The 144179-nt window shown below is 41.4% G+C and overlaps 1 protein-coding gene and 1 pseudogene across 8 annotated transcripts; one reads left to right on the plus strand and one right to left on the minus strand.

Moving 5' to 3' along the window:
* Positions 1 to 26368: 26368 nt before the first annotated feature.
* MOBP (myelin associated oligodendrocyte basic protein) lies at positions 26369 to 87751 on the minus strand. 8 transcript variants are annotated; one of them, XR_004029782.1, is made up of 10 exons: positions 87616 to 87751; positions 75914 to 75996; positions 55274 to 55483; positions 54635 to 55014; positions 43307 to 43530; positions 34442 to 34525; positions 32524 to 34324; positions 28820 to 30720; positions 28121 to 28158; positions 26369 to 26701 (listed from the first exon to the last, which is right to left on the minus strand). XR_004029782.1 is itself a non-coding variant. In XM_030812084.1 (5 exons), the coding sequence occupies exons 3-4, from the start codon at positions 55477 to 55479 to the stop codon at positions 54669 to 54671; spliced, it is 552 nt and encodes a 183-aa protein (XP_030667944.1). In that variant the 5' UTR covers positions 55480 to 55483; positions 75914 to 75996; positions 87616 to 87751; the 3' UTR covers positions 40931 to 43530; positions 54635 to 54668. The 8 variants fall into 8 exon arrangements, 2 of the variants coding, with proteins under 2 accessions (XP_030667944.1, XP_030667945.1); XR_004029783.1 differs by having other exon boundaries at positions 26369 to 28949; positions 29451 to 30720; XR_004029781.1 differs by having other exon boundaries at positions 26369 to 28158.
* Positions 87752 to 110413: 22662 nt separating this feature from the next.
* LOC115835022 lies at positions 110414 to 110539 on the plus strand (annotated as a pseudogene).
* The last annotated feature ends 33640 nt before the right edge of the window (positions 110540 to 144179 follow it).

Below are 144179 nucleotides of genomic sequence, written 5' to 3' on the forward strand. Positions count from 1 at the left end.
CAGGCTTGGTGGTGGGCACCTGTAATTCTAGCTTCTAAGGAGGCTGAGGCAGGAGAATTTCTTGAACCTAGGAGACGGAGGTTGCAGTGAGCTGAGATTGTGCCACTGCATTCCAGTCTGGGCAACAGAGCAAAACTGTCTCAAAAAAAAAAAAAGTCCTCAAAGAGAACTTTCCTTAAAGTGCTGTTTCAGCAGGACGTTGTGAACATAATGGTGTTTTTCACAGACTTATCCTCCAATGTTGAGATTCTCCATACCTATTTTAAAGACAAAAGGCCTGGTTACCTATGGTATCTGTCAGGAGATCACAGGTAAAACTTCCCAGTCTACTGGGTCTTGGGGCTGAGCTCCAGAGGGAAATGAATTGCTCTTGTGAAAAAGTCCTCCTATGAGGGAGTATTAAAAAATCCTCAATGTGGAGGGGAAAGAAATGAGGCAGGTGGCAATGAGGAGAAGTAAACAGGGCAACTGAAAAACAGGATAGGCCAGGCTCCATGGCTAAGCCTGTAATCTCAGCATTTTGGGGGGCTGATGCAGGAGAATTGCTTGAACCCAGGAGTTTGAGACCAGCCTGGGCAATATAGTAAGACCCTATCTCTACAAAAAATTAGCAGGGCATGGTGGCATGCACATGTAGTTCCAGATACAGGGGAAGCTGGGATGAGAGGATCACTTGAGCCCAGGGGTTTGAGGCTGCAGTGAGCCATGATGGAGCCACTGCACTCCAGCCTGAGTGACAGAGTGAGACCCTGTCTCAAAAAAAAAAGAAAAAAAAAGAGAAGAAAAGAAAAGAAAAAATAGGACAGATGGGTTGCAGAGGTGGCTAGCGAATCACAGCAACCAAGGCTTAGGGGTCAGGAAGAAACTTTTAAACTATTTGACCATATGCCAATCTCTATGAGTGGTTCAGTCAAAGGGGTTGAGCAGATAGGGCTTCATGAAGGCAAATAACTTGGTTCCCCTTCAAAATAATATTTTTTATTATACTTTAAGTTCTGGGGTACATGTGCGGAACGTGCAGATTTGTTACATAGATATACATGTGTCATGGTGGTTTGCTGCACCCATCAACCCGTCATCTACATTAGGTGTTTCTCCTAATGCTACCCCTCCCCTTGCCCTCCACCCCCCAACAGGCCCCAGTGTGTGATGTTCCCCTCCCTGTACCCATAGGTTCTCATTGTTCATCTCCCACTTATAAGTGAGAACATGCAGTGATTGGTTTTCTGTTCCTGTGTTAGTTGCTGAGAATGACGGTTTCCAGCTTCATCCACGGCCCTGCAAAGGACATGAACTCATGATTTTTTATGGTTGCATAGTATTCCATGGTGGATATGTGCCACATTTTCTTTATCCAGTCTAACATTGATTGGCATTTGGGTTGGTTTCAAGTCTTTGCTGTTGTGAATAGTGCTGCAATAAACATACATGTGCCTGTGTCTTTATAGTAGAATGATTTATAATCCTTTGGGGATATACCCAGTAATGGGATTCCTTGGTCAAATGGTTTTTCTATTTCTAGATCCTTGAGGAATTGCCACACTGTCTTCCACAATGGTTGAACTAATTTACACTCCCACCAACAGTGTAAAAGTGTTCCTATTTCTCCACATCCTCTCCAGCATCTGTTGTTTCCTGACTTCTTAACGATCACCATTCTAGCTGGCATGAGGTGGTATCTCACTGTGGTTTTGATTTGCATTTCTCCCATGACCAGTGATGATGTGCGTTTTTTCATATGCTTGTTGGCCACATAAATATCTTCTTTTAAAAAGTGTCTGTTCATATCCATCACATACTTTTTGATGGGGTTGTTTGTTTTTTTCTTGTAAATTTGTTTAAGTTCCTTGTAGATTCTGGATATTACCTCCTTGTCAGATGGATAAATTGCAAAAATTTTCTCCCATTCTGTAGATTGCCCATTCACTCTGATGGTAGTTTCTTTTGCTCTGCAAAAGCTCTTTAGTTTAATTAGATCCCATTTGTCAATTTTGGCTTTTGTTGCCACTGCTTTTGGTGTTTTAGTCATGAAGTCTTTGCCCATGTCTACATCCTGAATGGTATTACCTAGGTTTTCTTCTAGGGTTTTTATGGTTTTTAGGTCTCACATTTAAATCTTTAATCCATCTTGAGTTAATTTTTGTATAAGGTGTAAGGAAGGGACCCAGTTTCAGCTTTCTACATATGGCTAGCCAGTTGTCCCAACACCATTTATTAAATAGGGAATCCTTTCCCCATGGCTTGTTTTTGTCAGGTTTGTCAAAGATCAGATGGTTGTAGATGTGTGGTGTTATTTCTGAGGCCTCTGTTCTGTTCCATTGGTCTATATTTCTGTTTTGGTACCAATACCATGCTATTTTGGTTACTGTAGCCTTGTAGTATAGTTCAAAGTCAGGTAGCATGATGCCTCCAGCTTTGTTTTTCTTGCTTAGGGTTGTCTTGGCTACATGGGCTTTTTTTTGGTTCCATATGAAATTTAAAGTAGTTTTTTCTAATTCCGTGAATAAAGTCAATCATAGCTTGATGGGAATAGCATTGAATCTATAAATTACTTTAGGTAGGATGGCCATTTTCACAATCTTGATTCTTCCTATCCATGAGCATGAAATATTTTTCCAATTGTTTGTGTCCTCTCTTATTTCCTTGAGCAGTGGTTTGTAGTTCTCCTTGAAGAGGTCCTTCACATCCCTTGTAAACTGTATTCCTAAATATTCTATTCTCTTTGTAGCAATTGTGAATGAGAGTTTGCTCGTGATTTGGCTCTCTGTTTATCTATTATTAGTGTATAGGAATGCTTATGATTTTTGCTCATTGATTTTGTATCCTGAGACTTTGCTGAAGTTGCTTATCAGCTTAAGAGGTTTTGGGGCTGAGATGATGGGTTTTCTAAATATACAATTATGTCACCTGCAAACAGAGATCATTTGACTTCCTCTCTTCCTATTTGAATACCCTTTATTTCTTTCTCTTTCCTGATTGCCCTGGCCAGAACTTCCAATACTATGTTGAATAGGAGTGGTGAGAGAGGGCATCCTTGTCTTGTGCCAGTTTTCAAAGGGAATGCTTCCAGCTTTTCCCATTCAGTATGATATTGGCTGTGGGTTTTTTCATAAATAGCTCTTATTATTTTAAGATATGTTCCATTAATACCTAGTTTATTGAGTGTTTTTAGCACGAAGTAATGTTGAATTTTATTGAAGGCCTTTTCTGTATCTATTGAGATAATCATATGGTTTTTGTCATTGGTTCTGTTTATGTGTTGGATTACATTTATTGATTTGCATATGTTGAACCAGCCGTGCATCCCAGGGATGAAGCCAACTTGACTGTGGTAGATAAGCTTTTTAATGTGCTGCTGGTTTCAGTTTGCCAGTATTTTATTGAGGATTTTTGCATCAATGTTCATCAGGGATATTGGCCTGAAATTTTCTTTTTTTTGTTGTGTCTCTGCCAGGTTTTGCTATCAGGATAATGCTGGCCTCATAAAATGAGTTAGTGAGGAGTGTCTCTTTTTCTATTGTTTGGAATAGTTTTAGAAGGAATGGTACCAGCTTCTCTTTGTACCTGTAGTAGAATTTGGCTGTGAATCCATCTGGTCCTGGGCTCTTTTTTGTTGGTAGGCTATTAATTACTGCCTCAATTTCAGAACTTGTATTGGTCTATTCAGGGATTTGACTTCTTCCTGGTTTAGTCTTGGGAGGGTGTATGTGTCCAGGAATTTATCTATGTCTTCTAGATTTTCTAGTTTATTTTGTAGAGGTGTTGATAGTATACTCTGATGGTAGTATGCATTTCTGTGGGATCTGTGGTGATCTCCCCTTTATCATTTTTTATTGTGCCTATTTGATTCTTCTCTCTTTTCTTCTTTATTAGTCTGGCTAGCAGTCTATCTATTTTGTTAACCTCTTCAAAAAACCAGCTCCTGGATTCATTGATTTTTTGAACGGTTTTTCATGTCTCTATCTCCTTCAGTTCTGCTCTGGTCTTAGTTATTTCTTGTCTTCTGCTAGCTTTTGAATTTGTTTGGTCTTGCTTCTCTAGTTCTTTTAATTTTGTTGTTAGGGTGTCGATTTTAGATCTTTCTCCTGCTTTCTCCTGTGGGCATTTAGTGCTATAAGTTTCCCTCTAAACACTGCTTTAGCTGTGTCCCAGAGATTCTGGTACATTGTGTCTTTGTTCTCATTGGTTTCAAAGAACATCTTTATCTCTGCCTTCATTTCATTATTTACCCAGTAGTCATTCAGGAGCAAGTTGTTCAGTTTCCATGTAGTTGAGTGGTTTTGAGTGAGTTTCTTAATCCTGAGTTCTAATTTGATTGCACTGTGGTCTGAGAGACTGTTATCATTTCCATTCTTTTGCATTTGCTGAGGAGTGTTTTACTTCCAATTATGTGGTCAATTTTGGCATAAGTGCAATGTGGTGCTGAGAAGAATGAATGTTCTATTGATTTGGGGTGGAGAGTTCTGTAGATGTCTATTGGGTCTGTTTGGTCCAGAGCTGAGTTCAAGCCCTGAATATCCTTGTTAATTTTCTGTCTCATTGATCTGTCTAATATTGACAGTGGGGTGTTAAAGTCTCCCACTATTATTGTGTGGGAGTCTAAGTCTCTTTGTAGGTCTCTAAGAACTTGCTTTATGAATCTGGGTACACCTGTATTGAGTTCATATATATTTAGAATAGTTAGCTCTTCTTGTTGCATTGATTCCTTTACCATTATGTAATACCCTTCTTTGTCTTTTTTGATCTTTGTTAGCTTAAAGTCTGTTTTATCAGAGTCTAGAATTGCAACTCCTGCTTTTTTTGCTTGCCATTTGCTTGGTAAATCTTCCTCCATCCCTTTATTTTGAGCCTATGAGTGTCTTTGCACATGAGATGGGGCTCCTGAATACAGCACACTGATGGGTCTTGACTCTTTATCCAATTTTCCAGTCTATGTCTTTTAATTAGGGCATTTAGCCCATTTACATTTAATGTTAATATTGTTATGTGTGAATTTGATCCTGTCATCATGATGCTAGCTGGTTATTTTGCCCATTAGTTGATGCAGTTTCTTCATAGTGTCAATGGTCTTTATATTTGGTTCTTTTTGCAGTGGCTGGTACTGATTTTTCCTTTCCATATTTAGCACTACCTTCAGGAGCTCTTTTAAGGCAGACCTGGTGGTGACAAAATCCCTCAGCATTTGCTTGTGTGTAAGGGATTTTATTTCTCCTTCACTTATGAAGCTTAGTTTGGCTGGATATGAAATTCTGGGTTGAAAATTCTTTTCTTTAAGAATGTTGAATATTGGCCCCCATCTCTTATGGCTTGTAGGGTTTCTGCAGAGGGATCCACTCTTAGTCTGATGGGCTTCCTTTGTGGGTAACCCGATCTTTCTCTCTGGCTGCCCTTAACATGTTTTCCTTCATTTCAACCTTGGTGAATCTGATGATTATGTGTCTTGGGGTTGCTCTTCTTGAGGAGCATCTTTGTGGTGTTCTCTGTATTTCTTGAATTTGGATGTTGGCCTGTCTTGCTAGGTTGGGGAAGTTCTCCTGGATAATATCCTGAAGAGAGTTTTCCAACTTGGTTCCATTCTCCCCATCACTTTCAGGTACACCAATCAAACATAGGTTTGGTTTTTTCACATAGTCCCACATTTCTTGGAGGCTTTGTTCATTCCTTTTCATTTTTTTTCCTCTAATCTTGTCTTCATGCTTTATTTCATTAAGTTGATCTTCCATCTCTGATGTCCTTTCTTCTGCTTGATCAGTTCGGCTATTGATACTCATGTATGCCTCACGAAGTTCTTGTGCTGTGTTTTTCAGCTTCATCAGGTCATTTATTTTCTTCTCTAAACTGGTTATTCTAGTTAGCAGTTCATCTAACCTTTTATCAAGGTTCTTAGCTTCCTTGCATTTGGTTAGAACATGCTCCTTTAGCTTGGAGGAGTTTGTTATTATGCAGCTTCTGAAGTGTACTTCTGTCCATTTGTCAAACTCATTCCTTGTCCAGTTTTGTTCCTTTGCCGGCAAGGAGTTGTGATCCTTTGGAGGAGAAGAGGCATTCTTGTTTTTGGCATTTTCAGCCTTTTTGCTCTGGTTTTTCCTCATCTTCATGGATTTATCTCCCTTTGGTCTTTGATGTTGGTCACCTTCAGATGGAGTTTTTGTGTGGTCTTTCTTTTCTGTTGATGTTGATGCTATTGCTTTCTGTTTGTTAGTTTTCCTTCTAACAGGCATGCCCCTCTTCTGCAGGTCTCCTGGGGTTTGCTGGGGGTCCACTTCAGACCCTGTTTGCCTGGGTATCACCACCAGAGGCTGCAGAACAGCAAAAATTGCTGCCTGCTCCTTCCTCTAGAAGCTTCATCCCAGAAGAGCACCTGCCAGATGCCAGCCAGAGCTCTCGTGTATAAGGTGTCTGTCAACCCTGGCTGGGTGGTGTCTCCCAGTCAGGAGGCACAGGCATCAGTGTCCCACTTAAGAAGTCAGTCTGCCTCTTAGCAGAGCTTGAGCGCTGTGCTGGGAGATCTGCTGCTCTCTTCAGAGCCAGCAGGCAGGAATGTTTAAGTCTGCTGAAGCTGCACCTACAGTCACCCCTTCCCCCAGGTACTCAGTCCCAGGGAGATGGGAGTTTTATCTATAAGCCCCTGACTGCAGCTGCTGCCTTTCTTTCAGAGATGCCCTGCCCAGAGGAGAGGAACATAGAGAGGCAGTCTGGCTATGGAGACTTTATGGAGCTGTGGTGGGCTCCACCCAGTCTGAACATCCCAGTGGCTTTATTTACACTGTGAGGGGAAAACTGCCTACTCAAGCCTCAGTAATGGTGAAGGCCCCTCCCCCCATCAAGCTTGAGCATCCCAGGTAGACTTCAGACTGCTGTGCTGGCAGCAAGAATTTCAAGCCAGTGGATCTTAGCTTGCTGGGCTCCATGGGGGTGGTATCTGCTGAGCTAGACCACTTGGCTCCGTGTCTTCAGGGAAGTGAATGGTTCTGTCTCGCTGGTGTTCCAGGCACTACTGGGGTACAATAAAAAAAACTCCTGCAGCTAGCTCAGTGTCTGCCCAAATGGCCACCCATCTTTGTGCTTAAAACCCAGGGTCCTTGTGGTATAGGCACCTGAGGGAATCTCCTGGTCTGTGGGTTAGAAAGACCATGTGAAAAGAGTAGTATCTGGGCTGGAGTGCACCGTTCTTCACAGCACAGTCCCTCAGGGTTTCCCTTGGCTAGGGGAGGGAGTTCCCTGACCCCTTGCACTTCCCAGGTGAGATAATGCCCCACCCTGCTTCTACTGGCCCTCCATGGGCTGCACCCACTGTCTAACCAGTCTCAGTGAGATGAACTGGGTACGTCAGTTAGAAATGCAGAAATCACCCACCTTCTGTGTTGGTCTCACTGGGAGCGGCAGACCAGAGCTGTTCCTATTTGGCCATCTTGCCCGGCAGGGGCAAATGAATATTTTTTAAACATTTATTCCGGCCAGGCGCGGTGGCTCACGCTTGTAATCCCAGCACTTTGGGAGGCCCAGGTGGGTGGATCACGAGGTCAGGAGATCAAGACCACGATGAAACCCCGTCTCTGTTAAAAAAAAAAAAAATACAAAAAATTAGCCAGGCGTGGTGGCGGGCGCCTGTAGTACCAGCTACTTGGAGAGGCTGAGGCAGGAGAATGGCGTGAACCTGGGAGGCGGAGCTTGCAGTGAGCCGAGATTGCGCCACTGCACTCCAGCCTGGGCGACAGAGCGAGACTCCGTCTCAAAAAAAAAAAACAAAAACAAAAACATTTATTCCATGTGTGCACAGAGGAAACACTGAGTGAGACGGCAGGGCAGAGAAAATGGCTAGAACTGGTGGCCTAAGGCTGTCTTCCTAGGGTCTGGAGACATGCAGCCCCTGCCACAAATTTGCAGAACTTATTTAGTTAAACAAAACTCTGTATGTAACCCAATCCATCATTTTTATTGGTCTTCTGTGAGAGCATAGTGCAGATCTCACTCCCTTCTCAAACTGCAATTAGCGTATTTCTTTCTTTTAAATTACTCATCACACTCCAGTGATTCTGGTTGCAATTGCACAGGGCAACTGTCCAGTTAGCCCATCTCCACCTTGACTCAGGATGGGACACAGCCCTGAGGGAACTGGCAAGCAAGGTCTAATCAGCTACACATGGGTTGTTATCTGAGGCATCAGGTCCACCCTCTTTAAGTGAGTCTAGAAGGAATTGGGCCTAAGATATTGAACTAAAGGAATAAGACAAGAGTAGGAAACTCCTCTACAACACAGAAACAGAGCTTTTTTCCTTGGGTTCACATGTCATGAGACCAGAGAGGAGGCACCAGTTTGAAGGCTGATTAGTTGTGAACCAGGATAGGAGATTGCAGGAATGGGGAAGGCATTTAAGTCTTAGGGGATGGCATGAGTAAAATCCTAGGAGCATGGACTGCCTAGCTTGTGCAGTTTGGTGTGGTCACAGGGTTAACTGTCAGGTGGGGTGACTGGAGGGCCCGCCAAGGCCAAACCATGACTTCATGCTTTCTTGAACCGTGGAAAGATTTTAAGCAGAGGAAAAATAGGCTTAGACCCACAGCCTGACTCCCAGAGTGCTGGCAGTGGGAGACAATTTGGGGAGCTCCTGCTGACAAGTAATTAGACACTATGGTTTCTGTTATATTTCAGCCTGTTCATCCTTGAGTAGAAGCAACAGAAGATAATACCCAAATGCTGACTGTCATTGTGGAAAAAACTCACCCACATCCTGCCTGTAGTTAACGGCAGAGGTACTGCATCCTGCAGTGTTGGAATGGTCTAAGGAGGCTGCTGATTTGGATCTCACTGGCTTACATGTTCATCGAAACCTCTTTCCTATGGATTCATGCATATGCCTGGTTTTTGTCTAATGTCAGATCTGAGGTAGAGTGAATGTGTGCCCTTCCCCATTACAAACACTTGGATTGATGTCTTCTCTTGGGTTGGAGAATAGAATTTCCTTCTGAGGATAAAGTGGACAGTGTGCATTAGATCTATCCCATGAAATTCCTGCTGGTTATGGTGGATGGGAACCAACCTCACTAGGGTGAAAGTTAAAATTCATCACTGATTGAATTAGAACAATTGTTCATGCTGTTCAAGAGCAGAGAACAGTCTGATATCTGAAGAGTTTAGTTGAGCCCCAAAGAACAGTTTTTCTCTCCTGTTCTCCTAAGTTTTCCTCTTGAGTTTTTCCCCTGTGGAAATTATTATCATGTTTGCAACACTGAAAGTTTCGATTGACATTTCCTACACTTGCAGGTTTTTAACACAAACTGTTCAGTTTGATGACAATATAACCAAATCCCAGGGACATGAATAAAACACTCCTTTTAAATTTTTATGAGATTGTCTGAGTCCTTTATTTCATTCTAGTTAACCTGAGAATTTAGATAAATAACACTCAAGTCATGTTTATTGGGAATGAACTCATCTATAAATAATCATTGCCCTTGAAAATAAAACACATTTGAATAGTGTGCTCTAATATTTTAGCAGAAAGATGGAAATTCCTAGTTCTTGGATGAAAGCTGTTAGGTGATTCTTTTGCACAAGCTAGAAGCCTAGCAAACAAGCAAATGTAACACTAGGAGGTGAAATCCTAACCAAGCCTCAAGGAGTAGCCAAAACCAGTTGTGCTTGTGTCAGGAAATCACTTACACCAGTATGCTTCTGGAATAATCATGTTGATTGATTTACTCTTTTTTGGAGGAGCCAGGGAGAAAATTAGACCTAATTTTCTTAGCATAATCTTGTAGAGTAGCAAAGGCCAAGAACACAGTTACTGAAGGATTATACTCTATTTGGATAGCCTGAGCCAGAAGAGTCTGCCATGCAGCTATACTCAACTCATCTTGCCCACTCAGAAGATCTCATTACCATGGAGAGAGTAAATGGTGCTGTAGTAAAGCAGAGATCTAGAGAGCGCTCTGGGATAGGTTTATTTTGTACAGAGAATTGGGTGTGTTAAGGTGTTCCTGCACGCAAGTTTTTAGAGTTTTTTTTTTTTATGGAAAGAATTATTATGAAGCCTTCGTGGTCTAGAGGATTATTTCCCAATCATTCTCCAGTAAGCTCTGAGGACATGGCAGATGGATTCATGTGTAAGGAAGCAGAGTTCAACTCAATTCAATTTTGACAAGTGTTTGTTGTTCATACAGAATGTACACAGCTGTGTGTTTGATTCTGTAGGAGATTAGGAAATGAGCTAGACATAGTCCTTACTCTCCCCCGTGGGGCTCAATCTAAATGGGAAGAGAAGGACACACAAGAATATTTGACTTTTTTGACGAAGGGGTCTGTACCTGTCTGTTCAGAGGCTCTGGAAGCCCAAGACAGAGCAATTATTTAAGACACAGAGGGAGGAGTCTGTCTTGGCTTTCTCCTTACACTGCATCACCCCAAGCTCTCACAAGCCATGGGAGAAACCTAAAGACAGAAAATGTTTATAGGACCATGCTTAAATTTAAACTCCTTACCCTATGCCCCATCTGCCAAGCTGGAAAAGGTCATGGGAAGCAAAAGTGAAGAGGAAATATTTGGGAGCCCATTAATACTTCCTTAAAAATACACAATTTTATGATGGTGGAAAGACCCCCTCAGATGCAAATGTTTTATGTAACCTAATCAAAATACAAATTGTAGATAACTCTGAGAAACACATAGTTGGATTCAAATTTTTCATCAGTCACTTTCTAGCTACAATATACTGGACAACATACTGAAACTCATCAACCTCAGTTTTCTTACCTGTAAAATGGGGAAGATAAAAATGCTAATCTCACAAGATTAATTGATGAGTTGAATAAGACCTTGTATATGTAGCCTAAGTGTCCCCAATTCTTCCAGCCACAAATTTCCATAGCAAAGGAGGGAGATAACTACCAACCCCTCCAAATTCCTCCTGCCAATAGCCCTGTTTGCTGTCTTGCCTCCTCTGTTCACCCCACTTGGGCCTAAACAATAAACAGCTCAAATCTGAGACTCCTCAGAGCATCATTAGCCCAAACAGATATATGACAAGTCTTTATTACATTACTAAAGATTCTGGAATTATGGTGGGTAAGGAGTCAGGGAGAGGAAGTTTATCTACCTTTGGCTTCCTCTTATCCTGAGAGCCTGTTCTCCTGACTCCCCATCACCCTAACTGCCCCCAGCCTTTTTTCCCTCTCTTCTCCCTGCTTTGTTCTTAGTGTGGAATAGCCTCTCCCCCTTCATTTCCCAGAGTATCAACCCCAAACTATTAGGTGGTTAACTGGGGAAAATGAAAGATTATTTCAGCAGAGCAGGGAATAGGAAACATCAATAACAGAATGTTTAACATTTTCCCCTTCCTCACTGTATTAGGCCATTCTCATGCTGCTATGAAGAAATACACAAGACAGGGTAATTTATAAAGGAAAGTAAGAACTCACTCATTATCACAAGAACAGCATGGGGGGACTGCCCCCATGACCTAATAACCTCCCATGAGGTTCCCTCCCTCAACACATGGGGATTACAATTCAGATTACAATTCAAGATGAGATTTGGGTGGGGACACACAGCCAGATGATATCACTCACTCACCCCCACCATAAAGAAACATCTGGGTGACGCCCTTTTCCCTGGGACACTGCTCACCAGTAATCTTCTCTCCAAGATTTCCTCCATCTCAATGCTTCTTCTTCCCCCAGGACCTCCCAAACTCCCCCAATCTTGAGCAGTCAGAAGGCAATTCTGAAATTTCTGTTATTTATATCCCAGTGCAATTAAATTTTCTTCTATTCTAATTAACTAAGAAGTCCTTACATTTCAAAATCCTAAAATCCATCATGATGTTTTCCTAAACACAGGAATTCTAGCACTTACACTCATTTTATTTATTATTCCTTTATAGTCACTCTGGGGATTTTGGGGAAAATGGAAATAAACCTGTGTGTTCAATATGCTTCATTTAACCAAAAGCCCAAAGTTTCATTTTCCTAGAACGCTTGTATTACCAGAAATCTGAAATAACATTTGATCACTTCTTGGAAATCCTAAAGGCTTTTAAGATCCTAGCATATTTGATATTGTTTATCATGGGGACTGCTTCCTGATGACAGGAAGAATGTACTTTATTTCTATGTATGGACATCTCCAAATCACATTACAAAATAGGATGGATTTCACCTGCCCAGTGGACTCTGGTGCTTGTCAGCTCAGCCATAGAGGCTACTGCTTGCTGCCCTTGCTATGTGATTTGAGCATGAGCTTCAGTTTTGAGACTATGATTCCTACATCTTGTAATTCTCTGGAATTACAGAATTAATCTTCTGGACCCATCCTCCCTAGGGTAAACTTTGTGACTGCTCACTAGTCAGAGAAGAACTGGCATGGAGCCTACAATTGTGGTTCAAGTTCCTACCTTGGCACTCACTAATTTTAAGACTTGAAGTTATTCCGCCCCTCTAGGCCTTAATTTTCTTACTTGCAACATAGAGACTTATTGATGTCACAAGGATTTTGTGGGGAGTAAATAAGGTCAAATATGTACCTTTCACACAGGAGGTGTTCAATGAACAGTGATCTGGATAGTCTCCATGCAAGTCCATTAACACCACAACTGCCTTGTACCCTTTTATAGAAACCAATCGAATCCATTGTACTTGTTAATTGAGATGGTAAGCTTTTAAACTGATGGCCTTTTCTCTCTTTTCTTTTTTTTCCCCCCAAGACAGAGACTTGCTCTGTTGCCCAAGCTGGAGTGCACTGGCGCAATCTTGGCTTACTGCAACCTCTGCCTCCCAGGTTCAAGCAATTCTCCTGCCTCGGCCTCCCGAGTAGCTGGAACTACAGGCACGTGCCACCACACCCAGCTAATTTTTTTTGTATTTTTAGTACAGACAGGGTTTCACCATGTTTGCCAGGCTGGTCTCAAACTCCTGACTTCGTGATCCCCTCTCCTCAGCCTCTCAAAATGCGGGGATTACAGGCATGAGCCACTGCACCTGGCATTCTCTCCTTTCTTTTTTCCTTTTTTTTAGAGACTGGGGCTTGCTCTGTCACCAAGGCTGGAGTGCAGTGACATGACTGTAGCTCACTGCAGCCTCGAATTCCTGGGCTCAAGTGATTCTCCCACTTCTGCCTCTCAAAGTGCTGGAATTATAGGTGTAAGCCACTATGCCCACCCTTTTCTTTCTATTTTTAAAAGATAATGATGAACTCTAAAATTTGTATCTCCACGTAGTGATTTACCTGAGTAGATTTGGGCAGTACTTCTCAGACCTTGATGCTTATGATAGTCCCCCAAGGATCTTGCTAAAATGGACATTCTAATTTAGTATGCATGGGATGGGGCAGAGCATGTTGCTATAGAGCTGTGGGTCGTGGATTTTGACCGCTGCTAGCATCTCCCAGTCACAGAGTTTCAGGCTGCGCCCAAACTGTCTTTCATGTGTTCCATCAGTCACAATGGATCTAGGCGAGAGAGTGAGGAATGCAGATAGAGAGTTTGCGAGACAGACATAGAGAATAGCGGGGGAAGGATGGTGTGGAGGGAAAAGTGCCAACCAACCTGAATATCAGATAGATTTGGGGTCTGTGTTAGTCTGTATTCACAATGCTGATAAAGACATATGCAAGACTGGATAACTTATAAAGAAAAAGAGGTTTAATGGACTCACAGTTCCACATGGCTGGGGAGGCCTCACAATCATGGCAGAAGGCAGAAGGCAAAAGGCTGTAGACAAGACAGAATGAGAGCCACACTAAAGGGGAAACCCCTTATAAAACCATCAGATCTCATGAGACTTATTCAGTCATGAGAACAGTATGGGGGAAACCACCCCCATGATTCAATTATCTCCCACCAGGTCCCTCCCATGACATGTGGGAATTATGGGAGCCACAATTCAAGATTAGATTTGGGTGGGGACACAGCCAAAGCATATAAAGGTTGAAGTCTCACCCTGTCACTTGCTAGTTGTATGACCTTTAGTAAATCACCTAATCTCTTTGAGGGTCAGTTTCCTCAACTCTAAAATGGGAATGGGAAAATTTACTAAAACTTGTGTCTTTCCTCCTCATGATTTGTACACCTTTGTTTTAAAAGAAACACATATAAAAAGCATTATTCATCTTTCCTCCTGAAACTTAAGAAATAACCAATAATAATCCTTACCTCACTGTATTGCTGTGAAACTTAAATAAGACCACACTCCCATAACTCTGTCATTATGTTTCAAAGAGTTTTGATATCAAAGTAATATTCTCAGAGCCCTGAAGATAGAACAAAGCTTTCTTTACTATTCCCTTCTGGTCACCTTCAACCCATACAGAATTTATCTCAAATGGGTACCCAATGCCTTCTTCTCCCTTGGTTTCCTCCTACTTCTTTTACTATTCAAGTGCTTCCTCCACAGGGACCCAGTTCCATCTTGCTAACTAACATCCTTTGGTGAGGGCTGATAGGACCTAATCCCAACTTCTTCCTGAGAGGGGTAGAGTAGAGATTCTATGAGACAAAAATACTGTATTGATTGGATTGACTGCCTCCCTTAGCAAAAATTTAATATAAAAATTCTCAAGAGGTTAAGAATGGGAAATAATAAAGGCAGTGGAAGGGAGAAAGCACCCCTCTCTTAAAATGTAAATGTCACTGCACATAGGAAGTCTCAGTAAACTGTGGCCCACTACACTTGTTCTCTCATTTTCAGTCTCAAACCATGACCACACTTGAGAGTGGGGGAGGGATGCAAAGCTTTTTCTCTAATTCAAAGGTTTTGCTTAACACCTTCCTGCATATCCTGTTCTTAATATGTCTGTGTGTATCAAGACTTTGTTGAGTTAAGGCTAAGTTAGCAAAAGGAGCACAAAGCTATGTCTGCCCGCAAAACACCTTCCACTTTTGTCTATGGAATCATGTACTTTGGCAAAAAAATACCAGACTGCCAAGTTAGCATAATACAAACCATCCCCAGTGATCTGTAAATGGATTAACCATTTTGGAGAACTTTCTTGCTGACCCCAGTATTTCCTCTTTTTCTTCCATTTAGCAGGTTCTAAAGTTTTATCCTTAGGGCAGCTAGTCAACTGTCTGACTTTAAGGCTTTTTGTAGCCCATTAAGAGTCCAGTTGGCCTCAGGAAGTGCCTGCTCTGTGGTCTCAACACTCTTCCTGCTCAGTGGCCTACAAAAAGCCTTGAAGTGAAACCCCTGACTAGCTCCTTCCCCTGGATATGATGTATTTTCAGAATGATTGTCCGGAAGCAAAACTATAGAACTGTTTTAATTCAAATTAACAAGTATAATGTAATGGATAGTGCTGTTTTGCTAAAATTGAAAGCTTGGTGTTGATTTAGTAATACAAAGATGTATTTGCTGGGGTTTTGCTTTGTTTTGGTTTTTTACTTGCTGACCTATCTTATTTTTATTTTTAAGCATGCTGAGTCATTGCTATTTTTTCATTTAACAATGATCCATTATTATGATGAACCAATCAATAAAACTGTACAGTCAGAAATAATGAGAATGTATTGAAAAATCTTCACAGCTACTGCTGCTAAACTGTTTGGAGTTGATAGTGCACAAACAGGATCTGCACAAGCCTTTTACTTTCCATTGGTATATTTCTGCCTGCTGTGATCCAGGTCTTTCAAGTTCAGCTTGTCCATCATTTAGGTGAGGGCTCAATCTACTACCTCTTTTCTCTTTCCAAACCACCACAGCGTGGCTTATTCGGCACACTGTATTGTCATGCAGCTTTCATTTGCACGTGTGAATTATTAGTTATGCATTATTGTTCTGTTCTCTTCTCAAGCCCAGGAAATGAAAGCACCAAGTACATTCTTCCACTGCAGTAATTTTCATTATGTCAAATCAGAACCTCAATTTGCAAAATGACTTGTTTCTAAAACCTTATTCTGTAACAATGCTTTCAGTTGCATATTATCCCTGCTAAAGAGAAAATTTGTCTTTATGAGTACAATGGTAATGATAAGTCAACTGTTGTCATTTTGACACCAACCTAATGTCAGCCAGAAAGACTTAGCAACACATTAAAAGTTCAATGCTGTCACTTCAAGACTGGGATCACTTGGTACCAATGTAACTGTCAACACAAATGCCAACACAGCCCTGAAACCTCATGGCAGGTGCTGGTTTTGAGTGTATCATCCGCATGACTGAGAATATAGTTAAAATAATCCTTTTAGGACCATCAGCGTTTGAGAATGTAACATTCTTAAGATGGTTGCCTTTGAAAAAAGAAAATTAAAAAATTTTTAAATTCTCCTAGAATTCTCCAGTCCCTAGGAAATGTCCGCAGACTCCAATGTGATAAATTCTAATCTCTGTTACCTTCATTGTTCGGGAGAGGAAATAGACTAGGAGAGAGAGAGCAAGCAACTGACTCAAGGGCATGCAGCCACTTTCGTGGCGTGGCTGAAATGCACACCCCTGCCTTTCCCCTTCCACCAGCTTTGTCTCTGTATCATTCGGTCTTGTATTCCATGAAGTACATTTGCTTTCTACTGAGTTCAGATGTACAAAATGGTGTCGTTAAAGGATGCTTCATATTTTTTAGTTTAAAGAAAATAATTTCTGTGTCTCTATTAAAACATGGAAACTTGGCATTCCAAGTAAACATTGTCAATTCAGAGGTTAATTTTGTTTTTAAACTGCAACCAGAGCTCCCTCTAATAGCTGTTTATTTTGACAGCAAATTCTTAGGGAAATAAAATAACCATTGTTCATATGAAACTAGAAAGGGCTATTTTTTTATTGTTTTTACTGCTTAATAGGTCATTATTCATCTTTACAAGTGGACCATTTGTATCTCACTCAGTCTATAGATTCTAGAAAAATCATAGCATTCTCACCTCTGAAAAATCACATCAGTAAAAGTAAAAATAAAATTTAATTGATGTGGTTAATTTTACACATGAACCTGACTGGGTCATGGGGTGCCCAGAAATTTGTTGAAACATTTTTCTGGGTGTTTTTATGAGGGAGTGTCTGAATGAGATTAGCATTTGAGTCTATAGACTGAGCAGAGCAGATTGTCCTAATGGGGATGGGCCTCATTTCATCAGTTGAAGGCCAAACTAGAACAAAAGAGTTGACGATCCTGAAAACAAGGGAGAACTCCTCCAGCCTGACTGCCTTGAACTAAGACATCAGCTACCTTTTAACTGGAACTGAAACATCGTCTTTTTTGGGGTCTCAAGACTACTGGCTTTTGGACCAGAACTGACACCATCAACTCTTCTGGTTCTCAGGCCTTCAGATTCCGACTAGAACTACACCATTGGCTTTCCTGGGTCTCCAGCTTGCCAAATGCAGATCTTGAAACTTCACATTCAAAATCATATGAACCAATTCCTTTTAATAAATCTCTCTCTCTCTCTCTCCCCCCTCCCCCCCCCATACACACACATGCATATGCACACATCCAGTTGGTTCTGTTTCTCTGGAGACTCCTAACTAATACACTTGCTTTCAAGGAGTTTAAAGAAAACATGAATTTTTTTTTAATGTTTGGATCCTGCTATTACAGTCAGTAAGAGTATAGGGTAGTTCGTGCAGCTTTAGTGTACCTACCATTATGGATGATTTCAACTAATTAGTTGTCAAGTCACCCTGACAGTGAAGAACAAAAAAAATTTAGATCTTTGATCACTGATCTTAAAAAATGTCATATACAATGATACAAAATAGTAAGTGTATTCTATAAAAGTAACATCTACACTACTGGTATTGCATTTTACATTTCACATTTACCATCACCTTTGATTTTATCCTCACAGCAATTCTGAAAGATAGAGCAAATATCCTAAGCTCAACACACAGATTCATAATCTAATACTCACAGATTGTAACTGCTTCTAACATTTTGCCTTTTTCATTACAACCACAATATCACTCTGAGTCATTCTGTGCCACAATCCAGCAAGACAGCACCTCTAACCAGTTATTTCTCTAACCACAAAAGCTATTGATGATCTTCAATTCAAAAGGTGCTACCCAATGGCTATTTTCTAGCTGACTTGGCACAATAGACTAGAGTAGAATGTCAATAATCTGAGGCTGAAAGCCGGGATTTTTGTTTCAAACAAATGACTTTCTCCCATTGGATGGACATTGAATGTACCCTACCACTGTACAAATAGGTGATTGGATCTCAACAGTCTGTGTGAAACAGTTGTTATATTTCCCCAACTAAAATGAATTTTCCCATTCCAAAGCTGGTGGAATGGGGAAGGGGGGAGGTGTGCATTTCAGTCATGCCACAAAGTAGCTTCATGCCCTTGAGTCATATCACTAAATGTCATGTCATATTAGTAAGATATGTCAAGAGGCATATCTTAGTAATCTTTGCCCTCCAAAGCCCTTCCACAGAGCAGGTGCTCAATAAACATTGTTACATAAATTAATGAATGCATAAATAATTATCTGGTTATCATTTGTTGTGTACCTACTAGATGTCAGGACCTGTGCTAAGCATCTTACATTCATTACTTCTAATTCTTCAAACCATCCTTTTGAGCAGAGAATGTTTTTCATTATACAGAAGAGGAAACTGAGGGTCACATCAGTTAAGTGATGTGTTCAACATCTCACAGCTGAAAGTGATGGTGCTGAGACCAATCCCTCAACCTTTCGCTTCTAAGGCCCACATAGTCTCAGCACCACCCTGAAAGTTGCCCACTATTGATTAAAAAAAAAAATGGAAAGTTCACAGCCTATAGGAAGTAGATTAGGAGGCTCATGCTACATAATCTGCAGAAATAACCAAATAAGCTGAAGGATTAGGACTAGAGGTATCCTATCATCTCAGTACCCTGAATAGCTGTTCCCTTCACTTCATCTACCTGAGGATGGTGTAAGAGCTGCACATATAGCTGGAATACCAAGAAGAAGATTACGTATCCTCCCTGGGATACAGAGACATCATACGTGTTCCAAGCAGAAGGAGCAGGATAGGGCTGTTTTCTTTCCCATTTGTGTGCCCTAGGTCTTCACTTGTTCTGAATGCTCCCAGCAATGATGCTTATGGCTTTGGGTAGTTGCTCTTAGAATCCTGCTTTATAATATAAAAAAGAAAGCCTTTGTAAGATAATATTCAGTTTTTATGATTTTATTTGCAACCTGTAAATAAATCTAGCTTTATTTCGGGAGATATATATATCTATATCTCCTCAATGTTCATTTACTAAGGGATCTTTTAGTTTCTAATATTTCCCTTCCAAATCACACTTGGCTACTAAGGTTATGGTAATCAGCAAATGTCAGTACATTTCACTGTTTTTGAAATCACATTCATAGCTGAGATTACAGGCACCCGCCACTACGCCTGGCTAATTTTTGTATTTTTAGTAGAGACAGGATTTCGCCATGTTGGCCAGGCTGGTCTCAAACTCCTGACCTTGTGATCCACCCGCCTCGGCCTCCCAAAGTGCTGGGATTGCAGCTATCAGCCACTGTGCCTGGCTGACAATTATCTTTTATGGTGTTTAATATTTGCCTTAATTTTATTTATTTATGGAGATTTTCTTTTCCTTTTTTTTTTTTTTTTTAAACTTCATTTAACCAGATTCTTATTGATGAACATTTGGGTTATTCTCAATCTTTTGCTATTCCAAACGTCTTGTAACGAATATCTTGTACATACAGGTTTCCCAAAAATGTAACTGATGAATACAAAGTGCAGTTGATGAATCCATATGTATTTGTAATTTTAATTGTTATGGCCAAAATCTCTCAATAATGACTGTATCAATTTACACTGCCACCATAAATAAAATGTAGGAATTTTATTTTGCTAAGGCATATTTACCTCTATTATTGAAATCAAGTAGAGGAATAACTTCACAAGGTTAGGATTTACATTTTTATGATGTCAATATTTCCATCAATAAATATATCTTTTCATTTGTTCAGGTCTTCTTTTGTTACCAGAAAGAGTACTTTTCAAATGTTCTTCATATACTTCTTAAACAATTTTTGTTAAATTTATTTGTAGGCATTTTATTATTTTGTTGCTACTGTAAATGGTTTTATAGTATATTTTTTATTTTATATCAAATTATTTGTCAACTTAAAAGCTATTGATTTCTATATATTAATTTTGCATCTATCTTACTCTGAACTCTTTATGTTGTTGGTAGTACATAGTTTTCACTTGATAGTATTGGTTTTCCTAGTATCATCTAGAAATAGTGATAGTTTTCTATCCTCCTTTCCTATTTTAATAACTAATTTTTTATTTGATTATTTGCATTTCCTTCTGTATTAGTTGTCTACTTTTGCTGTGAAACAAATTACCTCAAGATTTAGCAGCTTAAAACAGCACACATTTATTATCTTACAATTTCTACAGGTGAGGAATCTAGGCATGGCTTAACTGGTCCCTTGGCTTCACAGTTTCCATGAGGTCGCAATCACCATATTCTCCAGGGTGAGCTGGGGTCTCATATGATGAACTGACTGAAAAAGAATCCATTTCCAAGCTTGTTTTCATGAATGTTGGCAAGATTCAGCTTCTTAAGTGTTGTTGGACTAAGAATCTCAGTACCTTAGTGACTGTTGGTTGGAGGCAAGGTCAGTTCCTTGCCACATAGGCCTCCCCAATATGACAAGACAATTGTCAGAGAGAAACAAAGAGAGAGAGAAATAAGTCATGACCTTACATAACCTTATCATGGTCCATCTTCTCACTTTTGCTGTAGTCTATTGGTGAGAAGCAAATCAATGAGCCAGCCCACACCTAAGGGAGGGAACTGCACAAGGGCATGAATACTAGGAGGAGGGGATCACTGGGGACCATCTTAGAGCCAGCCTGCCACACTGACCAGCTGGAACACAAGCAAGAGATGATGTAAAATATCAATGTATTTGTAATTTTACATTTACAAATTTACAAATGTAAGTGTAAAATTACAAATACATTGATATTTTACATTGAGAGGGGATTGCAGGACGAGAGCAAGGAAGCAAATGTTTACTAATCTACAAACCTTTTGTAACTCAGGTGGTTTTCCATTCTTTGCTTTTAATAAAATGAAAGGAGGATTTCATGGAACTGACTACTACTGGCACCTTAAAAATAATTTTGGTTGATAGATCAAAATATAACTTTTAGCTTGTAATTCAAGTTTTCAAAAAATCAAGTAACAATGATTTTTGAAAACTCTTTTTTTAAAATCTATTTATATGAATGAAACTTATCGGTGTTTTTCTATATAAAAACAAAAGATAAAGCCAGGCTCAGTGGCTCACATCTGTAATCCCTGTGGTCTGGGAGGCCAAGGAGGGAGGATCACATAAGGCCAAGAGTTTGAGGCCAGCCTGGGCAACACAGCAAGACTCTGTCTCTTAAAAAAAAATTTTTAAAAATTAGCCAGACACAGTGACATGCGCCTGTAGTCCTAGCTACTCAGGAGGCTGAGGGGGAGGATCCCTTGAGCCCAGGAGTCAGGGGTTGCAGTGAGCCTATGTGACAAAATAAAACCCTATCTAAAAAAAAAAAAAGAAAGAAAAGAAAAGAAATTAAACTCGTGCTTAATCCTGTCTTGTTCTGAGTGTAACTAGCATTTATTGACAAAAATGTGTAGCAATAGAAAAAAAGAGCTATTTTCATCTTATGAAAATATATGGTCCTGATTTTTAAAATTTTAGAATTTATGTTTAATAACTAGGTTTTAAATACAGTATATTTATGTTTGTTTTATCAAGTTAAAGTACTAATAATTATAATGACTCAATCACAAGAAATTTTGAAATTTTGAAATTTTATTTTGTATAATATGTGTTTTGCACAGAAGCATTATAGAATGCTGAATAAAAGACTGTAAAGCAGTAAGTTTATTATATTAGAAAAAAATGTGAAAGGAGTGAAATGAAAACATTAGTCCAAAGGAAAAGGGAACTGATATAAAATTTCTAACTGTTAAAGAATAGCTTATCTAGGGCCGGGGCAGTGGCTCACACCTGTAATCCCAGCACTTTGGGAGGCCAAGACGGGTGGATCACGAGGTCAGGAGATCGAGACCATCCTGGCTAACATGGTGAAATCCCGTCTCTACTAAAAATACAAAAAAATTAGCCAGGCGTGGTGGCAGGCATGGTGGTCCCAGCTACTCGGGAGGCTGAGGCAGGAGAATGGCGTGAACCTGGGAGGCAGAGCTTGCAGTGAGCCAAGATTGCACCACTGCACTCCAGCCTGGGCAACAGAGCAACACTCCGTCTCAAAAAAAAGAAAAAAAAAAAAAGAATAGCTTATCTACGTATTTTTCACGAATTATAAAGTTGATATGGTATTTAGATTTCATTTAACACAATAGAAGAATGATATAAGTGTTTTACTTTAAAATGTCAGTATTTACAATATGTTGTATCATAATCTTTGCAACTATTTAAACTTATTTAAAATGTCAGGGATATAAACTTTTTAAATATACTTTAGGTTTATGAGCAAAAAGGATGAAGAAATTGCTCCATGAGGAAGGAAATAGCATGAACTGAGTTGAAGAGATGACCAAGAACATGATGTATTTGGGGAATCACAGGTAGTTTTAGTATCACTGGGATATAAGGGCGCCTTGGATAGCACTGACAGAAGGGTTTGGAGAAATAAGATGTACAGTCATGACGGGCCTTGTGTGCTAAATCTAAAAGATTTGAACTTTATCCAAATGAGTTGGGGACTAAATGAAGGATTTCAATCTGAGGAGAGGTGTGATTGTATCTGCAATTTGGAAAGAGCACTTGGATAACCTTTTGTAGCAAGAATTGAAGAGGAAGTACGGCAGCTAGGAATACCAATTAAAAGTCCACTGCAGAAATTCAGGGTACAATTATGAGGCTCTAGAGCAGAGACAGGTGAGGGAGAAGACAAAACCGATGAGGAAGTGGAATTCAAGAGGCTTTAGCAATTGAATAGCTGTATGAATTGAGAGGCAATTGCAGATTTCTGGCTTGCAAATGCAAGAGGAACAAGGTTGAAGAAAAAGGGATGACATCTGTTTAGGAAGGAGATTGACTGGAGATATCTGTGGATCGATTGGATTTATGGTTCTCTGAAGCCCAGGAAACAGATCTGAGCAGGAGATAAAAATGTGGGAGCTGGAGTCTGATTGTTAATCCATATTATTTTGTATGATTATTCATAGGAGAAACTTGCATGTACTTTTTATTTTATGCAAGATCTGTCAGGTTTTAGCATTAATGTTATAATCTTCAGATATAATATTTGAGAGCCTTCTTTATCTTTCAAACCCTAGAACAGTTTACAGAGCATTGAAATTTACTGCTCCTTAAAAGTTTGGTAGAATTATATGGTCAAACTCTCATGCCTCACTGAGTTCTTAAAGAAGCAGCTCTTTGGTGACTTTATTTATTCTATTAAAATAATGTGTTTATGTTCTTAATTCTTCTGGAGTCAGTTTTGGTAAATTATATTTTTTAAAAAATATTTTCATTTTACTCAGATTTTCAAAGATTTTCCTCAGATTCGGGAAAAGTGGTCTGTTATTATTGTTTTAATTTTTTTGTTTTTGTCATTATTTTTCTCATATCAGTTTTTATTTCATTAATCTGTTTCTTCTTTTTTTATTGTATCAACTAGTAGTTTTCTTTTACATAAGTACAAAAGAAAGAGAGAGAGAGAAAGAAAGAACAAAAGAAAGAAAGGAGAGAGGGAGGAAGGAAGGAAGGAAGGAAGGAAGGAAGGAAGGAAGGAAGTTGCTGAGTGGGCACCAATCACTAAACTGACTTTTCTGACTAGTGGGTTGGACGCTGAGACAGTGGATCTTCACTAAGGGAGCAGACATGTGCCCTCCACTCATAGCTGTGGCAAACTTTAGTCCTTCCTCAGTAGAAACAGCCTCACTCAGAGGCTGCTCCAGAGAACAGTGTGGTACTTTGCAGGATGGAATCAAAGATCTGGGTTTGAAAAAAATAAGAGATAAACTTCCAGATTTATTAAGTTTTCTCTTTTCTACTTCATAAACTTCTGTTTTCATATTCATTTTTCTTTTCTTCTATATTTCTTTGGATTATTTTGCTGTTGTTTTTTTTTTAACATTTTCAGTGGGGTGCTTATTTCGTGTACTTTCACTATTTTTTCATTGATATGAGAACCACTATGGTTCGAATGATATCTCCCCTCCAGATCTCATGTCAAAATGTGATCCCTGGAAGGTGTTTGGGCCACAGGGGTGAGCCCCTCATAAATGGGTTGGTGCCTTCCTGCAGTAATGAGTGAGTTCTCACTCTATGAGTTAGCACTAGATCTGGTTTGAAAGATCCTGGCATCTCTCTCTTGCTCCCTCTCTCACCAAATGACACCCTGGCTCCCCTTTGCCTTCTGCCATGATTGGAAGATTCCTGAGGCCTTCCCAGAAGCAGATGCCAGCCCTATGCTTCCTGTACAGCCTGCACAACCATGAGCCAAATAAACCTCTTTTCTTTATAAATTATCCAGTCTCAGGTATTCCTCTACAGCAACACAAACAGACTAACACAAGAACTTAAGGCTTTTAACTTTCATCTCAACACAGCTTAGCTATATTCCTTATGATTTGTTGTGTTTTCATTTTCTCTGAATATTATAATTTTGGTTTGTATTTCTGCTTTAACAAAAAAAAAAAAACTTGCTTGAAAGAGAAGTGATGGTGATGGTGATGTTTCTAATACCCAGGGGAAAAGATCCTTTTGAGTTTCATTGTTATTATTAATTTCTTCTTTGTTTCCTTCTTTTTTTTTTCATTGTGGAATTTATTAAGGTTTTATTTGAGGGCTAATATATGGTCATTTCCTCAAATCTACCATTGTCACTTATATTCACAGGGATAAGATTCATAAACGTCCATCACATCTATCTTACTACTTTTGTTATTAAGACTTCTACCTCTTTGCTTTTTTGCCTAGTACTACTGTATTTTGATCTTTATTTTCTTTCATATCCTGTAATTTCTGTTTAATAAATATTGGTGTTATGTTATTTGTACACAGATATTCATTACCTTTGTATCAATTGCATACTAGCATTATATAAAGAGCACTAGTATCATTTCATAGTTTTTGGCATTAACTAATATTCTTGTTTGATATTAAGATTGTGACCTTCCTTGTCTTTTGTGTGCATGTGAATGGGGTTATTTTTCAGATACACTTTGCCCATTCTTTTATTTTTAGTCTTTGTGAATCACTCTGCTCTAGATGTTTCTCTTGTGTACAGTTTGCTTTGTGATCCAATTTGAAAATCTTTTTCATTTAACAGGTTAATTGAACCCATTTACACTTAATAATACAACAAATGTAATTGGCCTTTGTTCTGTTATTATTAAATGTATAAGCTCTCTCCTTTTTAAATTTTGTAGGTTGTGGTCTGTTTACTTTTTGCATATTTTCTTCTTTAGAAGGCTTTTGGGAAGGGGAGGGTTAAAGTGGGTCTGTCGTCCCTCCCTCTTTGGGGTTGCCTGAGGCAGTTTTGACCCTGGTCAGGACTCTTAGAAATATTGATTGATCAAATGTACCAATTAAAAGATAAATGAGGGTGTTGCTGTGTTGCTTTGTACTGAGGTATTGCTTTTTATTTTTTGTTTGTTTTGGACAGCTCACATTTTGTCTCCTGCCTTGGGTCCTTTCATTTCTACTTGGTAATCTTCCTTCATAGTGGCAATTGATTTCTTAAGGGTTTCTCTTTTTTTTTTAGCTCATGGCAAAGTATTGGGATACAAAGATTTTCTGGTATTCTTCATCTGATAGGTTTTGCTGACCTTTTAAATTATACCTTTCCACTGATGCTTGGTCAGCTACCTTTCATTTTTCTCGGCATTGAATTAGTTGGATTTTCCCAACTATCTGTTTGCAGGTGATGGATATCTTTGTTATTTTAAGTTTTTTTGTATGTTCATTTTGGTGTTTTCTGAGGTTTGTCATTGCTTGCTGTTCACCATGCATTTTCATTGCTTTCTCTCTCCCACCCCCTCATAGTTTCAACTCAATCTCCACTGTCTTCCCAGATCCTTCAGCTCCTGAGGGCACCTTAAGACCTGCTGGCCCTGCTGGAGGACACCAGAGTGTTTCTTTTTCTACAGAAAGTATATTTCTGAAATCCACTGCCAACAGTCCATCTGTTGAATGAAGTGAATGAAGTCCATTCACTTCACCCAAGCAGCTCCTGAGCTTATTTTAATTGTTTCTGGCAGCCCTAATTTTTGGAAACTTAGATCTTATCTGTCTCTAATTTTGCTAAAATGGTGTTTAATTTTAGCATTTAACAACTCATTTGTTGCTTTCTTATGACATACAAAAGAAAGAGAAGGTTACTGATTCACACAAACATGTTTACACTGGAATTGTAATTTCTTTTCTAGAATAGCCAAAATAATACATGCCATTGACACAAAGAACAATAAACCTATATTTTATATAGTTGGATTTCTACAGGTCTTTTAACAGGTAGGAAATAGTATAGATAGACACTGACCCAAAAAATAGCAATTTAGGCCCTGCCTGGCTTTAGAAATTAGTTAGCCCTGGTTTTCAACATAGGAGTAGGTCTCAGCAGGAACAAGGAGTCCATTTATTTTCCAAAGGATTAAGCCCAGAACATTTGTGTGGTGTTGCCAATGGGATCAGGAAACTTCCAAGTCAGGAAATGTCTGGCTGAATGATATCATCAGTTCAAAAAACACAAAACTGTAGCTGGAAATTGAGGAACCCACATTGCCTGTGAGTCATTAAGTTGAAACAAGGAAGAAGAGGTGTGGTCAATGTCTGGAGTCAGACAAGGTGGCAAAATCAAGAACCCCAGGGGATGGCAGGTCAATACGCAAGTCAAGAAAGCCAGTGACTTGGGCTACTGGTTCAAATCCCTGCCACATTTCATACCAATTTTGAAATCTTGGGCCACTTATTAATGGCTTGGAGCTGATTTATTTCTTCTACAAAATTTGGATAATAAAGCCATATATCTCAAAATGTTCTTGTAAAAATTAAACATCTGAAGGGCTTCAGTGTCTGGCACATAGTATAAACACTCAGTAAATGGTGACCGCATCTTATTAAGCTGAATGAGAAGGATGATGGAGTAAATCTGGGGGGAATCAGGATCCAGCACAAACTGGAACCTGACCAGAAAAGGTTGAGAACCAGCGTTTTGCTCAATTCAGAGATTCCATCTGAAGCTGTGGCCTATGACATTTGGTCTTGTTCTGCCTGGATTTGAAGGGTCCAAGTGTGGAGTAGCTGCATTATGCCACTTTCCCTGCAAGCCTCTGTGGCTCAGCAAGTGGCCAGCACTGGCCAGACAACACATAGAAGCATCCTGGCCACTCACACAGGGGAGAGGGCAGCAACAGCAGGAGCCACTCATCCGTTAAGGAGGGCGCCTCAAGACCTGCCAGCCCTGCAGGGGAACACCAGGCAGTTTCAATTCGAGATTTACTAGGAAATGAGGGATGAGAAGTAGAGTTTGCATAGGTATCAGAATCTCAAGTGCTCTGAATATCAGCTATGTCACTTTTAGGTAGGTCTCTAAACCTTATTTTTTTCTCATCTGTAAGCTACTATTGCATTATAGGTAAATACGATAGCATGTTATCTTATAAAATACCTAACAGGGCATAACAAAGTAAATCTTTAACACATGTCAATGGAAGTGGGAAAATGGTATTTAAGGATCTGTGATGATGGGTAAGTGACTGGATGAGAACAATTCAGTTTTTTCTACAACAACAATTGGAAGCATTGGTGGTTGTGCCTGAACACTTAACAATGTCCATTGCTTGGTGAGTGTGTTCTGGTGCAGTCAAGCACCTTTAGGAGTCTGTGAACAAGTGTATGCTCCATCCAGTTGGGCCACTGTCAGAACTGTTGTGCTTTAGGGACTGCTCCCCTGAGTTCTTGTCTCCCATTTCCTCAGCATTATCACCTTGTCCCCAGAGACACCTTATGTCCCCAGGAACCTTATGGGTGCCATAAGGTTCAGATAGTGATAGCAAGAGACAGGAAGAAGTAAAGCAGCATCAAAAAGCTACATGATAGAAATCCTTGACATCTGAGTAAGGAAGCAAACCAGGGAGATAGAAGAGTGAGTGGCAGGAATGAGTGAATTGTATATGGAACATGAGTTTGACTATGAACTCACCTGCCTGTGACTATAGAAATTGACTTCAAGTCCCCAACCTGTGAAGAGAGGAATTTGTACTCCTCAAAATACCCCTAAGTTGTTTTCAGGCATTCACAACGAGGCCAACAAACCAACCCACCCCAGTAATTATCATTGAAGTCCCCCTTTTCTTCTCCTCAAGCTGACATTCACTGTCTGCAAAGGCAAGACAAGTCTCTTGTCTCATCCAGGCCCCTGTCACTCCTGTTTACTGAAGATCTAAAGATAGAACCTTCTGGATTTTTTTACATACATCCAGGATTTTTTACATACATCCAGGCAATAGGTTTTCAATGGTGTCCAGAGCAGAATGTCCCAAATCCCCACAAGCTACCTGCAGTTATTTAAAGAGCTAGTAAAGGACAGATGCTCCTATGCTGACAGCCTCCCTTTTCACCCTCTCTCCAAGGGTCTCATCTTTTCTTCATAGATATTATGAGCAAGGAGAGCAGTTTGTTTGGAGAAGGAAGCTGTCTTGATTGCTGCGAACCCATTTTAGCTCATAAGCCCCAGGGTGTGTTGTCACAGTGACATGGGAGAGAAGAGGGAAGTGACTCAGCGAGGCAACACTGACCATGGCAGGGCTCTGATCTCTCACACACCCATTCAGGATTTGCATGCATACAACACCAAAGCCCAGCTTCCTGGGTTCCTGGCTTGATCTCACCCAGTTCCCACCTCCATCACGCTGTCCTCTGGACCATCCCACAGTGCTGCTCACTTCTTGCTAACACCAGGCTCCTCCTGCCACCTCCTTCGGGGAAAGTGATTTGACCTCCTAGTTGCACATGTTCAGTGCTGTGCTAACCTGTGTTGATGACAGACCTGTTGTTAGTTGGTTGCCTTCAAATTTTGTATAAACCATAGTGTGTGTGTAAAATACAGACTTTGCAAATAAACATGTTATTATGGGCACCAATTGGTGTTAAACTGGCCATTTTCTTCGCTTATTTTATTATACATTTAGTTCTTACAGACATCAACTGGCATTATTTTGACCTGTTTTTCCACTTGATTTTTGCATATTTGGTTGTTTTAGTGCAAGTTTGTTTTTCCTTAGATATTCATGGTCAAACTTCCACCTCGGCATTTTACTTTGTTTCTTCACGTATTTCCTATACTTTATTTTTAAATCTCTTTAGGAGAAGAAGCTCAGTTACAATCTAAATTTTTGTGGAGTATTGTCCCTTTACTTTATATTTCTCCTATTACTTTTTTAACTAGCTTTGATACTTCTCCTTTACCAACATACTGTTTTTCTCTTTGATATTGACCACTTGATGTTTTGTGTTTATCACTGTCCACTTACCTAACATTTTCTGACATCTGTAAGATTTTCTTCCCTTACAGTGAGTCATAGTGAGCCCTGCTGAGGGTAGAGAAGCTGATTCTGCTTTGCCACCTGAGGCGCACAGACACGTGGTAATAAAAATAACATAGAATGAGGCTGCAGAGCCCTGCACAGAGGAAAGCACTGTTGGATAAATGGCCATAAACAACACAACATAACTTGCAATAGTGCCCACACACTACTAGTTGATAAAACTCAGTGTGGCTTTCATGGGAAGAAGCAGGCCTACTCTGTGCAGCTGCTGCTGAAAGACTAAGGAAAAGGTGTGATTTACAAATAATGCTTAAGGTCATCCCTAGCATCACTAGAAGCCCTGATTCTCTCCAATAGGCTTGCATTATTTTCTAGCAAATAAACCACATTTCATGGAGAACTCTGATATTGTGATAATGTCCTGTGACACTCCCTTCTGACTGTTTTGCCTCCTATAGAAAGAAACAACACCCTGCATTTTCAAACTGTTGATTATAAAGTCTTAAATGTAGACCTCACATAATTGGGGTTCATCAATACACAGCCTTTTCAGTAAACAATGTCGGAAATTCAGGTGCGTTTTTCAGGCAATTTTATTTCATCTTCTTTTTTGCATCCTATGGACTTATGACTCTCTGATGCCCTAATAAAAGCTTGCTTTCTCTCAACATCTAGAATTCACAGACAAATTCTGATTTTTTTTTCCCTAGCTTGAGGTATGGAATCAACTATTCTTCCAACGGGCAGTGGTTTCTCTTTTCAGAAAATTGCTTTAGAAGCCACAGGCACTAGGTCTACAAATAAGCTTGTTCCACATTCCAACTAGAATTTGTCAGGATGACAGCAAAAATATCCAAAAGCATAAATCACTGTAGGGACAGAACAGATAAAGTCTCCTTATAAAAAATGTCCATGGGTTCTTATTGACATTTCTAATTTACCTCTATTTTAATATGTTCTTTTGCCTTACTCTAATAAAAAGTTTATAAATCCATTTTTCAACCTTTGAGCAACTAATTTTTCTTGTTTTCATTAATGTTAACAATCACAAAAAGCCATACATTGTCATACCAAATCACAAGTCTAAATTTCAGTGCCACCACCCCAAAATGCAGGCGGCTCATATCTTCTCTTCTTTCTTGACCGTCAGCTCAGCCATCCTGAAACCGGCTTTACAGTGTGCAGATCCCATCAATTCTTTGGTCAGCATCAAGTTAGCACCAATATCTGAAAGGAAGGAAGCCCCAGCCTCCATCTAGATGAACACCAAAGAAACTAAGAGCTCAGAACACTCAGTATGATACATAGATACCCTGTTTGCTTAATAAAAGATAGTAACAGGCTAGGAGTGGTGGCTCACGCCTGTAATCCCAGCACTTTGGAAGGCCCAGGTGGGTGGATCACCTGAGGTCAGGGGTTTGAGACCAGCCTGGCCAACATGGTGAAACCCCGTCTCCACTAAAAATACAAAGAATTAGCTGGGCATGGTGGTGGGTGCCTGTAATCCCAGCTACTCAGGAGGCTGAGGCAGGAGAATCACTTGAACACGGAAGGTGAAGGTTACAAGTGAGCCGAGGTTGCAGTGAGCTGAGATCACGCACCATTGCACTCCAGCCTGGGCAACAAGAGCAAAACTCCGTCTCAAAAAAAAAAAAAGGAAAATATAATAAAAGGTGAATCTAGACAAATACTACTTTTCAAAGTTTCAAAAATATTTTCAGTCAATTTTCTCCATTTGAGCTCCCCAATTTGAATTTAGTTTATATTCCCTTTATATTTTTTCTCTTACTAGTGCCTTTGTATATTTATGGAGCACAAATTTTAGTAGTAAACTCTAGCTTCACAGAGGGCCATGGATATATACAGTGGCGCACTGGCATCAGCCTGTGCCAGTTGACGAGAGTTAATTGTGTGCTTCTCTTCCCAATTCTGCATCAAATTTACCAATTAAAAGACAAATGGTAAACTCCAGAGAATCATGTTCATAGTTTGAAATCTGCATTGTGGCCCGGGCGTGGTAGCTCATGCCTGTAATCTCCAGCACTTTAGGAGGCTGAGGCGGGTGGATCATCTGAGGTCCAGAGTTCGAGACCAGCCTGGCCAAAATGGTGAAACCCTATCTCTACTAAAAATACAAAATTAGCCAGGCATGGTGGTGGACACCTGTAATCCAAGCTACTTGGGAGGCTGAGGCAGGAGAATCACTTGAACCCGGGAGGTGAAGATTGCAGTGAGCCAAGGTTGCACCTTTGCACTCCAGTCTGGGTAACAAGAGTGAAACTCCATCTCAAAAAAAAAACAAAGAAAGAAAGAGAAAGAAAGAAAGAAAGAAAGAAAGAAAGAAAGAAAGAAAGAAAGAAAGAAAGGAAGGAAGAAAGAAAGGAGAAAGAAAGAAAGAAAGGAGAAAGAAAGAAAGAAAGAAAGGAGAAAGAAAGAAAGAAAGAAGAAAGAAAGAAAGAAGAAAGAAGAAAGAAAGAAAGAAAGAAAGAAAGAAAGAAAGAAAGAAAGAAAGAAGGAAAGAAAGAAAAAAGAAAGAAATCTGCATTGTGGAAATGTTTACACCATGGAAATTAGCAATCTCTATAAATTAGGCCTTTTTACCCGGAGACCCAGTTGTTGGGTATTTACGAGGAAAACTCTTTTTTCCCAAAATTTTTCCCAAAACCAGTCAAAACATCAGAACATAAAATCAGTTAACATCAAGAATTATCAGTCATATTCCAGATATTATGGTTGAGAATTCCCACTCAAGAAGTTTACACAGAGTAGCTTTTGGAGCTTTATGTAATTTTTGCAATATTTACTGGTAGTGCTCCTCAGAACCAATCCTTAAAAGATAAAAAATATAACTGGATTATAGCACCTTTTAGTTATAATATCCAAGGCACATTACATTTAGCTATCCACCCATTTCAAGTAATTGTCAGATAGTTTTGATTCATCCCCAGAAGGTTTTATTTCCACAACAGACAAACAGAGATTCAGTAGTTTCTTGTTATTAACATTTCTGGGCTAATATCTAACTTTTTGCATGAATTAATATGCACTATACTCTCACCTCCACAATCATTCCATAGCAAATGTGTGTCTTCTGGATGATGTGGAAGAGAGAGCCCAGCAAGCACTATGGGCCTGGCTTTGCCAAAATCTAAAACAGGCCAAAGGGATATTAAATTTCTTATTTGGTGTGGGTTGGGCTGGGCCAGTAATTTGTTCTCACTTACAGTGGTCTGTCATATGTTTCACCACCACCACCATCCTGCACCTCACCATGTTATTCCCGGGAATGTAATGGCCTCAGATATCCCATCGTTGGAAATGCTTCATAGTAGAGGTTACCATTTTGTTGTTTATTTAGCACCTGAATTTAGGCAAGAGAAACATTTCTACCTGAAGATTCCATGCAGTCAAATTTCCCTGCCTTTTTATTGGAATTTCTACAGAGACCCATGGTCTCCCCAAGTGAGGAAGCCAGGGCACTCAGCCCTCACCCTCCAGCTGCCTTGGGACAGTACTTGCCTGATTCCTTTTCCTGGGGGCATGACACTCTGAGCTGTATCTCATCTGGATCCTTCACTCTTCCTCCCTACTCTGTGGCATTCTCTCTCATCCTAGCCCCATACCCTGAACAAGACTTCATCTGACATTGCCCCCATATTTTTACTTGCCTCTTAAACTTGGCTAGGAATGGTTGTGCCCACTCAAGGACACAGAGCCATGGCCTTGTTGGATCTTTGGGCATCTGACTGTGCTTGGCCACACCAGCTCCTAGCACAAGACTGTTGCTGATGCTCTTTCTTTCCTCTAATCTGACTTTCCCTCTACCCTAGTACTGTCCATTTTACATCCCTCCACATTCTGCAACATTCTGTTTTCTTCTTAATTTTCCTACCTATTACTAAATGAAGGTTTGGGTGGAAGGATGTATTTCAACTCTTCCCCATTTTTCCCCAAGTCAGAAATCATCAGAAGCCACAAGAACAAGCCCAGATCCAAAATTGAACCCAAGCAAGTATTTTTGTTTCCTAAGACATATAACCTTGAAGATACCCCCAGGCTTTTCAACTATCTTTCACCTATCTCTTCAAACAAATATGTCCACCTAATATTGTTAACCATTTATATATAGCTTTTAATTTCTGTTATTTCTTCAAACCAGGAATTATTTTAAGTCTTTTTTTTTTTCCAAAAGGATAGTTTTGTTTTGGGGATACTCTTTTACTTTGTTGTCATTTTTATTCTATTGCATTATAAGAAAAGTGTGAGACCTTATGGCTTCTGCTTATTGGGCAATATGCAATATAATATTGTGTGTTGTTAAAATTTATGCATAGTATATTATATTACATTTGCCATCTACTGTTTGCTTTTTATGTTCCTTATTTTGTCCTCTAAATTTATCTATCTAATGTGTGTATATCTGATTTGTTTTACCTTCTATTTAAGATTTTTATCTATAAATATACCACAGGTGATTCACTCATTCTATTGGTGGACATTTTGGTAATTTCTCTGTATCTCTCTCCCATTTTCAATGCCAAACAATGATTCATTGAACAGATTTACGTGTACCTACTTTTTCTATGAATTCAAGTTTTCTCTAGGATGGGTGCCTAAAATTATAATTGCTTGATCACAGGTTATACAATTTTCTGCTTTGCTAGTATCCCCAGATTGCAACCCAAAGGTGTTATAATAATTTATAAATCTCATCAGTAGCTTATGAGAATTTTCCCCATATCTTTGCCAATACTTGATTTTTTTTTTATTTTTGCCACTTTGGTGGTTGTGTAACATCTTTTTTTTTTCACATGTCCCTGGAGAAAGACATGTATCTTCAGATTGAAGAAACTTGAGTCCTGAACAGAATAAATAAAAATAAATCTGTACTTAGTGACATTATAGTGAAACTTCAGAACACCAAAGACAAAGAAGAAAATCTTAAAAGCAACAAGGAGAAAACACAATTTACTTACCAGGGAAGGATAAGCAGACTGACAGCAGATCTCTCAGTGGCAATTATAGAGGTCAGAAGACAATGGGATGACATCTTCAAAGTGCTAATGGGCAGGAAAACCTGTCAAACTGCAATTCTATATGCGGCTGTTCAACCCACAGTTTTTCCCCCAGTGGTTGTATCTGTGCATCCCCAATTGGCCTCCCTCCTTTCTTCACAAATAGATACTCCTCCTTGACCAAGAGGGTGAGAGATGTCTGAAGGGTGGCAATCCCAGCCCCTCCCCCTCTTTATGATATTCACTCAGAAAACATATTTCCATCTAGGTGTGCTAAACCTTTAGATTATAATATTTTTCTTAGCCATCAGGATGCTGCAGGGATAAATTAAAACTTTCATTTCCCTTGGTTTGTACAATTGTGCTGTGGGGAAGGCAAGTCAGTCATTAATTAAGAAACTGAGGCACAGATGGGTTAAATGACTTTCCCAAACTCATACAGCTAGTGAGAAATAAAACCATGTCTCAGCCCAGTTTTTGTTACATAACTCCATGTCCTTTCCAAGATTGCAGTGTTCTTGCCCATTTTCCTGACACTTTCTTTGAGCCAGTACTCTCAAAATGCCAACAACTGGAAGGTGTATTAATTTACTAAATTTGCTCTCATGGGAAGGCATTAAAATTTAGCAAAATAATCAAGATTTAGGCTATAAGTTAAGAAGAAATATCAAGAAATTGAGTGTATGTTTACAAATCAGATGATTTCTTTTAAAAATATAAAAAAAGAAATTATGAAAGGACTAAATTAGTGGGGAGATAAACCTTGTCATGGATCAGAAGAGTTGTTATGTTTAAAAAGTCAGTTCTTCATAAATTGATCTCCATATCCAGTGCAATTCTGATAAAAATTCCAACTGGCATTTTGGTAGAAATTTACAAGCTGATTCTACTGTTTATATGGTAATGTCAATGATCAAGAATAATAAAAGAGCAATATTATAAAAGAAAAAAATCAAGACATGTATCAGATTATACTGAGAGGTGAATATACTCCAATGAAATCTTACTTTATAAATATTAACTGTAGATAAGCCTATGTAGAAATACCCATAGAAACATTGCTCAGGGCAGAGGAAAAATGATTTGTAACATCCAAGGATTTTTGATTAGTTGATTATTGTTTTGCGAAAGCCAATTTTTTGTTAGCTTAAGTAGGACCAGGCACCTTGATCATGAGAGTTACTCTGTGGAATAGTGGCAAGGGTTCTTGTGGAAGATCTGACATCGTGTCATCTACTTCTAGATACTCTGAATAATGAAGGCAGAAGACTACAGTGCATCCAAAATTCACTGGTCACAGAGGAAGGACTCTGCCCATTTCTTTTGCTCTAAATGGATGGCATTAGTTTGCATTTGGTCCTAGGCTAGCACAGAGTCTCTGGCTGCAGCCCTTCAAGTGCTTTATTCACCACTAGGAAGAAAGTCATATTTTTGCCTAAATCACAGATGTAATTATTGAATAACTGGTTGAGCTGGAGGGCAAAACCAACCTGAAAGTTTTAGGAAAGGGGTCAGCAACTTACTGCAAATCTTACAGTATATGGAACTTTTTGTGTAAAAGTTGATACTGTGTGCATCTTAAGAAAGAGAATGAGATATTTACTTTAATAATAACGACTTTTCTTACACTATAATTATCTTTTTTAAATGAATTACAAAAATGGGACATTTCTAGGCAAAGTCTGTTTATTGTAGCAGAGTAGAAAGTAAACCAAGTCCATACTCTGCCAAATCAATAGCATGGTGGCTTAAAAAGTAGATCAGAGGGGGATTTAAGGCCATGGTTTCAAGACTGTTTCCATACATTCCAGAAAACAACAGTTGTCCATATCAAATAATTGGGGGGAGAAATGAGGGACAACATCAAGGTGTAAAGCCATGGTTCTTGCTCTTATGAGGTTTACATTCTAGTGGTGGAGACAAGTAATAATCAAGTACCCAAATAAGTATAAGAGTAAATGCAAATAGTGAATAGTGCTACGAACATGTGAATAAGCAACATTTTTTTTGTTTTACTGTATGAGCTCTATCTACATGCAAGCTTTATGCTAATTGCTTAATGTGTTTGTTATTAATTTGTCTTCACTTGTAAAATGAAGCTTAGAGACCTTCAGTCCCTTGTCCAAGGTCACACAAGTAATAACCTTCAAACAGGAATTCCACCCTTGGAGACAGAATGCACCAGGCTATAGGTCAGCACCCTTATCAGGGGTCATTGCTGGTGGCTTGACGGTGGGAAACTGCATAAGTCAGAGCAGAGCTGGTTTGGGAAAAATCAGAGTTAGCAGCCAGGGACAAGATCTGGAGAGAGAAAGCAGTGAAGAGGGTATCAAGTCCAGAGCAATAAAAATATAGAAAGGTTGTTAAGTAGCTCCGCTACAAATCTATAAACCAAGATCTTCTGTAAATTTAAGTTGTAAAAAAAAAAACAGATATTGTGATCAGAGATGTATGCATTGAGGTGAAGAAAGAGATGGAAAGTAGGAGTTAGAAGAAGAGAAAGAGGTGGCAGTACAGATTGTTTGGAGGGGCATGGAGAGGCTGCAGTAAATAGAAGGCTGTGGTCTCTTTCTGCCCCTAACTGCTCCTGCCCCACCCCCTACCTACTGAGGCAGTGAGCAAATCAGATAAGATCTCAAGTCTCAGAAAAAAGCTGCAGTTTAGGAAAATAATGCAGTTGTAGTTATGAATAAATATACTAGACAGCTAAAAGCACTTGACCTTTGAGTCAGAGGAGAAAACGCATAGAAAAGGAAATGAACTAGATGATTTGAAAATAAAGAGTCAACTGGCAGATTACCATGGTAAAAAGATGAAAAGTTAGGGTCATCAGACAATGCCAAAATCCACGTTAACAAGAATTGGAAAAAAAAAAAAAAAAAAAGATGCCATTTACAGTCTAAGCCAAATAATGAAGTATCAGCAAGGCATCAGCTGGAAGAAAAAAATTTTAAACTTGGAAAATGATTTTTTAACTGCTGCCAGCCAAAGCTCTAGTTGAAAATAAATGCAAAATCTGGCAGCTGGTAGTAGAGATCCTTAATGATCTCCATGAGCAGAAAACTAAGGCTTTGCTAAAGGATCTGACTCAGAAAGCTCATAAGCCCCAAGAGAAAGAACAGAAGCTGTCAGCTACAGGAGAAAGGAATGTTCACAAAGAATTCAAAAAATGCAGGGTGAATTATAGTAAAAACAGATTATGTAAAAATCTGTTGAATCTCCATGAGAACAAAAACAGGGCAGGATACCAGGCTTTTTCTTCTGCCTGCATCAAGATTTCTTCCTGGAAAGAATCGAGATGCTGCCTTCCTAAGACAAAAATTACAGGTAGCAAACCCAAAGATGGATGTGCTTAAGAGATCAGAGAAATAAAATCTAATCCAGGAAGATCCACTAAATAACTTCCATCCATAAGAGGTCCTAGAAGCCAGCCTGGCTCCCATAGGATACCCCTGTGAGTGCTGAGGTGTTCTAATCCCCACTATGCCATCCATCTGTTCTTGTTAGGAAAGAGGTCTGCCTAGCAGTGAATTGGTTGTGAATGGACTTCCACCTTGGAAGAGAAGGATATATAAGTGTAAAGAAAAACTTTACCCTTTGATCTGCATGTAAACATGATTGAATTAATAAATAGAATGTCTATTGAGTCCCACTTTCTCTGAATGACAGACTGCCCAACTCTCCTTGATGGTGGATGCAATAGGATTATCTCCATTGCATCATTAATCAAGTAGAACTGCCTGGAGTTAGCATGGGCCACCACCTGAGCCAGAGAAGTATTTTCAGTGTATTTCAGAGACACTCTAATATTGACCCTGGTATGGTTTCATTAATAGAGAATGGCCCAACAGCTCTTTCTTTCTGCATGAAGGGTAGATTTGGTTAATGCTGATGTAAATAACTTCCCATCTTTATCAGAAATACACATCGGCCGGGCGCGGTGGCTCACGCTTGTAATCCCAGCACTTTGGGAGGCCGAGGCGGGCGGATCACGAGGTCAGGAGATCGAGACCACGGTGAAACCCCGTCTCTACTAAAAATACCAAAAATTAGCCGGGCGTGGTGGCGGGCGCCTGTAGTCCCAGCTACTCGGAGAGGCTGAGGCAGGAGAATGGCGTGAACCCGGGAGGCGGAGCTGGCAGTGAGCCGAGATTGCGCCACTGCACTCCAGCCTGGGCGACAGAGCAAGACTCCGTCTCAAAAAAAAAAAAAAAAAGAAATACACATCATTAACTCATCACAGGAAGGACTTCCACCACCATCAGTCACCTTCTCAAACATGGACCCAGATGTTCTTCCTCACCCTTACTTCCTGGTGATTTTAAACCTCCTAACTAAAGGACCAGCATCCCTGCTGAAGGAACTTAGGAAACTTACACTCTCTTGATCCAAGAGAAAACTTTCTTTCTAGACCCCAGTAACTTGGCATTATTTACCTTTCCCTCTACAAAATCCTTGCACCTTTTGGGTTCTAGGGAGGAGCCCACCAGCCTCTCCAGATACCACTACTGGGTCCCACAGATCCCCAGCCTCAAGTTGTGAATTGACTCTTAAGAGAGTGCATATGCTTCAAAATCCAATATGAATGTTGGTAATTAGATTTAATACTTTTTTAGAACTGAGCTTTATTAAGAGATCTTTTTGAGCCAAATGATCGAATAATGATAGATAACTGATTTGCTATGAAATAAGGCCACTACTTAAGCTGTAGCTTCCTGTTTTCTCCACTCTCCTCAAACTTATTTTATGTTTACCAATGTCGTTTATATGTCATTGTAGCTTATGCAACAGAAATGGATTTTAGTGCCATGTAAAATATAATACTTTTACATAAATTTGCTTAAAACTAAAAATATAGGAATAATTATCAGGACTGTTTCCTCATCTGTGTTCTTTTGCTCACCTGTACTTTGGATAAACCCAGTCAGCTGATCAAAGTCAAAGCACTGAACTTGATGGTAGGTAAACTGTTGCCTAAGAGGAAATAAGTAGTCACTGAAATACCAGTCAATTAAACTCAAACCTATGATGTCAAATAGTACACTCTTTAATTCAGTAAACCATTTAGAAAACCACTAACATAATGATTCTATCAATATTTGTTGCATTTGTGAAAATGTAGTCACACTCTTTTTGTTCCAGTGGAATCCTTTATCTGTATGAAGTCAGAAGTCAGCATAGACACTAAACACTACTTTTGTTGATGTGAAGGTGTGGCCTGAAGTCCTGCTGGCTCCACCTTCCTCTTATCTCATACAGTGGGATCTCCAAGTACCCCAGGGTACTCTAAACCAATCTCTGTTTAGAAAATTCTAGGTTGCTGCATCATGGTAGTAAGGTAAAGGTCATGGTTTCAGTGGCCATGGGGGTCATGACAACCTCTCTCATTTCCCATTTACAAACACAAAGCATCCTGTGATGTAAGGTGAATGCATAGTTGATGCTCAATAAGAAGTTATTTTATCACTCCCCTTACCCAACCATTCCTGCAAGTGTATACCTCTACTACAATAGAAAGAGTGAGTATGCAAATTTTCTCCAAGTAACAACTGCACACCTGACCCTTGGGTCAACAGTATCATCTTTGTCCACTAAGGACACTTCATTTTATTCAAGCAGAGATACTAAGTACCTGGTAATGGTGTTATTAGCTGGACAGAGACATGTATGATGGAGTCAGGCAGGAAGCCCTCCCAGGGCCCTTCCAGCCCTGAGTTTCCACATTTTCTGGTGTAAGCACAGCAGCCTAGATGGACAGGGAGCAAATTACTATCTCAGAGTACAGGTCCATCTCCCTGTAATCTGTTGGAATTTTTACTGCTTCCCTTCATCAAAGTTTCCTCATGAATCTTTATTCACTGGGAAATTTAGACTCTGCATTTCTTTCTCCAACTCTTATTCCTTCCACCTGAAACCATACGAGCCTCAAGTTTAGATCTGGGATTTAGATCTAAATATGAAGTTGTAGGCAAAAATGTAGTGGCAAAATGTTATCTTGAATTTTAAATAAATAAAAATATAAATTCATCTGGAGAAAGAATTATATAGGTCATTTCAAAGATGTGAGTTGAAATGATTTCTTTATAACTCTCTCTCCCATCCTCACGCCTCTGACCCCAACACCATCATCCACATTGTGAACAGGCTGCCTCATCTCCTACTTTACAGAGGAAATCAAAACCACAGGCAGAAACTGCCTCAAGGTCCTGCTACTAAGTCTGCAAATCCACCAGAATCTACATTCTCCTTTTCTCCTTCCCTCTTTTCCAGTGAAAAGGCACCCCTGCTCCGTGCCTGATCCTCTCACCTGAGCCTGATTTGGCCCCCTCAACCGTCCTATACGGTCACCAACAGTTCCTTGTTGCTAAATACAATAGACACCTTTGACTTCTTAAAAATATCTGAACTTTCGAAAAAATATTCCTATAAAAAACAACAAACAAACATTCATTCCATCAATAAGTGTTTATTGAGTTCTTACTAGTGTTAGGAACGTGGGGGGAGGGGGGAACTGTAGCAAGTAAACAGGTGTTGGCAATCATGGAGTTTACATTAGGAGGGGAAAAGAGCCAAGCATTAAACAAGTAAATAAATGAATAGAATAGTTCCAGAGGGTGACAAGTGCTATAAAGACAACCAAACTTAGAGTGATCAAATACAGTAACTACGGAAACAGCACCAAGTTTTCAAGGGAAGCACCTCTGAGATGATATCTGAGCAGAAGGCACCTGGCCAAGATCTTGGACCAGAGTATCACATGTGGAATGAACAGCAAGAACAGAGTTCCAAGATGGGCACAAGCACCGAGAATATATCACAACATACCGTTTATACGCACAAAAAGAAAGAATAGAAAGAAGGCAAGAAAGTGTAGTCTTGCTGGGTAGGGAAAGAGCTTCTGAATCAAAAGCAGAGTGAACCAAGTCTGGAAGAACAATGAACCTTGTCCCCTGTGGGTTAGGTCATGGCCTCTCCTCCCTTCCAATGGCCTCCTAAGTAGAAAAGCGCTGGAGAGGTTGGGGAGGAGTGTGCAGAAGGATTCATTGCTTGCATATTTTCGCTCTTCAATCCCAACTTTGGGAGCCGATAAACCATGTAGCTAAGTTTGGGCCCAAAACAAGCCAGGAAGACTCCTAGAGTAACCCCAGCTGGAATTTGAATAGAGATGGATTCACTCCAACCCCTCTTTTCCCACCGCCCCAACTCTGAGCTGAATAGGGAAGGCAGTCCAAAAGGCGATCCTGCAAGGCCGTTGCTGAGGATATAGTACAGCCCTAAGTCAAGGCCAGGCCCCTGAAGGGAGTGTGTCAGCGTACAGTCATCTCATGATCAGCCTCAGTGGTCAGGCTCCTCAGGGACTTGGAGAAGTCCCCAGTATTTGTGTGTGGGAGAGAAAATGAGAGCCCAAAGACATTCTCTGAAAGCTGTTTCCTGACACACACACACACACACACACACACACACACACACACACACACACCAGTCCACAGGAGCACAAGGTGATCTAAGATCCTCCACTTGACCCAGGGGAAAACTCCCTCCCTGCAGCATGTGTTTGTGTGTAGGGGATGTGGTAGATTCTGGTGGAGTGAGGATCGGGGTTAGTTCCTATGGCCCTGACCAAGAGGCCATACTAAAGATCAAAGTGCTCCACAAGAGTTTTGGGCTATAGATAGTGGGAGAAAAACAGAGAGAAGAGATGGGAAGTCAGTGCCCAACCCTGTCCCATTATAATTGGGTTCAAACCCCCTCACATCAGGAAATGGCCTCCTACACAGAGAGAAATCTTGGACTGCTTAACCTCCTATAAGTCACCCCTTTCCACACTTAACTCTCTTCTCCCCCAAGGCAAAGCTCCTCTCCTATTTTTCCTGATCTCACTCCACGATCAAATGAAAATGTGGAGAGGCCAGCCAGGGAAAGCACTGCGGGGACCAGGCCTCAGACTTTCCCAGGAATTAGGGGGTTAGATGTGGAAATAGGAACTCTGAGCACCACTTCTGGTGGCGAAGTGCCATAAGGCCATGAGCCTGTGTCCCGAGGTGGGGTAGGGTCGGGGGGAAGCAGCCCTGTATCCAGGATCACTTGGGAGAGGAGCTGGGGATAGGGCATTGTGGTTGAAGCCAGACAACATTCCCAAGGTCATACAATTTGAAAGCAGTCAATTCTAGAGTTGGGATAGTTCAGATGGGCTGAGCAAGGCTCAAAGGCAGTGCCTTAGAGGACTTGCTCTCACCCCAGCTGGGCTAGGAGGAGATGTTCAAAAAGCCTCATGTAAGGTCGGAGACAAGGGCCTGAGGAGTGGGAGAGAGCAGCTTTTCAGGCCTTTTCTCTCTGCTTCTGACACAATTCATTGGCTACATCTGACACATGGATTTCGACAACTCCTACATTCTCTAGGGATTTCTTTGCATCTCTGGATCATATGGCAGCCTAATATCTTACTCAGAAAATGACTTGGATCTTCCCCAGAGCCAATTATAGCTCTGACTATGGGCTGGCAGGGAACTAATTAAGGAAACCAAATGGCACAGAGAAAGAGAGAAATCCAGCTAGAAATTAATTACAAAGGAGAAAGTCAAAAATTAAAAGTTGAGCTCAGCAACAGGATGCCAGGGATAGAAGGGAATATTTGGAGGACAACATGTGGGTTGGCACTTGAGCCACCTGACCCTGAGCCATGAAAGACCCTGGAGGCCTGTGCATATCCTGGAGAAGAAAGGACTGCAGGTGAAACAAAAAGAACTGTGCATTAAGCTCTAGAGCCTACGGGTGCTGCTGGAACCCCCTAACTGGAGTACAACACACAGAGATAGCCCTGCTCACCTCCGGGCAGGCTGCCCTGAGGCCCCCATGCCATGGGGACCATGAGCATCAGCAGTTGCCGCATCAGCAGGTGTTTGCCCCTGCATAATATTTGAAGCCAGATAATTTCATCCAGGGGTAGATGGGTTGTGAAGCAATGAGTCCAGGAGCCGAGGCCGTTCATTCACTTTAAACTCCTCCTTGGTCACTTCTTCTTTGGGGTCGGCCTGATCTTCCTTTTCAATCTGGTTTACAAAGAGAAAAAGAAAAACACATGACATAGGTAGGTGATGTATAGTCTCTCTCTTTCTCTGTGCTCAGTTAATATAATTGTGGATTTTGAGATTACCTTTGAGGTTATTCTGCAAAATCCCTCTCTTTAATTTCTTAATTCTGGTAGTCTCTGGCCAAAAATAATGTGATAATATTTTTTTCTTGGCCCGAGCCTAGGAAAGATATTCTTTAAGAGTTCTATTTTATGTATAATTATTGCTTTTCTGGTTAATCATTGTAGATAATTTTGAAACATAGAAAAACACAAAGGAAATTAAAGTACACCCACTCCTGGAAAAAAATTTTACTACTTATAGACGTAAAGATGTGAACGTACATACATATACACATAGAGTATATGCACTTATAAAATTGTGAACATACTGACATGTTTCCACTTTGATGGGGGAACAAATCATGTTCAAGAAGGAGATAAACAACATCCAATAAAGACATTAAACATTATAAGTATGTGGCCCAGACAAGCATTGCCTGCAAGCTCACCCAACTGAAACGTTGTGTGATATCAGCTTTAATTTATTTAGACAGCAGAACTCTATGTGACTGCCTTTGAAATGAGGCTATGTCAAATAGTTTCAGTACATCATCAAAGTTCTTAGTTTAAAAAACAAATACACAAAAACCAAAATGCATGCATTAGGAATGTCACATAATTTTATTCTAGAGACAAAACTTATGAGGATCACAGCTTTTGTGTAATTTGGAAAGTTTTTAATATTAGAAATAAAATTTATATTCAGATATTAGCAATACCTTTTTAAAATCCCAAATGATATATCAAGCTAGCAAAGCTGATACCCTTCAAACTGGATTGAGGATACCAGAAAAAAATAAATGCAGAAATATGTTATTAAAACTTGTAGAGTGAATTGTAGCCTGGAAGGTTGGAACACATCCCTTGAAATTTGAGGAAGGAATCTCTTTACACTTTCTGGATTGCCTGTATGACCTTCAGACATGTGGCAGCCTGCATGTTTTCGAACACCCCATGGATACTGCTGAATATAAAACCCAGGTGCTGAGACTAGCACGGAAGCCCACAGATCCCAGGCATCACCCTCAGCAAGTATCTCTGCAATCAGCGACTGTGGCATCCTAGGTAATATGAGCATTTAATTATCTAATTGGCACTTTACTAGCAATAGCAGCCACATTGATGGTAATGGGGGTGACCAGTTTATATAGTAACAGCCCCTGAACTCCCAATCAACCAGGGAAGGCAATTGAGTTGGAGATAATATGCTAGTAGGTAGGGTTAAATGACACAATGTATCCATTAAATAATTGTTCCAATAATACCGACTTACCTAGTACTATAATATGATGAACTAATGAAATAGATAATATCCTCATTTTACAGATGGGAAAAATGTGACAGAATAAGTAATTCAGACACAGGAAATCCACAGGCAGCAGAGCTCAGACTCAAACCTTTTCAATTCATGCCTTTTTTTTCCATCTTAATTTCCAATTGTCGGAACGATGCCAGCGCCCTTGCCCTTCTCACTGTGCCAGACTGACTGCAAGTGTATTTATAGGGCTCATTCCATCAATAACATCACCCAGGACCTGAGTGAGGCCCTGGGGGGATGAGTGTAAGATTCTCTGATCCTGACTTATGCATACTCCATCCAGCAAGGAAGATGGACACGTAAGTGAACTGATCAGCAAAGATGTTCAAATTATAGCAGTGGAAGTATCAAGGGAGCTCACAGAAAGGAGCTCCATCTGCTCAGCAAGAAGTGTGAAGGCTCTTAAGTCAGAGGGCTATGCCAGGACCCCTTATCACTGCCAATAATGATGACTCTTTAGACTCTGCTTCTACAAAATACCCCACATCATTCACCCTGACAAACCCAAAACAGGAAAATAACAGGTCACTAGTACAGAAAAGTCATGTCCTATATAAAATTCTCTAGTCATCGTATTGTAGCACAGCTTTGAAAGGTTAAATTATAAAGACTGCCCACATAGCTGAATAGAGGAAACAGATAATTCAGGGCCATGTAGGGTTCGAGAAGAAAGTGTCATAAGTCTTTGGCCCACACATGGACAACTACCACATGACTGTTCTTCAAGATGTTAACTCCCTCCAAGACCAAGATTGTCCCCCAGTGTGAACTGAAATTGAATCCACCTTGTAAATCCATTCCCTAGAGCTTTGGTAACCATCTCTCATAACCATTAAGATGACATCAGGCAATTTTGAACAATTACCACCATAGTAATTCTAATAGTATTTAGGACCTCTGTGATTCTTTACATCCAAAGAATGCTCGTGCCAATTTTCTATTTTGATGATACAGTACAACAGTCAATAGGCCATGAGGAAAGTTGAGCCATATCTTGAAATGAGGATATAAAGAAAGCACAGGAATAAACTAACAACCCAACCTAAGCACCCTGTGTTATTAGGCTTGGGCCTTCAGGCTGTAATCCCTTGCAATAAGCCAGAGAGCCAATTTGGCAAGAATTTAATCTTGTTAAAATATTTCTCTAAAAATTAAATGTTTTAAACAAAATAGCAGTTCAAAACATATACAAAAAATAGGCATACAGATTGAAAAGAAAAATATCAAACTGTCTCTATTCAAAGACAACATAAGTTGCAATATAGAAAACCCTAGAATCTACCACAAAAAATCTAGAATAGGTAAGTTTAGCAAAATCACAGGATCCATGATCAACATACAAAATTCACTTATATTTTTATATACTAGCAATGAACAATTAGAAATCAAAATTGAAACAGAATGCTATTTTTGATATCACCAAAAAGCATAAAATCTTAGGTACAAACCAAACAAAATATGTGCAAGATCTATGTACTAGAAACTACAAAACAAAAAAAGACCTAAATAAATAGAGAGATATACCATGTTCATGAATTATCAGACTCAGTATTGTTATAGTTCTCCCCAAATTGAGCTATAAGCTCAACACAATTCCTTTCAAAATCCTACCATAATATATTGTAGAACCTGATACAATGAAAATTTATATGGAAAAGTAAAAAAGCTAGGAAATTTTTTACCAGAACAATTTTTTTAAATGAAGAATGATGTTGGAGAATTCACACTAACTGATTTCAATACTTACTACTAAGCTACAGTAATAAAGTATGGCTTTGGTGAAAGGAAAGATATATAAATTAACAGAAAAAATAGAAAGTCTAGAAATAAACCCATAAATATATGATCAACTGATTTATGGCCAAATTGCAAAGGTAATTCAGTGGAGAAACTTTTCAACAAATGATGTTGAAATAATTACAAAAAAATTGAGCCATATGCAAACCATATACAAAAAAATTGAACCTCAATTCATACTTCACACCATTACAAAAAAATAACTTAAAATGGATAATACTGTAAAAGTAAAACCTAGAATTTAAAATTTCTACAAGAAAATATCTTTGTGACCTTGAATTAGAAAAAGATTTCTTAAATACAACACAAAAAGCATGACCCTGCTGGGGGTCCCTGGGGAACAGTGTAGACCTGTACATCAGTATCTCATCTGTATCTCATCAGAAAGGTGAAGAAACTGGGGTATCAAAAATAAAAAATAATAATTTTTTTATTTTTAAAGACCAGTGTGATAGTAAAATTTGATAAATTTCACTTTGTCAAATCTTTGGCTCTTCACAAAACACTGTTAATAAAATAAAAAGGCAAGTCACAGACTTGGAGAAAATGCTTGCAAAACATATTGTTTATAAATGTCTTGTATCTAGAATATTTTTAAACCCCTCAAAATACAATAATAAAACAATCCGATTTTTATATGTAGAAGATTTAAGCAAAGATTTCACCAAATAAGTGTCTTTGGTGGATTATCTTTATACTCATTAAAAGATGCTCAACTTCACTAGTCATTACGAAAATGCAAAATTAAAACTACAATGAATACCTTTACGTACCTATCAGAATGAATAAAATTTTTAAAGCTGGCAGTACCAAGTGTTAACAATAAGCCCAGGTTACTGGTAGGAATGCAAAATGTTACAACTTCTTTGGAAAATAATTTAGCTGTTTCTTAGAAGTTTAAACAAATATCTACCATATTACCCAGCATTACCAGTCCCAGTTATTTACCCAATAGAAAGGAAAACTTATGTTCACATAATGTTCACAGCTTTATTCATAATCACCAAAACTGGAAACAAACGTCTTTCAACTGGCGAGTAGCAAACTGTGGTATGTGAATCCATATACACACACACACACACACACACACACTCACACACATATGTGCACGTATGTATATACATGTATGCACATACATATAAACATACACATATAGAGAGAGAGACTATATGGATGCATATGTATATATACTATATACATATATACTGTATATGGATGCCTATATATATAGTTGTGTTCATCCAAGGCTGGGGTTTCCCCAGGGGTATAAGACAGATATTCAGAAGGCAAGGGATTCTAGGGTATTTGTGAAAGAGATTAAAATGTTGGGGCCCAGCGCGGTGGCTTACACCTGTAATCCCAGCACTTTGAAAGTCCGAGGTGGACAGATCATGAGGTCAGGAGTTCAAGACCAGCCTGACCAACATAGTGAAACCCTTCTCTACTAAAAACACAAAAATTAGCCAGGCGTGGTGGCACATGCCTGTAATCGCAGCTACTCAGGAGGCTGAGGCAGAAGAATCACTTGAACCCAGAAGGCAGAGGTTGCAGTGAGCCGAGATCACACCATTGCGTTCCAGCCTGGGCAACAGAGCGAGACTCCGTCTCAAAAAAAAAAAAAAAAATGCAACAACATGGTTCAAAAGCACTATGTTAAGTAAAAGAAGTCAGACTCAAAAGGCTATAATAATACGTAATTCCACTTATATGGAATCTTAGAAAAGGCAAAACTATAGGGACAGAAGATAGGTCAGTGGTTACTATGGGCTGGGGAGTTGACTGCATAGGTGAAATATAAGGAAATTTTGAAGGATAATGAAAATATTCTATATCTTACTTGTGGCAGTAGTCATAGGACTATGTGCATAGAAATGTATGCCAAAAGAGTTTAATTTTACCACATGTAAATTATACTTCAGTAAGCCTGATACATGTGAAGTATGTGTGTGAGCATATAAACTACATGTGCATACATGACATTTTTGAGGTACATGCTTCCTTTTTTGTCTGAATGCATGCAATTGAACTATAACTGCCCAAAGGAAAATGCTTAGTGATAGGATAAACACAATTCTGCTTATACCGAGCTACTATTGTCCTGCTGTGTGCTTTTCTCCAGTGATGCTTAGCTGTCCAAAAACAAACATGGTGAAGCCAGTTAGTTGGGTACATCAAAGGCTGGGGTTTTCCCAGGGGTGTAAGACAAATATTCAGAAGGCAGGGGATTCTAGGGTATTTGTGAAAGACATTAAAATGTGGGGATATCATTTCTAATTTGGAAAGCGAGGAAAGTGGAGTCTGATAGATGGAGATAAAAATGGAGGAGTCAGAGCACTGGAGGCACATGGTAAAGTTTAAGAACAGTTGCTGTGAGGGCATTTGGCAAACAAGTTGGAAGAGAAGCAGAGTGTGGATGTGGAGTTGTGTGATTCCACTGATAATTTCAGAGGTGGCAGTCTGTTTCCTTCATTGGAGAAGGAGCTCCTTAAGAACAAATTATTTATATACAGCTCTGTTGAGCTGAGCTCAGTCAGCCCTAACTACTGCCTAGAAGCCTGGTCTCTAACATTCCAGGTGTACCCTAACCTTCTCAAACTTCTAGCTCGCTCATTCTCGGGCATGACCTGCCTCTATCTTAATGCCTATTAATGGGTCTCTCTCTACTTTGCACAATCTAACAGCTTTTCTTGTTCCCATCAAAGGCCATATGTGCTATGGAGGAGCCTTATTTTATCAACTACCTCTATTCCCTCTACTTTGTTTCTAGCTTGATCTCAATCCTGCACCCCTTCCCATCAGAAAGTCAAATTGGCCAGCATTTATATGCAGGGGAAAATTGGAAGTTACAATGTGCTTAGGGTTCCAACTTGGGGGATTAGTTGGACAGCTGTGTTATTTGCTGAGATAGCAAACAAAAAGAAGAACAAGCTTTGTAGGAAAGAAATCAAGTGTAGACAGATTAGGTTTTCCAACATCAAATTGATCTGCTGAGTGAATAAGCTCATACATTAATGTCAATGATGAATTAAGGTTTAGAAGTCATCAGCATGCGCGTCATAATTAAAACCACAAGAGAAGGCAAAATCATATAAGCAGAGAGCTCAGTATGGAACCCTAGGGGACCTCAAGGTTGAGCAATTGGCAGAAAAGGAAGCACTCACAAGAAGATGGAGAAGGAAAGTTCCTGCAGAGAAAAGGAAGAAGAGAGTCACAGAAACCAAGAGAATGGAGAATTTAAAGACTAAATGAGAGAACAGCCCAACAAATCCAACAGAAAGCACCACTGATAAACAGACTGGATTCAGCACTCATTAGGAAAAGCAGCATGAAGGCCACAGGTAACCATTAGAGCAAACACTACGGGTGCCTTGCCCATAACCCCTTGCCCTTACCACTCTTGTGCTCAGCCCCACTTCCAGGTGCCAGCGCTTGCCTTTCTTTTCCTGAGGGCTTTTATCTTGCTGCTGCAGCCCACTTTGCCATCTCCTTAACAAGCTAGATGTGTCAAAGAATGAATGCCCCCATCCTTGAAGCAACGTTGGCTGACTAATGACTGACGAGAACTGGTGTATAAATATCCCAGTTCCTCCACCCCTCCGGTGAGATAACTGACGCACATGTCTACACTGTTCGCCAGAGGTCCTCGGCAGGACTAAGCTCCAGGAACCCACAGTGAGAATTGGTTAGATAATGCTTTTTTTTAATTGGCTCTTTCCCTTCCTTGTCTTGCTTCCCACATTCCTCCAGTGTCCCCTTCACCTCCCAAATAAACTTCTTGCCCTTGCATTGTTACTTCTGGAGGAATCTGCACAAGAGGAATTCCAGGGGCAGGGGGCGCTAAGGGAAGAAATTAGAACACAATGAATTGAAGAGCAAATGGGATGTGAGGAAGTAAAGATGACGAGTTTACACTATTCTTTTAAAAATTTGTCTAAGGTAGAGAGAAAAGAGGATAGGGCCAGACATGAACACACAGTCAATATGAGAGAGCAAAACATGTCGAAATGCTAATGAGAAAGAGACAAGATACAAAGGCTGAAGTGGTTAGGGGGGTTGCTAAGTTGTACAGCAAGACCCCAAAGGAGATAAGAGGTTGGAAGATCACAAGGAGCGGTGGGAGACTGGCCTCATCAGTGAATGAATGCTTCATCCTCTGAGGCTGAGGGGAAGGATTTAAAGACAGATGCATATTCTGATGAACGTGTGGGGGCTGGTGGAGCCAGGGCAGTCTGGGGAGTGGCTGGGGTTCATCCATTTGTGGTGGCACCAACCCACCAGGCTGTAAAACTTTTCCCAAACTGTGCTCAGCAGCTCTATGCACACATGACCATCCTCAACAGCTGGAAAACCAATGCAGGCAGGTTGTGAGCTTGATCTAGAATCAGGGATTTATAAAACGAGTGTTGAGGCCGGGCGCGGTGGCTCATGCTTGTAATCCCAGCACTTTGGGAGGCCGAGGCGGGCGGATCACGAGGTCAGGAGATCGAGACCACGGTGAAACTCCGTCTCTACTAAAAACACAAAAAATTAGCCGGGCATGGTGGCGGGCGCCTGTAGTCCCAGCTACTCAGAGAGGCTGAGGCAGGAGAATGGCATGAACCTGGGAGGCGGAGCTTGCAGTGAGTCAAGATTGCGCCACTGCACTCCAGCCTGGGCGACAGAGCGAGAATCCGTCTCAAAAAAAAAAAAAAACGAGTGTTGAAGGAGAATGAGAGACAACTGGGTTAAGGCTATCAGAGAAGGCATAGTTAACCATGTGGTCTGGACCAGGTAAGGACCTGTGACCAGGCAGAGGCGTCACACTCCAAAACAACACACAGCTCCCAGGACTGGAAGCCTCTCTGGCTAACCTAGGCCTCTGCAAAAGCATCTGTTCTGCATAAGCATTGTGCTATAGGGACCGCCAGGATGTATAAAGGCCTGCTCCCAGATAGGAAAGAGTATATGCCACAGATAGGGCAAAATTCAAGAGTTCAGTCACCCAAACTAATAAAAGCAATAATGCAACCTGAGACACAGGCAGAACAAGAGCCTGAACAGAAAGCAAAGAGCTCAGGCCTTTTCTCTAGTTCTGCTGTTACCTGGAAAATCATAGTCTTCCAGGCTGCTTGTGTGCAGGGCTCAATTTAATAATACAAAACATGCTGTGCAGAAAAGAATGAGTCAAAGGCACACACAGCACTTCCCAATACATGTGACTGATTGACTCCAAATGAACCACCCACAGCCATGGTGGTTTTCAAAGAACCACAGATCCCCAGCTCCCAAAAGCAGAACACTGAAACCAAAAGAGGCCCAGGACATACCTGTTAAACCCAAAGGCAAGGACAACCTTGTGAAATCCTAAAATCTTAGAACTGAGAGGACAGAATAAACTAAGAGGGAGATGCCATGGTTTCCTCCTATCAAATATTAAGAATGCTACCATGTTTAATCAGGATGCTGGAAATCGTACAAGAAGTTCCTAAGATTAAATCATTCTCTGGTTTTTGAGAAGACCTATCCAAGGGAGTTATTAAGAATCCAATGGCCAGGCGCGGTGGCTCACACTTGTAATCCCAGCACTTTGGGAGGCCGAGGCGGGCGGATCACGAGGTCAGGAGATCGAGACCACGGCAAAACCCCGTCTCTACTAAGAAATACAAAAAATTAGCCAGGTGTGGTGGCGGGCGCCTGTAGTCCCAGCTACTCGGAGAGGCTGAGGCAGGAGAATGGTGTGAACCCGGGAGGCAGAGCTTGCAGTGAGCCAAGATTGCGCCACTGCACTCCAGCCTGGGTGACAGAGCGAGACTCTGTCTCAAAAAAAAAAAAAAAAGAATCCAATTAGGCCTTGAAAAAAGAATCCAGTTAGGCCTTTGCCAAAATTATTTAACCTCTAAAAGCAATACCTCAGAAATAGCACTGTTTCAGAAAGCAAGTTGGCTTCAGAGAATCTTTTCTACGCTTTCTTCATGTGCAAGTTAGTAGCTCTGCTTAAGAGCAAATATTTCCCATCACATCAACCTGCCTCCCACTCCTTTGATTCAAAATAGTCAATCAGTATCAATAAAAGGAATAGACAATATGATGAAGAAGTGGCTCCAATATATTACCTGAAGACCTTTGGGAATCTAAGAAGGAAAAATGGAGTATCTCAAGTAGGACTCAGATAGTGCATAAGTGAAGTCATGGGACATTATGAATGAAGCCTTTCAGATCCTCTGTTCCCAGGTAAGGGACAATGGCTGAGAAGGTAATAACAGCCTGTGGAGGCACCTTCTCTGATACCCACTGAGATTAGTTAACTGAGGGAGTCAAAGCACGCCAACACTAGGGTATCTCCTGAACTTAGGTGAATACACTGAGCAAGGTTAGGTCCAGACAAATCTGTGGGTATGGTGAAGTTTGCTTTCATTGTCTTCTAACTCCTTTCCATGTCCTGATTGAACTCCAGCCACCCAAAGTCACCACTATAGGTGACATACCTTTTATACAATTAATTTCCTCTGTTTCATACATTTTCTAACTACTTCCATATATCAATACTTACCTGTCCTAGGACCCTTCTATTCAGGCTCCTTAAGAGGGTCTCAGTTAATGACTAGGTAACCTGTCATACAACTTGCTATTAAAGTTTTAGTGACTAGTTACTTCCTTCACAAATTAAACTTGCCTAATCTTGTGCCTTTTTAATGCTTTCACTTTTGGTACCATAAATTTGTCACTCTCCACATTTCTTTACCTCACATCACAAATAATCTGGATTATTCATTTACGGATTGTTTAGGTCAGCATTGCTCATTGTGTAGTCTGTGTACTGTCTACGTAACTGTACCTTGCAGGGGTGAATGCTTACTAAAAAGGCACATACCCAGGCCTTAGTGGTGACTGCAAAACCACATTTTCTAGGGGCATCTTTAACATTCTTCCCAATTGACTCTTCTTCCTACTAAATCAGTAAACATCATGTGATACCTACACATAGTAGATGCTACACAAGTGCTGGGTATCAGAGTAGATACGAGAATCTCAAATACACTTAACACCCGCTACTAACTTATAAACAGATTCAGTTCCAAATAGTAAAAGGTCTAAAAAGTTGGCATGCTGATATACCGTCAGAACTGTAAAATAAATAAATAAATAAATAAATAAATAAATATTAAAAAATCGGCCAGCCATGTGTGTATTGGGGCAAGAATATAGGGGAAATCTCTGTACCTTCCCCTTAATTTTGCTGTGAACCTAAAACTGCTCAAAACAAACAAACAAACAAACAAAAAAACCTAGCCTACAGAGCCAATAACTCCCTGCTTACAGTTCTCATGGTCCCATGTACATGCATATTATCAAAACAATAGAGCACTGATCCCTACACGATGACACCTATTCTCTTATTTGGTCCTGGTGAATCTCAAACAACACGGCTTCCTCACTGCCATATTCCCTTCCCCCAGCACATCAAATAGAACTTTACAGGTATGCAATAGGATTTGTTGAGTAAGTGAATGAGTGAATGAATGAATGGTATTGCCACTGAGATTGACATCAGATGAAGTGTGTTGGGAGGATGGATGGGTCCAATGGATTACCCTCTCCTTTTACTTATACAGATATTGATTAGAGTCACCGTTCGTTATCTCCCTGAGGCACAGGCATTGAGGAACTCATTTATTCAATCTGTTACCGTGGTCAATAATCTCAATTGATAGATTAACAACTTCCAGTCCTATTAGACAACGGAAGCAATGGCCACAGCCATCTGAAGTATGCACCAATAGCACCTAGGAGGAAACCAGAAGCCACACTAGGTATTTCAAACAGAGGGGATTTAATGGAGGGAGCTGATTACACAGGTTGGGTAATAAGGCTGAAGAGGGCCATGGAGACAGCCCGGTGTTAGTAAACACAGGAAGCAGCTACTAACCTTAGGGCTGGGGAACAAAAGGGAAGAGATGGTGTTACCAGAACCTAGAAGCTTTGACGGGGGACCCCCCACGGCTGGCGCCTGGCCCTCTGAGGGGGCTGCTGCGCGGCTGTTGCTTGGACTTCTGAGGGGGACGCTGCTTGGCTGGCGGTGGTCGGACCTCTGGGCGGGGACGTGGCTGACGCTCAGACCTCGGAGGGGACCGTGGCTGACGCTCAGACCTCGGAGGGGACCGTGGCTGACGCTCAGACCTCGGAGGGGACCGTGGCTGACGCTCAGACCTCGGAGGGGACCGTGGCTTGGCTGGCGCTTTGACCACCGCGGGGGGCGCAGCTGGCTGTTGCTTGGGCCTCTGAGGGGACTTGGCACGGCGGCTGGTTCTGAGAGGGCCAAAAGAAGCTGGAGGCGGGAGCCAGGGCTCTCCTCTGCTGCTTAAGCGACGCTGGCAGGAGCTGGAAACAGGTAGGAAGGCCCTGCTCCCCCACCCACCTTCCAGTCTCCCTGGAGTGCCTTCCGGTGTCCGAGCCTGACCCGGAGCCGACTAGGGGGAAGAGTGGGGTGCGGAGCGGGAGGGGCGTGCTGGGAGCCGAGACCACGCGCGGTGCCCAGCCGGTGCCGCGGGGCTGGGCGGCCGCTCACCTGGTCTTCTGGCAGGCGCAGCAGATCCAGTCCTCCTCTTTCTTCTGGTAGAAGCAGCCGCTCTTACAGATGCTGTATTTCCGATCCACTATCTCCTTCTTGGAATTGAGGAAGGTGAACGGCGGGCAGCAGTGTATGCTGAAGTGCTCGGAGTACTTCTGGTTTTTGGAGAGTCTGGGACCCTCCTTGGCCGTTTTCTGACTCATCTCACTGGAAATTGCCGATGCAAGGAGACAGGAGGAGACATAAACCACATCAGGAAAGGGAGCCCTCTACTCAGGAAGCCCCCTGCTACTCCCATAGTCCAAGGTAACATTCAGGGTGGTCCTACAGAGCAAAACCCTGGAAGACCAACTTCTCCCCAACTCCGTGGAAAGGAACTCAACTAAGAATTCATTAATTTTCATTTGTGTATTTGGCTCTTGTTTTCCTTATGTTTTAGAGACCCATGTAAGATAGGAAAACATTTAAAACCAAACATATCCTTGACTAAATAATATTCTAGAGTTAGGAAAAGCCTTTTCTCTAAAAAGCAAAATAAAAAAGTTTATTATTATTTATTATTAAAACAATCATCATTCATGCAATAAAATACTACACAACAAGGAAAAAGAACAAACTGCTGACCTGCTGACGTACATCAACACATTCTGATCTCACAGACATAATGTTGAACAAAAGAAGTCAGACACAAGAAAACAAGCTGTGTGTATATGACGTTCAAGAACAGGCAAAACTAATCGATGGTGCTAGAAATCAGAGCACAGTTATATTTGGAGAAGGTGGGTTCTGACTAGCAACAGGGGAGCTTGCTGGGGACTGAAAACGGTCCTTCTAGGAATGTGACAAATGCAGAAATAGTCCTACCTAACACTGCAAAACACCAAAGCCCACAGGGGACTTACGTGACTATCAATCAACAAGAATCAACATAGTTAATGGGCATAAACTGGATACTGAGAATGTCTCTGCTCTCGACAAACTCAGGGTCAGGTTGGAGACGCATATGTGCAGTATGTAATTACAAAATAGTGTTATGTTGACCAATACAAATGTGTACAAAGCATGGAAAAAGGATGGATTCCTTGAAGACAGAACCTATAATCTGGGTTTTTAAGGATGAGTACAGAAAAATAACTAAATAACATTGAGGGGATATTTTAATTTTTTTGTCTGTTGGTGTGGTTGTCTTCTGCTACAAATAGAAATGACAGCTAAGAAGCAGGTTGAATGCAGTTACAAATACATTGTTTTTGCACCTCTGTTTGTGATCATCAAAATTGTGTGTCACATCTGTTATGTATGTTAAAAATATTCTTTCCCAATGTTTCACTTGATTTTATCATGCAAAAATAGTTTTATATGATTAAGTATCTTAGATATTACTAAAGGTTTTATATTTTTCCCAGAAAGTTTTCCCCACTCCATCAGCTTTTAACATACTCGTGATGCCCCATTTTAAAAGAAAATCCTCTCTGGATCCTGCTCCTGTGTCTTTTTGCTTCCCTATTACCCTCCTCTTTTGTATAGGCAAAGTTCTTGAAAAGTTATTAATACTTTTTCCCTCCATCTTTACATCTTCCACTCACTCACTCATCAGTGCACCCCACTGTGGCTCCTGGCCCTTTCCTCCCAAGGAAAAATGACTCTACATAGCTCCCCAGAGACCTCCATGCTGCTAAACTAATTGGCTTCATATTTGGTCTCTCTCCATCTAAACTCTTTCCTTTCCTGTGACACCACATTCTCCTAGATCTTCTCCTCTATCTCTAGTCTCTCCTTGTCCATTTCCCTTATAGGCTCATCTGCTTTTGGCAAACCTTTCATTTTTTTAACCCTAAACTTTTAATGTTAGAGTTATTTAAGGTGTAATAAATACTAAATAATAAATGAAGTTAACTTCACCCATTTAATTTAACATTTATTATATACTTTGGTTTTGCCTGGCACAGTGCTCAGTTCACATACTGGACACAAAGCTAAATCATGCTTAGTCCAGTCCTCAAGAAACTTATCCACCAGTGGGAGATACAGGCAAGTAAGTGATTAGAATGCACATAATGTGCTAATGGCCAAAAAACTTCATTTACTGAGACCAAATAAGTACAAGTCACTGAGATGAGGAAGTGGGTAGATCAGATAAACATCCTGCTCACAATGAGCTCACCTTGTAGGTAGAGGAATGTCCACAGACATCAGTAAGTGTGATACAAGGCCAGCATGCTCTGCAACATGAGAATGTGCTGGCGCAATGGCATGAAAAGTCCACAGAAGAGAGGGCAATATGTTGGGCTAAAGAACAAGGTGAAACTTCATGGGCAGAGGCATTTCATCTGGCCGAAGATGAGGGCTTGGGAATGACTGATACCTAAGCAGATACACAGTGAATTGCATTACCCCCGAGAGCCCTCATCCTATCTGCATTGCAGAATTGGAAGACATAATAGAGCCAGGACACAGGCAGTGAGGCAGGTGAAGTGTCTAGCCCGTGTGACTGGGAACACAGTTATGCCATCAGCTAATCAGAGGTCTAAGTAGATGAGAAGGAGGGAGATCATCTCATTGGTCTGAGACACCATGAGTTTAAAGAGCCAAGGACATCCATGAAGAAATGGGCATTCTAAACTCAGGACCTAAAGCTCTCATCTTGAGAGCTCTTCACCTCAGGGAAGGGGGCACAACCTTGGGCATGGATGAGATACCTGTGAACTCAGCGAGGAGTCAGTGAAGGGAAGGCTTCCAGGAGGAGGAGTGGACCTGCCTTCAAGCTGCAGGAAGAAGGAGTAATGGGTATTCAGAAAGGTAGGATGAGTAGCAGTCTCCTAGGAGAGAAATTGCTGAATTTTCAAAAGGAGATGATCAGATATATTCAAAGGAGCCCTTTATCCAGACAGGTATGTATAGACCAATGAGAAGCTGCAGCTGACTTATAGGGTCAGATTCATTGCAAAGACCCTAAAGGTCTGCTAAGCCCTTCCCCAAGTCCTATATAGGTCGCTAAGTTCAGCTAGAGTTTCTCCTCCCATGGGAAATAATGAAATGAAACACTTTAGGACTAACCTTCAGGAGCAATTTCTTCAGGTGCCCAGCACATGGAGACTGTTACTCAACTCTCCACAGGCAACCCAGGCATTCCCAATTCCTCTGGCCTTCTAGGGTCACCTTTTCCCAAACGGCTCAGGCACCCATCACAAATAACAGAAAATCCAACTTTTACCCTAACTGTTTAAGAAATAATTAGTATGGGATAAGAAGGAGATTTGAAGTCCACTGTGACTCTGAATTCCTTCCCTAATTGAATTCTCAAATCCCACTCACTGCTCCAGCTGATGTAATGCCTGGGTCACTGTATGCCCATCTGCACCCCCGCCCAGTCATTTCTTCTCCCAGCACTTCAAGGGAAAATTGTTTCTTACTCCATGACTTCCCTCACTCCCTGTCTCCCCTGACCATGTTCGGCAGGGGGCAGCATCACCTCTAGTCATCCATCGATGCATGGTCCTGAAGGAAAAAGTAATTCTCTTCCCTGGAAGAACCTCGCCATTCCTAACACAACCACCTGAAAATGCATCCAACTTTCAAAATAATGTTTTCTCCCTCCTTTAGTAAAATGTTTATATTTTTGAAAAGACTGTCGGGCGGATCACGAGGTCAGGAGATTGAGACCATCCTTGCCAACATGGTGAAACCCGGTCTCTACTAAAAATACAAAAATTAGCTGAGTGTGGTGGCACGTGCCTGTAATCCCACCTACTTGGGCAGCTAAGGCAGGAGAATCGCTGGAACCCGGGAGGCGGAGATTGCAGTGAGCCGAGGTCGCGCCACTGCACTCCAACCTGAGAGACAGAGCAAGACTCGTCTCCAAAAAAAAAAAAAAAAAAAAAAAAACCTGGCCTGCTAATTCTTTTCCCAGGTGCAGCAGTTAGTTGGGGTACCTGGTTAAGTGGTTCTATATACTGCTTCCCCAACTGTCGGCCCCACGCCACCCTCCAATTTAAAAACGCTAAGCCCCACATGCTAAATGAGAGTCACCGTTTTATAACACACCAGGTTTGCTAGTAAATTCCTTGGAAATACAGGCTGTTAAATTAAGTTTAGCCTAAAGCCACATCCTCACATATTTTAAGTTCCGCCTAACGGTTTATTTGTACATAGTAAACCATAACCTAACTGGATGGGTACATTGTAACCCAGTCTTATACCAATCACAGAGTTTTAGTCAATCACAGACAGCCAACTGTGTTCAGATAAGGCAAATTCCAGCTGTAACCAGTCCAGCTGTTTCTGTACCTCACTTTCGGTTTCTATTTGTCACTTTCCTTCCTCTGTCCTTTCTCTGTGTGGCGGCCCTGGAGTCCCTCTGAACCTAATCTGGTTCTGGGGACTGACTGATCTGTGAATTGTTCTTTGCTGAATTAAACTCTGTTAAATTGAATTTGTTTTATTAAAGTTTTTCCTTTAATAAAGAAAATAACTAACAGCGAAGAAGTAACAATTTACTGAGCACCATTGTGTATGGCTGTTTTGCATACTTTACCGCATTTTATAATGTGGCGTTATTAACAAACTAAAGATGGAAAATCTAAGGAACATGACTAAGTCCATAAGCCAGTAAGAGGCAGCAAGGGATTTGAATCCACATCTGTGTGACTCCAACATCCCGAGCACTTTAGCCAGGTCCAACACTGCTTTGTGCTTCCTGTAGACTCAACCATCCTCCCAAGGAATAGGAGTCCAGGTGCTGGGCCCAGAGTAGACTTCGGGGGACTAGAGATGGACGCAGGGGTGGGATGAGGCTCAAAGATCCATGGGTCTATGTCCTAGGGTGAGAAAGACTGAAAGTTGGGGAAACAAATCACTCCAGAAGAGAAAGATAGAGAATGGAGTTTGGAGACTTCACAACAACAGAAACCAGGACTTCTCTGCCAGCGCCAGAAGGGTCCCTGTCTGGGACTAGTAGTAAACTTGGGATGGGCCCTGAGGGAAGTGTGACCCACAGGCACTTCTGCAGCTCCTCCCCTCCAGTCCATTAGTGGATTAAAAAATCTATATTCACTGCTGAAAGTTAGAAAACTCAGATGGATGAAAATAATACGCCTGGTGTGGTGGCTCATGCCTGTAATCCCAGCGCTTTGGGAGGCCGAGGCAGACAGATTACTTGAGGTCAGGAGTTCGAGACCAGCCTGGTCAACATGGTGAAACCCCATCTCTACTAAAAATATAAAAATTAGCCAGGCCGGGTGAAGTGGATAACGCCTGTAATCCCAACACTTTGGGAGACTGAGGCGGGCAAATCACCCGAGGTCAGGAGTTCGAGACCAGCATGACCAACATGGAGAAACCCCTTCTCTACTAAAAATACAAAATTAGTTGGGCATGGTGGTGCATGCCTGTAATGTCAACTACTTGAGAGGCTAAGGCAGGAGAATCGCTTGAACCTGGGAGGCAGAGGTTGTGGTGAGCTGAGATTGCACTATTGCACTCCAGCCTGGGCAACAAGAGTGAAACTCCATCTCAAAAAAAGGAAAAAAAAAAAAAATTATCCGGGCGTGGTGGTGGGCGCCTGTAATCCCAGCTACTCAGGAGGCTGAGGCAGGAGAATGATTGAACCCAGGAGGCAGAGTTTGCAGTGAGCCAACGTCATGCCACTGCATTCTAGCCTGGACAACACAGCGAGACTCTGTCTAAAAAAAAAAGAAAAAGAAGCCAGGCACGGTGGCTCACGCCTGTAATCCCAGCACTTTGGGAGGCTAAGGTGGGCGGATCACGAGGTCAGGAGATCAAGACCATCCTGGCTAACATGGTGAAACCCCGTCTCTACTAAAAATACAAAAAAATTAGCCGGGCATGGTGGCGGGCGCCTGTACTCCCAGCTACTCAGGAGGCTGAGGCAGGAGAATGGCGTGAACCTGGGAGGCAGAGCTTGCAGTGAGCCGAGATCGGATCACTGCACTCCAGCCTGGGCGACAGAGCAAGACTCCGTCTCAAAAAACAAAAAAAAAAAAAAAAAAAAAGAAAGAAAAAGAAAATAATACAAATTCATAAATTCTTACCCCATGGTTAGCCACTTGTAAAATATGTTAACTTTTTTCTTTGAGAATATTTACATGTATACAGTTAATAAAAAGTAGGACCACATCTTACATATTTTTCAAATTTATATTATTGAAAAAATTATTCACTTTTCAAGTTCATGTTATCTGTAGTGTTCTCTTACAGTTTTTAAAATTTGTAATAAATCTGTAATTATAATCTTCTCTATAGTTTATATTCTATATTTGTATCTTCTCTCTTTTTTTTTGAGTACTTTTGTCAGAAGCTGTCTACTTCATTTTTTTTTCAAAAGTAAGGAAAGTAAGGAAGTGGTTTTCTTGTCTTTGTTTTTTTTCCCCCAGTTTATTCATTTCTGTATGCACTTATAATTGCTTTTTTTCTTCTTTCTTTTCTTTTCTTTTTTTTTTTTTTTTTTTTTTTGACAAGGTCTCACTCTGTAGCCCATTCTAGAGTACAGTGGTGCAATCACAGCTCACTGCAGCCTCAATGCCTCAGCCTCTTGAGTAGCTGGGACTACAGGTGTGTGCCACTACACCCAGCTAATTTTTTTTTTTTTTTTTTTTTTTTGTCTGTAGAGATGGGATCTCCCTGGCTCAAGTGATCCTCCCGCCTCAGACTCCCAAAGTGCTGGGATCATAGGCGTGAGCCACCACGCCCAGCCTATAATTTCTTTTCTTCCATTTTCTTTATATTTGTGTTATTGTTTTGGTTTTTTTTCTTATTGAGTAAAATGCTTCATATATATACATTTATGGCTATAACCTTTTCCATTGTACAACTTTAGCTGCATGCCACAAATATTAAAATAATTTTTAATCTTCATTTTAATTATGGATGAGTTCTTCTTCAATTCATCAGTTATTACAAAATCTATTGTAAAATTTCCAAATATATGGAGGTATTTTTGTTATATTGGCTTCTAATTTTAATGCAGTTAGAGAAAGCAGTCGCTATGAAAATGACTCCAACAGTTGTTCAAATTTGCTTTATGATCTTGTTCTACGTGTGCTTGCAAAGACTGTGCATTTCTGGAAACAATTTGGGATTGTCTAGTGAGGATAAAAATGTGCACAAACTGTAGTCTAGCAGTTTACTCCTGGGTACAGCAGCCATCTTGGACCACAGCTCGACCTTACCGGTGAAGCCACTTCCTGTGAGGTGGTGGAGCAAAAATACCAGAGGAGCCTGAATCCTGGAGGACTGTGGAGTTTGCTGTTTCAGGCCTGGACTCTTGAACTCTGAACACCTTTTATATGAGAGACAAACTTCCACCTTGCGTAAACCACTATTATTTCAGTTACAAGTAACCAAATATATTCCTAATTGGTTACACTCAGTTTCCTTTAATAATAACAACACTTAACTCAGGGGGGGCTTTGAAAATATGAAATGAAATAAAGTAAATAAAAAATTGTAACTAAAGTAAATAACTTGCTTAATAAATTATATTTTCCTTTCGCGGATGAGAATTCATTTAAATGACCTGTCTAATCCTGCTGAATTTTTTAGACACACTCTATTTATCTCACTGTGTATCTCTGATGATACTTATGCATTAATCACATCTTTATTTACATTAGTGGGTAAAAACAAATTATAAACACTGCATGACATTTTCACAAAAGATACCACCTAATTGCAAGCAAAGATAATTATGAACTCTCTGGCAGGATGAAGAAAAAAAAAACAAATTTGAAACTGCAAAATATAATCTTCTCCAGGTTTCCATATAACCTAAAACTAAAGAGGAGAGAAAAGTGAAGCAAGCATTCAAAGAAGGAGAAGAAAGTGAAGGGAAGGATCCAAAAAAAGGAAAACAAAAACCTCTCCACCATTTATTGAGCACCTAGTATGTTCCATATGTTTTATATCTAACATTTGTAATTCCCCAAAACAGCCCTCCAGATAGTTCCTACTATCCCCATTCTACAGATGAGAAAATTGGGGAAGAATTTAAGTGAAATCCCCAACATCATACAATAATAATTTTAAAATAGCAAACTCAGAATGGTTAATATGACTAGTAGACTGCCTAATAACTCAGTAACAAACCTTGATTTTGTTTGGCAGTGCTATATGCCTTGTTTAATCTATATAATTCCCCCATGTGACCACATTCTAGTCAATGAAAGGTAGGCAAAAAGTCTATGGGAAGATGACCTTTCTTCAATAATAAGGCTTTTTATTCAAAAGGAACCCTCCTCTGGTAAGTGCATCCAGCCCAACCCAGTCATTCCTAGCCCCCAAGAGACAGGATTATTTCAAGCCTTTAGAACTTGTCCCATAGGGTTCCTTCCCCTGTCTTTTACCATTCAACAGTTGCACAGCAAATGCCTCCATTGCCTTGAGGTTCAGCTCAAAGTCAAGACACTCCTTGGGGAGTGTCTTTCCAGATCCTTCCTTTCCCCCAAAGAGTAATGATCATACCTCCTTCCTTTGTGTTCTGTGAATAATTCTAGGAAAGCATCTAGAACTTTAGTGCTACCCTTACTGTTTCACTGTCTCCTTAAAATTTTTATCCTTAAGCCTGTTCAATGCCTGACACAGAACAGGTGCTCAGAAGATGTTTGATTAAAAATGAGAGAATGAACAAAGGGTGTCTTTCACAACAGCTGCAGAATGCTTAGCCACTTATTTCCTGTCCCCAGATGCTCTCTAGCAGTCCCATGTTCCAATGAGGATTCAGGCAAAAATGTCTGTTCAATAGAGGAAGGGACCTTTCTCACTAACCTTGAAAGTTCTAAAACTGGGCTCTTTAGGGGAAAAAAAAAAAAAAAAGATTTTGTGAACACACTATATCTTTTTCTAATTCATACAAATTAATTAGCTATCTTTAATCATTACATACACATTTCATTACACGTCCTAGGAGTGGCATTAAGCTCTATGTAACCACCAGTGTCATAGTATCTTTAAACACAGCTTCGCCATTCCCTAAAAAGGCTGCAGGAAGAAATTAAAACCATGAGTATAAAGTGGATTTTTTGCCCTTCTTCCCACCTTTCCTCCTTTCTTTTTGTCATTTTTCTGAAAAAAGCAATTGGGATGTGGCATAATCATGTCATGAAAGCCACAGGTGGCCCTCAATTCTGGGCAGTCCTCTGGAAAGGAAAGAAAATGCAAGTGGTAAGTTGACATGCTGCAGCCCACTTGCCCCTTCATATCTGCATGGCATCACAGGAAGTCAGACATATAAATGGGTATAGAATTTGCAGACTGAAGGGTAGATGCAGGTCGATATTTCAAAAGCAGAATAGGTCTTCAATTCTTTCACTCAGCTCCCTCACAACCTTGAGCAAGGGTCTGTTCTTCCCTTGGTATAAAGAACTCAACATGGGAAGAACAGGAGACAAGCTTTAACCTTGACTGTGCACCCAGAACCTGAACCCTATGTGAGAATAACACACTGGCTTCAGATATCAAAACTCCAAAAGAAAATAATTATCAGTCTCCAGATCTATTATATGAATAAAGGAATGGGATGTTTAATATATACTTAAGAAAGAAATTTCAGGTTAATAAAGAAAGCAAGAAATTTCAAATTTATTCAAATCGAGATTGATTTTACCAAAAAAACCACAACTGTTTTTTATTTCTCTGTAATTGTACAATTGATGTGATATTACCAGCCCAACCCATGATGAATATTGGCTGAGAAAGAAAGTGGAAAGAAGAGAGCAACCAAAACTCTAAATTTATAGTGCCTTGGTCCCTTCTAGCTGAAACCATCCCTTCCTAATTTGTAGTCAGTTAGAGTTCAGTTCCCTAATATGACTATTTCTCACCTCCCTCTCTTCCTTCTCAAGGTGGATAAGAGTATGAGAAAGCTGAGGATCTTCATGGCAGTGAGGGAAGGGGTGGCTGGTCTGGGTGGTGTCGTCTGCTAGGCCTTGCCATGGGGTGCCTCATCTGGTCTCACCCACCTTTTAGCACGAATGACACACATTGCTACTGACCACATGATCCAACCAAAGCCACTGGTCATCAGGCTCCTGACTCAGTAGCCTCTTATTCTGGTCCAGCTGTCCTCTCAGCTCCTTCACATCTATTCTAGGAAATGTTTGGTTCCCATGCATTACGAGTAGGGAACCAAGAGCGTTATTCTGGGCCATTGACTTAGACAGCCTCCCAACCAAAGCTGTGCAGTCACTCACAGTCACGCTGGATGAGGCTGAGGGCAGCCTTTTCTAGGGGCTTGCAGCACCACCACTACACTATTCCTGTTGAAGTGTGTCACTGCCCCTCATACACACACAAAAAAATTTAAACCTATCTGGATGATTCTACCACACCATACCACATCCCCCACCATGGTTTTGAGGTTTCACCTAGAAAAAGGAGAAAACAAACGTCTGCCTCCTTAGCTTCCTCTCTCTCTCTCTTGCTTTTTCTCTCCTTTCCCATTCTTTTGGCTAGAAAAACTCTTCTTTCTGCTTCCTCCTTCTCTCTGGCAAAGACTCGGCCTCTAGCGACTCTCTTTTCACCTCCAGGCACCAATCCTGAGGCTCAGCTTTCTTTGCAGAAAGGACATGCATGTTACACCATAGAGGAAACTCAATGGTCTGAGTTGTCTGGTATGATTCTTGGTATGTAAGCTGCCAGTCCACTTGAAATTAAGAATTACAAAAACCAAAAATATATTATTTTGCTATTTCCTAAATCATACCCATTGAGAAGCATACGTTATAAATAATAGCTAATAATAGTACTATTGATGGAGAGCTCACTGTAAGTCAAGCACTCTTCCAAGCTCATGACATTTATTCATCTATTTAACCCTGGTAATAATCCTAGGAGATAGATTACATTTATCCTTATTTTACAGATGAAGAAACTGAGGCCCAGAGAAGATAAATAAGAATAGCACAATTTATGAGTGACCAGTGAGATTAATTGTTATAATCCGTACCACCCTGTTCATACAGGGGAGATGGGGCCTCGGTGACATCATTAATTTGTCATTCACAGTCCAGAGGGTGACATCACTGTGACATACCTAACACTAGAGAAAGGGTGAAGATAGTCATAATAAATTACCTGTCCCAAGCCTTTTTCTTTGTTCCCACTTTAAGGAAGAGAATGGAAAAGTTTTCCCTTCAGTGACCTAAGAATATGCTCCACAGGACACAGAATTTCCCCCATAAATTCACAAAGTAGAAAAGACTTGTGCAAAATAAGGTCATGTTCTTCCTAAACCTTCCCTTTCCTTTTTCCTAATTCCTTCCAGTACATGGCTGTAATTTCTCAAAACCCACACCATCACCCCCTGTGCCTTCAAATGATTAGAAACAACTGTAAGGAAGAGGCCAGGTGCGGTGGCTGATGCCTGCAATCCCAGCACTTTGGAAGGCTGAGGCAGGTGGATCACCCGAGGTCAGGCGTTCGAGACCACCTGGCCAACATGGTGAAACCTCATCTCTACTAAAAGTACAAAAATTAGCCAAGCGTGGTGGTGCATGCCTGTAATCCCAGCTACTTGGGAGGCCAAGGCATGAGAATTGCTTGAGCCCGGGAGGTGAAGGTTGCAGTGAGCCAAGATCATGCCACTGCACTCCAGCCTGGGTGACAGAGCAAGACTCTGTCTCAAAAAAAATGAAAAAATTGTAAGGAAGAGATGGAAGTAACTGGGAATTACAATTTTCATAATCTGGTTTTAAGAACAAGATGAAGTATCTAACATTTAAAATACTGAATTTTCTCAAAGCATGAAAAATTAACTTTGAGTCTTAAAATATTTATCAATCTTCAATGAGTTTTTGTTAAATGTTGCCTCCATTTCACAATTTAATATTTACTCTCTGAATATCAATGCCCTTGAGAGCAATAAAATCTTTTAACCTTTCATTCTGTGAAGAGAAACAGAAATAAAATATATTTTCAGTAATAATAATAATATGCATGAAAAATTGTAACTGGAATTTTACTAATTGATGAGGACAGAGGGAGGATAGTAGGAAAAATCCCAAACTTAATTTCTGCATATACCCCAGAAACAGGAGTGGTAATGACATTACCAAAACAGAAAAAGTGAAGCATTCACTATTCTTTATCTTTCCTAAAGTCAGCCTAGCTTATTAAAGAAGAGAAGATGAGTGGGGAGATCTTGCATATTTACAAAGTGTGCAAATACAATGTAAGCAGTAAGGATTTGATTCTTATTTAATTATTGATATTCTTATAATTAGCTAACTACAGAAATATTATGGAGTCATTTGAAAACCAACTGAATATTAGACATCCATTTTTAAAGGTGCTTATGAAGAGGTTGTATTGACATAAGAAAATACTTCTCTAATAACAACTGAAAGCAGCAGGAAGCTAGGTCATTAATTATATGGCAGAAATTTGGAGTGGCCAGCCCACCCAGCTGAAGCCAGTTAACCGTCAATGTGGCAGTTGGCTCAAAGGAACTTATAGCTCCCTCTGTTATCCTCAGTCACCTCCAGAGGTAGCACTCTCACCAGGGGCTGGGACAGGAGCCAGGTGGGGAATAATACACCCAGATCCTGCCTTGAATAGGTGAGATATATTAGTACCCTGGAGAGCAATTCTTGGTGCTAATTTTAAGGCTGACAAGGACCCCCTGAACAGTAGGTAGGAGCTACTGAGACAATTTATTTATGACCACAATAGACCCAACTGACAGGAAAGGCAGATGATATCAGTCTATATGTGCAAAGAATATACACATAAGATGACTGAAGGTAAAGGCAGCCAAATACAATATTAACAGTCATCCATTTGAAGATTTATTGAGTACTTTTAAGTGCCAGTGGTGAATAAGACAAAGAAGGTCCCTAGGCTCACAGAGGTTAGGGTACAGAGAAGAAGACATTAACAGACTATCTCTTACCCCATGAGTAGTTTATCCAATGTATGACTGAAATGTGATTAGGGCTCTAACAGGAAGGAACTGGGTGCTAGGAGACAGTATAGCAATGAGACAAATTTAGATTAGAGGGCTAAGGAAGGATTCCTGAAGAAATGAAATTTAATTTGAGATCCAAAAGCTACATGGGAGCCATCCATACACGAGGGAGAAAACAGTTACAGACAGAGGTCTTGAGACTTGAGGTCCCCGAGAAACCAGAGAACAGAGTGGCTGAAGCACAGTGAGGGAGGGGAACATTGAGGCTAGGGACAAGGCATGAGCAAGACCAGGCAGGCCCTTGAAAGTGAGCTAAGGAATGGGAAGGATAGGAAAGTGTTGAAAGGTCTTGACTAAAGGAGATAAATCTTCATATTTAGGTTCCATGAAGATCACTCAAGCTCCTTGCAATATAGATTAGAAGTAAGCAGGAGAGGAAACAGGAAAACCAGGGAGACATGACAGAGACTTTGACAAGGGCAATGGCAGTGGAGGTGGATTTTAGTGGCAAAATTAATTTTGCATGAACCTGGGAGGTGGGGCTTGCAGTGAGCAGAGATCACACCACTGCACTCCAGCCTGGGCGACAGAACGAGACTTCATCTCAAAAAAAAAAAAAAAGAAAGAAAATTCTGAAAAGAATGACAGGACTTTTCATACCCAGATATCCAAACATATTACTAAGCAATAGTAATTAAAATACTGTGTCATTGCCCAGAAATAGACAAGTGGAACAGTTCTATTCAAAAATAAAACTCAGAAACACATCCATATTAACAAGAGAACTTGATATATGATAGGGATGTTATTATAAATTGGTAGGGGGCAGATGGATTCTTCAACAAATAGTGTTGATAAAATTAACTTGCAAGGAGAAGAGATTACATCAAAATTAAAAACTACTGGCTAGGCATGGTAGCTCATGCTTGTAATCCCAGTATTTTGGGAGGCTGAGGCAGAATCATTTGAGGTCCAGGCTGGAGTTTGAGACCAGCCTGGGCAACATAGCAAGACTATCCCTACATTTTTTTTTAATTAGCTGGGCATGATGTCATATGCCTGTAGTCCCAGCTACTCAGAAGGCTGAGATGAAAGGATCTCTTGAGCCTGGGAGTTGGAGGTTGCAGTGAGCTATGATCACACCACTGCACTCTAGCCTGGGCAGCAAAGCCAGACCCTGTCTCTAAAAACAGAAGTTAAAAAAAATAAAATAAAAGCTACTGTACATCGAAAGACACAATAAACATAGTCAAAAGTTAAGGAACACTGGGAGAATGCAACACATATAATATATAAATAATTCCTATCCAGAATATTTAAAGAACTCATACAAATCATTAAGAAAAAACAACCCAAAAGAAAATTGGGCAAATCATATGAAAATGCAGTTTACAGAGGAGGAAGTCATGGATGACCCATAAGCATATAAAAATACATTCAAACTCACCAATTATCAAAAAGACACAGATTATAACAATTGATACCATTCTACAAGAATCAGATGGGTAAAAGTTAAATAGCCTGACATTAAGTGAAGAGAGTCCGTAGACAAACAGGAACTCTCACACATAGTTGGTGAAGAGCCACTTCGGAGGGCAAGCTGGAAGTATAGTATGAACTATACTATACACTACACATATACTATACATATGTATAGTAGCATGGATCACAACAGAGGGAGCATTTTTATTTATTTTATTTTATTTAAGAGTCGGGAAATGGATGGACTACCCTAAAAAAAGACAAGAAGAAATTAGAACAAATACCTTAGAAAAAAATTACAATAGCAAACACGTGGAATGAGATACAAACCAGGCACTGTTCAAGGGCTTTACGTATTTAACTTATTTCTTCCTCATAACCTCATAATAGCCCCGTTTTGCAAATGAGAGAGTCAGAGAAGTCAGATAACTCAACCAAGATCACAGAGCTAGTAAATGGAGTCCCAGGACCCCAACCAAGGTAAACTAGAATGTATGCCTAACCCTGACACCATGCTCCTTCTAACGCAGCAAACGTGAACAGGAGGAAAGCAAATCATAGAGACTCTTATACACTAAAAAGATTATTTTATACAACTTGAGGTTACAAGTTAAAAGACCAGTGCTGGTACAGAAGAAAGTATTCCAACATACAAACGTATGCAGTTTTAGTAACCAGGATGTTTACATTAAAAACAAGCTATAAATTTTTTTAAAAAGTAGACAAACAGGGAAGTAATAGAAAAAGAGGTATCTTTTATAGCTAGCAATCATATTACAAATATTCTTAACTATGTAGTACTCAGAGAAAGGCAAAGGACAGTAAGGAAGCATCGTTTGTGTCCATCCTGATGGGTCCTCAAAAACAGGGGAAATGAACAGGGGAAATGACGTCAGGTAGGGGGCAGGGGGAAAGCAGCCAATCAGAGGCACTGGCGAGGGAGGTGGGTCCATTCAACCACCATTGACTGAACTCGCACGTGGTGAGAGGAACGCCCACAGGCCGGTGAGCCCCAAGCTGTCACAAAGAACCCACGATTTCCTGCAAGTGAGGAGTGCACACGGGTGCTTCTATAAGAGCTATTTTGGAATAATAACTAGGAATCCAAAGATTCCATTCCCGGCCCAGGTTTTCACATATGCCTAAACACAGCCTTCCAAAAACTGCTCAGCCCCAACTCCTTAGCTGTGATAAAAATTATCCTTGTTTCCCGAAGAGTAATTTCATTCCACATTCACCAGCTCCCTTAGAGACCTTTAGTAGTCTCTAAAACCTTGCTGATCCTCTCAGGCCAGAGGCTGACCTTGTCTGCTGAGTGTAGATTTACACAGTAAAAAACAATGGCTTCTGTGTTCATCAGTCCACAGCAGCAAAAACACAAAAATGTAGGACCTGAAGGTTGGCTGTAACTACTACAGGCTGTCTCTAAGGATGTCATTATCTGTCTGTCCTTGTTTATCCATTTGTCTTTGTGACAACGATTATGTTTACAAATTAGTACAATAAATGTTGAACAGTAGATTGTTGGTGACAAACCAGTGCTAGGTAATGGAAAATTTCATACACATATTTATTTGGAATCTGGGTGCTTTTCCACAGAAAGCAGCAAGATGTCAAAATCTAATACTGATTTGGGGACCTGCCAAGACTATGAAAAAATGAAAATATAAGAAAGTCCTAATTATTTTGAAGGCCCGTGTGGGGACACAAAACGAAGCCATGTTAAATGCCCTCATTGTTTTGCTTTGTTTTAGGCAACAAGGACAAACTAATGTGGTCCAAGAACCACACTGCCCACCTGCAACTATCTCATAAAGTTGTGCAAAAGTCCTTTCTGATGAACAAACTCTACCTGCTTCCAGCTATTCTAAGGGAAAGGAAAGGGTGTGACCTACGGTTGTTATCTTTAGCACACAGATAATTTATTTAGCAACTATTTCAGGAGTAAAACCTTCACTTATTGTAGTGGGGCCAGATAAACATTCAAGAAGTGCAGTAGTTTTCTGAATGTTGTGTAAATAACATGATACCCTTCAGTTTCTTGTATCTAAAATTATACAATACATGGTTTTAGTTTATGGACACTCAAATTTACCTTGGAATTGTATGTGGATGAATATTCCCACAATTTTCTACAGGCCAAGGGGACAGGCAGGCCCCGCTGGACTCTCCGTTTCTCTGCTGGCTGGCCCTGACTCTAGACTCACTTTTCCCTTGTCTATCCTCCACGTTGCCATAGAGAGGATGTGAAATTGATTATATCTGTCCCTACTCAAAAACTTTAAGGGTCCCCTCAGTTACAGAACCAAGTCCTTGTTTCTCAATTAATACAGCACATAGACCCTTCACGGTTTGGTCTCTGTCCTTCACCTCCCACACCATTTCTTGCTGGTACAGGCCAGAAGCATTATCCTGTGATCAGAAGATGGACCTTTCCCTGGAATGCCTTTTCCCTATCATGTCTGTGTGGTAAATACCTATTCATCCTTAACAACCCAGCTGAGGTCTTACCTCATCAAGATTTGATCCCTCAAAAAGATTTGTCCCTCTCTGGGCTATCTTTATAACTTGTACATACTTCTATTTGTGGACTATGTTATAATAACGTGGCTATATGTCTGTGATCTCAGCGTGAGCTCTTTGAGGACAGAGTTTCTGTCTGAATCCTCAGGGTTCTGTTTCACCATCCACTCAATGAACGAACGTTGACACTGATTGGATTGAAAGTGTCTTAAAAATTCACAGGTGCTTCTGTCCCCTGGGATGTTATGTAGGACTCAGGCTGCTTTTGTCAGGTTCTCAGCAAGGGTAGTTTAAAAAATTAAGGTTTTAGCATAAAATTGTCTCTCCATAGAAAGCATTATAATTTCAAAGCATACTAGGTTTTACAATTATTTGCCTTCCTCAATCCAGTGTTTGTGGTGTAAGAAATAAGGAAATAAGGATGATTTGTTTCTCTCTATGAAAATGATGGGATTTTGAATGTACACATATGTAAGTAAAACAAATTCTCTTATAATTCTTTCCTGAATGATGGGGAAGACAACCAATCTCCCAAATTGTATTGTTTTATACGAAAAACTAAATGATCTGTGGTCATAGCAGGGGACTTAAGAAGAGAACTCAGATTATCTGATGGGCTAATTTAGTTGCTCCACCTACAGCTAGTGAGTGGTGATAGCTACTAAGCTGCCTTGGGTTTTCCAGGGGTTCCATTCTTCGAGAGACAAAGAAGAAGCCAAGCTGGAGACCCAAGCTGAAATAAGCACTAGATTGCTGACCACCCTATTCCCAAATTTTGTGTCCAAGACCATCATCTGAGTCATGCAATAGCAATTACACTGGTAGACTTCCTCAGCTGAGTGAAATGCCACTTATCTCTGTTCCATTTTGCAATCTCCATGCCTCCATCTTTATATTTACCATGTTATATTAAAACAATTCATTCATTCAAAAAAGCAGTCACTGAGCACATATGATGACCCAAACATAATGTTAGCCCCTGACAATATGACAATGAGCAAAGACCCTGACCTCAGGAGTGCATATTCTAGCAAGGAAGACACACATTCACAAGTACTATCTTTAGAAGTAATTGTTTAATTAGAGTTGTGACTAGTGCCTTGAAGGAAAAGTGCAGGTGGCAGTAAGTCCATATAGATGAGGATCTTAACTAGTATAAGAGGCCAGGGAAGGCTTCTTGGAGGGTAGGAGCTGAAGAGTGAGTCAATATTATTGCAGCAGAGAGAGGAGTAGGCCTAGAGTGTTTGGGACAGAAGGCTCTGAGTTGGGGTTGGTGAGGTACATTTGAGGACTTAGGACAAGGCCAGTGCAGCTATAACAATGTATGTAAGAAGGAGAGTGGAGCAGGATGGGCTGGAGAGGAAATCAGAGGTTGAGTTGTGAACTGACATGCTTGGTAGATCAAAAAATACTATAAGGGAGGGAAATCCTTAATATACTGAAGGATATTAAAGTAGAAATAAGTCATAATCAGAGGTGCATTTTTGTAAGCTCACTTCTATAGCTTTGAGGAAAATAGTTTTCATGGGCAAAGCCCATTCCAGGAGGCCATGTGACTAATGACGATGGTGACAAAATATTCCAAGAGTAGAATTAACAAGACTTGATAATTCGTTGCACATAAGAAGTGGTAATGAGGAGGAGTCAAGGGTATATCCAAGGTATGTCGTCTGAGCAACTAGATGGGTGTTGGAAGGATCTACTGGAGAAAAAGGTTTGGGGGAAAAACAGAAGGCTGAGTTCACTTTTAATGCATTCAAGTTGAGGTGTTTGAAGGCTTCTAGATGAAGCTGTCATGTGAATAGTTCAGAGGAGAAGTTGGCTCAATATAGAATTTGAAAGTTGTTGGAGTATAGGTAGCAATTGAAGCCATGAGAGTGGATGGGATTGTCTTGGTGGCTGAATGAGAGAGGTAGAAGAGAAACTAGGAGCATGTGACATTATGGAAATCAAAGGGAAAAAGTATTTCAAAAGATGGAATGCTCAACTTTGTAGAATGATTCTGAGAGGTGGCATGATATGAGGACTACAAGAGTACATTTGATTAAGTGGTATGAAACTAATTGGTGGCTTTAGCAAGAGTTGATTCCACAGAGTTGTTGAAACAGAAGTTGAATTTGAGGGTTTATGGAGGGGATAGTGACTAAAGATAGAAAGAGAAACTATAGGCAACTCAGCCCAGAAATTTGCGAACAGTGGGAGAGACTGGTAGTAGCTAGAGAAGCATGTGGTTTGCAAAGGGTCCTTTGTGGGGGCAGAGGGAGATGTTTGGCTGGTTTGCTGAGTTGTTTGTAGTAATGAGATAAACTGGAGCATGCATAAGTGCTAATGGGAAGGAGAGAGGAAGAAATAGAAATAATATCAGAAAGAGAGGAAATAATTAATATTCTTGAGAAAAACCTGAGGAGCCAGAGTGCAGAGCACATGCAAATTGTTGGCCTTTGTTAGAAGAGAGAAAACTTTTGACCGTATGAAGTCTCCGTCTAGTAGTTTCCATTTTTCCAGTGAAATGGAAAAATGCTGAGAATAAGAGAGTTGGAGGCTTGAGAGGAATAGAATGGGTTTAAGAGAGATTTTGTAGAAATTAGACCCGTCAGTTTTGCGAGTCTAGTTGAGGTCACTGACTATTAATTTGTAGAAATACAAATCTGCTCCACTCTGTTTTTCTTTAGTTTTTCTTAGCAGCTTGGGTGTAGACATAGAGGAGATAGATAGGTTCATCCCGGGGTGGAATTCACCAGACAATTTGCAAGAGAAGAATTGAAGTAATGGATCTTAGAATCTATCAGTAATGTGAAGAAAATAGAAGGTAGAAAAAGGTGATAGATGAATGGATAGGTAAATGAATGGGAGGTGAAAGGGCAAGTCAACTAGAAGCACCTAGTGAAAGAAGACTTGTAATGGGATATGTATAACTAATGAAAAGAAAGGAAGATTGTGAATGAAATGCTAGATGTTTGCACTGTTTGGTTGATGGAGTAGTTTCAGGTATTGACAATGGTCACAGAATGACAATAGATGGATGAGCAGAGTGGATAATTCACTGGAGTGGTGAATAGTTCATTCAAGTGAATAGTAAAGTCACCTAAGTGGAGAGGGAGTGGGCAGCCCAGTAAAAAACCATCAGCGAAGGAGGAGGTGTGACTTGGAGGCCCATTGAAGGCTGCCACAGGAATGGAGCACAAGTATCAAAATGCAAAGGTTTAACTAGAGGGTGAAGGCATAGTGGCCTAAAAGTGGCGATGGGGAGGACACTGACCCCACTCTCAAACCTGGAGCTACCTGGAGTGTAAAGTGGCTGCCATTTGAGAGGCTAACAGATAAAGCCTTGTTCTCGGAGAACTGGCTAGATTCAGTTAACACAAAAAGATGGAACGGCTCTCCTGCAGAGTTTGGGAATATAAAGGGAGGAAGTCTGTTTATCAGAGAATGGCTGTTCCACTGTGCATGATATGTGGGTTTGTCAAATACACACATGGTGGCTTGGGTAATAGTCCCTCTGGGGTAGAGAAAATTCTTTTTATATTTGTGCTCCCAGAACCTAGAATAGGGTGAGCCACCTGGACATACTAAAGAAATGTTTAACTCTTACTGGAAATTTGATTGCTCATTCTTTTGCTGATTCCGCATTCTACTGTGACATTCTGAATACTAGTCATCATTATGCAAAAATGTAGATGCAGATCCAAAGGCTATAAGAGATTCATTTATACCTGTATTTTCATCCGTACACATCTGCTGATTGGATCTCTGTTATGAGCTTGTCTTGGTATCATTTGCTTCTTTTTTTTTTTTCCTAAAAGTGAAGCAGTAGAATATGCTCTGGTTAATATAGTGTTTTGGTTACTTAGGTTGCAGTTAATTCAAGTGTGTTATACATGGAGCTTCACTCTCACAATCCTAGGGAGGATTATGAAGTTTGATCTAGATGCCATCTGCCAGCTGAGGGATGGGGGAAAGATATAGTTACAAAATCACGTGTAAACTTTTAATAACTGCCTTAACATTATACAGAAAAAAAAAAGCTGTATGTCCAGTTAATTCACTGTCATTATATAGAAAATCTGTATTTCTTTTTTTCATGTCTCCTAGTAAATTTGAGCTTTACAAGCCTAATTTTTGCTTATAAACTTGATAAATGAAATTCCAGAGTCTGGCTCTAAAAATATAAATCTTCACAATCAAATAAATCATCCCAAGAAAGGAGCTTAAGGAATATCCTCCTCCTTTTCTACGGCTCTCAAAGAAGAGATGTATTCTTTGTGCTGTAAATTGCATGAAAAAATCCAATTTGATAAAGCATTAAATTGAGAACTTCCAGAGGATATTAATATTGTTTTCATATGAAATATGGAAGTTCACGTGACTATTCATAACCTTTGGTCCCATTCCTTATTAATATATATCAGATCTCAGAAGGGCTATTTGAAAAAAAACAAAGGTCTTATAAGATTATAAAGATTCTAGACACAAAAATAGCCTCCAAAAGAACCCTGTAATTCTAATTGGTTCTCTTAGTTGATCATTTTTATTCTAGTAATAAGGATGTAATTGAAAACTTTGTGTAATGAACTATAGAAATCTTTGTAAGAGTTTTAAGTGAAATCAGATAAGAATCACTAGCATGTTTCTTTTCTCCCCTCTGCTTGACAGAATAATTGAAATCCTATGAGTCTACAAGCTTTCTTATTTAGAAAAATGATCAGGGCCATGCGCGGTGGCTCAGGCCTGTAATCCCAACACTTTGGGAGGCCAAGGAGGGTGGATCACGAGGTCAGGAGTTTGAGACCAGACTGACCAAGATGGTGAAACCTCGTCTCTACCAAAAATACAAAAATTAGCCAGGCACAGTGGCAGGCACCTGTAATCCCAGGTACTCGGGAGGCTGAGGCAGGAGAATCGCTTGAACCCAGGAGGCGGAGGTTGCAGTGAGCTGAGATTGAGCCACTGCACTTTAGCCTGGGTGATAGAGCGAGACTCCATCTCAAAAAAAAAGAAAAAGAAAAATGATCAGTCGTAATACAGAAGCAAGTATTGAATTTAAACTCCTGCTGAAACAATAAAGCTGAAAAAATATACAGAAGAATTATTCTCAGGCACTGGATGGCAATCATTGCAGGGCTATGATCCTTGAGAGAAAGGAAACAAAGCAGTTAAACCCCACATTCATCCTGGTTTTTCCTTTGAAGATATTTTTCAATCTGCTGTACAGGGAAAAAAGAGTCAAAGAAGAGACGGAAAGAAACAGAGGTAGGAGTTAGGGGATACTAAGACCGTGGGAATCTAGAAGGGTGGAGGGGAGAATAACAGACAATAGGGAACCACTGGGAAAATATACAGTCATGTGTTGCTTAATGACAGGGATAAATCCTGAGAACTGAGTCATTAGGCAATTTTGTCATTGCACAAACATCATAGATGGTTTAGCCTGCTACACACCTAGACTATATGGTATAGCCTTTTGCTCCCAGGCTACAAACCTGTACAGCATGTAGCTGTACTGAATACTGTAGGCAACTGTAACACAACAGTAATTTAAGTATTTGCATATTGAAACATATCTAAAATAGAAAACGTACAGTAAAATACAGTATAAAAGATTTAAAATGGTACAGCTATATAGGGCACTTACCATGAATGGAGCTTGCAGGCCCAAAAGTCGCTCTGGGTGAATCAGTAAATGAGTGGTGAGTAAATGTGAAGGCCTAGGACATTACAGTGTACTACCATAGACTTTATAAATGCTATATACTTAGGCTACACTAGAATTATTTTTTAAATTTTTTCTTTCTTCAAAAATAAATGTTAACTTACTGTGACTTTTTACCTTATAAACTTAAATTTTCTTAACTTTTTGACTCTTTTGTAATAACACTTAGCTTAAAACACATTATATAGCTATAGAAAAGTATTTGTCTTTATATTCTTATTCTATAAGCTTTTTTCTATTTTTAAAATTTTTAATTTTTTTTTACTTTTTAAACTTTTTTCTTAAAAACTAAGATGCAAACACACACATTAGCTTAGGCCTACACAGGGTCAAGATAGTCAATATCACTGTCTTCTACCTCCACCTCTCATCCCACTGGAAGTCCTTCAGGGACTATAACACACATGGAGCTGTCATCTCCTATGACAACAATGTCTTCTTCTGGAACACCTCGTGAAGAACCTGCCTGAGGCTGTTTTACAACTACCTTTTTTTTTAATACAAGTAGAAGGAGCACACTCTAAAATAACAATAAAAAGTGTATTATAATAAATACACAAACTAGTAACAAATTCATTTATCATCATTACCAAGTATTATGTACTGTACATAATTGTATGTGCTGTACTTTTATACAATTGGCAGCACAGTAGATTTGTTTACACCAGCATTACCACAAACAGATGAGTAATGTGTTGTGCTATGATGTTATGACAGCCATGGCATCACTAGATGACACGAATTTTTCAGCTCCATTATAATCTTATGGGACCACCACTGTCATTGACCAAAACATTGTTATGCAGTGCATGACTGTATATAATTTCTCTCAGATCCTTGGCCAAATCCAAAGTTGCACAATTGCAGGGTGAAACTGTGGGAAGCCCCTTAAAAAATTTTGCTAAGAGGCTGATAACCAAGCAGAAATATCTGAATTCACATATTAATGAGGAGACATTGTGAACATCCCAATCTTTCAGTTGAGACCCCAGAAACCTCTCACCCTAGAATAGGGACAACTCACAGAAGTAAATGCAAAGATAAAATAGGTCTGACCTAGCAAGGCCTGAAACCAAGACTTGACTGGGTCAGAGTGACTCTCTGGTAATTTAACATAATCCAGAACCTCTACAATCTATTATCCACAATGTCCAGCATACAATAAGAATTACCAGACATTCAAAGAAACAGGAAAAGGATACCAAATTTTTTTTAATAGTCAGTGGAAGCAGACCCAGAGATTATCATTATTGATATGTTAAAGTAGAGAAAAGATAAACATAATGTATGACAAAATGAGGCTTTTCCATAAAGAATAAGAATTTTTTAAAAAAATCAAACAAAATAAATCAATCACAATATGGGGAAGCAGAGGGAATCCAAGATGGAACGCAGGCTGTGACTAATAAAACTGACTACAATAAATAAATCAAATGAAATGAATCACACAACCACACTAAAGGGAAGGGGGGAAGAAAGGATATGGCTGAAGTAACTTTGAAAAATAGTGTAGATAATCCTACAATAGTAGAATTAAGCAAATAAATACATTATAGATAATGAGAATCCAGTTTCTTACTATCCAAAGAATGAAGTCACAAAAAAGGAAAGGAAGAAGGCTAGAATGAAACTTGTGCTGCTAGATTGGAGTCAGAAATACAGAAATAAATATAGGTGTGTGCATATGTAAGTTAGTATACACACACAGATTTCCTAGCTCTGTCTGCCGAGAAGCTTTAGAAGAAGTAACACCCCAATAGCAAGGAATACACCACATATGGTTTGGCTTTGTATCCCCACCAAATCTCATGTTAAAATGCAATCCCCAGAGTTGGAGGTGGACCGTGGTGGGAAGGCGATTGGATCATGGTTTCTCATGAATGGTTTAGCATCATCCCCCTCGGTACTGTCCTCACGATAGTGAGTTCTCATCATATCTGGTTGCTTAAAAGTGTGCAGCACCTCCTCCCTCTCTCTCTTTCTCTCTCTCTCCTGCTCCCACCACCTGAGATGTCTCACTTCCCCTTTGCCTTCTGTGATGATTGGAAGCTTGCTGAGGCCTCCCCAGAAACAGAAGCTGCTATGCTTCCTGTACAGCCTGCAGAACCATGAGCCAACTAAGCTTCTTTTTTCTATAAATTACTCAGTGTCAGATATTTCTTTATAGCAATGCAAGAATGAACTGATACAACAAGTAATAACCAAATTTTGTTTTTTAACTATCATCAGTGTACTAGGCTGGACTGGTAAAGTGTCCCTGAGACAGAGAAAATACAAGTTTATCCTGGAAAAAATTGTGATGTCAGAAAATGTTCAGAGAGGTTGGCAACATGTGAAAAAGGCACAGGAGCTAACCTAAAAGAGCTCCTACCAAAGTTATTTGAGCAAGAAGGTAAATAAGAATAGTATTGGATTATAAACCAAGGAATAAAATGAATATTGTTGGGCTTATACTGATATAAATAAATAACTGAATAAATAAGTAAATAAATGGAGTAGAAGAGATAGCCTTCCTTAAAGAATCATTCCAACTAACAAATGTAGAAGCAACGAGGGAAATAGAAAATCACTATTAGAATACCACAATAATAATTTCTGCAAGCATCAACTAATGGATGCTAAAATTAGTAGGTGAAAGTGTAAGGAGAAACACAATATTTGTATAATCTCAAAATATCCCCCCAAGAAAGATTTACTAATTAAAAAGAAAAGAATAATCACTTTAAAGTGGAGAAATCTGGGAAGCATCATCTCAGCCAAATGATCAAGGTTAACATCACCAGTAATAAGACAGATCATCCTCATTTATTCTCTGACATGAGAAGCACACATCATCTCTGTGTAATTCTTTTCAATAATATATAACTTCAACCTAATCATGAGAAGACATCAGAAAAACTCAAATTGAAGGACACTATACATAACTTTTCAATGTTTTTAAAAAGTCTCAAGGTCATGAAAGAGAAGGAAAAACTGAGGAATTGTCACAGGTTAGAGAAAATTAAAGAGACCGGATAACTAAATGCAATGCAAGATCCTGGATTAGTACCTGACAGAAAAAGGACATTAGTGGTAAAACTTGTAAAATATGATTAGAGTCTACAGTTAATTAATAATGTATCAATGTTAATTTATTAGTTTTATTAGTTGTGCTACACAGTTACGTAAGATGTTAACATTAAAGAAAGCAATGTAAAGGGCACACTGCATGTATTCGCAACGTGGGTAATATCCCCGCCAAAAGATGAAAACTGGATCTTGAGGGGAGGCAAAAAAACCTTACTTGTTTTATTTTTTTAAATCTCAGACCTATGTAAGAATTCTCACTCTTGTTATGCACAAAGCACAGATATGTACCATACATAAGCACACATACTATACATATGTAGTATTAAAATTTAATGGAAGGGGAGAAGCAATTAGGGAAAAATGGCTTTTTAGGGGGATGATGTGTATAATTGAGGAGTTCCATGTGTCATCTGCCATATAACAACATTTCAGTCAATGAGGGATCATTTAAACAACAGTGGCCCCAGGAGATTATAATATTGTATTTTTACTGTATCTTTTCTATGTTTAGACATATAAATATTTACCATTTTATTAAGTAGCCTGTACCATCTAGGTTTGTGTAAGTACACTCTATGACATTCACACAATGACTAAATCATCTAATGTCTCATTTCTCAGAATGTATCCTTGTTGTTAACCAACACATCACTGTAATTTGAGTCTGTGTTTCATTTAAGTTAATGCCATCCACGTGTTTTTATTACAGTAACTTACATAAACCATCAAGAGCCAGTGATTGGAATTTGAGTAATTTGATTCAGTGTTTCATTTAAGTTAATGCCATTTATATGTTTTTATTACAATAACTTACATAAACCATCAAGTATCAGTGATTGGAGTAGGAACTCTCAAATCCCTTGTTTGGAGCATTCAGAAAACCAGCCAAGTGAAGAAAAATAGAGCTAAAAATAAAGCTAAAAAACATATTTAGCTCCTGTCTCTCTGTGTTTCAACCATATTCAATTGTCTCAATGTGTTATGGTTCCTTCTACCTTGGACTGGTATTTCCAGAAATACCTCCCCAGCTCACTTCACTTGTGTAACACCTACCCAAGAATACAAGATTTCAAGTCAAATATGCCTCCCTCAGGGAAAACTTTCTTAGCCACTTAGTCTAGATTAACTCTCAAGTACCCTTATTACACAACCTTATCGCTTCCTGTGCTGGTTTTCCTTTGTTTTTATGGTGTACAGTGTGTGATGTTTTGATACATATATTCTGTGGGAAATGATATTATTTTCTGTATTCTTTCTTAATGCTCTGGCATCTGGGGCATTGCCGATCCTGGAGACGCTGCCCCTCCCAGGGCTAGCTGATTCCTTGAGATAGCAATTGCCTCCCCCGTGAGCTGCCATTTATATGCAAATCAACCAATCCAGAACCCAAATTCACCAACTACCTCCTTTACTGAGCTCTTACAAGTTGAACTAATATTCTTCTGCCTTTATCACTCCAGGACCAGATACCAAACAGCTCCTACACCTCAGAGCCCCATGAAATTATTCAAACTAGCCAATCTTAAGCATGCCTCTCCTTCTTACTCTGCCTAGACCATTTCTCCCAACAAAAACCACAATAAAGGCTCTCTCCCATGCGTTTTCATCCTCACTCCTTCTGACTCCTGACCTAAGACCTTGGTGCTTCCCCATGTGGCCAAGTGGCCCTTCCCCATGTTCCCCCTCGTCTTGGGAGTGATGAGTAAAACACTGTCTTTTCAATGGCAACCATCTCCTGATCTGGTTGGCCTCACCGTACCTGAACAAAAACAAAATCAGAAGTACATTTTAAAACAGGAAGATTCCTTAACCACCCAGAGCACAGCTGACACCAGGTATTTACCTAACGCTTTAAGGGTGACAGAAGCAACAGAAGCCAGAGTGGCCTGCGCAGCTATTATAAGAAGTTACTCTTGGAGCACACATGATGGGATCTAATCCCAGGGGCCCAGTCCAGCCCTGCAGATTTCCAGGTTGTGGAAAGCAGCTTAACCCCTCTCTGGCCTCCCAACCCTTCCATGTCCTGGCCCCCAATTATTTTTTTTTCCTTTTTGAGACAGAGTCCCAGTTTTCTTTTCGAGGCAGTCACCCAGGCTCGAGTGCAGTGGCATGAACATGTCTTCATACTGGGTTGACCTCCCAAGCTCAAGTGATCCTCAAGCCTCAGCCTCCTAAGTAGCTGGGACTATAGGCATGCACCACCACACTTGGTTAATTTTTGTATTTTTTGTGGAGATGGGGTCTCCTCATGTTGCTCAGGCTGGTCTTAAACTCCTGAGCTCAGGTGATCTGCCTGCCTCAGCCTCCCAAAGTGCTAGGATTACAGGCATGAGCCACCATGCCTGGCTAGTGGTCCCCAATTCTTTTGGCTGAGTGAGAAAACAGGGCCCTCATTTTTCACTCCAGGATTGTCCATCATGGGAATATCCTTTGAGTAGTCTTTTAAGTAGAAAACACTTTATCAAACTACAGAGTGACTTTTATGGCCCAGATGAAACAGTCATAATAGCTAATGCTACATTTTCCCAGTAGTTGAGTTCCTCAATATTAAATAGCACTATGTACAGAACCCCAAAATTTTAATCTAATTCAGTATTTAGGAGAAGAAAGTTAATCTTTGTCATCCAAGGAACAGTCCTATTAAAGCCACAATATGTTCACTGTACTACAAAGGTCATACAATAGGTTAACCAACTGCCCTGCATTTAAGTTTTTTATGACTTCGGTGTTTTCTCTGCAAAAAACAAAAACAAAATGGATATTTTATATTTGTTAATCTAAGGAATTCATTTTAGTAATTTTCTCAAAGTAAAGAAAGTCTGCTGGGAAGTCAAAGCCTCTATCTCCAGAATGATAAAACTGCCAGCCACTTCCAAACAGAAGTTCTCTTACTTACAAAGGAAATGAGAGTTCTGTCTCTACGAGGCACCCAAGGGGTAGGGACTTGAAGTTAACCTTGGTGATTCTGAGGAAACCACCACAAGGTTCTCTATAGTAGTTATAGAAAACCCTTTGGACTTGAAGACACCAGAAGCCCTCATCCACCTGCGTGCAAACATTGTGTGGAGAAATGAGCTCTGCTCTGCGCTTGCAGAGGTGGTGGATCTGGTCGCTCAGTCAATGCCTCTACACATCTGTTGCTTCTTGGGAGCGCTGTGGTGTCTATATCTCAGTATATGTTAGATTCCTTCTATGTGTAATTACTAGCTCTCTGGATGTGGCCACTGGGCCATTGTAGCAGGTAATGCAGAGCTGAATGGAAACAAGTGCAGGAGGGGCATGCCGGCATGCCAGAGGAGCTGGTAAAGGACTCATGCCTCATGCCAGAGGAGGAGGTGGAAAAGAACTTGGAATGGTGATGTTCCACACTTGGGGTTGATAGAGACTGAAATACCAAGAGGAGTTTGGTGTCAGCCCATCATATCCTGGTGTAATTGAATTGTTAAGGTGGAAGGGTCAGCCCAGTGGCCTCCAAAGCAGATGTGCCTACCCCATGGGAGTTCCTAAGAAGTTTCACTGAGGTTCAGAAAGATGAGGTATAAGACTTTTCTTTTGCTGGGTGCAGTGGCTCACGTCTGTAATCCCAGCACTTTGGGAGGCTGAGGTAGGCAGATCACGAGGTCAGGAGATTGAGACCATCCTGGCTAACATGGTGAAACCCCGTCTCTACTAAAAATACAAAAAAATTAGCTGGGCGTGGTGGCACAAGCCTGCAGTCCCAGGTACCTGGGAGGCTGAGACAGGAGAATTGCTTGAACCTGGGAGACAGAGGTTGCAGTGAGCCACTAGGCTGGTGCACTGCACTCCAGCCTAGTGAGAGAGTGAGACTCCGTCTCAAAAAAAAAAATAGACTTTTCTTTTCACATATGTTATCTACAAAGATAAAAATGAGATTGTTACATTTAACATTTAATGCATGGGTTGATCCTGCCACCCTCATTCAGCACAAGTTAGCTAGCCACGCCCTGAACAATGGACGGTCATCTGGGTGCCTTCACGTGTCCCTTTGCTCTTAGTATACTGAAAATTATTGCAAATTGAGCCTGGTGAGTGGATTTGTTGATTATATCTTCTGGTTTTTAGCTGTTTTAGCTGAACTTATTCTTTCATAAGGAACTAGTGAATAACTTAAGACTTTAAGATCATATTAGTAGTAATATAAGCCCAAATTAATTTTTTAATAGGCAGAGCTAACTCTGCCCCTACTACTAGGAAGATCTTTTTATTAAATTAACAAACAGGAAGAAAAACTAAATTTGACATTGAACTCAATTATTCTCATTAAAAATACAACTGTTATTTTTAGTGAGAACAAATAATTTTATACCATTAATAAAAATTATTTTAAAATATTGCTTAGTTCATTTTCAGCTCATCTTTTTAACTTCAATTTTTGTAACTTTAAAGTAAAGTGTGTGATGTATTAGTAAAAAAGAATAATGCATCTCATCCATAAATTCAATAGGCTTGTACCATACTTGAGTTCTGGGCTCTGTCATACACTAGCTGTGTGTAATCATAGGCTAGTCTCTGGATCTCGATTTTCTTCTCTGTAAAATGTGAATGATAGTTCCTACCTCACAGATTTTGTTGAGAAGACTTGTTTTAAGAATGTCTGGTACAGCTTAAGGATCTCAGAGTTTTGATTCCTGTCCCCATAAGGGGACAGTTTTTAACAGTTTTGGCCAGTTATTTTGCTAGTTGTCCCTCAATATGGGTGTGGTCTGTAGTTCAATGCTGAGGTGTGAGTACTAGAACATGTAGGAAACACTTTTGATCAGGAGAGTTTTTGCAGCGTTGCCAGAGGTCCGCCTCCTCCACTAGGGCAGACTTCCCCGTCAACCCGAGAAAGGATGCCAGCCAGCCTGGAGTGGCTACCCAGGGAAACTCTATTGAGTCGTATCTGCTTTCAGCAGATGGTTGCACTTAGAAAGGAATTATTACATTTATGAAAATAATAGAGAGCAGTAGACATGAGTCCAACACACACAAAGAATCTAAATTGAATACCTCACTTTAACCCTATAAGATCACATACAGGTCACTGTAATTGCTATTTATAATCCAAGGGCAATACTTACACACTTTTGGTGATTCGTTGGAAATTATCTGTAAAAGCTCTAGATTTTTAATTTTTGGCAATTTGGTGTACAAAGATTTTAGGTACTCATTTAAAATCCTAGTAACTATTAGGTAAACAAGACCTTGAATTTGAAAATTGTATACTCAGATTCAAGTATGAATTTGAATATGTATGATCTAAAATGCAAGTCTATTCCTTTGAAAACTGCATAATTGTGAGAAAACTGCAGACCAAACCCGTACTGAGGGACATTTAGCAAAATAACTGGCTTATACTCTCCAAAACTGTCTAGGTCAAAGCTGCCTCAGGTATGGTTCCAGATTAAAGGAGGCTGAGGGGACAGGACAACAAAAGGTCATGCATGGTTCTCAATTCGCTCCTTGGACAATTGATGAAATCTAGCTATCTCTAGATTTAAAAATAGTATTTTCTCAATAGTAATTTTCTAATTTTAATTAATTCCAATTAAAATAAATTTTAATTAAAATTAATTAGATATAAATATGTGTATATATATACGTCTTCCTAGTAGTAGGGGCAGAGTTAGCTCCGCCTATTAAAAAATTAATTTGGGCTTATATTACTACTATATATATATACACACACACATATTTATATATACACACACATATATATGGATACAGAGTGAGAGAAAGAGAATGATAAAGGAAATATGGTAAAACAGGAACATCTGGGTAATTTGGCTGCACCTGAAATTTTTTGTATTGTTTGCAACTTTTCTGAAAATCTGAAACAATTTTTAAAACTCACTCACCAACAAGTCTCCTGCCATTCTAAACAGTCACGAAACAGCATATCTGCACACCTGGCAGCAGCCTGCTCTCTGCCTCCCTGATTTATTCACAAAGAATTAAAAAGTCCTTTCCCCGTTTTCCTGCTAGTACTGTAGGCCAAGTTCATTACTCGCCTCCCTGACACATAATATTTTTTCCTTTCTCTGTCATCCATAGAACTGAAATCTCCCTGTTGTTTCTAAGATATTCTGTATCAGACAAAGCATTAGCGCCTTTCCGTTTAAGGTTGTTGGTCTACAGGGGGCAGAATTCCAAAAAGATTTGGGCGTTGTTGTTCCATTAACATCCCCCACACATAAATCCAACTGTATGAGGAAAAAAATTGTTCCTAGATAAGAAGAAAAACTCATTTTTAAATCATGACAAATAATAGAAGAAATAGAAAAAAAAAAAAAAAAAAAGCAGCAGCAGCAGCATGTACTACCATCCATCTAGCTCCAGGAACACTGGGCTTTGAATCTGAGGAAATCTGAGTGAGGGCTCAGAGCCTCTCTCTGGGCTCAGACGATTTCCAAACATTAGCAGGAACGTTCCAGGAGGCCCCCTGCCCACATCAGAATAAACGTGGTGTCCTCTGTTCTTGTTTTCTCCATCCTTGTATGTCCTCTCAATCTTGACTATTCTTACAGAGAGTTTTCCCTGGGATATAATGAAATGGCCCATACAAAAAAGTACACTTGTCATTTAAAGATGAAAGTATAAAATGAAGTAAAATAAAAACCAATGGAATCCTCTTACCTTCAAATAGCAGTTGTTGTGTGAAACAGATTCTGCGTCTATACCAGGTCCCTGAGGGTTTGAGCCTACTTCAATGCATGCAGAATATATAGGGAGAGGTTATAGATCTGGGTTTTTCATTACACAAGGTGTTTTTGATGAGTCCTCAGCGAAGATCCACTTAAAAACAAAAGCTACACAAAGACTACAAAAAGGCCACACAAAGTTTAAACAAAAGGCTAAAGAAAGACCAAACAAAAGCCAAAGAAAGTTTAAACAAAGAGTGAAACAAAGATAAAACAAAGGCCAAACAAAGACAAAAACAAAGAGCAAAAGAAAATCTAAACAAAAGCTAAGCTAAGCTATAAACATATCTCTCACACACACACACACCCCACATTCACTCTACAGCCCCCCAACATTCACATATTCCAGCCTCCCACCTCCCACATAATCAACACCCCATGTGAAAACTCACCCCTCAAGGTTCATTCCACATGAACTCCAGTTAAGTTCCATGCCAGGTCCAACCACACCACACACCAGCTCACCCCACCAAACCACACACCCTTCCACCAACATGCTATGCCACCACAGTGCCATCCCACCCAGCATCCCATACCTCACTCACACATCACAAGCCATACCCATAAGCCATGAACACAGCTGCAATCACATTGACAAATTCCAGGAGTTTTTATACTCCATGTAGATTAAATACCGATCCACACTTCCTTCCCTGAAACACTCATGTATACCCATAGATACACCCCAGAACTAAAATTCACACACACATGCCCCCCTTGTACACTTGATTTAGCAAGAGTCTAATCCAGTCTAGTTACAACTAACATTGAATTTGGAAGTTTCCATGACAATTACCCTATGCATTCACATTTATGAAAACACGTATAGATCATCTCTTACGTTGAATAGTTTCTGCAAATGATAAATCTCATTCAATTAACATTTTATTGGCTTCAGTCTTAGACACCAGCATTTTCTTATTATGTTCCTAAAATGTGGGGCCACACCTTTCTGTGCTCTGTTAAATGCCATGGGTCCTGTAATTCTGCTTCTGCTATTTATTTTATATATGTAGAACTACCCACTAATGATTTGAAAGATGAAAGCTTACTTCTAAAACCAACCCAACCAACAGCAGCCTTGCCTTTTGAATTCCCAGAGCCCCCTGCATGACAGTATAATGTAAGTGTCAACATTACCACCAAGTTTCTCTTTAGGCTCTTGTCTCAGTAAAGAATCAGCCAGGGAACCTTGAAAAGGTAATCCAGTGAGACTACAAACATTGACTATAAATCTCTTTGTACACTAACATTTTTGTTTTTGTTTTGAGACGGAATCTGGTTCTGTCTCCCAGGCTGGAGTGCAGTGGCGCTCTCAGCTCACTGCAACCTCCACCTCCTGGGTTCATGCTATTCTCCTGCCTCAGCCTCCTGAGCAGCTGGGACTACAGGCACCCACCATCATGCCTGAATAATTTTTGTATTTTTTTAGTAGAGACAGGGTTTCGCCATGTTGCCCAGGCTGGTCTCAAACTCCTAACCTCAGGTGATCCGCCGACCTTGGCCTCCCAAAGTGCTGGGATTACAGGCTTGAGCCACTGCACCTGGCCTCTTCGTATACTAACTTTATAGTTAGTTAAACATTCTTTCTCTGAGTAATGAGTTATAGATGTATGCTGGTTGATTCACTCCCACTGTGATGCCAGTATTTTGCTTGTGTTGTACTGACTGCGACTGAGGGCTGGGGAGTAGGGTAAGCTGGTTTAGAGCTTGAGCTCTGGAGGCCCCGACACTGGGATCATCACAGGACCCACCTCAAGGATTTGAGTGAGGACTAAATCAGTTAATACATGTTCACTGGTGGAAAGAATGCCTGGCACACAGAGTCCTGCACCAATGTCACTCTTATGGCCCTGGCCCTAAAGGAGGTTACCAACAGGGGTGGGTGGCAGTTGTAAGGACTTGTTTTCTATTCACAAAATAACTGGAGACTAATTCAGGCTATTTAAAAAATACAAGATCCAGTAGATATATTATAAAGCTCTATCTTTATTAAAAGACCCTCTGCTTCTCAAATCTTTCCAACAAAAGTTCTTAATGACACATTTTGGGGAAGTCCCATCTTTGATCTCCTACTCCACCATATATAGAGTGATATACAGTTTATGCAACCAAAGTATGGAGGTTCCACAAAATGCTCGTAATGCCATCTCTTTCTATTTCTACTTAAGTGTTAGTGTTTGCCCTTAGTGCGGTGGCACCCTCACTCCCAGAACCACGGGGGAGGCCATGTCTGAGTCAGTGTCACTCTTCTTGAATGGCAGCCTGTGTTCCACACAGAGCAAGACCTCCCAGGACTCACAGTCACAATTAAGAAACTTGCTAACACTACAGAGGATTTTCCCACAGAAACTTTGGCTACAATTGACAATCCCCACATGTTATGAGTTAAAATGTGTCCCATCCCTCATCTCTCAAATTCCTTTGTTGAAGTCCTAACCCCTAGTATCTCAGAATTTGGAATGAGGCTGGGTGCAGTGGCTCACTCCGGTAAGCCCAGCACTTTGGCCAGGAATTTGAGACCAGCCTGGCCAACAGGGCAAAACCCCATCTCTACTAAAAATACAAAGAAATTAGCCAGGTGTGGTGGCATGTGCCTAACATTACAGAGGATTTTAATTCCCAGCTACTCAGGAGGCTGAGAATCGAGAATCGCCTGAACCTGAGAGGCAGAGGTTGCAGTGAGCCAAGATTGCACCACTGCACTCCAGCCTGGGTGACAGAGCAAGACTCTGCCTCAAAAAAAAAAAAAAAAAAAAAAGAGAATTTGGATTCAAATAAGGATTTGAAGACAGACCACAGAGGTGATCAAGTTATGAAGTCATTAGGGTGGGCTCTGATGCAACATGACTAGTGTCCTCACACAAAGAAATTTGGACAGAAAGACACATTAGGAGGGAGGACAATGTGAAGCCACAGGGAGAAGATGGTCATCCACAAGCCAAGGAGGGAGGCCTGGAACAGATCCTCCATTCACAGCCCTCGGAAGAAACCAGCCCTGCCCATACCTTGACCTCAAACTTCAAGTTTTGAGAACTGCGAGACAATTCATTTCTGTTGTGTACGTCACCCAGTTGGTGGTACTTTATTTCAGCAGCCCTAACAAACTAATACGCCACAGTGACAATAAGTACTATTTTAATTGGTTTCTACATTTATCAAAATAACACTTGTGCAAAGTTATAATAATATTAAAAGGCTTCTGTTGGAAAACAATAGTCCCTTATGCTGCCTCACCACAGTCAACATCCCAGCCACCAGAGGCAACCATTTTAAACCTTTTCTTAGCTATCTTTTCTCTATTTATTTCCATATATCTAAATAATTCACACAAATAGCCATTTATATACCTATTTATGGTAGGTTATTGGCTTCCTTTTAAGGGTATAGTTTTCTTACATTCTACTTTTTCCTCTCCCTTTTCCCTTACCTACTGAATGTAGTTAGTATTTATATTATTATAAATATGTAAATATTATTTCCTTTAGAACCTTGTGATGAACTACGATTGTTTCCTTTCTTTGTACAAATTTCTTGTTCTTGGAGTTAATAATCACCCCATTTTTAATTTTATTCATTTATTTCAATCTGTTTCGTTTTAAATTTTACACTACATCATTTTTTCCAAATATTCCAACAGATCTGTCAACTATCTGTTAATAATTTTTAAGCATTCCAATATACTGAATGATCTTTCACATCTATTGTCTTCTGTAATCCTCTGTCATCTCATTCAGATTTCAGGCTGGTTGCTCTGTAGACCCGGTGCAGGCCTGGCTCTTCCCTTCATTGCTTTGCTGGAAAGAGATCACCTTGTCCTGGATCCCATGCCATCCTCATCTTTGGTTTGCTCCCTCATTTTTCTGAAGCATGCCTTACAATACCTTTCCTAGAAAGAGTATATATTAAGTGAATTTTTCTAAGTGTTTGTGTCCCTGAAAACTCCTTTATTCTGCCCTCACACTTGATTGCCTATTTGTGTATAGAATTCTAAGTTGAAAAGTATTTTCCCTTAGAAAAACAATGTGGATGATACATTGTTTTTCTGTATCTTCCCCTCCAGTGTCGTTTTTGAGAAGTTCCAGACCTTTCAGATGCCCATTGCTTTTTCTGTGATTTTTTTTAAGCCTCTGCAAACGTTCAAGATCTTCTTTTGACCCCAGTTGTTCTGAAACTTCACCATTCAAAGTGAATGTTTTTTCATCCCCACTTGGTGGAGCAATTTCATCTGGAAATTCACAAAATTCCACTCTAAAAATTCTTCCTTTTTGTTGTTGGTTTTATTAATTTATTTTTCTCCATTCTCTTTCTTGTTTCTGAAATTTCTGTTATTTGGCTTTTGAACGATCTAAATTGATCTTCTAAATTGTTACTCATTTTTCTCTTTCCTAGTTTCCAATTCTTTGACTTCTTGTTTTATCTTTCATGAAGTTTTCTTATTTTATTTATTATAACCCTCTTTTTGAATTTGATACTTCGTTTTGACAATTATATTTTTAAATTTCAAGACGTCGTTCTTGTTTGCTGACTTTTCTTTTCTCAAAGCACACAGCATTTTCTGTAAACTAGCAAACTAGGAAAACAGTAACTACTACACTGGGGGATGTTGCTTGGTTTTGGTTTTGTTTGCGTCTTTGTTAGTTTTGCTCCTTGCATTGAATCGGTTTGCTTACTCCACGTTTCTTCATCCTGGTTATTTGTTTCCATCTCTCCCCTTCTAACCAAAAGTTGTCCTCTTTATCTGGCTATCTTGCACTGTCCATTACTGCTTAATAGTCAGCCATTCAAGAGATAACTGGAGGCTCCAGGTACAAGGATGGGTTCGTTGCTGGGGAATGCAGTGGGCACCCATGTTGGCCTTTCCAACGACAAACCTAGAAATATAAGTAGCTAGAGGTTTTTTCCATAAGGTCATTAAGTTTTTTCAAAGAAAAGCAATCTATTTTTCAGCCTGACAGGGGCAGGGAAGACACAGAAGTTTGAACACCATGCTATTGATATTCTGTGATCAAAGTAGACAAGGGATCTGAGGGACCCACATGAGTGTTCCTGACTGTTCCTGAATCAGGAAATTTCTCCATAATAAACTTCCAGTGACCACAGCAAGTTAGTGCAATGACCCTGAGAATCCATTCTGAGTGTGCGGCTTGTCTATGCCTGATCCTTGCTTTCCACTATACCTGGATGCTGCAGGTGTAGAAACCCTCAGCGTTTAAACAGATAACTTTTGATGTGCTTTTTTCTCAGGCATCGCTCCTGCAAGCACTCAAACTGAAACTTCCTCCACTCTGTTTACATCCTCCGTCCACTTTATGTTTCCTAAAATTGTGTTATCATCTCTCATCTTGTCTCCTTTTCTTTGGGAGTCAAAGTCATTTTTAAAATGCTCTACTGCCTTTGTGGAGGAAAATATTTTTTAATCCTTTACCTTTTACAAATATTTTACTACTACAATTTTAGTAATTTTTTGGAAAGGAGAGTAGGTAAAATAACCATATGTAGTTAACCTGCCACTTTTTACCAAAGGACAGTAATTGTAGCAAGATATAATTTATATATCATAAAACTCTTCATTTTAAGCTGCAAAATGTATAGAATTTTTAGTATATTCACAAGGGTGTGGAGCCATTACCCCCATCTAATTTTGTAACATGTTCATCACTCTGAAAAGAAACCCCAGGCTGGGTGTTGTGGCTCATGCCTGTAATCCCAGCACTTTGGGAGGCTGAGGCTGGCGGATCACTTGAGGTCAGGAGTTCGAGACCAGCTTGGCCAACATGGTGAAACCCTGTCTCTACTAAAAATAGGAAAATTAGTCGGGCATCGTGGTGCATGCCTGTAATCCCAGCTACTCAGTAGGCTGAGGCATGAGAATTGCTTGAACCCAGGAGGCAGAGGTTGCAGTGAGCTGAGATCGAGCCACTGCACTCCAGCCTGAACAACAGAGCAAGACTCTATCTCAAAAAAAAAAAGAAACCCCAAACTCATTAGCAGTCCCAATACTATTTTATATTAGCACAGAGAGAAAGTCAAACATAAAAAAGTTTAGAAGGAATAGCAAACATTTTGTTAGGGAGATTACTGAAAATTAATATAAATGAGTAAATTATTTACAAAAGAACATTTTCTTAGAAAGGAGATGTGCATGTCACTGGCAAGAACATCTCCCATATTTCACCTAAAAGCTTAAATATACATCAAGTCATATCCACAATTAGACAATTATTGTTTCCTTAACAAAATTATGCATCAAATATGTGTTGTAAAAGTTGATTTTTTTCCAGTAGAAAGACAGAAGATAGGCCAGAGCTTCTGATTCACGCCAATGCTATTTTTCCTGATATATATGAAAAATGAGTGTTTTGTTTTATAAATAATTATAAGACCAGCTGGGCATGGTGGCTCAGGCCTATAATCCCAGCATTCTGGGAGGCCACAGTGAGAGGATAACTTGAGCTCAGGAGTTTAAGACCAGCCTGGACAACACAGAGCTCTTGTCTCTTAAAAAAGAAAAGTAATAGTAAGACCATTTAATTATTGTAAAGTAAATAATAATGGACTGGTTGATCAAACCTGAGAGAAAATATTCCTAAATGGTTCCTCATTTGCCCTTCAATCCTCTCAGTGTAAACCTGTCTCATCCAAGATTTTGACGTTAACCTTACACATTTTTAGCAACACGTTCTCCAGCATTCAATCGTAAACAGAAGAATATGATACCAACTGAGCTGCCAGCCACTCAGACAAAGCCTCTGTGTGTTCCCAAGCTCCACACCCAACATCTCCGTCTCTCTCCCTCTGCTCTACTAGGGCCCAGTCACAATTGTGTTCTGGCCAGCGGTGACCTGTATAATAATGTACATCGTGTTCCCTAATTAAGGGACTGGGTTTTATCCAATTTTCATTGTTAAAACTCACTCTGTAGGAGCCATACCACTGCTGTTAAACTTCCTGTGCCCAATCCATGTTTGGAACTCTGTATAATTTGCCATTAGAGAAGGAAAGTGTGGATATGGGGTAGCAATATGCAAGGATTCTAGGAAAAGGGGAGACCCAGAATAAGAATGTAATAATGTAATGTCAGCCTGCAGCAGTAGAGGAACCCTAATTCTAATTCCTAATACAAGTTTTCACTAGACAAGAAATATGCATCATGGAGCAGGACCCAACATCAATGGAACTAACCTTTGAAAAGGAGAATTACCATTATTTTAATTCTATGCTTACCAAGCAGCCAAACATTTGTCACTTTGGGATCTGGTAGTTTATTAAGAAAGTGTCTTGAGAAAATCACATATCCCAAGTAATTGACAACCCTTGTGAGTTAACAGATTGGAATTTATTATCAGACTCTGTTTTTTGTTGTTGTTGTTGTTGTTGTTTTTTAAGGCCCTTTTTTAACACTGCCTGGGCACAATAAGATGTTTATAAATAAAAGCTACCTTCTCTAATTTATTGCACCTTGATAAACTAAAAATGTGATTTCTGATCTTATTGATCTGAAATCCACAATAAAGTGTAGACAGCACATGTGGCTGAGCTGACAATAGCCTGTTTTCTTTTTCTTTTTCTTTTTTTATGAGACGGAGTCTTGCACTGTTGCCCAGGCTGGAGTGCAGTGGCGTGGTCTTGGCTCACTGCAAACTCTGCCTCCTGGGTTCACACCATTCTCCTGCCTCAGCCTCCCGAGTAGCTGGGACTACAGGCGCCCGCCACCATACCCGGCTAATTTTTTGTACTTTTAGTAGAGGTGGGATTTCACTGTGTTAGCCAGGATGGTCTCAATCTCCTGACCTCATGATCCGCCCGCCTCAGCCTCCCAAAGTGCTGGCATTACAGGCGTGAGCCACTGTGCCCGGCCGCCTATTTTCAACTTAATATTTTTTTACCTAAAGTTTCCATTAACCCTCTCCTATTTACTCCAAATATCGCTTCTCAGCTGGTGACCAAATTTGAGAAAGATTAACTTCATTGGGAGGATTTCTCAAAGAGGGCTCTGACTACAACACAACTCCAGCAAGATTTCTTTTTAATAAAAACGATCCCCACCAATTAAAATTGTCCCAAGAGGCCAGGCGCAGTGGCTCATGCCTGTAATCCCAGCACTTTGGGAGGCCGAGGCAGGTGGATCATGAGGTCAGGAGTTCGAGACCAGCCTGGCCAACTGAAAGGTTCTTGTATGGGTTCCAACCCTGAGAGTGCGCCAACAGATGACAACGCAAGGCAGTGTGGAGCAACATGCTGTTTTTTTTGTTTTGTTTTGTTTTTGAGATGGAGTCTCCTTCTGTTGCCCAGGCCGGAATGCAGTGGCGCAATCTTGGCTCACTGCAAGCTCCGCCTCCCGGGTTCACGCCATTCTCCTGCCTAAGCCTCCAAAGTAGCTGGGACTACAGGTGCCCGCCACCACGCCCAGCTAATTTTTTGTATTTTTAGTCCAGACGGGGTTTCACTGTGTTAGCCAGGATGGTCTCGATCTCCTGACCTTGTGATCCGCCCACCTTGGCCTCCCAAAATGCTGGATTACAGGCGCGAGCCAGCAACATTCTGTTTCTATGAGCACTAAGGTGCAGGTGAGCTGAGGCCTAAAATGGGATCAGCCCCAAGTGAGGACGGGGAAAGGATTTTATACTCTCCCGTAAACAGGAAGTGTCCCAATCTGACGTAACTGCTACGTGGTACCCGGATGGGCTTTCTCAATCTTCAAAGGTGTCTTCTGGCCAGCTCTCTTCCTGCTTCTGCTATCTTGCTGACGCAGGCTACTGGTGCAAGTGGCCTTGCACCTTGGGGCTGCCCTTGAGAAGGGAGGAGTTACTCATCTTTTCAAGCTTTCAGGCCCCGAGGAGAATCTTTCACCAACATGGTGAAACCCCATCTCTACAAAAAATACGAAAATTAGCCAGGCATGGTGGCAGATGCCTGTAATCCCAGCTACTTGGGAGGCTGAAGCAGAACAGCTTGAACCTGGGAGGAGGAGGTTGCAGTGAGCCACTAAGAGGTGAAGCCAGCTGGGCTTCTGGATTGGGTGGGGACTTGGAGAACTTTTCTGTCTCGCTAAAGGATTGTAAATGCACCTATCAGCACTCTGTGTCTACCTAAAGGTTTGTAAATGCACCAATCAGCACTCGGTAAAAACAGACCAATCAGCACTCTTTAAAATGGGCCAATCAGCACTTTATAAAACAGACCAATCAACTCTCTGTAAAATGGACTTATCAGCAGATGTGGGTGGGGCCAAATAAGGGAATAAAAGCAGGCCACCCGTACCAGCAGCAGGAAATGGCTCTTTGTGATAAATTTTGCGCCTGCTCTCTGTTTTGGTCTGCACTGCCTTCATGAGCTGTAACACTCACCGGGAAGGTCTGCAGCTTCACTCCTGAAGCCAGGAGTCTATGATTTTTTCAAATCACTTCTAACCTGTTAGAACATGAAAGTTACGTGTTACTAAAGTGAGCTATTAAGTATTTCTTTTGACTATGGCCATGAAGAATTGAATCAAGAATGTTTAAAATCTGTTCTGCTGTGGTGACAAAAAATAAGACCAAAAAAAAGAATGTTTAAGAATCCCTGATATAAATTATAAAAATTAATAGTTGTGCTCCATGGGAACATTAAACCTTCCTTTTTTTTTTCTTTGAGGCAGAGTCTTGCTCTGTCGCCCAGGCTGGGGGGTAGTGGTGTGATCTCAGCTCAGTGCAACCTCCACCCTCCATCTCCCTGGTTCAAGCAATTCTCCTGCCTCAGCCTCCTGAGTAGCTGGGATTACAAGCACGTGGCACCACACCTGGATAATTTTTGTGTTTATAGGAGAGATGGGGTTTCACCATATTGGCCAGGCTGGTCTTAAACTCCTGACCTCAAGTGACCCGCCCACCTTGGCCTCCCGGAAGTGCAGGGATTAAACATGTAACCCCACTGCGCCCAGCCTAAACCTTCACATTTAAAAGAAAAATATATATTGTCTGTGGAATCCCTAAAGCAGTTCTGAAAAATCCCTATGTTTCCTCAAAGAACAGTATGAAACAACTAATAAACGTGAATTTTTCTCAACCTGTCATCCAGACACACCAGTCTCACCCAAGTTTAGGTAGCAGAAGGGCAGGAGAGAACATCCAAATACCCTGAGCTGTCTGGAAAGAACAGCGCATCAGAAACCACTAATTGCCTACCTGATGCCTCTTCTACCTTTTCTTCGAAGTCCTAGAGCCCCTCTGATACTTGGGTGGCAACACACTTAGCTTTACAAAGAACCTACACTGCCTAGCTTTCCGTGCACATGCTGGTGCCCAGTGATGATGTGCACGTGGGAGCCTTGCTGGGCCTTCAGGAACATTCTTTCAGGGTTAGACTTGCTCCACCAGCAGGCACCTTTTTATCCTTCCCCTTTTCCCCTCTTCCTGCCTGTAATATGGGATGTTTCTTATGGTGCTAAGGTGGACGTCTTGTAACCATGAGAATTAAAAACTAAGGCAGGCAGAGCACACATAGGACTCTGAAACACGGAAATTATCTGGAGCCTGTGTGCAATCTCTGGATTGCCTACCTATGAATCACTTTATGCGAGTGAAAAATATGCCCCTATCTTAACTAAGCCACTGTTGGTTTAGGCCTCTGTAACTAGCAGCCAGACAATTTCCAGTGATACAAACAGGTCTCCACGAGAAATGAAAGAGACATGGTTGGAATTAACCCCTATCGTATTAAATATTCATGCCATAAAACTTTAACACTTCAATTATTAAATCGAGCGTATCTCACCCAGAATTCTGTAATCTAGGTCAGTGGACAGAGTAAATGATGAAAAAGCAATCACAGATATGTTCAATGTGTTTCTGAGGTGATTCTCATATGGTAGCCAGCTACAACAGTGATCTATTGTGTATACATAGTTTTTTGTTTTTTGTTTTTTTGCCTTATCATGTAAAAAGGAGAATATTGATTAGCATATCAGTTTCTTATTGTTGATGCCACAAAGTGCCACAAATTTAATGGCTTAAAACAACACAACCTAAAACAGCTGTATTCTCTTACAGTTCTGAAGGTCGGAAGTCCAAAATTGGCTTCACTGGACTAAAATCAGGATACCAGACGGACTGCGTTTCTTCTGGAGACTGGGAAATAATATGTTCCCCTTTTCAACTTGCATTTCTTCAGGAGGCTACCTACACTGCTGCTGTAAAGGCAGTACAAATTGAAAATAAGAAAGAAAAAAAGCCAGGCGCAGTGGCTCATGCCTTGGGAGGCTAACGGGGGAGGATTGCTTGAGGCCAGGAGTTTGAGACAAGCCTGGGCAACATAATAAGACCCCGTCTTTATAAAAAATTAAAAATAAAAATTAACCAGGCGTGGTGGTGCGTTCCTGTAGTCCTAGCTATTCAGGAGGCTTGAACGGGGAGGATCGCTTGAGCCCAGGAATTCAAGGACATAGTGAGCCATGATCACACCACTGCACTCCAGCCGGGGTGACAAAACGAAAACTTGTCTCTAAAAAAAGAAAGAAAAGAGAAGAAAAAGAGGTTCAGTTCTGCCTTTTGAAAACGGGAGATCAGTCAAAGCGGTGCGGCCAGGGACGGGGAGGGCTGCGGCGGGGCTGGCGAGGAAGTGGCGGCGCTCCCCGTCACCACCGGCCTGCACACCGGCTTAACCATCACTTGGTGGTGGCAGATGTGTGATGGAGATGGAGGTGAGGTTTTCACTAAGTTGGCAACAACAGGGTTAACTAGGAGTGAATTGGGGGGGCGATGCTATAAGGACAGGATCCCCCCGGCGCCCCCACCACCTTTATGTCCTATTCATGTGGTCTCAGATTCTGGGAGATCCCAGGTGGCCTAGAAATGGGAGATGTCAGACTGGGGGGTCCTGGGCCCCAAAGCCTAAATCTTGCCCTCCCTACACCCAGAGCTAAATGACCATGCCCAGGCTTCATTTGACCACGTGGACAAAGAAACAGGCTCCTTTCCATTAGTGAGAGTTGCAATTAATGCAGTCATCTTCGGAAAGCAAACACATAACCCCGTGTCCAGGATCCGATCTGCGACCATCTCACCCAGCAGTGACTGCTCCTCTTAAACACCGAGAAGGGAATTAACTTGATTCTAATTAGGAATCCCCCAGCCACGTTTGAAGTCTGCAAGTCCAAACAGCAGACGTGGCTCAAGATGGTGGAATCCAACCACCCTCCATCTCCATCTCCAGCATTCTTCCATTATTGCCCGCTCTCTTCCAGATCAAACAGAACCAGAATGCTACGTGGATTTTTTCCCCCCTTTTGTCTCTTCCTTTCAATCCAGTGCCCCCAGTTTTTTTAGTAACTTAAGTAATTACTGAAAAATGTCTAGGTTCATAGACAAAACCCTTTCAAAGCAAGGCATGGGCACCCAAAAGTTGAGCTCAGAAAAGCACAAAAAAAACTTTCCCAGTCCCAAGATTTAGCCAGCCACACATTCAGGGAAACAATCAGCTACTTTGCCTGGTCTCACCTTCCTTTCCTACCACCTCCTTGGGGCCTGGCTGGTCCTCGGGGTCTTATTTCTCAATTCTCTTTGGACCCCAACACTTCCATATGAACTTCACTGTGCTATAGGCAGATCCTGTCTCCTCAGTAAACCACCTGTTCTATCTTACCCATCAGGCCAGTCACAGTGGCTCACACTTATAATCCCAGCATTCTAGGAGTCCGAGGTGGGAGGATCGCTTGAGGCCAGGGGTTCAAAATCAGCCTGGGCAACATAGCAAGACCTTGCCTCTACAAAAAAATTAAAAACTTAGCCAGGTGTGGTGGCATGGACCTGTAGTCCTAGCTACTCGGGAGACTGAGATGGGAGGATTCCTTGAGCCCAGGAGTTCCAGGCAGCAGTGAGCTAGAATTTCATAGCTAAGAGACTGAAATAAATAAATAAATAAATAAATAAATAAATAAATAAAAATAAAGAAGAAAAAAAGAAAAAGAAAATCAGGAAAGAGACTTCCCCCTATTTAAGAACATTTAGTTTAGAAAACTTATCATTCTAAGTTCTTTCTCTGCCTCTTTGGGATGTGTATAAGTCTTTTTGAAAGCTTAAATAAGCCCTCTTGCAGACTTCACAGCCCAGGAATGTCCTTCTCAAGGATCTGGGCATCATCTCTTTGAAATGTAAGCATCCGGGGACATGGCCCCCCTATCTCCCAGTTCCTGTGGGAGGATGGGAGCCTACCTTCAGTGGGTGCTTCACTCCAAGTTGCAAAACAACCTCCTGTCTTAAAGATAAGAGAAGTTTATTTGTCCTTTGGATACGGCAGTTAGCTACATGGATGGCTACTCCAATTATCAGGTGAATTTAGGATGAACTATGTGTGACAAAGTTTGTAAACAAATTGTATTCATGATATCTTTGAAAGTTTTGTGACAGTGTTATTTTCTTTCTTCTGAAGTATGTGGAGAGGGAGAGAAGCACTGAATCATTGCCACTGAAGTCAATCAAATGTCTTTTTTTTTTTTTTTTTTTTTTGGGCTGAAAGTCATTGAAGTGTCTGTCTTAAGAGGTGTTGTCCGGTCCTCTTGTTAGAGGACTAGCTATTGTTTATCTTGAAAATATCTGATCTGGCCAGGCACGGTGGCTCACGCCTGTAATCCCAGCACTTTGGGAGGCCAAGGCAGGCAGATCACCTGAGGTCAGGAGTTTAAGACCAGACTGGCCAACATGGCGAAACTCTGTCTCTACTAAAAACACAAAAATTAGCCAGGCATGGTGGCGTGCACCTGTAATTCCAGCTACTCAGGAGGGTGAGGCAGGAGAATCTCTTGAACCCGGAAGGCAGAGGTTGCAATGAGCCAAGATCATACCACTGCACTTCAGCCTGGGTGACAGAGTGAGACTCCACCTTAAAAAAAAAAAAAAAAAAAAAGAAAGAAAACATCTATGTATATGTCTACCTGGCACATACATAGAGGGTGTAAAAAGTATACATAGAGGTATAAAAGTGTGAAATATCTTTCTATCCTCCTGATTTCTTTAGTAGATTGCTCATGATGTGCATTACATCCTGCTTTAATGCTTATTCGATAATAAAACTATTTTCTTTTTCTTTTACTTTTTGAATATGTTTTCTAGGGTGGCAGGAGATTTTATTTTTAATTGTATTTCCCCAGCACTTGACTTGCGACCTCTTTCTCTGTCTTCAAAGCTAGCAGTGTACCATCTTCTCTGTTTTCTCCCTCTGTCTCTCTACTTTGCCCGCACATGCCTCTGCTTTGCATCTTTTTATCTCTCCCACCCCTAATTCCCTCTTATATGCACTCCTCTGATTATATTGGACCCATCTAGATAATCCAGAATAATATTCCCACCTCAAGATCTTTAAGTTAATCACATCTGCAAAATGCCTTTTGCCCCATAAGGTAACATACTCACAGGTTCCAGGAATTAGGACATGGGTATCTTTGGGAACCAACTATTTAGCCCACCACAGCACTTTCACCAGGCTAATGGAACAAAAGTTTGATTAGAGCCCATTAATAATGATAAATCTCCCAAATTTTGGGGCTATGAACACAAGCGCCTGCCCTAAGAAAAAGGGCAAATAGGAAGTAAAATCGTCCTTGCACAGTCTTGCAGTCACCTGGTTGACTCAGAAAATTCTGTTTCTGGAGGTAAATATAGATTAATAGTTTACCCAAGCAAGGAGAAACGACTGTGTTTTCTGGAGAGAGGTAACAGTCTCCAAGTTATCAAGTTATTTCTTCAAACAACTTTTTAAATGAAATGCCCTACCCATATTCAAAGACTATAAAGCATGTGAATAGACAACATAAATGGGAAGTTGCAGGAAAAAATGTACACCAGAAACAAAAACATAAAGGATCCTAATAATGGAATTATCTAACACAGATTTCAAAGTAGCTATGCTTATTATGAACAAGGAGATAAAAGACAAAACTGAAAACTTTGGCTGTGACCTGAAAACTATAAAAACTTCCTGGCAAATTGGACAAAAAAAAAAAAAAAAACACAATAAAAATTTTAAAACTCAGAAGTTTTAAAATGCAAATTACCAACTAAACAGATTAGTATAAAATCAGATTAGACACAGCTGAATAGGGAATTAGTGAATCAAAAAGCTAGTTGAGGCAGGGTGTGGTAGCTCATGCCTGTAATCCCAGAACTTTGGGAGGCTGAGGCAAGAGGATTGCTTGAGCCCAAGAGTTTAAGACCAGACTGGCAACATGGCAAAGCCACATCTCTACAAAAAAATACAAAAAATTAGGCTGGCATGGTGGCACCTGCCTGTACTGAGGAGGCTGAGAGGTGGGAGGATCACCTGAGTCCAGGTGATTGAGGCTGCAGTGAGCCAAGATCTCCAGCCTAGGTAACTCCAACCTAGCAACTCACTGCTCTCCAGCCTAGGCAACAAAGTGAGACCCTGTCTCAAAAGAAAAGAAAAGAAAAAGCTAGTTGAAATAAAATATCCAGAATGCAGCACAGAGGGGAAAACAGAATGAAACACACAAAAGAAAAACTAAAGAAAATAGTAAGGAAGTCCAGCATGTAGTTAACTGGAATCCCAGAGGGATAGGAGAAAGAATAGAGGAGAAAATCAACACTTGAAAAAATGCTGGATAAAAATCGCATCTCGAAATATTGAAAGGCATCAATTCAAAGTCTAAAGATGTGGTAAGACCCTCAGCATAATAAATAAAAAGAAATTCACACATCAACACACTTATAAAAATTTTTTAGGAAAAAAAATACACGAAGAGAAGCAGCCAAAGGAAAAAAGACAGATTATCTTCAAGGAAGAAATAATTAGGATAAAAGCTGCTGAATAATGCCTCCTAAAACAAACCCCCCAAATGTTCTCCAGAGGACTAACAAGACTCAGAATCAACACAACATACCAACCAACCCAGCACTTTGGGAGGTTAAGGCGGGCGGATCACTAGAGGCCAAAAGTTCAAGACCAGCCTGGCCAACATGGAGAAACCCTGTCTCTAAAAATAAAATAAAAAGTCCGAGATGCAATCCAAAATTACTTGGCATATAAAGAAATAGAAAAATATGACCAAGTTTCAAATGAAAACACAATCAAAAGACACTTTACGAACGAAGATTAATACAGGTGGCAAATACAAAAAAGATGCTCAACATCATTAATAATTAGGGGCATATAATTATGTCCACAGTGATGTTGCATTATAAACTCATTAAATGGCTTTTTTTTTTTTTTTTTTTAGAGACGGAGTCTCGCTCTGTCACCCAGGCTGGAGTGCAGTGGCGCAATCTCGGCTCACTGCAAGCTCCGCCTCCCAGGTTCACGCCATTCTCCTGCCTCAGCCTCTCCGAGTAGCCGGGACTACAGGCGCCCGTCACCATGCCTGGCTAATTTTTTTGTATGTTTAGTAGAGACGGGGTTTCACCGTGTTAACCAGGCTGGTCTCGATCTCCTGACCTCGTGATCCGCCCGCCTCGGCCTCCCAAAGTGCTGGGATTACAAGCGTGAGCCACCGTGCCTGGCCCTAAATGGCTTTTTAAAACTTTCTGACAATACCAAATGCAGGTGAGGTTGCAGAGCAACCTGTCACCAAGGCTGTAGTGCAGTGGCACAATCTCGGTTCACTGCAACCTCTGCCTCCCAGGTTCAAGCGATTCTCCTGCCTCAGCCTCCTGAGTAGCTGGGACTACAGGTGTGCACCACCACACCCAGCTAATCTTTGTGTTTTTAGTAGAGATGGGGTTTCACCACGTTGGCCAGGCATGTCTCGAACACCTGGCCCCAAGTGATCCTCCCACCTCAGCCTCCCAAAGTACTGGGATTACAAGCGTGAGCCACCACACCTGGCCCAGAACTCTTAAACATTGTTAGTGGGGTTGGAAAATAGCACAGCCACCTTGGAAGACAATTTGGCAGTTTCTCAAAAAGTTAAACTAAGTATATTTACTATACGACTCAGAAATCCTGCTGCTTAACTACCCTAAAGAAATAAACTCAACTGATACACAAATGATTATTATCACCTCATTTATAATTACCAAATACTGAAACTAGGACTGGAAACTCAATGTGTTTCAACTAGTGAGTGAATAAACAAACTCTGGTACGTTCATTCAATGGAATACTACTCAACAGTAAGAAGAAAGAAACTACTGGAACTTTCAACAACAGGAATGAATTTCAAATGCATTATGTTAACTGAAAGAAGCCAGACAAAAAAGTCTTCATAGTGCATGATTCCATTTATATGACATTCTGGAAAAGGCAAAACTAAAGTGATGGAGTAATATTGGCACTTGCCAGGAGCAGGGGTAGGAAGAGGTTGGGGAAGGCTATAAAAGAGCACGGGAGAATTCTTTGGGTGATGGAACTATTGTGTATCTTGATCATGGTGGTGGTAATGATCTGTATGTGTTGTCAAAACTCATAGAACTAGGCTGGGCATGGTGGTTCACGCTTGTGATCCCAGTACTTTGGGAGGCCAAGGTAGGAGCCCAGGAGTCACTTGAGCCCAGGAGTTTGAGACCAGCCTGGGCAACATAGTGAGACCCCCATCTCTACAAAAAAAAAAAAAAATTAGCTGGGCATAGTGGTGTGTGTCAGTGGTCCCAGCTACTCAGGAGGCAAAGGTGAGAGGATTTCCAGAGCCCAGGAGGTAAAGGTTGCAGTGAGCTATGATTAAACCACTGCACTCCAGCCCAGACAATAGAGTGAGATCTATCTAAAAAACTCATGCCTGTAATCCAAGCATTTGGGGAGGCCAAGGCAGGAGGATCACTTGAGCCTGGGCAACATGGAGAAACCTTGTCTCTACAAAAAATACAAAAATTAGCTGGGCGTGGTGGTGCACACCTGTAGTCCCAGCTACTTGGAAGGCTGAAGTGAGAGGATCACTTGAGCCTGGGAGTTTGAGGCTGCAGTAAGCCATGATCATGCCACTGCACTCTATCCTGGATGACAGAGTGGGACTGTGTCTCAAAAACAATTTTAAATATTTTTTTAAAAAATTAAAAACTCACAGAACTAAACAAAAAAAAGTGAAATTTTACTGTAAATAAGTCATATCTCAATTTTAAATTTTTTAATTAAAAAAGATTAATTCTAAAATAGGGGATAAAGAAAAACAGGCAAGACAAATAGAATATAGTGAGATGAACAAAATATACTGTCACCATCCATTCAGGCTGCCATAATAAAGCATCACAGAGTGGATGGCTTACAAACAACAGGAATTCATTTCTCACAGTTCTGGATGCTGGAAGTCTCACATGAGGATGCCCTCATGGCTCCAGGTTCTGATGAGGGCCTTCTTCTGGCTTACAAACTGCTGACTGTTTTTTTATACCTCAAATACCAGAAAGAGAGCAAGAGAGCTTCCTGGGGTTCCTTTTATCAGGGCACTAATCCCATTCATGAAGGCTTCTCCCTTATGACCTAAACACCTCTCAAAGGCCCCACCTCCTAATACTGTCATGTTGGGGTAGGGATATCCACATATGAATTGGTGGGAGTCAGGGAACACAAATTCTCAGTCCATTGCATCAATCAGTAATTACACTATCTTAAATGAAGTAAATGCTTCAATTAAGGCAAAAATTTCAAATTGGAAATAACATTCAATGACACACGTCTTCTCCTCCTGTTCTTCATTCTGACTCTTCAGCTTCTTGCAGAGAGAAGGTGGGACTGTGAGAACCTCAGGGCAGAACTGCTAGAGGCCGGGCACAGTGGCTCACACCTGTAATCCCAACACCTTCGGAGGTGGAGGAGGATGGATCATTTGAAGTCAGGAGTTCAAGACCAGCCTGGGCAACAGAGTGAAACCCCATCTCTACAAAAAATACAAAAATTAGGCCAGGCGCAGTGGCTCACGCCTGTAATCCCAGCACTTTGGGAGGCCAAGGGGGTGGATCACCTGAGGTCAGGAGTTCTAGACCAGCCTGGCCAACGTGGTAAAACCCCATCTCTACTAAAAATACAGAAATTAGCTGGGTGTGGTGGCATGTGCATGTAGTCCCAGCTGCTCAGGAGGCTGAGGCAGGAGAATTGCTTGGACCCAGGAGGTGGAGACTGCAGTGAGCTGAGATCACGACATTGCACTCCAGCCTGGGCAACAGAGTGAGACTCTGCCTAAATAAATAAATAAATGATTTTAGTGCAGTCTAAATGTACAGTGTTTATAAAGTCAACAGCAGAGTACAGTAATGTCCTGGGACTTCACACTCACTCACTGACTCACTCACAGTGACTTCCAGTGCTGCAAGCTCCATGTATGTTAAGTGCCCCATACAGGTGTACTATTTTTTATCTTTTTTATTGCATTTTGACTGCCGCTTTTCTGTTTAAATATGTTTTTATACACAAATGCCATTGTGTTTGAATTGCCTGCAGTATTCAATATAGTAACATGTTGTACAAGTTTATAATGGCTATGGTTTGGATATTTGTCCCCTCTAAGCCTCAGGTTGAAATTCGATCTCCGGTGCTGGAGGTGAAGCCTAATGAGAGGCCTTTGGGCCATGGTGGGGGGAATCCCTAATGAACGGCTTGGTGCCAGCCTTGCAGTAATAAGTGAGTTCTCTCTCTGTGAGTTTCCTTGAGATCTGCCTGTTAAAAAGAGCCTGCCACCTTGCCCTCCCACTCTCTTGCTGCTTCTCTATTGCCATGTGATCTCTACCCATGACGGCTCCCCTTCTTTTTCCGCCATGAGTGGAACCAGTCTGAGGCCCTCACCAGCAGCAGATGCTGGCACCATGCTTCAAGCCTGCAGAACCATGAGCCAAATAAACTTTTCTTCATAAATTACTGAGCCTTAGGTGTTCCTTTATAACAACACAATCAGACTAAGACAGTAACCTAGGAGCAGTAGGCTATGTCATATAGCCTAGGTGTGTATAAGCTATGCCATCTTTATTTGTGTAAGTACACTCTGTGATGTTTGCACAATGATGAAATGGCCTCAACCACCCATTTCTCAGAAAGTATTCCCATCGTTAAGTTTTGTATGACTATATTCTTCAAGCACTTCATGCATTTATCTCATCTGTTCCCCCACGACAACCCTATTCGATGTTTTTATTATTCTCATTTTATAGATGTTGAAACTCAAACTCAAAGATCTTCAGTAACTTGCCCAGTCACAAAGTCAGGGGAAGAAATGTGATCTTAATTCGGGAAGCCTGACCTGTCTGTGCTCATAACCACTATGCTATACTGCCCCCTAGTGGCCAGAATGAGTCAGTAGAAACAGCTGAAAGTGATCACAGGCTGGTGGTGTCATGTATGCAGTGAGTACTGGCTTGGGAGTGGGATTTTCCTAGATTTCAGTCCTCGCTGCTGCATCGCAGCTGGAGACTGAGATATTAACCAAATCAGCTTCCACACTCCACCAAGGCCCACAAGCCGCTGGAGCTGGATGGCATGCTTGACAGAGGTGAGCAAATATCCCAACGGTCTGGGACAGACCCAGTTTAGGTCTCTTTTCCCTGTATCCTTTCCAGTTTATCATTTGTCCAAGATTGTCCATTTTGTGACAAAGTTTTTATTTTTATTTATTTTTTATTTTTGAGACGGAGTCTCTGTCACCCAGGCTGGAATGCAGCGGCTCAATCTTAGCTTACCGCAACCTCCACCTCCCACGTTCAAGTGAGTCTCCTGACTCAGCCTCCTGAGTAGCTGGGATTACAGGCAAGTGCCACCAGGCCTGGCTACTTTTTTTGGGTATTTTTAGTAGAGAAGGGGTTTTGCCATGTTGGCCAGGCTGGTCTTGAACTCCTGACCTCAAGTGATCTGCCTGCCTTGGCCGCCCAAAGTGCTGGGATTACAGGCGCGAGCCACCATGCCCAGCCCAAAGTATTATTTAATTGCTGCATTAAAATAAGTCAGGCTGGGTTTGGTAAGCATCCACTGTGTCCACCCCACTTGAGCCATTATCTCTTCTGGTCATGGCACGTGACACACACGTGCAGTAAAAGGAACTCTCACTTAGACATGCTTAGTGAAAGATGATCAGCAGTAATCATATCTGCTTGCTCTGCTCTTTCCAAATGCAGCAGCTTAACCAATACCTGCATTTCAAAGACAGCATTCAGGGCACTTGCTAAAATTATAGAATGTGCTGGGACATGAGGCCCAGAGACAGTCAGTTCCTACTTGTCTCGGATGCTGATAAAAGCAATCCCAGCTGCTGCTCCTGCTAGCAACGTGAGTTCCAACCAGATGCACAGTGACAATTAACCGTGGCATGTGAAATGCAAAAAGCTGGACTGTCAGTTGCTGGGGTAGGTGGGAAATTACAGGTAAGAAGGAAGCTGAGAAATCCTCCCATCAAGAACATGCAGTACTCTGCTTTTGCTGCACTGGCTTTATCATTTTTCTACATAATGTAAATCTGCAACTACTGATTCAATTATTTGACAATGATTTTGCATTCTGCAATAAAGCTTTTGGTAGCAATGAGCTCAAATAAATGAAAATCGAGGTTAATAGAAAATTAGGTGTTAAATCCGTTTCTCCAGAAAGTTGGTAATGACTGTGGAATTTGCACAAATTGTCTATAAGCTTTTACTTTCCATGTGGGAGCTGTGGTGATTCACTGATCCTCCCACCTCCCACATTCCCCAAAAGAGATAGAAATCTGCTGAGGAAGCCTCAATGTCCACTCCAAAAATAAGTAGGTATTTTAAGAAGACTTTGCCCTAAAATGACAGTTTAAAATGTGCAGCTACAGAACATGCATTTACAGATCACACCAGGAAGGTGACTTTCTATTTAATGACTGTTGTTTTAAATGAATTTTGCTCACTTTTTATTTGAAGTTTGGTAGTGATCATCAGATTTTAGAAATTTTTGAGCCTCTGAAAAGCTACTGTGTAAATCAAACAGTGCCCCTACTCATTTTTATAAAATACTTATTTTAATTTTTGATTTGTTTTTGCTTAAAACCCGTTGAAACCGTTTAATCAAAATATTCAGTGAATGGAGCACCCAGAAACTTCCATATTTGAAGCTTTCAGTACAACACAATGATCACCAAATCGGAGGAACTTGTTCATCATTTTCCCCATCTGCCCACTTGCCGCTTGCTTTCAATTCTCCATGGCCTCCCAGAGCTCCCAGCGCGTGAAACCCCAGTTGACCATAGCTTTACTGTCTCTTTTTTTTTTTTTTTTTGAGAAGGAGTCTGGCTCTGTTGCCCAGGCTGGAGTGCAGTGGTGTGATCTCAGCTCACTGCAAGCTCCGCCTCCCGGGTTCATGCCATTCTCCTGCCTCAGCCTCCTGAGTAGCTGGGACTACAGGCGCCTGCCACCACGCCCGGCTAATTTTTTGTACTTTTAGTAGCGACGGGGTTTCACCTTGTTAGCCAGGATGGTCTCGATCTCCTGACCTTGTGATCCGCCCACCTCGGCCTCCCAAAGTGCTGGGATTACAGGCGTGAGCCACCGTGCCAGCATACTGTCTCAATAATGTACCCTTTATTGGCCTATTTCCACCCTTGTCTCACTTCCCCACTTATTTAAGGAGTAAGTTTTGAGATCTATTGCACATCAGGGTGATTATAGTCAATAATAATGTATATTTCAAAATAACTAAGAGGGTAAATTTCAAATGTCTCCTCAGAAAAAATAAGTGAGATGACAGATATGTTAATTAGCTTGATTTAATTATTCCATATGGTATACCTATATCAAAACATCACAGTGTATCCCTTAAATGTATACAACTGTAATTTATTTAAAATAATATTAATTTTTTAAAAAATTGTTCTTAACGCTTCTCGGCCTTTTGGCTAAGATCAAGTGTAAAAAAATTGTTCTTAAAGGTATCTAGGGACTATTCCAGGCCAAGCAACTTATTTTTCAATATAGAATTAAGTTGGAAAAGTTAGAAAATATTCACATGGTGATACTGCGATCAGATGAACTATTTAAACATTTCTAAAAGACTTGTGTTTTGGCCTGGCGTGGTGGCTCACGTCTGTAGTCCCAGCACTTTCGGAGGTGGAGGAGGGAGGATCACTTGAGGTCAGGAGTTCGAGACCAGCCTGGCCAACAGGGTGGAACCCCATCTCTACGAAAAATACAAAAATTAGCACTATGTAGAATTGATATGAGAAATCCCTACCTTAATGTGGCAGATGATATTTACATACTTAAAATACGGTTTCTCCTCTTCTGTTGCCTATATATTATATAGTACCAAGTGTCTTGAATATTTTATGTTGATGGTCAAAATTTGAAATTTTAAAAGATGATTTTTCAAAGTTATAAAAAAGGAAAGAAAAGGGAATATGTGAGCCCTTCACTCAAAGCAGTTGTATCAGAGACTTCTCTCACGTCTTATCTCCCCACTTGCTAGGACACAATACCTTATGGAATGGGGGTCATCAATTTGGTCAGCCAATCTTCTGTCTGGAATTTGCCCATTTCTGGCCCTTTATGCAGCACTCTCAACTCATCTGTCATTTATCCTTGCAGCCTAAGTAACATTCATTTTTATCTTGGGAAAGAGTCTACTGTTTTATCATTAAGTAAGAGGTTTACACTCATTTTCTTGAAGCTTCCTTTAATCAAGTTAAGACAGTCTCTCATTTATTACTCTCTGGAGGAAATTATCTAATTTTGAGTGAAACAGGTTTTCTTTTCTTTTTCTTTTCATGGTCGAACTATGTTTAGTGATAAACTATGAAAGCGAGTGCAGTTCCTGGCCTAACCCTCATCTCTGCTTGGGCATTAAGAATGATCACACATTGGCCGGGTGTGGTGGCTCATGCCTGTAATCCCAGCACTTTGGGAGGCCGAGGTGGGTGGATCACGAGGTCAGGAGTTTGAGACCAGCCTGGCTAATATGGTGAAACCCCGTCTCTACTAAAAATACAAAAATTAGCTGGGAGTGGTGGCATGTGCCTATAGTCCCAGCTGCTCTGGAGGCTGACGCAGGAGAATCGCTTGAACCCGGGAGGTGGAGGTTGCAGTGAGCTGAGATTGCGCCACTGCACTCCAGCCTAGGCAACACAGCAAGACTTCATCTCAAAAAAAAAAAAAAAGAATGATCGCATATTAAAAACTGTAGTGCAACAATAGCTGACATGTTTGGAGCACTGCTGCATGCCAGAAAATATTCTAAGGGCTCTAGATATATTAATTCATTTGAGTCTCCTGACAACCCCATGACATGGCACTACTATTCTCTAATTTACACATGGAGAAACCAAGGCACAGAGAAGTTAGATCACGTCCCCAGGATCACAAGACCAAACGGCAACACCTAGATTTAAACCTGAGCTTTTTGGCTCCTGAGCTCACACTGAATCCTGTACTGCTTCTGCCACTGAAATGGGCACATCGGGACATACCTCTGGGTTTCCAGGACTGCTGGCCTTTTAAATTTCAAATCACTTTCTGCCTTCCTTTCCTATGGCAAAGAAAAATAAAATGCCAGGAGTACTTCAAAGACAAAAAGCAAGTCATTGGATTATATTCATTCATTCATTCATTCATTCATTCATTCATTTTTCCATTGGCAATCAAAAAACGACCATGGACTAAGCCTTATGTGAATCTCTGGGGACAAAGAGATGAATACCACAAAGTCTTTGGCCTCAAAGAGCCAAAGAGACAGCTCATGTGCCAGGTTAAAGGCTTTCAAAAGTGTTAGCAAAGAATTCTGTAAGAACGTAGAAGAGGGCATTTCATTCAGCAGGGAGCTGGGAGCCTGAAAATCTTCTTGGGAAAAGATTTCCAAGCTAGGTCTGAAGGAATGAGTAGGGACACAGATTCCCCATTCCAGTTCTGGCCTCTGGAGCCCTATTCGGGGGTTGATGGGAAGAGAGGAGTGGGTGCAGAGATGACCCAGTGCCCAGGACAGAGGTGCTCACAGGATAGACCCAGTTCTCTCTCTCTCTCCCTGCCCCATCCCTCCCTGCAGAGGGAGCCCTGGCTCCCCTGATGTCCTCATCTAGGCATCAGGATGCCCTTCAGTGAAGCGTCGCATCACAGTGCTGCTCTTGACCGCAGACCCAGGTAAGAACTATGGGCTCAGGGAACTCTTCCAGCCTCTGCAGAGCTCCAACAGATGCCTCTTCCAATAGCACTGTGAAATGGCGACCACGCCACTGTCCTCCAGCAATGAGGGAGTCTGCCCTGTTTTCCTCATCTCAGACTTCCATCACTTTCCAGTGCAGGACCAGCAATGCTCTACAGGTCACCCCCTTCTGCACACAACCCCAGGAGTCCAGGGGTGACAGGCTCACAACTTCCAATGCCCAGGGAGCAAAGGACCACATTTGGGTATTGGTGGCTTTGTTCTAACACTGGAAATTTTATCTAGCCTCTGTATGAGATATTATATTTTTTTCTTTTTCTTTTTTCGAAACAGAGTCTCACTGTGTCGCCCAGGCTGGAGTGCAGTGGTGCAATCATAGCTCACTGCAGCCTCAACCTTCCCGGGCTCAAGCAACCCACCTCCTTTGGCCTTATTTTTTATTTTTTAGATGGAATCTCATTCTGTCACCCGGGCTGGAGTGCAGTGGTGCGATCTCCGCTCACTGCAACCTTTGCCTCTTGGGTTCAAGCGATTCTTCTGCCTCAGCCTCCCTAGTAGCTGGGAATACAGGTATCCACCACCATGCCCGGCTTTTTTTTTTTTTTTTTTAGTAGAAACAGGGTTTCACCTTATTGGACAGGCTGGTCTCGAACTTCTGACCTCAAGTGATCTGCCCGCCTCGACCTCCAAAGTGCTGGGTTTATAGGCCTGAGCCACCGCACCCAGCCTATGTTTTCTAAAAGAGAGATTATGAATGGAATCATTAACAAACATGATACTTTTATTAAAGGAAAATCATTCAGAGACTAAATGAATAAGAAATTGAATGTTATCCAGTCTTTCCATTTTAGTTTATTATTATTAGTTGTGAGAAATATTCTATTTTTTAAAATAACATAGATTATGCATATAGCATATAATAGATTGTATAAATGTGTAACAGTCTCTTTGATTACTAAAGGAAAAAAAAATGTTATGCTTGAACATTTGGAGATTTCAAATATATTCACGCCCAATTCCAGTGATACATAGTAGAGCAAAGTCATTATAGGTGAAGCTATAGACTTGGTCTCATGGAACCAGAGATTGGAAAAACTAAACAGTGAAAGGGAGGGCTAGCATCCAGGCATGCAAATAAGGAGCTTGTCACATCTATCAGCATCTGCAGCATCTTTGTTAATCACACAGAGTATAACTTGGCATTCTAATCACCAATCCCACTAACCTTTGTACAGATTTGAGCACTACAGGTCCCAGTCATGCTTAGGGCTGTGAGTTGTATCAGACCTTGTCCCATCATCTGTCAGCTGCTGTTGAAGGCACAGCTAGGGAGAAATGAACCAGGCTGCAACAGGGTGATCCATGCCTGGAAGTGCAATGCAGAGAAGGCTTTGCCCTTCTTTTCAGAGGTGCGGGCACCAGCCTCCATCCTGCCACCATGCAGCTGAGTGACCCTGGGAGGCAGCCTTACTTCTTTGTCCATTCCCACATTGAGTTTCATCAAATCATTTTGGGAACTCTGATGCCTGGTTACCCATGGACTATTTGGCAGAAAATAAAACTTGGAGATCATGTAACCAAACCCCTTATTTTGCAAATACAGTGAAACTCTCAGAGGCCTACTGGTTTCATAGCTAGGCATTCAATTCCTGCTTCCATTTTTCAAAGCTAGGCATTCAATTTCTGCTTCCATTTTTTCCCTGCAAAATATATTGCAAATTATAATGTCTTTTTAATAAATATTTTATGGTACTTAAGGTTTTTTTCTTGACTTGTTTAGTGTCTTGATTTCCTTTCACTTCAAGCCAGTCAGGACTTGTGAATAGAAGAGAAGGCTTCTGTAATATTTGTTTTTCTAGAAGTTTGAAGATAGAAAATGCTTTAAGTAGTCAGTGCTTTAGATCTGTTCCTCTGCCTTGTGACTTTAAAGAATTCAGATGTTGCATTTCTTTACTCTTTGTTTAACAAGTGTAAACTTATTGATTATACTATCATTATTTTCAGTTCAGCCAGATCTTGTTTTCTAGGAATATTTGAAAAAACTGTGGCTGCAAAGGGCTCTTTAGCTATAGAAAACATGTTTTAGCATGTATTAGTGCTTCCTTAGGCAGTCATTCAAATTATTTTGCATGCTCTGAGAATATATTAACTTGAAAATGGAGAAAGTGTTCCAGATGTTGAGTCTACAAAGTTACGCCAGGAGCAACTTAGGATTTAAATTTTTTCCACACATATTACATAGAATAAAGAATATGAGCATAATAACTGAGAGCTGGCAACACACCAATATAAACAACTGCAATTATGATTTTTTCAAGAATATCTTTAGGGCTGGGCGCGGTGGCTCACACCTGTAATTCCCAACACTTTGGGAGGCCGAGGCGAGTGGATCACCTGAGGTCAGAAGTTTGAGACCAGCCTGGCTAATATGGCGAAAACCCATCTGTACTAAAAATACAAAAATTAGCCAGGCATGATGACACATGCCTATAATCCCAGCTACTCGGGAGGCTGAGGCAGGAGAATCGCTTGAACCCGGGAGGCAGAGGTTGCAGTGAGCCGAGATCACGCCACTGCACTCCAGCCTGGGGAACAGAGCGAAACCCTGCCTCAAAAAAAAAAAAAATCTTTAAAGCAAATACCTATTATATATTTTTCTTTTTATTAGGGTTATCAGCAGGTGGTATTTCATTTTTGTTGAAACTTTAAAAATAAAAGAAAAAAAAAAGACAAGGTCTCCGCCGGTCACGGTGGCTCACGCCTGTAATCCCAGTACTTTGGAAGCCGAGGTGGGTGGATCACGAGGTCAGGAGTTCCAGACCAGCCTGACCAACATGGTGAAACCCTGTCTCTACTAAAAATACAAAAAATTAGCTGGGCATGGTGGTGGGCACCTGTAATCCCAGCTACTTGGAAGGCTGAGGCAGAGAATTACTTGAACCCAGGAGGCGGAGGTTGCAGTGAGCCGAGGTCGCACCACAGCACTCCAGTCTGGGCGACACAGCGAGACTCCGTCTCAAAAAAAAAAAAAAAAAAAGACAAGGTCTCACTCTCCCACCCAGGCTGGAGTGCAGTAGTGCAGTCATAGCTCACAGCAACCTCAAACTCCTGGGCTCCAGCGATCCTCCTGCCTCAGCCTCCCAAGTAGCTGGGACTACAGGTATGCACCACCACACTGCCTAATTTTTAAGTTTTTGTAGAGACAGGGTTCCCCAGTGTTGCGCAGGCTGGCCTCAAACTCCTGGGCTCAAGCAATCTTCCTACCTCAGCCTCCCAAAGTGTTGAGATTATAGACATGAGCCACTGCACTGGACAATGTTTTATTTTGTTTTGTTTTGTTTTGTTTTTGAGACAGTCTCACTCTGTCGCCCAGGCTGGAGTGCGATGGCACAATCTTGGCTCACTGCAACCTCTGCCTCCTGGGCTCAAGCGATTCTCCTGCCTCAGCCTTCCAAGCAGCTGGGACTATAGGCGCCTGCCACCACGCCCGGCTAACTTTTGTATTTTTTTTTTTTTTTTTTTTTTTTTTTTTTTTTTTTTTTTTTGAGACGGAGTCTTGCTCTTTCACCCAGGCTGGAGTGCAGTGGCGCGATCTCGGCTCACTGCAAGCTCCACCTCCCGGGTTCACGCCATTCTCCTGCCTCAGCCTCTCCGAGTAGCTGGGACTACAGGCGCCCGCCACCACGCCCGGCTAATTTTTTTTTGTATTTTTAGTAGAGACGGGGTTTCACCGTGGTCTCGATCTCCTGACCTCGTGATCCGCCCGCCTCGGCCTCCCAAAGTGCTGGGATTACAAGCGTGAGCCACCGCGCCCGGCCAACTTTTGTATTTTTAGTAGAGATGGGGTTTCACCATGTTGGCCAGGCTAGTCTCGACCTCCTGACCTCAAATGATCCACCCACCTCAGCCTCCCAAAGTGCTGGGATTACAGGCATGAGCCACTGCACCTGGCCTGGACAATGTATTTTTTAATAATAAAACGAAAATATGTTATTCTTCCCACTCTCCAAAGAAAACTGTCCAAGCTGCCATATGCAAAAATGGAACAAAAAGCTGCAGAGAAAAGAGGAAAGAGTGTCTGTGAAGTCCTAGAAGGGAGAGTGATCAGGGACCCTCAGGGTGAGCTGCATGCCTAGAGGGTAGAATTTTAATACGAAGAAAATGGAATGAGTCTGGAGAGGGGAGCAGGAGAAAATGATGACAGCTGGTTTCATGGAGGGTTTAGTCCCAAAGCTGAGCAAAGGTGATTTGTTATCTGAAATTACTTAATTCTGGCCATTATTGCCCCAGTAATTAGCAAAAAGTTTGGCTCATTATGGGTTCCCAGTTGCATAGATTTGGGGTAAATGAATGACTGGATCAATAACTATTACATAATCCATAAGCCGTAGGCCTTACATTTTTTCAATCACAACATTAATCATCCTCTCGTTACAATGATTATCTTGTGGAGCCCACATTAGATTAGCATGAATGATGAGAAACATGCACAGCTCAAGAACTCATAAAAAACAGCACTGATCTGATGTGACCGAGGAGAGCTCCCCGAGTGTGTGGGCCATCTGAGCAGGCTCAGAGGCAGGTGTAGTCAGAGGTTTTTCAGACTTCGACAACCTTTGCTCTACCCTGCAGCCTGACCCCCCTGTGAAGTTTTTAGAGACCTTGTCCCATCACCGTCAGCTGCTGTTGAAGGCGCAGCTAGGGAGAAATGAACCAGGCTGCATCAGTGTGATCCATGCCTGGAAGTGCAATGCACAGAAGGCTTTGCCCTTCTTTTCAGAGGTGCAAGTACCAGTCTTCATCCTGCCTCCATGCAGCTGAGTGACCCTGGGAGGCAGCCTCACTTCTTCGTTGGTTCCCACATGTTTTATCAGATCATTTGGGGAACTCTGTTGCCTGGTCATCCATGGACGATTTGGCAGAAAATAAAACTTGGAGATCAAATAACCAAATCCCTTATCTTGCAAATAAAGTGAAACTCTCGGAGGCCTACCAGTTTCATTTTAAATTCTGACAAAATATGCAACTTTTATAAATGTATCATTGCCATTGTCTGGAATTGAACTTGACTATGGCTGTCTTTCTTTCTTTCTTTTCCTTCTTCCTTCCTTTCATTTTTTTTTTTTTTTTTTTGCTTTTGAGACAGAGCTCAGGCTGCAACCTCTGTCTCCCAGATTCAAGCTATTTTGTGCCTTAGCCACCCAAGTAGCTAGGATTACAGGCACGCGCCACTATGCCCAGCTAATTTTTGTTATTTTTCATAGAGACGGGGCTTCGTCACATTGGCCAGGCTGGTCTCAAACTCCTGGCCTCAAGTGATCCACCCGCCTTGGCTTCCCAAATTGCTGGGATTATAAGCGGGAGCCACTGTGCCTGGCCCCTCCCTCCCTCCCTTCCTTCCTTCCTTTCCTTCCTTCTTTCTTTCTTTCTGGGTCCTGCTTTATTAAAGAATACTTTTTAAATACAATAGGGCAATGGAGTAATTCTTGTTTTGTGTTTCTAGTGTTTTTTAACTGGATAGTAAGATAATTTTAATATTTCTGAAACTTTGATCACTGGAAGGCAGGACACAGGTAAGCTTTCTAAAACTTCCTTCTTTGGCAATAAATGAGATACTGGAGTGCATCTTTGGGATAGACTTTTACTAGTTCTGAGAGTGATCTCTTTAGTGAGTCTTACATGACATGCAACAGTGACTCACTGAAGAATTTTTTATTCACAAAAATAGTGGACATGAATATACATACCTATTTTAAAAACTATAAGATTATATAGAAAATAAGAATTGAAAAAACTATATAGAGTATACTAGAGACTTACAAAAGAAAAAAAAAAAAAGGCAGCTCCTAGAGTTTTTAAAATAAATGAGTGGGGCCAGGAGCAGTGGCTCACGCCTGTAAACTCAGCACTTTGGGAAGCCAAGGCAGGTAGATCACTTGAGGCCAGGAGTTTGAGAACTGCCTGGCCAATGTGGCAAATTGCTGTCTCTACTAAAAATACAAAAATTAGCTGGGCGTGGTGTCACACACCTGTAATCCCAGCTACTCAGGAGGCTGAGTCAGGAGAATCACTTAAGCCCGGGAGTCGGAGGTTGCAGTGAGCCAAGAATGTGCCATTGCACTCCAGCCTGGGCAACAGAGCAAGACTCCATCTCCAAAAAAAATAAATAAATAAAATAAATGAGTAGGAAAGAAATGCCATGCATATTAAAATAAAACAGAGAGAAAGAAGTTGGTAGGGAGTTGAAGAAAGGGGAAAAATTATTAAGCAAGAAAAAAAAGGATACTTCATAATGCTAACAGGTAAGATCCACAGTGGAGACATAAAGAATACAAATCTTTCTTTTATTTTTATTTTTTTCTTTCTTTGAGACGGAGTCCCACTCTGTCGCCCAGGCTGAAGTGCAGTGGCGCAATCTCAGCTCACTGCAACATCTGTCTCCCAAGATCAAGCGATTCTCCTGCCTCAGCCTCCTGAGTAGCTGGGACTATAGGCGCCCGCCACCACACCCGGCTAATTTTAATTTTTGTAAGGAATACAAATCTTTATTCAACAAATAACAATAGTATCTAAATATGTGACCTATAGGTAACATAAGAAAAGATCAGAAAAAGATAAGAGCAAGAGATTTTAATTCACTTCTATTAGACCTCAAAAATTAAATATACAAAAATAATAACATATATTATTTGAATACAATTAGTAATTGACCTAATTATATATACATATTAGGGAATCCTGATTCCTAATAACTAGAACATAACTTTCTTTCAAATGCTTATGTATTGTAATAGTCCCCAAATTCAACTATGTTTTATAACCCAATGAAAACTTCAACAAAGTCCAAAATGCAGAAGGAATACACACCACACTAAGGCAATGAAAATAAAAATGAATAGCAATTCTTGACACTGATAAAAAGCACCCTTAAACAACACTTGGCCAAAGAGTAACTACAAACTACAGCAGTATATTACCTAGAAATAATAATGATAAATTAATTTGTAGTAATTTATAGTAAATTTATTATACATATTACTGAACAAGAGTGAACTAAGATATGTGAATTAGTACTTCATCTCAAGAAGCTTTAAAATAGTAAGTGAAATCTGAGAAAATCAGAAGGAAAACAATAATGAAGCGGAAATAAAAATTTGAAAAATATAGAATCAAAAATAATTTAAATGTTACCACTGACCAAACTCATTGTATAATAAAGAATTAACCTTACCCAAAGAGAGGTCTGGCCTTTGCCCTCTGCTCCTAGGAAGTGACCTCTAAACTCTTAGAATGTCCTGACTAGTTAAGAGTATCTTTGTTGGGCCGGGTGCAGTGGTTTGTGCCTATAATCCCTACTACTCGAGAGGCTGAGGCAGGAGATCTTGAGGCCAGGAGTTTCAGACCAGCCTGAGCAACATAGGAAGTGAGATCCTATCTCTTTAAAAAAAAAAAAAAGAAAGAAAAAAGAAAGAGTGTCTTTGTTTATCTGGGGGCCTTGACCATACCAGATAGTCTCACACTCATTTGTGATGAAATCTTTAGACCACACAGTACCTGCTCCATATCTGGAGGAGCAGGGAACTAAAAGTCAGCCACATGAACAGTCAACCATGCCTACATAACCCGGCCCCAGCAAAACTCTGGACACCAAGGCTCAGGTGAGCTTCCCTGGTTGGCCGTGCTTCATGCATATTGTCACACACTGTTGCAGGGATCCTTTAGCACTGTCTGTGAGCCCACAGCTGGGAGAGGACAACTGAAGCTCCAAGTGTGGAACTCTGCTAGACTCTGCCCCATAAACCTCTTTTGGCTGATTTTCATCTGTGTTCTTTCATGGTAATAAACCGTAACTATGAGGATCACAGTTTCAGTGAGTTCTAAGAGTCCTTCTGGTGAATAATTAAACCTGAGAGTAGGCCGAGTTCGGTGATTCACACCTGTAATCCCAGCACTTTGGGAGGCCGAGGCAGGAACATCACTTGAAGTCAGGAGTTCAAGACCAGCCTGGCCAACATGTTGAAACCCTATGCCTACTAAAAATACAAAAATTAGCATGATAGCACACACCTGTGGGCCTAGCTAGTGGGGAGGCTGAGGTGGGAGGATCACTTGAACCCAGGAGGCAGAGGTTGCAGTGTGCCAAGATCATGCTACTGCACTCCAGCCTGGATGACAGAGAGAGATTCTATCTCAAAACAAAACAAAGCAAAAACCTGAGAGTGGTCTTGGGGACCTCCCAAACTTGCAATTGGTATCAGAAGTGAGGATGGTCTGTGGACTACTCACTAATGCTGTACTAAGAGAAAAAGCACAAATATACCTAATTAGAAATAAGAAGGAATATGAGCACAATAACAGTATCCCTGGGAAAAAATAGCTTGAGGACGTAGTTTATAGATGTTGTGGTTCTCATACCGTGTATCTATACTAAGGTCTTCTGGAACCTGTCCATGGGCCCCTCTGTAGAGAGAGAATATTCCCTCAGCAAATCACTTTCTTCAAAGAGTTCATTTCTTCCTCACTCCTCTACTGATAAATTCAGATTTTCCGCCTATAATCCCAGCACTTTGGGAGGCCAAACTGGGATAATCTCTTGAGGCCAGGAGTTCAAGACCTGCCTGGGCAACATAGCAAAACCCTTATCTCTATTTTTAAATAATTAAAAAAAAATTTTTTTTTTCTTTGAGACGGAGTCTTGCTCTGTCACCAGGCTGGAGTGCAGTGGCACCATCTCGGCTCACTGCAACCTCTGACTCCCAGGTTCTAGCGATTCTCCTGCCTCAGCCTCCTGAGTAGCTGGAACTACAGGTGAGTGCCATCATGCCCAACTAATTTTTGTATTTTTAGTAGAGATGGGATTTCACCAGCTTGGCCAGGATGGTCTGGTTCTCTTGACCTCATAATCTGCCTGCCTCAGCCTCCCAAAGTGCTGGTATTACAGGCGTGAGCCACCGTGCCTGGCCTAAATTCATATTTTCAAAGCGACGTTTCAGTTCTTCTCCCAAGAGGTGCAAATACAAATCCGTGATTTTTCTAAAAGCAGCAGAATTTAACCACTTTACTCAAATCAGTACAAAACTAGGGCTGTTGGAGGAATGAAGTAAGGTCTGAACAATGGCAATTACAGTAACTCACGTTTTCAGTGAGTTTGGAAGCATTTAAAATGTTCATTACCCTATAAGGCTGAAAGCTGGTGGGACCCTGTGTGCAGCCAGGAGACTTAGAGGCTCCTCTCTTGAGGTTGAAGGCTAGAAATTTCCTATGCATACAGTAAAGGTGAGAAGCCTCTTGGGATAGGATAAGGTATTAATCAGACCCAGAAAGCAAATGGGGCAAGGGCCCTAAAATATCTATATCTCTAGTATCCTATTTAGGAGGTGATTCTAAACATTCCAGGTAGAAGAATATCCTTGTTCCTCAGGATTAAAGCCCAGCTGGAAGGCTAGAGGAAAATGGAGGCCAGCTGGCCCAAACTGCCCGAGTAGTGCTGGAGGCCTTCTAAGAGGATGGCAATAATGGGATGGGGGTCTTTACACCAGCATGAGCCAGCCTACCACTCATGGATTGGGGAGAGGGCTTCTTGGGCCACTGTCAGTCAGAAAACTGTGCACATTTTAAGGGCAGCTATGCCAGACCCTTGTTTTGTGTGCAAGCCATGGCCTAGCAGCCTTTCCCAAGGGCGTGCTACCAAAATCCCATCTATAATCCTCTCTGTGTTCCTGGGGCAAGTAGAAGTTTATGAAGAGGCTCAACGCTATTAGAGACCCTTCCTATAAACTGTTCCTGAGTGTTGTCTGGTACTTTTCTCCATTACCTTCCTTCCTTCATCCTGCCCTGAAGTCACAGAGATTGTGGCAATAGCTAGGGACAGTATTTAAAGTTCACGTTAGTAGGTAAAGTTTGAATTCTAGCTATATGCCACTTACTTTGCTAAATACGTGAAGTCTCATTTGACCTCCCAAGAATTCCAGGAGATAGGTAATACTACTGTCCTTGTTTCACAAATAAGGAGAGTGACTTGCCTAGGATCACACATTAGTCAAACCAAAATACAAAAATTAGCTGGGCGTGGTGGGCGGGCACCTGTAATCCCAGCTACTCAGGAAGCTGAGGCAGGAGAATCGCTTGAACCCAAGAGGCGGAGGTTGCAGTGAGCCAAGATCGTGCCAGTGCACTCCTGCCTGGGCGACAAGAGTGAAACTCTGGAAAGAAAGAAAAGAAAAGAAAAAAAGAAAAGAAAAGAAGGAAGGAAGAGAGAGGAAGGAAAGAAGGAAGGAAGGAAGGAAGGAAGGAAGGAAGGAAGGAAGGAAGGAAGGAAGGAAGGAGGAGGGAGGGAGGGAGGGAGGGAGGGAGGGAGGGAGGGAGGGACGAACTTGGGGGAAAAAGGACAAATGAATGATGATTCTCCATTTTCACTCAACCAATAGCAAAGGTAATATTAATCTTTTATGTATCCTGCTGCAGTCAGCATGTTTTGTACATTATGAAACTGTCTTCCAAGTAGAAAAGAAGGTGTTAGAAGGAGTGCTTTTGAGTTCGTTAGTCGCTGCTCTCAGCTGAGTAGTAAAAGCTTTAAGTCCTTGAGGAAGGGCCTATTGGTGGAAGCCATTCCAAAGTTCCAGACCAAGCAAGAAAGAATCCTGCCATAAGATTGTCTTTAGGAGAGAAACTTCAACTGTTTCCTAGCAGCCTACCCTGCAGATTTTGGACTTGTACCTGCACATGAGCCAATTCCTTAAAATAAAGGACTTTTTAAGCCAAATCCTTAAAAAAATATTCCCACACCAAGAGCAGGCCCATTTATTTTATTCCTTATTTTAAGGAATAAAAATCTATCTAATCTATCAAAAATGTTCAAAGTGACCAAGTTAATAATGGCCAAAAACTGGAACAGTCCAAATGGCCATTGCAGTACACTGATGTCATGAAGACTCTGCAGGAGCACGGTGACCAGGAATGAAAAGCACAGAGACAACACTGAAGGAAAGAGGCAAGTCACACAAGAAGATGTGCAATTATTCCATTTATAGGAAGTCGAAAAACCAGCCGGCCCAACTAAAAAATGCCAAAGAGTCTGAATAGACAGTCCTCTAAGAGAAGACATACACATGACCAATAAGCACACAGTCATCAGGAAAATGTAAATCAAAGCCACAATGAGAGAACACTCACACTCACTAGCCTGGATAGAATCAGAAAGACAGATAGTAACAAGTGTTGGCGAGGATGTGGAGAAATGGTAACCCTCATACACTGCTGGTAGGAATGTAAAATGGTATATAGCCACTTTGGAAAACAGTCTGGTAATTCAAGTGGTTAAACACAGAGTTACCATATGACCCAGCAATTCCACTCCTAAGTATATATGCAAAAGAAAGGAAAATGTCCACACAAACACTTGTACGCTAATATTCAAAGCAGCATTGTTCATAACAGCGAAAAAACAGAAACAACCCAACAAATGTCTATCAAATGACAAACAGATTTTTTTTTTTTTTTTTGAGGCAGAGTCTCGCTCTGTCACCCAGGCTGGAGTGTAGTGGTATGGCCTCAGATCACCGCAACCTCCACCTCCCAGATTCAAGCAATTCTCCTGCCTCAGTCTCCCAAGTAGTTGGGATTACAGGCATGAGCCATTATGACCGGATAATTTTTGTATTTTTAGTACAGACAGGGTTTCATCACGTTGGCCAGGTTGGTCTTGAACTCCTGACCTCCGGTGATCCACCCACTTCAGCCTCCCAAAGTGCTGGGATTACAGGCGTGTGCCACCACGCCCAGCCAACAGATTTTTTATTTTTTAATGTAATGTATCAGCCAGGTACAGTAGCTGATGCCTGTAATCCCAACACTCTGGGAGGCCGAGGTGACAGGATCGCTTGAGCCCAGGAGGTTGAGGCTGTAGTGAGCTATGATCGCACCACTACACTCCAGCCTGGGTAAGAGAGCAAGACCCTGTCTCGAAAAAGAAAAAAGTAGTATATCCATACAGTGCAGTATTGTTCAGCAAGAAAAAGAAATAAAATATCCATACCTGCTATAAAGGACCATATGCTGTACCATTCCATTTAGGCATATATGTAGAGACCAAAAGTAGAAGAGTGGTTGCCTAACCGCTAATGTGCATAAGGTTCCTTTGTGGAGGAAAATATTCAAATTGATTGTGGAGGTGATTTCACAACTCTGTGAATATATTAAAAACTACTGAGTTGTACACTTTAAATGGGTAAGTTGTATGGTATGTCACATGTCATATGTCAATAAAGTTTTTTTTTAAAAAACAGGAAAACAAAACAATGTATGAATTGAAGAGGCATACTCAGGTAATAAAATGATAAAGTCAACCAAGGTATCAGGAGAGTAAAAACTCTACGACCTCAGGGAGGAAAGAAATATCAAAAACAGTTCAACACATAGCATTATTTTAGAAAATTATGTACGTGTGTGTATATATATATTTATATACTTAAACTCTATGAGGATATATCATATACTTCTTAGTTATATGTGGGTTGAGATCTTTTAAATTGTATAATAAGTAAATTTCAAAAATGACTCAAAAGTCTTCTGGTACCTGCAGATGGGCCTGCTCTTGGTGTAGGAATTTTTTTGCGGGGCGGCTGGGGGACGGAGTCTCACTCAGTTGCCCAGGCTGAAGTGCAGTGGCATGATCTCAGCTCACTGCAACCTCCACCTCCCAGGTTCAAGCGACTCTCCTGCCTCAGCCTCCTGATTAGCTGAGATTACAGGCATGTGCCACCTCGCCCGGCTAATTTTTGTATTTTTAGCAGAGATGGGGTTTCACCATCCTGACCAGGCTGGTCTCAAACTCCTGACCTCACGTGATCAGCCCGCCTCGGCCTCCCAAACTCCTGGGAATGCAGGCATGAGCCACCGCGCCCGGCCATGGTGTAGGAATATTTCTGAAGTTTCAGGGAAAACATCTCCCCTCACCAGGCCCTGTGTGGATTTATTGATGCCTGTGGCACAGGGAGTCTCTTGATACACCCTAAGGGGGTCATGGAGTCTTCCCTACTAATGGAGAGCCGGAAGACACACTTGTCTCAATTTTCTCTCTTCTACATTTGTCTAGGGTCTGTTTGCAGCAGGGAAAAGGCCTCTGAATGCACTTCTGTGGGTCAATGAGAGATCTAAAGAAATAACTTCAGCCCTGCTGGGCAGACACGGCCCCCACCACACCTCCCCTCCTATTGTGAGTCAAAGAGACAGGCCCAGAGCATTGGTGGGGGTGCAGAGAGGCCTAACCCCCTTCCCAGGGGCTGTTGGGCACCTGGGACAGACGCTTGCACCTCCACACACTGGTGCAAGAAGCTCCCGCCCTTCCAGACAGCTGGCCTGACCAGCCGGAGCTGAGAACCCCACATTTCTCAGAAATCCCTGCCACCACTCCTCAGGGCCACTGGACCAGCTCCTTGGCCAACAGCCTCCACACTGGGCCTTCTCTGCCACATTTAAAAACACCCCTCTAGGAATAACAAGTGTTGCTTTGAAGCCCTCTGAGTAGTCACCCTCCTCTCCCGACTCAGATCCTGCGAATTTCCCACTTGCCTCTCACAGATGCACACTGGCCTCTCCACAGGGTTCCTATAAGGATATTCTCCCTGGGGATGAGTATGACAGTTGATGTTTTCCAGAACTTCCTGTGCTTCACCTGCTGCCCCAGTATGGTGCTCTTTTGAGATAAACAACCCAATTCTGATGTTGGTAGCAAAAGCACATATTTATTTCCCAGCCAGAGCCAGATAGAGGCCTCCTTGGATGGGATGGGAACTAGCTAGAATATCACATGGGACATAAGGGCTCAAGGGAGAAGGGGGAGGCCTGAAGAAACGAGGAGATGCTGGGGATCCAGAGGAGGCACCACCAGGCAGATGCAGGAGGTAGAGAGAGACCAGCACCCAGCCTACTGGGGGTTCCCCAAGAGTGCCTCTCTCATCCCCTGGGGGCATGGTAAGCTCAACCAAACCCCACCAACCACACCCTCCCCTTCTACTATGAATGAGTCACAGAGACAGGCCCAGAGTATTGTCGGGGATACAGAGGGACCTCATACACACACGTTCATGAAATAAACATCTCCTCACAAAAACTCAGGGATCCAGCTCCTCCCTGAGCCCAGCCCTGTCTTGCCTGAGATCAGAGCCCTTCCCTGAGGCCTCAGGCATTAGAACCCAAGTCAGTGCCCTCTGAATCTAGTCCTACCTTACAGGAGGGGCTCTGGCTTTATCAACACCCCTACCCTACCACACCCCGGAAGGCTAAACACCTCCTTTATGTCTTCCTCCAACACCATACCTCTCAGACTAGCACTGTGGAATGGACCCAGCGAAGGAGGAGAACAGCAAATGAAGTCTCAGTCCTCCTGGGTGAGGTGGAGGCAGTGAGGGTGGCGGGTCTCTTCCCTGTGAAAACCTGAGGCCTGAGAAAGTAAGCAACCTGGGGCCTGTTGGGCAAAGTCCCCTCTCCAGGAGCCTTTTGGGCAGCACTGTGAGCTTGTTCTTGGTAAAGGCAGCAGCATCTCTCTCCTCCGCTCCACCAGAGGCTCCACCTGGGCTCCTGCCACACCCACATCTGGGACACTTTCCCTCTCCACTAACTGGAGGCCCAAGACCTGCAAGGAAGCAGAAGACAGAAGATGTCTCTCAGCTTCCAGAGCAGAAGCACCCAGTCTCATCACTGGGACTTGGGCTTTCTTGATTTGGGGTGCACCTGGAGAATGAGCAGGGGGCACAGGCCTGTTTGGGGAAGGACAGGAGGGATGTTCCAGGGTTCAGTTTATAATTGTGACGATCCCCCTGTTTTCCTTTCTTTCTTAGGGACGGAGAGTTCAAAACTCTCTGCCTTTTGCAATGGTCAGCAAGGGTTTTGGTGTGGACAGAGGGGCAGTCATCAAGGAGACCCACATCCCACTGCAGGGATTGGCCTGGAGAGGAAGACACTGTTGCCAACTTTCAGTTTCAGTTTAAATTCCAGAAAGCAAAAGTGGACCTTAAGTAAGCTGACTCACATTGCTAGCAAATCATTGCCAGAAAGAAAACTAGAATTGTTAAAACACAATATTTGTGCCTCTTTAAAGCCAAATCCAAAAATGGCAGAAAGGGTCTGAAGTTCCCACCTCTGTGAGCCCTCGCTCAGCTCAGCCTGCCTGACAGCTTGTCAATCCATGCTCAGCAAGCAAGAGCTGATGGGGCCTGGGCAGGGCTAGGGCAGGTGGGCTGGGAAAGGAGGTTACTTTGGGCAAGGTGGGCCAGTGCATTCTCACAGGGCATAGGACACAGGAGGAGAAGCTGGCAGCACCTCCCAAAGGGTGGGACACTTCCTGAGTCTTACCTCTGCATCTTGCCCCCTGAACTAAGTACATCTTACAGGTGGAGTTGGAAATCCCTCTTCCCAGCCAGGCGCTTTGCCCAGCACTTTGGAAGGCTGAGGCAGGTGGATTACAAGGTCAGGAGTTCAAGACCAGCCTGGCCAAGATGGTGAAACCCCATCTCAACTAAAAATACAAAAATTAGCCAGGCATGGTGGCAAGTGTCTGTAATCCCAGCTACTTAAGAGGCTGAGGCAGGAGAATCGCTTGAACCCAGGGTGTGGAGATTGCAGTGAGCCAAGATTGCATCACTGCACTTCAGCCTGAGTGACAGAGTGAGACTCTATCTAAAAAAAAAAAAAAGAAAAGAAATCCCTCTTCCCTTCCAGTAAGCAGTGGCCTGGAGCAGAGCCCTGCCCCAAGCAGCCATTTCCACATGACACTTGGGCCCTGCTTAGAGCCCCCAGAAACAGTAGGGCTGGAGAGAGCCCTCGAAGGCAATGAACAGCTCACATGTGCAGATGGCAGCATAAGTCAGTGGGATGTCCCCATGATGCTCCTGTGTCTCACCTGTGTCCACAAAGTGGCAAGGCCAGGGGAAGATCAGCAGGCCCAGACATAAGAAAATCAAGGGAGGAAGGACTCAAATCAAATACTTTACTTTCTTGATTTTTTTTTTTTTTTTGAGACAGAGTCTCACTCTGTTGCCCAGGCTGGAGTGCAGTGGCACAATCTCTGCAACCTCGTTCAAACAATTCTCATGCCTCAGCCTCCTAAATAGCTGGATTACAGGCGTGCCCCACCACGTTAGCTAATTTTTTTGTATTTTTAGTAGAGATGGGGTTTCACCATGTTGGCCAGGCTGATCTTGAACTCCTGGCCTCATGTGATCCGCCTGCCTCGGCCTCCCAAAGTGCTGGGATTACAGGTGTGAGTCACTGTGCCAGGCCAAATAGTTTACTTTATAAACAATGTAGAGGTTTGTGGCTTTTTTCCCCATGATAAGTACTTAAAAATTATTATTTACTTTCAGTTGTATAACTTTTAATTTTACCAATTACTTTATATTTGTCTTTGTTCTTTTTTAAATTTGTCTCTCAAGTTGCCTTTGACACCACCCCCAGCCCCAGTGCCCTCAAGCCCTTCCCAGGAGTAGCTGCTACTGAGACATACCTTTCCAGTCTTTTCATTACACTTCTGTGTCTGTGTATGTATTCCTTAATACATGTGAAGTATTGTCCTTTTTTAAAATGAAAGGTGTCAATATGAATATATTAGTGCACTTTTGATTTCTCAGCAATGTTTTTAGGATCCATTCAGCTAGATATATAGGTATGTAAATTCTTTCATTTTTGAATTTGTTTAACTTGACAGATAACCTTGTTTGTTGTTATTGTGTACAAATGATGTTTTGAAGTATATATACATTGAGGAGTGGTTTGAAAATTCCTGCTATATGCATGTGCTGCTTCATCACAGCACGTAACACCTTTGATTTTGCCTTTCACCTCTATCAATAGATTTTAGGTTTCTCCTGAAGCTCCTCCACTATAAACAATGCTGTAATAATTCCAGGACACAATTCTGTGCCCAGAAGGAGGGGTATGGCAGTAGTCACTACAGTGGGGAGGGGTAGTTTATCAATGACTTTTTTAGAATTTCTATTACACGTTGATAACAAGAAGCAGACAGATTTTTAGTCAGATGACTTTTTAAAAATTCTCCGCCAGGGCTGGGCGTGGTGGCTCATGGCTGTAGTTCCAGCTCTTTGGGAGGCCAAAGCAGGAGGATCACCTGAGGTTGGGAGTTCAAGACCAGTCTGACCAACATGGAGAAACCCCATCCCTACTAAAAATACAAAATTAGCTGGGAGTGGTGGCGCATGCCTGTAATCCCAGCTACTCGGGAGGCTGAGGGAGGAGAATCACTTGGACCCAGGAGGCGGAGGTTGCGGTGAGCGAGATCGTGCCATTGCACTCCAGCCTGGGCAACAAGAGCAAAACTCCATCTTAAAGAAAAAAAAAATGTCAGCTAGGTGTGGTGCCTCACACCTGTAATCCCAGCAGTTTGGGAGGCTGAGGCAGGTGGATCACCTGACCTCAGGAATTTGAGACCAGCCTGGGCAACATGGTGAAACTCTATCTATACAAAAATTTGCCAGGCACGGTGGTGCGCATCTGTAGTTCCAGCTACTCGGGAGGCTGAGGTGTCAGATTGCCTGAGCCCAGGAAGCGGAAGTTGCAATAAGCAGAGATCACACCACTGCACTCCAGCCTGGATGACAACACAGTCAGACCCTCTCTCTCTCTCTCTCTGAAAAAAAAAAAAAAAAAAAAAAAAAAGAGTGCTCTCCCCACCCCAAAACTCTGCTTTTACATCCCTTTACATGCTACTCTTTCCTGGTAGATACTGAGAAGTGGAATTACATTTCACTTTTGATAAGCACTGCCATTCACTCCAAACTCCATTCCAAATTTCTTTTTGCCATCTGCCTTTAAGATTCCTTTATTTATTATTTTCTTCATCCTTCCTGGCCTGGCCTCTTCTGACTTTTTTCAAGTTTCTCTCCATCTACCTATACTTTGGACAGACTTGACCACAGATTTCTGAGCTTCCCTCTAATTTCAACCAATTCAGTGGTTCCACATACATGTGGATGAATCCAATCCATATCTCTCTGTCGCCTCCAGACCCCATGTCCACACACTGGACACCTCCACATGAACTTGCATTTCCCTTTACAAACTAAACTCCCCAGAATTCAACTGGTCACCCCTTTCTCCTCCTGCTTTTAACTCACTTTGTTCCTGTGTCCCCACCTCAGTTAAGAGCCGGGGCACCGACCAACTCCTATGCTCAGCCACCTCCACCTTGGCCAGCATCTTCACAGCCCTGCCCCACCATCTTGACTGGTCTGGGACTTACCTTTTGTACAGCCAAAAAAGAGAGACAAAAAGGCTGCAATTCTCCACCCTCATAGGCACCCCCTAACCCAGGTCACTTTCCTTCCTTCCTAGGTCACCCATGCAATGTCCTGGCTAACTCCCTGCCCCAGACTTGCCTAGGAACTTGCTTCCATTGTCCCAGCCGCAGCCAGAGCTTCCTTCCACATCGCACATCTGATGGCACCCCAGGTCCTCTTCATCAGACATGGAGGCCTCATGGTCCCCTCTGCTTTCCTCCCCAGCATAGTCTGTCTCCACCCTCTCCTCCAGCTCCAAGGCTCCCAAAGTTAAGGCTCTGCCAGGTCTCCTCTCCAAGATTTCACACCTTTGTTGCCCCCGGCCTACTACAGCCTCCCGAACCTCTTGTCAGCTCCTACTCAAGCTTCCCATCTCCCTTAAACATGGCTGTCTCTTGGGAATCCTCACAGGCCAGCCCCACCCGACGAGGGTGTTAGGTTTTGAAGGGAAGGCCAGGGTTAAAGAAACACAGAAATATACATGTATACATATGTAACAAACCTGCACGTTGTGCACGTGTACCCTAGAACTTAAAGTATAAAAAAAAAAGAAAAAGAAAAGAAACACAGAGGGAGAGAGAGTGGAGGCTCTACAGCAAACACAGGCATATTGCAAAAACCTACGGAGGTAGGGGACCAGCTTAATGCCAGAGCCCACGCGGCTTACAGGCTGGGGTACTTATAGGTATGGGTGGGAGGGGTGTGTGCAATATGGCCCTTTTTGCGGCAGAATGTGACAGTGATGTTCTTTGGATCTTTGCGCAGCAGGGTGTATAGGGATGTTCCTTCAGCTGGGCCTTTGCCGGGTAGGGTATGATAAGAATGTTCCTGTGCCTTGTGGTTAGGTTAGGCGGGATGTTTCTCGTGGCCAGAACCCCATGGAATGTTTCCCTTTGACCAGGGTCTGCGAAATGGCAGGAGGCTTACAAAATAGTGCAGTCTGCACTAACACAGGGTAGTAGGTTGAGACCCAAATGCAAGCGAATGGCCACCTTGGGGAGGTCGGTGAGGGCCATTGGAGAGAGGCTGGGAGTAGTTAGGGGATGGCTGGGAGCCATTGGGAGTTGACTGGGGACCGTTAGGAGCTGGCCGGGGACAGCTGGGGGCACAGGTGATCACCGTGCGCACTGAGGGGAAGCCACAAGCACGCACAAGGTGGGACATTCGGGACAACTGGGACCAGAACGTGGGGGCCAAAGAATAGGGGGGCCAGACTTAGTCCCCATCAGGCACCCCAGGGGTGAGGAGGAATCTGACTGGAAACTCCCAACCACTCGCACTTCTGAGGATTCAGCCAGTGGGTGGCAGAGACCCAGGCTGACTGAGAGCCATATCACCCGGGTACAGCCTCCTGCTTCGGCCCCTCTGCGATCCGTGGGGCGAGAGCGCAGCACAGGCTGGTCCCGCTCCGCAGAACACGCAGAGTCCTTGGGAGAGTCTGGCCCGTGCGGGGCTCAGCTTGTCCCCAAGTCCCGGGCCGTGAATGCTCAAAACAAGGAGGCCCTCACCGGCGGGCCGCTGCATCTGCAGGAGGATCCTGGGATGCTGGACTGGATAGTTTCCTGTCTTTCCGTGGCTGTTTCCCGACCTGTTTGAGCATAGGCTACAGATTTAGAGGTCACTGAGGACCTGGGCAGGGAGCGTCTCTGACTTCCCACAGCTCTGCTTTCTCCACTGGCTCATTGCCTTGGAACTGCGGTCCACGTGGCCTCTCTCCACACTCTGCTTTCTTCCTGAAGTCCAGGTCTCCATCACCTGTGCCATCCAATATCAGGAAATCCCCCTTTATGATTGCCTTTTGTCTTTTCCCATTCCCGGCATGGAGCTGATTGTTGCCTATTATTTGCTTAGGCTTTCCTTTATCCACACTCTTGGAAAAACCCTCACATCCTGATGCTGGGCTTGAACAGGTGACTTGCTTTGGTCAAGGGTAAAGGTAATGGAAGAGGAAACTGGAAGATTGCATGCTGCTCCTGGAAACCTGACTCTATATGAGCATGCCGTGACTATGCTGATAGATGACATGGCCCAGCACCCCTAAAGACCACTGAGAGAGAGGGCATGGGGATCAGTCAGCTCCCAGCCAACCTGACCCCAGGCATATGAGTAAGTACAGATCAGCTGAGCCTGGTAGAATCTTAAACTAAATAAGTGCTGTTGATTTGAGGGAGACTGTTATATAGCAGTAGATCACTTACTTACGTGGTACCCAAAACTTCAGATCAAATCTCTTTTCTTTGTTCTCCCTCTACCCCACCCCTCTTTTTGCTTTTCTTTAATTTTATTATTATTATTATTATAGAGATGGGGGTCTCCCTATGTTGCCCAGGCTGGTCTTGAACTCCTGGGCTCAAGTGACCTGCTTGCCTTGGCTTCCCAAAGTGCTGGAATTATAGGTATGAGCCATTGCACCCAGCCAGTACCTCTGTCTCTCTGTCTTGACCCTGTTACTCTGAACACCAAGCCTGGAGGAGGCCCAGTAAGGTTTCTAAAGAAGTATTTCCTAACATTTTTCACATGGACCCCCTGCATCAGAATTGCCTGGAGAACTTTTTGGAAATACTGAATCCTGGGAATTCCGGGAATCTTTGGAAATGCAGTATGAGAATCTTCAATTTGACCAGTCCCATTGTCCCCTAGGACACATTTTAACAGTTCTCCTTCCTCACTTACAGTTGTTGCAGTTGTTGCTCCAGTCCCTTGGCACCATCCAGACATTGACTTAAGAAGATAACCTTGGGGAATCTGGAGGATGTCATCAACACAGCATGCTCTGATGAGAGCTGGGAAAGTCCGTCTTCCCATCTCCTCCCCTTCTCAGGTTCAAGCCACTCCAGGGCTGACTCACAGAACCAACCTTCTCTCCAGTTGATCCTCATGACACGGGAACTTCTGAAGCCTGAAAATGATGCTGGAGGAACAATCAAGGTAAGGTCTTGAGAAATGCTCTTTCCATGCTTGTCTTTGCATTCAGATCTTAACTAAAGGGAAATCAATTTTACAATAATTCCCCCTCTGCAGTGCTCCAGAGCTTGTTCTTCTAAGAAAAAAAGCTCAGGACTCAGGCCCTAAAAAGAATAAAATCAACTTTCTCACCACCTTATATTTCTCACCACCCCACCTCCCTCCTATAGAAAGTGAGCTCCTTGGAAAGAACTTAGCCTAGGACTTTCTGCCCCTGCTTTACCTCACATGGGCTCTTCCCAGTACTGATTAAGGATGAGTGCTAAAAAGGCCTTGCAGCTCCACAGCCAAGTTCTTACCCCACAGGCTATGTGTTTATGGCTGGAACACCGAGGACGAAGGGCTGACCTCAGTGACTTGGAACAAAGATTATATGAGCCTGTGAAGGTCCTGAGATGTCCTGACCCTCAAAATCCAACTCCTGTGTAGGGTTTCTCTACATCAGACTTAGATTAGTCAGTCGTGTTCACTTTAGCCAAGAGCTTTTCTGCCAAAGGCCTTGACAGACACCATTGGGCTGTGTCCTTAACCACTAAGATTTAGCCACAACTGAGGTGGCACAAGGCAGCTTTTTAAACCACAAGTTGCATACAAAGACATAAAAACAAGCAAGGAAAATAGAATTATGATGAAGGCCTGGTTGTGGTGATGGCCACAGGTCATGGAGGACCAGGGACCACCCTTTTTGGTTTTTATTTTTCTGAGACAGCATCTCAGTGTTACCCAGACCGGTGTGCAGTGGCATGATCTTGGCTCACTGAAACCTCCATCACCTGGGCTCAAGTGATCCTCCTGCCCCACACTCCAGAGTTGCTGAGACCACAGGCATGCACCACCACGCTGAGCTAAGTTAAAAAATTTTTTTTGAAGAGATGAAGTCTCATTATATCACCCAAGCTGGTCTTGAACTCATGGCCTCAAGCTATCTTCCTGCCTCAGCCTCCCAAAGTGCTGGGATTGTAGGTATGAGCCATCCTGCCCAGCGTAGAGATAGGCCCACTTTTAAATCATCCATGGATGTCCCAAGGCTAAATGTCTAAACTGCCAGCCCCAGTCCTGTGTCTGCATGAAAGGAGAAGCCTTTGCTCTCTATTTCTTCAAGCAGTTACAAGTTCCTTTTTCTTTTGAGTATTAAATATTCCCCAAAGCTATTTTGTTCTGCTAAATTCCTCCATGCCTGCTTTTTTCTTTTTTTTTTTTCTAGCCATGACTTGGACCTTGAGATTTCATCGTGTTTGAAGGCTCTCTGCTTGGTAATATTTATGAGACCATTATTCACAGACAGACAACCTTCTTTTAGGTTTTATTAGACAATATTAAGTCCAGATAAGAGACCAACAGAGGAATTTGAGAATGAAATCTGAATTCTGAGAGTATTATTACTGTTTCTTGAGAAGGAAGAGGAGAAAGGAAGGAAACATTCATTGTGTGCCTGCCACATGCTATACCTTGTGCTCGGTCATTTCACAAAGATGTCCTTTATCCTTGAACAAGATTGGGTACACATTATCATCTTTGTACATGTGTGAACATGGACAAGAAATGTGTTTGTTTCCTTGTTTGAGATGATTACCAATGGGTGCCAGAGGGGCCTATAGGTGATTTTAATTAAATTGCTTCAAATTACTTCTCGTTCTTCAAGCAAGAAGACCACTGGATTCTATCCAGGTTTTAGCTACCCAGCTTGGGGTGGACTGAGGTTGACCAAAGGATAAAAGCTGCAAAATATAGCAAACTTACCTAGTGACTTTCTCTTTATAGGACTCAACTCTCCTCTAGAAACCACCTTCTTTTGTTTTCTCCTCACTATCATCCAACAATCATTTGTATATTTCTCCCAGAGTTTTTAGTGGTTGTCCATGAGAGGATGTGTCTGAAAGAAGCTACCTGACCACTACAAAAGTAGTTCCAATTTGTTATCAATGTTTGAGGAGATATGGGTAAAGTTTCATGACTGGCTTGTAAATTAAAGGCTACACTTGGGCCGGGCATGGTGGCTCACGCCTGTAATCCCAGCACTTTGGGAGGCCAAGGTGGACAGATCACCTGAGGTCAGGAGTTCAAGACCAGCCTGGCCAACATGGCGAAACCCTGTCTCTACTAAAAATAAAAAAATTAGCCAGGTGTGGTGGTGCACACCTGTAATCCCAGCTACTCGGGAGGCTGAGGCAGGAGAATTGCTCCAACCTAGGAGACAGAGGTTGCAGTAAGCCAAGATCACACCACTGCACTCCAGCCTGGGTGACAGAGTGAGACTCTGTCTCCAAAAAAAAAAAAAAAAAGGCTGCACTTGAACAGTAATGTTGCCCTTTAGGTGATCAACTCAGGAAGGTATATATAAATTCTAGGAATGCTGCCATTGCTCAAAACATGTTTGGAACTCCTTGCTGGAAACTACCTTTGGAGTCAGCAGCCTCATTCCTGTAGAGTCAGTTTCCATTTTTCACCTCAAATGGTAAATGGTGTTAATGCAGTTTGGCTGTGCCTTTATTCACCTTCATGAAATGACAAATGCATTTCTATGTTTGTCTTCTCTCCAAATTACAGAGTAAGTTCCTGGAGGATGGGGAAAGTTTCTAGTTATCTGTCAAATCCCACATTCTTGGCCTAACGCAAGGCACATGGTCAGTTTTCAGCAAATATTGTTGAATAGTAAAATTACAAGGTATGAGAGTTTACTGTATTTTTGTTTTTGTGGTAAACATGTTAGGCAGTAGCTTTTTTATTTGATTATTGCATACATAGACTATTGCTGGCAGAAGGGACCTTAATAACTCCTAGAATAACTTTCCAGTTCATGGAGAAAAGCTTTCTGGCAAGTCAAACCTTGAAGCTTCTTCCTGAATATTCAAATCAAAGCAGGTTAGCAATTGCTCTTTACCTAACTGAAATGCACATAAACAACACTGCACTGCAATTTTTCACTAATCGGGTTGTCAAAGAATGATAATTATTATGAGTGATAATAATAAAATTCAAATCTGCAGTCTCTTTTGTTGCTACTAAAAATTCAATTTAGGGAAATTTAATGTTATTTTAACATCTTAAAATGCTCCCTGCCATGTGATTCAGTTAACCACAAGGATGTTAATGACAGCCATGTTTATAATAGTTGAAATTTCATAAAATATTAAAACTAGGAAAATAGATATATAAACTATTTTGCAGCCACTTAATAGCTTACTGTGTAGCTAATGTATACAATCGATATAAAAGCTTATTGTAAATTCTAAGAGAATTTAGAGAAATGCTTATTGTAAATTCTAAAGAGAAAGTCAGCTGGCTATATATTGTGTATATAAAAAGTTACTTTCGCCTAGTTACATTACCTGATAAGTTCACTGCTATGATATAGAGGAGTGGTGATAGTGGGTATCCATGTCTTGTTTCTGACTTTAGTGAAAATGCCTCTAGAATTTTTCCATTGTATCAGTTATCTATTGCTCAGCAACAAACCCCCTGAAAGCTAAGTTGATTAAAACAAGAACAATTATTTCTTTTGCTCACAAATAAGCCAGAGTTTGACAGGAATGACTTGCATCTGCTCCCCATGGCAACAGCTGAGATGGCTCCAAATGGGGCTGGACAATTCACTTTCAACACGGGTCATTCTCTTGGCTGGCAAGTTAGTGCTGGATGTTAGCTGGGAGTTCAGCTGGTCTGGGGCTGGGGACTGGGGACTTTGGTTCTTCTCCATATGGGCCTCTCCCCAGCTGCTCAGGCTTCCTCACTGGAAGATGGCTGAGTTTCAAGAGCAAATGTCCCAAGGGACCCAGACAAAAGGGAATGGCATTTTTATGGCATATCTTTGAAAAACACATAGCATCATTTCCATTCTATCTTATTACTTGAGGAAGTTGAAACTTCTACCAAGGCTGAAAGGGAGGGGACATAGATTCCATCCATGGGATAGTGACAATGTCATGTTAAGATAAGCATGTAGAATGAGAGACATTTATGGTCTAAAGTTGATATTTTAAACAAAGACCTCAAAACACTTTATCTTTCACATAACCTCCACACCCGTTTTAAAATTTTTATTATTATTATTAGAGACAGGGTCTTGCTACATTGCCCAGGCTGGTCTGGAACTCTTGGGCTCAAGAGATTCTCCTGCTTTGGCCTCCCGAAGTGTTGGAGTTACAGGCATGAGCCACCACACCCAGCCTATACTCTTTGTAAATATTTTATTGATTGCTTTTATCTTGCTTGTTTTTTACCCCATATATTAGAAATCTTGTTACTGATTTACACAGTCTAATGTTTGCCACCAAGGAATATATCTCTAAAGAATATAGCTAGGCTGGGTGCAGTGGCTCACACCTGTAATCCCAACACTTTGGGAGGCCAAGGTAGGTGAATCACCTGAGGTAAAGAGTCTGAGACCAGCCTGGCCATCATGGCAAAACACCGTCTCTACTAAAGATACAAAAATCAGCCAGGCATGGTGGTGCACACCTGTAGTCCCAGCTATTTGGGAGGCTGAGGCAGAAGAACCGCTTGAACCTGGGAGGTGAAGGTTGCAGTAAGCTGAGATTGCACCACTGCACTCCAGCCTGGGCAATAAAGCAAAACTCCATCTCAAAAAAATAGATAGATAGATAGATAGATGATAGATAGATAGATGATAGATAGATAGATAGATAGATAGATAGATAGATAGATAGATATAGATGATAGATAGATAGATATAGATAGATATAGATACAGACATAGATATAGATATAGCTTACCTTTGCTTGTTTTTGAACTTTTCACAAATGGAATCACATATTAGGAATAATATTCTGTTACACTTATTTTGCCCAAATTTGTAAAATTCATACATGTCACTGCACGTAGCCATGATAAGTTTAATTTCATCACTGATTGGCACTTTGTGGTATAAATATATACAACAGTTTATCAACTGTACTGTAGATGGACCCAGAGCCACTTCCAAGTTTGTCAATTAGAATTCTTGTCCACATATCCTAGTGCAAATGTGCATGATTTTCTTTAGTGTATACCTTCAAGAGCAATAATGTAGATGCTTACGTTACTAAATAATGCCAAACTGTACCAATTTATACTCCCACCACCTAGTATAGGAGTTCCTGTTCCAAATCTTTGTTACCATTATCTGATTTTGCCAGACTTTTTTCATTTTTTTGAGACGAAGTCTTGCTCTGTCACCCAGGCTGGAGTGCAGTGGCACAGTGTCAGCTCATTGCAACCTTCACCTCCCTGCAATCTTCACCTCCCAGGGTCAAGTGATTCTCCTGCCTTAGCCTCCTGAGTAGCTGGGATTACAGGTGCCTGCCACCACACTCAGGTAATTTTGGTATGTTTATGTAAAGATGGGGTTTTGTCATGTTGGCCAGGCTGGGACTTTTTTCTTGTTTATGGTAGGTTTGAAATGGAAAACAACTCCTTTAACCCTACCTTAATCTCACCTTAATGCATGCTACCTTCCCAAAGGGCAAGAGTGTTATCTCCTGTGGACTCTGACCCTTCAGATACATAGCTCATAACTGCTTGAGGTGGGTAAACAGTGTTTGGCTCTGTATATTGCAGACCAAGACAGAAAATGCCTGCATTAGCACAATTCTAGGTCCTTTCACTTCTGCTTGTAGGTTGGCCAGATCTAGCCAGAGTTCTTGTCTCTCATAGGACTGTGCTTAAAGCAGCCAAGAGTCACACAGACCATCACTCTGGATCTCTCCTACCATTTTCCTAATGCCACAGATTTGATCAAATTTCGGTCTACCCTCCAAAGCAATACAGGCTCCAAAACCTGACCCAACATTTTACCACCATGTAATGTGAGGCACCAGCTTTTCAGCCTATGCCCAGTGAAAACTCACAGGCTCTGTTAGTATGGAAGAAGGGAGGATGAACATGGGTGTTCAATAGATATGACTGAGAAATCCTCATAAACATTGGTGTTCATCCTGGCCACAGCTTTATTTTGCCTTCACTTTCTTTTTTCCTTACTAGCTTTTGTTTTTTGGAAAAGTCATTATATTGTCCTCATTCTTGAATGACAGAGCCAGTTAGCCATTTGTTTTTCTCCTTCTACTGTCCCCTAGCTGTCACCGTTGATGGGGAACAGTCAGGTGTCCTTCCTTTTCTCCTTGGCTTCTTTCAAGAACACTTTTGGTTTTGGCATTTTCAGGATTCTTTAACAATGTAAATAAGAATGGGTTTTTAAAAACCATTTCCACTTAGTACACATTGGAATTCCTAAATTTGCAGATTGATGAGAATTTTGGATCATATCTATTTGTAGATTTATGAGAATTTCTCAGTCATATCTATTTGATACTGACTTCTTTATTCTCTCTTCTCTCTCTCTGGAACTCCAATTAGACAGTTTGACTCTCTAATTTTACTCTCTTTGTATCTCCTCTTTTGTATTTTTTTCCTCCTCTCTCTGTTCTCCTTATGAATTTTTTTCATATTTTTTTCTAATTCATCAAACCTTTCTACAACAGTGTCTTATTATTTTGTCTGCTCATTGGGTTTTAAATTGCAATGATCATATTCTGTATTTCTAAATGGCAAAAGCAGTGTCAATAACTAGACATTGTCTTAAAAAGATAACTTACTTAAATATATCTATATGAAATGATATACAGTAATACCAAAAAAAATTTCCCTATAAGGGATTTTTGAAACAAATGTCAAACTAGCCCATTCATTTCTTCAGGCTTGATGGCCTGTGCAGAGTCTTGTGTGCCACCACGATGGTCTAAGGGACTACTTTCTCATGCTAAAGACTGTACCTTTCTTTTGCACATCATAAATAGAAGACGCCCCTTGGGTTGAGATAAAGAGTATTGGATGGAAGAAAATGCAGAGCTGAGTCGCTGAGGAGAGGTGGTGAGGGGCCTTACCGTGGGGACATGATGATGCACACTTCTGGCAATGTCGAGTGCTCTTTGCACCAGTGTGAACCTAGCTAGCCAGCCATGGAGAGGGGAGAGTGCTTCTTGGACCATTGTCTCTCAGTGAGAGTGCAGCAGGAGGCAGAATTGGGGTAGATGTCTGTGCAATTATAGCTTTTTCCTTGTCCCCAACTCGTTTCCAAAAATATCTATAGGAGAGAAGAGAGAAAACTTAGGTGAGTTTTCTATGGGTTGGGCAGTGGAGATGTGCACCACTCACATAGCATGGACTCCAAGAGACTTCATGGCCTCTGGTACAGGCCCCCAACTCCCCATGAGAATGGAACGTTTTGATGAGGCTCTACTTGGTGTGAGGCTGGACTGAGACCTCTTCTCTCTGGAGGGGTTTCTTTGCTGTCATTCTCTCTAGTGATTTTCTCCATTTGTCCCGTTTCTATAGGCTGATGCCTGCGATTCTTGCTTTAGACAAAAGCTTTCCTCATGTTTCCATCATCCTCACTTCTGTTTCCATAGTAAATAAATTGTTCACTTTTTATCTGCCTCTCCAGATAACTGCCACAAGGTCACAGGCTTTGTCTTCACCCACTGTTCTGTCCCCATTGCTCATAACAATGCCTGGTCCAGAGTACATGCTTAATAAATATTTGCTGAATGTTGAGTTCTTATTATTTTACTTGAGATTATTTTCAAAGTAGAATTGGCTAATTCTGGCACTATTCCTAAAAGAAGCCTGCTGAACTTAGCATTTTCAGAAGTGCAGCTTGCCCTGCCCTATTAAACAAATAGAATGTTTTACCTGTAGGCTTCAAGCAGGTTTTTCATGGATGGAGTTTAGCAATCTCATCCCTGCCTTGAAGAAAAGCTCTGAATCGCTCAGGCTGGGTCAGAAACCCCATGGAAATGGTGACATTTACCACTGAATATCGTGTTATTTAGAATATGAGGTTGAGCTTTTCCAACAGGATCCTTAATAATAGTTTCCCAAAAGGGAACAATTTTAAAATGTCTCAATTACCTACAAATAAATTTACCAAAGGACGTGCAAAACTTCTACAGGAAAAATTATAAAACCTTATTGAGGGACATAAAAATGAGAAAATGGAGTAATATACAGATTGCTTATGGGTTGAAAAACTCAGTAGTGTAAATCAGTCAGTATTACTCTATAGAATCAACATAATCCCAACAGGCTTTATAGTGGAACTGGACTAATCGATTGGAGTTGGCTTGAAAATGTATATGACAATGCAAAAGCATCAATAATAGCCAAGACTCTCTTGGAGGAAAGGAGGAAGATAGGAGGATTGCCCTACTTGATACCACAATATAGAGTTCTAGTAAATAGGCTAGTGTGACATTGACTCAGGGACACTCATAGAGTAGGGAGAAAAATGGAGAGGTCAGGATCAGACTGCATAGATGGACCCAATTTTTGAGAAGCAGCAATTCTGAACAGTGAAGACAGTGTTTTCAACAGAAAGTCCTAAGGGTTATTGCAGGGTCCAGCCCCACAGGGTTGGTGGGTTTTCTCCTCATGTGTGGAGACAAGAGAGTGTGGAAATAAAGACACAAGACAAAGAGATAAAAGAAAAGACAGCTGGGCCCAGGGGACCACTACCACCAAGACGCAGAGACCAGTAGTGGCCCTGAATGCCAGGCTGCGTTGATATTTATTAGATACAAGAAAAAAGGGGCAGAATAAGGAGTGTGAGCCATCTCCAATGATAGGTAAGGCCACATGGGTCACGTGTCCACTGGACAGGGGGCCCTTCCCTGCCTGGCAGCCGAGGCAGAGAGAGAGAGCAGAAAGAGAGAAACAGCTTACAGTATTATTTCTGCTTATCAGAGACTTTTAGTACTTTCACTAATTTGCTACTGCTAACTAAAAGGCAGAGCCAGGTGTACAAGATGGAACATGAAGGCGGACTAGGAGCGTGACCACTGAAGCATAGCATCACAGGGAGACAGGCCTCCGGATAACTGCGGGCAGGCCTGCTTCCACAAGAGGTGGAGGAGTAGAGTCTTCTCTAAACTCCCCTGGGGAAAGGGAGATTCCCTTTCCCAGTCTGCTAAGTAGCGGGTGTCTTTCCTTGACACTAATGCTACCGCTAGACCACGGTTCGCTTGGCAACGGGTATCTTCCCAGACGCTGGCGTTACCGCTAGACCAAGGAGCCCTCTGGTGGCCCTGTCCGGGCATAACAGAAGGCTCGCACTGTTGTCTTCTGGTTACTTCTCACTATGTCCCCTCAGCTCCTATCTCTGTATGGCCTGGTTTTTCCTAGGTTATGATTATAGAGCGAAGATTATTATAATATTGGAATAAAGAGTAATTGCTACAAACTAATGATTAATGATATGTATATATAATCATATCTAAGACCTATATCTGGTATAACTATTCTTATTTTATATTTTATTATACTGGAACAGCTTGTGTCCTCGGTCTCCTGCCTCGGCACCTGGGTGGCTTGCTGCCCACAGGTTATGGCTATGTTTTTGTAGGATTTTATATGTGATTGCGAAACCATTTGATGTTATCTGGTGAAACTGAGTTTAAAGCCAACAGGGGAAAACTTTACACAAGGATCTATCAAAAATGTTCCAAATGGTGGGCCACAGTGGCTCATGCCTATAGTCCCAGGCTGAAACAGAAAGGTCACTTGAGCTCAGGAGTTCGAGACCAAGCTGGGCAATATAGTGAACCCTCCTCTCTACAAAAAAAAAAAATTTTAACTGGCTGAGCATGGTGACACGCACCTGTAATCCCAGCTACTTGAAAGACTGAGGTGGGAGGATCGTTTGAGCCCAGTAGGTAAAGGCTGCAGCGAGCCATGATCGCACCACTGCACTCCAACCTGGGTGACAGAGACTCTGTCTCAAAAAATAAAAGAAAAAGCAGAGACAACATTGAGGGAAAGAAGCAGATCACACAGATGTGCTAAGATTCCATTTATGGGAAGCTCAAAAACAGGAAAATTAAATAATTCATGATTAAAAGTGCATACATAAGTGGGGAAACAATAAAGTCAACCAGGGTATCACAGGAACAGGAGCTCCCTGACCTGAGAGGAGCAGGGAGGGACACACAGATGCTTTTTCTCTGGTCCTAGCACTTTTCCCTTTCATAACCTGCATCACAGTTGCAGAGGCTTTAACTTGATTCTTACTCTTCAAGAATGCATGGATATGTCTCTTAAACTATCTGCATGTATGATCCATTTTACATAAAAATTATTTTTAAAGTAAGTACTACGGAAAGACAATGCAATGCATACGAGCAGTATTCACTACATGCCAAACCCAGACTAACTGCTGTGCAGGACGATCTCAATGAATCACAGCAGC

The sequence above is a fragment of the Nomascus leucogenys genome, chromosome 4 (assembly GCF_006542625.1).
Source record: "Nomascus leucogenys isolate Asia chromosome 4, Asia_NLE_v1, whole genome shotgun sequence".
In the NCBI taxonomy this organism is placed as follows: Eukaryota; Metazoa; Chordata; class Mammalia; order Primates; family Hylobatidae; genus Nomascus; species Nomascus leucogenys.

Bases quoted from the DNA above. Each gene is read 5' to 3' on its own strand.
- MOBP (XM_030812084.1), bottom strand. From the start codon at position 55,479: ATGAGTCAGAAAACGGCCAAGGAGGGTCCCAGACTCTCCAAAAACCAG. The intron at 55,015-55,273 runs GTGAGCGGCCGC...TGGCCCTCTCAG, and splicing joins TGCGCCTGCCAGAAGACCAG to AACCAGCCGCCGTGCCAAGT.